General features: G+C 42.7%; 6 protein-coding genes across 18 annotated transcripts in view; all 6 read left to right on the top strand.

Annotated features, from left to right (window-relative positions):
- The window catches only part of Setdb2 (SET domain, bifurcated 2), a 38,872-nt gene extending 23,091 nt beyond the window's left edge, over positions 1-15,781 (top strand). For 2 of the 3 annotated variants that reach the window (NM_001320721.1, NM_001320720.1), the window contains 8 exons: positions 265-381; positions 1,922-2,091; positions 4,111-4,309; positions 4,979-5,078; positions 5,606-5,699; positions 8,272-8,612; positions 11,056-11,144; positions 15,374-15,781. In NM_001320721.1, coding sequence (NP_001307650.1) covers positions 265-381; positions 1,922-2,091; positions 4,111-4,309; positions 4,979-5,078; positions 5,606-5,699; positions 8,272-8,612; positions 11,056-11,144; positions 15,374-15,491 — 1,228 coding nt within the window. In that variant the 3' untranslated portion in view covers positions 15,492-15,781. The remainder of the gene's footprint in view (positions 1-264; positions 382-1,921; positions 2,092-4,110; positions 4,310-4,978; positions 5,079-5,605; positions 5,700-8,271; positions 8,613-11,055; positions 11,145-15,373) is intronic. The other variant, NR_135463.1, reaches the window with a different exon arrangement.
- Positions 1-36,957, top strand: part of Gm45935 (predicted gene, 45935) — a 60,048-nt gene extending 23,091 nt beyond the window's left edge. The window contains exons 7-24 of the mRNA NM_001320725.1: positions 265-381; positions 1,922-2,091; positions 4,111-4,309; positions 4,979-5,078; positions 5,606-5,699; positions 8,272-8,612; positions 11,056-11,144; positions 15,374-15,456; positions 24,639-24,760; positions 26,817-26,924; positions 28,391-28,521; positions 30,394-30,443; positions 31,442-31,509; positions 32,260-32,323; positions 32,875-33,006; positions 34,408-34,479; positions 36,306-36,472; positions 36,643-36,957. Of these exons, the coding sequence (NP_001307654.1) occupies positions 265-381; positions 1,922-2,091; positions 4,111-4,309; positions 4,979-5,078; positions 5,606-5,699; positions 8,272-8,612; positions 11,056-11,144; positions 15,374-15,456; positions 24,639-24,760; positions 26,817-26,924; positions 28,391-28,521; positions 30,394-30,443; positions 31,442-31,509; positions 32,260-32,323; positions 32,875-33,006; positions 34,408-34,479; positions 36,306-36,472; positions 36,643-36,645 (2,110 nt within the window). The 3' untranslated portion in view covers positions 36,646-36,957. The remainder of the gene's footprint in view (positions 1-264; positions 382-1,921; positions 2,092-4,110; positions 4,310-4,978; positions 5,079-5,605; positions 5,700-8,271; positions 8,613-11,055; positions 11,145-15,373; positions 15,457-24,638; positions 24,761-26,816; positions 26,925-28,390; positions 28,522-30,393; positions 30,444-31,441; positions 31,510-32,259; positions 32,324-32,874; positions 33,007-34,407; positions 34,480-36,305; positions 36,473-36,642) is intronic.
- Phf11c (PHD finger protein 11C) lies at positions 24,278-36,957 on the top strand. Its single transcript, NM_001164289.1, has 10 exons — positions 24,278-24,760; positions 26,817-26,924; positions 28,391-28,521; positions 30,394-30,443; positions 31,442-31,509; positions 32,260-32,323; positions 32,875-33,006; positions 34,408-34,479; positions 36,306-36,472; positions 36,643-36,957. The coding sequence occupies exons 1-10, from the start codon at positions 24,536-24,538 to the stop codon at positions 36,643-36,645; spliced, it is 1,020 nt and encodes a 339-aa protein (NP_001157761.1). The 5' UTR covers positions 24,278-24,535; the 3' UTR covers positions 36,646-36,957.
- A 15,342-nt stretch (positions 36,958-52,299) lies between these two features.
- Phf11d (PHD finger protein 11D) lies at positions 52,300-70,383 on the top strand. Its single transcript, NM_199015.4, has 11 exons — positions 52,300-52,423; positions 55,935-56,056; positions 58,207-58,314; positions 61,340-61,473; positions 62,601-62,650; positions 63,415-63,482; positions 64,409-64,472; positions 65,008-65,139; positions 66,572-66,643; positions 68,402-68,568; positions 68,739-70,383. The coding sequence occupies exons 1-11, from the start codon at positions 52,381-52,383 to the stop codon at positions 68,739-68,741; spliced, it is 963 nt and encodes a 320-aa protein (NP_950180.3). The 5' UTR covers positions 52,300-52,380; the 3' UTR covers positions 68,742-70,383.
- A 6,018-nt stretch (positions 70,384-76,401) lies between these two features.
- On the top strand, positions 76,402-96,826 carry Phf11b (PHD finger protein 11B). Of its 9 annotated transcripts, XM_030247781.1 has the most exons (10): positions 76,445-76,517; positions 77,206-77,350; positions 79,048-79,169; positions 86,493-86,600; positions 89,637-89,770; positions 91,731-91,780; positions 92,793-92,924; positions 94,551-94,622; positions 96,170-96,336; positions 96,507-96,826. In XM_030247781.1, exons 3-10 carry the CDS (start codon positions 79,071-79,073, stop codon positions 96,507-96,509), a joined length of 765 nt encoding a protein of 254 aa, XP_030103641.1. In that variant the 5' UTR covers positions 76,445-76,517; positions 77,206-77,350; positions 79,048-79,070; the 3' UTR covers positions 96,510-96,826. The 9 variants fall into 9 exon arrangements, with proteins under 9 accessions (XP_030103642.1, XP_006518990.1, XP_017171482.1 ...); XM_030247780.1 differs by having other exon boundaries at positions 76,442-76,517; positions 96,170-96,826; NM_001164327.1 differs by lacking the exon at positions 77,206-77,350 and having other exon boundaries at positions 76,460-76,517.
- A 23,399-nt stretch (positions 96,827-120,225) lies between these two features.
- Positions 120,226-140,877, top strand: Phf11a (PHD finger protein 11A). 3 transcript variants are annotated; one of them, NM_172603.3, is made up of 8 exons: positions 120,268-120,346; positions 122,849-122,970; positions 130,202-130,309; positions 133,343-133,476; positions 135,868-135,917; positions 136,951-137,082; positions 138,372-138,443; positions 140,221-140,877. In NM_172603.3, the coding sequence occupies exons 1-8, from the start codon at positions 120,304-120,306 to the stop codon at positions 140,439-140,441; spliced, it is 882 nt and encodes a 293-aa protein (NP_766191.1). In that variant the 5' UTR covers positions 120,268-120,303; the 3' UTR covers positions 140,442-140,877. The 3 variants fall into 3 exon arrangements, with proteins under 3 accessions (XP_017171459.1, NP_766191.1, XP_011243325.1); XM_011245023.3 differs by lacking the exon at positions 120,268-120,346 and adding an exon at positions 120,961-121,180; XM_017315970.2 differs by lacking the exon at positions 136,951-137,082 and having other exon boundaries at positions 120,226-120,346.
- Positions 140,878-143,228: the final 2,351 nt, after the last annotated feature.

Below are 143,228 nucleotides of genomic sequence, written 5' to 3'. Positions count from 1 at the left end.
TGAAAAGTTAAAAGCCCATGTAATTAAATATATGTTTCAAGGTCAGAGAGCTCAGTGTGGTTTATATCAGTTGTAATGAGCCTGTGGTTGGTGTGATTTCAGATAGGCCTACCTTGTTTAGAGAGGTTTCCATATAGTCCTTGAGCAAAACCTCTCTTATAAATAAAAGTCCACCATTTTTAATGTCATTTACAGTTTTACTGAGTCTCATAACTTGCTGATTTTTTTTTTCTCACTTCTCTATCCCCACTGCCTTTCTTTTAGAAAAAAATGTGCATGTCTTCAGTTGACAGCAAAGAATGCCAAGGCATGTCCCTTGTCATCGGATGGAGAATGTGCTGGATATAAATACAAAAGACTGCAGAGGCTCATACCTACTGGGTAAGGAACCTTAGATTTGTGGCGGGTTGTTTGTATCTACAAAGGACGTTATGTTTCTTAAATCATATGCCTGTGTGTGCACATGCTAAGCCAGGTGTCTTCCTCAGCCACTATCCACCTTGTTTGTTTTCTTCAGATAAAGTCTTTCACTGAGCCTGAGCTTCCCACTTTGGCTAGACTGTCTCTGCTGTCTGCCTGAGGCTAGAGCTACATGTGAGCTCCACCATGCTCAGCTTTTATATGAGCTCTAGGGATCCAAACTCAGGGCCTCCTGCTTGCATAACAAGCATTTTACCCACTGAACCAGTACCCTGCCCCAGAGAGGACTTGTTTTTATTATGGTCTACAGTCTTACAGGTTTCATTTATATTTGTTTCTAATACTGAAAATCTAAATTATTAAGAAATAATAACATGAACCCATTGTATATTAGGAATGGAAATGAGTGACCACGCACACATTGGAGTGTATTCACTCTGCTGCTTCAAGTCTGGCTCTTTAGGACATGAGTGACTCTGAGTAGCCATTTTTCCATTAAAACATGTCTGTAGCACGTAGGAGGCAGAGGCTAAATGAGTCGAAGACCAGCCTCAGCGACATGGGGAAGCTGTTTCAAAAATGAATGAAGGGGCTGAAGGCTAACTCAGTAGCAAAGAGCATGAGGACTTGAGTTCTAATCCCCAGAACCTATGTAAAAAGCTATGCATGCCTGTTAGCATAGTGCTATTAGAGTCTGGAGATATACGATCCCTGGGGCTTGCCTTTAGGCTCAGTGAAGGGATCCTTCTCAAGGGAATAAAGCAGAGACTAGTAGAACAGACAGACACCTGACCTTCTCTGGCATCTGTGCTTGTGTGTGTGTGTGTGTGTGTGTGTGTGTGTGTGTGTGTAACATATGCATGAGCATTATCCCACACACACACACACTAATATTAAAGATATATACTTATTAAAAGAAAAAGTGATTGAAAGAAGCTAACTTGACAGTTGATAATTTTAAGCTTGTTGACTAATACTAAGAAATAGCACCAGTAGAACTAGAATTAGAAGAATTTGACCCTAGACATGTCCTTTACACATTTTAAAAGCTAACATTTACTATGTACTGAGCACCAGGATCCATATCTTGTAGATATTGACAGTGGAGGTTAATGAACCAGCTCTGTGGGTTAGGCTCTGGTGTGTAAGCTGCTTGCTTGAGGTTGGGAAGGTGGCTCAGTACTTGCTGTTCTTCTAGAGGACTCAGGTCCAAACCCCAGCACCCACATGAGCATTCACACTCATTGTAGCTCTGGTCCCAGAGATTCAGTCCCCTCTTCTGGTTTCTGTGGATACCAGGCAAAACACTGACAGACAAAACATAAATAAAAATAAATTCCACCTTAAAAATAGAAACTGCAGCTAGTCAACCCAGGCAATCTAACCTTACACTACTTTCACACTTCCCTCAGTTTCGTTATTAGTTGAGTGAAGTAGCAATATATACTTCATTTTGCTTTTTTTAGACTAATTGATACCATCTTATGTGTATTATTGCTAGCATTTATGAATGCAACCTGCTCTGCAAGTGTAACAAACAGATGTGTCAAAACCGAGTTATCCAGCATGGTGTCCGGGTGAGGCTACAGGTGTTCAAAAGTGAGAAGAAGGGCTGGGGAGTACGCTGCCTGGATGACATTGACAAAGGGACATTTGTGTGCATTTATTCAGGTAAAGCAAAGATTTGATTTTTTAAAAATGTCTTGTAAGTAGTATATATATGAATATAAATTGTCCTAATCAGAGACATTGGCATCATTTAGCCAGGTGCAGAACAAGAAGATGTAGGGCAGCGGGGCTGGAGAGATGGCTCAGCAGTTAAGAGCACTGACTGCTCTTCTGAAGGTCCTGAGTTCAAATCCCAGCAACCACATGGTGGCTTACAACCATCCGTAATGACATCTGATGCCCTCTGGTGTGTCTAAAGACAGCTACAGTGTACTTACATAAAATAATAAATAAATCTAAAAAAAAAAAAAAAACATGTAGGGGCAGCACAAAAGGAGACAAGTGACTGGACCAAGGGTCCAGAAGGGGCTGAGATGCCATAAGGTACCAAGCGCTTCAGAAAGGAAAGGTTCTATTTCACCAGGGCTTCAGACTTAAACAAACGGCACATTGTCTCCACAGCTACAGATACTCTGGAGTAAGGGAAGAAAACTTCTAAATAAAAAAACCTAATGACAGTTGGGCTGAAGAGATGACTCAGCAGTTAAGAGTGCTGACTGCTTTTCCAAAGGTCTTGAGTTCAATTCCTAGCAACCACATGGTGGCTCACAACCATCTGTAATAGGATCTGATGCCCTCTTCTGGTGTGTCTGAAGACAGCTACAATGTACTCATATAAATAAAATAAATAAATCTTAAAAAGCAAACAAACAAAAAACCTAATGACCCACTTACTAAGGTAAAAGCAATCAAACAAAAACTCCTTACTATTCTGAGCTGACTAGAATGTCACAAGTTAGTACTGTAATGTTGATTCAGACAGTAACCTTAAACATCTCGCATAGTTTCAGGGGCTCCAGAAAAGCTGATCATGCTTGAATCTGTCACATACCACTCACATACACATATACTACCCAGCCTGCCTAGACAGTCTTCCTGTTTCTCAGACTAGCCCTTTAGTGAAGCTGCCTGCTCACTCACAGTGGTGTCCAGAGAGCACCATTGGCAGTCTAAGCAGAGCTAGCACAGGACTTGAGGCTGACCTAGAAAGATGAGTGGCAATAACTAGCCACCAATTCTAGCTTGATAAGTACAATTGACTCTTAAAAGAAGATGTGGGAGCGACAGCGACGCAAGATGGCAGCCACCACAGGCTAGGGAGTAAAAGTCCCTCGAAATTTTCGACTGTTGGAAGAGCTGGAAGAAGGACAGAGGGGAGTAGGCGACGGCACAGTGAGCTGGGGTCTGGAGGACGACGAGGACATGACACAAGGTGGACAGGCATGATAATTGGACCTCCACCAACAATCTATGAAAACTGAATATACAGCCTTAAGATAGAGTGTGGGCCTAAGTACCCAGAGGCACCTGGTCTGTAAGATTCGTAACAAGAGTCAATATGAGCGGCGTGAGCAGTTCGAATGGACTCAGGTTTCAGTGTTGCTCCTCAGACCCCCTGCAGGGACCGGGAGGAGCTCTGTGTCCCCATGTTTGCAGATCATCTGCAGATCCGTGGGCCTGGCCTCCTGGCTCACTGCCACACTCCCCACTCTGTTCAGGACCACTAAATGTTGAAATGTGGATGCATACTGAAATAAAGGCAATCTGTTGTGTTGCAAAAAAAAAAAAAGAAGATGTGACCGATTTTAATAGTAAACTGAATTTGAGCATAATAGTAAATCAAGGTCACATTTTAAATAGGTCATTTTTTAGAAGAGTTTAAAATTTTAAACTTAAAAAAACAAGTCTTGTCTTGAGTGCTTTTTTGATTTTACATTACTGTGGATCTTTGTAAAATACCAAAATGGACTGGTGCTTCTTTCATATAGCTCATATTTATTATGAACATAAGACGGCCGCCCATTTGTCTTCTTTTAGTATCTTGGAATGGTTTTCTTTGATGTATTCTAGAATTTTTAGGGTGGGTTCGTCTCTCTAGAAACAGGGCGCTCCTGGCCCAGAGAAGACAGATGCCTACTTGTTGGTAGCTTCCTGTTTTGAACACTATCTGTTTTATTTCAGGAAGGTTACTGCGCAGAGCCACTCCTGAGAAAACTAATATAGGTGAAAATGGAAGAGAGCAACAGCACATTGTGAAAAATTCATTTTCCAAAAAGAGGAAACTAGAAGTTGTGTGTTCAGATTGTGACGCACACTGTGACAGTCCTAAGGCTGAGGACTGCCCTCCCAAGCTTAGTGGTGATCTCAAAGAGCCCGCTGTGTGAGTAAAAACTCAGAATTGTGGGGTTGTCCCTCTGTGTCTTTCTCTCTTCCCACCACCCCTCCCCTAAACATCATCTTGCCCCACAATTTAAGTTTAACACTTGTAGAAATCCAGCATTCTTACCTTAATAACTAGCCAGCGCATTTCCTTCTGTACCTCATTTCTGAGTTCACTGTGGATAACTTTCATGCGATTCTTTATGAAGGCTATACTTTTAATTATCTGTATCACCATTCTATTTGAAGCCCTTTATTAGGGTCCCTTAATTGTTTAAAAACACATTTTAAAATTATATCTAATGATTATCTTTTTCTTCCTCCATTAAGTAGCATAGATATTATATAGATTCATTTCTTTAATATTTTAATTTTAAATTTATGTGCCTGTACCACTTGTGTGCCTGGTGACCTCAGGGGCCAGAAGTGGGTTTTGGATCCCCTGGAACTGGAGTTATAAATGATTATGAGCTGCCCTGTGGGTGCTGGGAATTAAACCATGTCTTCTGGAAGAGCAGCTAGTACTCTGAACTGCTGAGCCATTTCTCCAGTCCCTAGATTAATTTCTAACAATAATGGAAGTTTATGAAGTAATGATATTACCTATACTTAAGCTCTAATAAAATGAGCTTTTGGTGATATACAGAATAACTTTTCTTTTCCTTTTCAGGGAAATGAACCATAGAAATATTTCAAGAACTCAGCATCATTCAGTCATTAGAAGAACTAAATCCAAGACAACTGTTTTTCATTACAGTGAGAAAAACATGGTAAAAATCACAAAATGAGACTGAGCTCACTTGCAGTGTCAGCACCTGGTGGGGGAGGGGCAGTTCAGGAGCATCATGAGTTTGAAGTCAGCTTGGGGTACATAGCAAGACACTATCTTGAAAACCAAGAGAGATGCCTCTCCAGGGAAATCAACCATTGTCTTACCTTTCTAGCCTTTACTAAAATATTTATGCTACGTAATACTATGTAGGATCTATTTTGTTGTTTTGAACATACAGGCTATATGGAAAAGTCTGAGATATAAATTTATTATGTTTTTAGCCCAAATAATAGCTTGACAATTTTGTAGTTGTAGCTTACTAATGTGCCTAGGAATAGACAGTTTAGAATGGTTGCTGTGTTGGCCCCACTAATGCCAGGGCTCCTTATAATGCCAGCTTTGCAGCGTTTCAGATCTAACCAACCATATGTGACCTATAAAGAGTGATACTTGGTGAAGAGGCCCAGCTGCTAATCCTTTTTCCTGGCTTAGAAAGCACAGCTGCCTTTCTTATTTTCTTTGAAGGGATTTGTTTGCTCAGATTCTGCCGCCCCAGAAGATAAGAATGGATTTAAACCAGCTCAAGAACACGTGAACTCTGAAGCTAGGAGAGCTCACGGTAGGCTTCATTTCTTTATGTTTTCCTACCTCCCTGCCCTTTTGTTCCTTTATTTAAATCTACAGCTCCTTTCCATAGACTTCCTAACAAATTGATGGGTTTATCAAGTGGACATTGGTAAACTGTACTCTAAATCTGGCCTGCCAAATGTTAATTGTGATTGATGAAAGAATACTTTTTATGTTTTTAAATAGTTAAGAAAAAAATCAGACAGTGTATAATATTTCATGACACTTGAGAATTAGGTGAACTCAGGAGTGTCCATAAATAAGGTATTAGTGGACTATAAGCTGTAGACATTGATTTACAGGTTTCTATTTTCCCTCTACATCAGTGTAATTGAATACTCACAACAGAGACCATATAACTGCTAAATTTACAGGAGTTTGCAGACTTCTGGTCTGATTTCAGCAGTGACTACTGCATGGAAGAGGGGTTGAATGGATGGCTCTGACTGCATGGTCCACAGGCGGCGTCCATGGCTTTGGAAGTACTATCCCTAGCATCACATTTCAAATCTTCCTTTTATCCCAAGCATCACATTTCAAATCTTCCTTTTATCCCAAGCATCACATTTCAAATCTTCCTTTTGGACTCTTTAAAGAAACATCACTCTAGCAGTTCAGCCCACAGTGCTGTATAGGATGCTCAGTGTAATGCTAGCGAGGTATAAAATCTCCCTCCACAGAATATGTCTTTCAGAGTTTGGCAGACCTGGGTTTATGAACTTTTGTATTTCAGTGGATCTCTCAGTAGAGAGAGATGGGTGACAGATGTCCTTTCAGAGAACAGGCCAGCCACTGCAGCCTCTTCTCCCATTTCATATCTTTAATCTACAACGCAGACTCCCTAACTAGTGTTGAAGGATAGATTGGTGGAGGTATGGCTGCTCCTTGCTGGGACAGTTCTATTGAGAAAGAGCATTCTAATAATAGTTCTTTTACCCTTAATACACATAGCCATATGAGTATGCTTGCTTTGGCTCTTTCACTATTTGCATCATTTGCTAAGTATATGTAGCAGGCAGTCCAAATAACAACATCATATAACCAGAAAAGAGTATCAGAAATCTTTGACTGAAGTACAGATACTATAGGATCAGTGTCCGTATGATAATGATTAAGCCAGAAGCCTTTATTTTTAGGCTTTTATATTTAGAGATATAATTTCTTTCTAAAATATTTTTAACTAACAGTTCCATATATTTATTCGTATAGTGTGGCATTCAGTATACACTGTATAATGACCATTCACCTCTGGGATTTGTCATTTCTTCCCTATTGGCTATTTGGAAATATGCCATTAATTATTGCAACCACTGCTATCTTACTGTGCTGTCTGGGACATTAGAAGTTACACCTCCTATCCATCCAAATGTACCCATACACTTATGAACAACCTCATTTTGCTCCCTCTTCCTCATAGTATCCACTGTTCTGCTCCTAGCTTCTTTGACATTAATTTTTTTGGGTTTTTTTTTGTTTGTTTGTTTTTGTTTTGTTTTTCAATACAGGGTTTCTCTGTGTAGCCCTGGAACTCACTCTGTAGACCAGGCTGGCCTTGAACTCAGAAATCCACCTGCCTCTGCCTCCCGAGTGTCGGGATTAAAGGTTTGTGCCACCACCGCCCAGCTTGCTTCCCCCTCTTTAAAAAAAAAAAATGACCTGGTTATTTGAAGGAAAGAATGTTCACGTATATATGGCATGGCATGCTAAGGATGAGAGAACAGCTTTTGGGAATCTGTTCTTTCCTTCCACCATATGGGGTGCCAGGGATTGAACTCAGAACTTCAGGCTTGGCAGCAAGCACTTTTACCCATTGTATCGTATTGTCTGCCTGAGATCAACTTTTAACTGAAGTATAATTGGGGGTGAGGGGCACTGGATTATATTGCATAAGTGGGTTGTTGGTTTTTTTTTTTCTTTTAAGCACACGAATTTATTCTCTGATATTAATTCACACCTTGTATGTTTACAAACAGTTAATTCCATTATGGATGCAAAACTTGACTAAACAGCTCATCACCTTTATTGGTTTCTAAAAGTACAATTTTTGACTGGTCATTTAGTAAAGGCTGCAAACACTAATATGTACAAGCCCTTGGAAATGCAGTTGTTTTTGCTGGGGTTTAGGGAAAAAAATAACTCCTGACAGTTTTCTTAGGACTGTGACATGTTAAAGGCCTAGCCACTCTCTTTGTTACATATGTCTAGAATATACTTAAATGGAGATTCCAGAATTGATGAAAAGTAAGTCACTGTTTTTGGATTTGCTATTAAATACATTAATGAGAAAGCAACATATAGAGTGATTAAAAGAGGTGATATCACAGAAAGAAGACAGGCGTTCGAAGCTGGGCACATATGTGTGTGCAGCAGTTCTCTGTATGAGTCAGGTAAATCTAAGTCCTCCAGAATCAATGTTTTCATTTATACAATTCAAGTAATACTGCCTACCTTAACATTTGGTAAAGATTACTGCTAATTAAAGCAACTGTCATCTCACTTAATCTTAGCACTGTTACTTAGCCAATTATATGTCCTGACAATTCCTTCCTAACAATGTCTACTAGAGGACTTAAGTTCAAACCCAGCTGGAGATTCTGAAGACACACAGCTGACTGAATCAGACGTGATAGATATAACTGCAAGTAGAGAAGACTCTGCCCCAGCATACAGGTGTAAGCACGCAACCATAGTGGATCGTAAGGACACTAAACAGGTGCTTGAAGTCCCAGGAAAGAAGTCCCAAGAGGAAGAGCCTGCAGCCTCTCAAAGCCAGCAGGCCTTGTGTGATGAGGAGCTGCCAAGTGAGAGGACAAAGATTCCATCTGCTTCCCTGATGCAGCTCAGTAAGGAGAGTCTGTTTCTATTGGATGCTTCAAAAGAAGGAAATGTGGGCCGTTTCCTCAATGTGAGTATCAGGGTTGAGATTACTATTTTTAAGCACTCATTTCTTTAAAGTTTATCAGGACATGTGTGTTGTTTCCTGATGTTTAATTCCTGCTGCTAATATGGGAGTAACAATTTGGGTTTTTTTGAGGATCATACTAATTTAATATAAATTGTTTGGAAGTGCTTACCATATAGTAAACATTTGCATTAGAAAACTTAAGAAATGTTGGGCATGGTGACTCATGCCTGTAATGCCAGCACTTCTCAGGCTGAGGCAGGTGAGTTTTCTGAGTCTTAGACCAGCCTGGGCTACATTGTGAGACCCTGTCTTTAAAACACAAAACAAAACAAAACAAAACAAACCATTAAACCAAAGAATGTCAGTACATCAAGAAGTTTACAGGGCTGGTGGATGACTCAATAAAGTGTTTGCCAAGCTAACATGAGGACCTGAATCTGGATGCCCGCACCCACATTTAAAACGAGTGTGGCTGTATGCATGCCTATAACCCTAGAACTCTTATGAGTGGAGACAGAAGGCTGGTTAGGTCCAGTTTCAGCGAGAGATACTGTCTCAAGGGATGATGGTAAAACATGAGCTGTGTACCCAAGATTCTCCTCTGGCTTCCTCATGCACATACACAGACATGTGCGTACACACAATACCACACACAGTATGTCTTATACAGACACACATATGCACACACACTCACACCCCAGGCATCATGACACACATACTTGTAATCCTAGTGCTGGGGAAAGATAGGAAGATGCTGGGGCTTACTGGCTTGCCTAGCCAATCGTCAAGTCCAGGTTCAATGAGACCTTGTCTCAAAAAATAGGGTTCTAAAGTATGAAAAACTAAGGTGAAGAGCAATCTAGACATCTGTCTTGACATTTGACTTACTGTGGAAGTACATGTGTGCATAAAATACACACGGTTTCCAAACAACTGTATAAGTTGCAAAAAATTGAATAGGAAATAATCATCATGATGCTAAATGATGTCCATGTACGAGGATATTGTAGAGGTTTGGTGGCCCTGTGAGTCTTATGATGGTAATAAAGATCAGTATTTGAGAAAACAGTGGGCAGCTAAGAATACTGGAATGGAGGCATTGAGAGTACCATTATGTTATGAGCCTTGGAAAAAGGTTATGTGGCTGTCTTGAGAGAAATCAACTTCTTTTTTTTTTAAGATTTATTTATTTATTATATGTATTTATTTATTTATTTTACATTTTTGAGACAGTGTCTTTTCTGTGTAGCCCTGGCTGTCCTGGAACTTACTGCCCAGTTAAAGCCTTCTCTTGAAAAGTATTATGCTATCAATTTCCCTGACCCCATTTTATAGCTCTTGTTTATTCTTGCTCTTTTTTTTTTTCTTTTTCCTTCTTTCTTTCTTTCTTTCTTTCTTTTTTTTTTTTTTTTTTTTTAGCTTTGCAAATACATTTATGGTGTTGGTTCTCTTTTATATAGCTTATTCACTTTGAGTGCATGGTAGCGACCTACCTGCACATGTGTTTGGGAGCCTGGGGTCAATCATGGGCATTGTTGCTTTAGTGCTATCCCCTTTGGTTTTTTAAAACAAGGCGATCCATTGGCCTGTATTTCACTAATCAGTCTGGGCTGTCGGCCAGCAAGCCCCAAGGATCATCCTGCCTCTACTGCTCTGGTCCGCATATGAGCATGAGCCACCACACCTGGATGTTTCACAAGGGGTCTGGAGATGGAGCTCAGGGCTCCATGCTTGCATAACAAGTACTTTGTTGACTGAGCTTTCTCTTATATTTAAACTTACAATACTATCCTGAAGTTTATTCTGTATCAGTACACGGGAGTTCCTGGTCCTCTCCTATTTTATACTCATATATGTTGTATGTGGGGGAGGGGATACACACATGCATGTGTGGAAGCTAGGGAATAACTTGGAGATTTGGTTCTCCCCTTTTTGCCATGTAAGTTCCGACTCAGATTATCCAGCTGGTTGGTAAATGGCTTTCCCCACTGAGCCATCTCACTGGGCCTGATTCTTCTTGTTAGCATGTGTCTCCCTTTACGCTGCATAGAATTCCATTTTGTCATTTTTTAGCTAGTTCCCAATAGGCAGGTATTAAGTTTACTTCCAAATGTGTCCTGGTTAAAAAACAATATTTATCAACAATCTTACACATAAATATCTGCGCAGATGGTCCTATACACAACATTTTAAATATAGTGTTGATGAGTCAGGAGATAAATGTGTTCATAATAAATAGCAATCCCCATTTGGGAGTTCTATGTTGACATTCTGTCAGCATGTCTGAATGGCTATACTAAATTGGTTCTTGCTATTAACTACATGGCTAAGAACTGTGGGAGATTGCATATTACTTAAACTGAGAAGGACAAAATCAGTGAGATGTGTAAGAAACAAGGATGCTATGTCTAACCTCTGGTTTTTGTTTTGTTTTGTTTAACAGCATAGTTGCTGTCCAAATCTCTGGGTGCAGAATGTTTTTGTAGAAACACATGACAGGAATTTCCCATTGGTGGCCTTCTTCACCAACAGGTTTGTGATTTATTTTGCTTATACAATTTAATTCTGTAGCTGTAGCTTTTAAGATAGTAAATATGAAAAGATGCAACATAACCCCAAACATCTGGTATCATAAAATAGTCAGTTTACCTAAATTGTTAACTAGTCAGTAAAAATTTAAAGGGTTGGAATTAATACTTTTTTTTTAGATATTTTCTTCATTTACATTTCCATCCATTTGCCTAAGAATTTCATAAATTCATTGTTTTTAATTGCTGAGTAGTACTCCATTGTGTAAATGTACCACATTTTCTGTATTAATTCCTCTGTTGACGGACATCTGAGTTCTTCCCAGCTTCTGGCTATTATAAATGAGGCTGCTATGAACATAGTGGAGCATGTGTCCTTATTACAAGTTGGAACATCTTCTGGGTATATGCCCAGGAGAGGTATTGCGGGATCTTCCGGTAGTACTATGTCCAATTTTCTGAGGAACCGCCAGACTGATTTCCAGAGTTGTTGTACCAGCTTGCAATCCCACGAACAATGGAGGAGTGTTCTTCTTTCTCCACATCCTCACCAGCATCTGCTGTCACCTGAATTTTTTATCTTAGCCATTCTGACTGGTATGAGGTGGAATCTCAGGGTTGTTTTGATTTGCATTTCCCTGATGATTAAGGATGTTGAGCATTGTTTCAGGTGTTTCTCAGCCATCTCAGAATCCTCTGCATCTGAGATTTTCTCTTCTATCTCTTGTATTCTGTTGGTGATGCTCACATCTATGGCTCCTGATTTCTTTCCTAGGGTTTCTGTCTCCAGAGTTATCTCCCTTTGGGTTTTCTTTATTGGTTCTACTTCCATTTTTAGACCTTGAATAGTTTTGTTCAATTTCATCACCTGTTTGGTTGTGTTTTCCTGTAATTCTTTAAGGGATTTTTGTGTTTCTTCTTTAAGGACTTTTACCTGTTTAGCATTTTCCTGTAATTCTTTAGGGATTTTTGTTCTTCCTCTTTAAGGCCTTCTACCTGTTTAGCCGTGTTCTCTTGTATTTCTTTGAGTTATTAATGTCTTTCTTAAAATCCTCACCAGGCGGTGGTGACACATGCCTTTAATCCCAGCACTTGAGAGGCAGAGGCAGGCGGATTTCTGAGTTCGAGGCCAGCCTGGTCTACAGTGTGAGTTCCAGGACAGCCAGGGCTACACAGAGAAACCCTGTCTGGAAAACAAAACAAAACGAAACCAAAACCAACCAAACAAACAAAAAACAAAACAAAACAAAAAACCCTCTACCAGAATCATGAGATATGATTTTAAATCGGAATCTTTTCAGGGGTGTTGGGGTATCCAGGACTTGCTGTGGTGCTGGGTTCTGGTGATGCTGAGTGGTCTTGGTTTCTGTTAGTAAGATTGTTACGTTTGCCTTTCGCCATTTGGTAATCTCTGGCGTTAGCTGTTATAGTTCTCTCTGGTTGGAGCTTGTTCTTCCTGTGATTCTCTTAGCCTCTGTCAGCACTCCTGGGAGTCCAACTTTCTTCTGAGTCTCAGTGGTCAGAGCACTCTCTGCAGGCAAGTGCCCAGAGGTCTGGAGCTCAGCTCTGCCTCCTGGCTAAAGATGAAGGCCGGAGAAGGACCCTGTCCCAGAAGCTATATTGCTACTGCTGCCCACGTGCTCTCCTGTGAAGACTGGTCTCTTTGGGACCCAGGATACAAGATGGTTACAGAGTTAGTTTTTATTGTGCATACTCATGAACAATATAGCATACAATATGCGTAAAAATAACCTTTTGGGGGGTAGGGTATAGAGGACTTTCGGGATAGCATTTGAAATGTAAATGAAGAAAATATCTAATAAAAAATTGAAAAAAATAACCTTTTCCATATGTAGTCTTATAATTTGACTTCTAAATATAAACATTTAATTTTACACCAGTTAATTATATATGTTGTAGAAAGCAGAGAGAGTCATTTAGCTTTGTGGGTTTTTTGTGACAGGGTTTTGCTGTTTATTCTTTGTAGAGTTGATACTCAATACATAATCCAGAACGTTTTTTGTTGTTGTTGATTTGCTTTTTGTTAGTCTGTTTTCAAGACAGGGTTTCTTTGTAGACTTGCCCTTGAACCCAGATCCTCCGGTCTCTTCCTCCCAAGTGCTGGGATTAAAAGCATGGGCTACCACCACCAGGCTGGCCATGAACTTTTAGTCCTCCTCCCTTAACCTCCTGAATGCTGGGATTACTAGTGTGTACCACCAGGTGTGGCTAAGTGATTAGCTCTTTAACTTGCTTTTCTGTACCCTCCCAACCATCAGTCAAGTAATCCACTCTGTTTTCCCCCACATATTTCTCTCAGTTGCTTCTCAGTTGCTCTGTGGGTCCCTCTGCATAGACCCCTGTTACTTTTCTGATTATATAGTTTTTGTTTTGGTTTGGTTTTAATTTCGTTGTTGTTGTTTGTTTTTGAGATAGGATCTCACTTTGTAGCTCTGGCTGGCTTGCAACTCATAGAGATCAACCCACCTCTGCTTCCCAAGTGTTGGGCTTGAGCCACACCTAGACCTTTACTTTTATTTAGGATAATGTTTTTTATCTACTTCAGATTTACTCCCAGTCTCACATAAGGTTTTACTAATCTTTAGAATTATTTACAAGTATTAGTAAGTAAATATAAGAGAGTTACATTTATAAAGAAACACAGGTGTGGACATGTGTTGGACAGCACTGTTAAAAGTGAAGTAGCTGTAGGGTAGGGACATTAGAACACCCAACACACACAAAGCAGTGGCTTTGACCACCAGCACAGCCAGAAAGAGTGGACGAGTATTGCAAAGTTAAGGTGTAGTCAGTGCTTTGAGACAGCATGCCAGACATTGCTATGGAGATTATGCATTAAGACAAATGACAAGTGATTGACTTTGTTTTAGGACACTGGTCATCAAATACATATGGCAACTACACTTGAATTTCTAGGAAAGGGCAAGCACCAACTATTATGAAAGAGGTCGATGTTATGAGATCCTGTTCTGTCACATGATATTCATAGCCAGGTGGAAAGGTCTGAGGAAACCAGTGGAGCTGACCATGTACCTACACAGGGAACACGTCTTGGACAGCTAGGTGCCATGTCATTCAGGCCCACAGTGTTTTTACATACACCATGCTCATAGTTGCATCCATAGAAAGAAGGTAGACATATACCTCCGTTCAAATAGCACGTTTTATTTAGCAACTTACTGCAGGTTGCTCCTGGGTCTGAACAGAGTTGTCTCTTGACTTTCAAGTCTCTTAGAGATGGGATAACCAGCTCACAGCTCAACGCAACAATGAGTTGAAATTCAGAGAGGTGTTAGAAATGATCACAAGCAAAACCATACTGGATAAGAAGTGACCAATTTCTATGGTTCTTAAAAATGTGGGAGAAAAATACAAGAAGAAAAATATTAAGGAAAAAGATAGCAGATGGTTTTGATTCACAAAGTCATTGCTAAAACACCCAAAGGAAACCATTTATATCCTAAAGTAAAATAGCAATTGAAAAAGAAAGCTATCAGGGCTGGAGAGATGGCTCAGTGGTTAAGGGCACTGACCGCTCTTCCAAGGGTCCTGAGTTCAATTCCTAGCAACCACATGGTGGCTCACAACCATCTGTAATGGGATCTGATGCCCTCTTCTGGTGTGTCTGAAGACAGCTACAGTGTACTCACGTAAATAAAATAAATAAATCTGAAAAAGAAAAAAAACAAAAACAAAAACAAAAACCGGGCAGTGGTGGTACACGCCTTTATAAAGATCCCAGCACTTGGGAGGCAGAGGCAGGTGGATTTCTGAGTTTGAGGCCAGCCTGGTCTACAGAGTGAGTTTTAGGACAGCCAGGGCTACACAGAGAAACCCTGTCTCGAAAAACCAAGAAAAAAAGGAAAGAAAGAAAGAAAAAAAGAAAGCTGTCCCACAGAAGAAATTAGCTCATGCCCTGTATCTTCTTTAAAGTCAGAATTACCCCATTTGCTTGTGTGCCACAGTCTTGATGTTTGCAAAACTCCGTTCCACATGGATATTCCTTCTTACATAGGATTTTGGGAGACTTGAAATAAAAATCAAATGACTAACTTTTAATAAAGATTATTTTGAATGGTGGACAGTGTGGAGAGAAAATAGATTGACTTTAGGATGGCTGACTTTGTTAATATGAAAATTGTAATATTCAAGGTTAATTGTTGTGGAATAGTTTAGTATGATTTACGATTCTTTTTTGTTTCTACTCTGTAGGTATGTGAAAGCAAGGACAGAACTAACGTGGGATTATGGTTATGAAGCTGGGGCCACGCCTGCAAAGGAAATCCTCTGCCAATGTGGGTTTAATAAGTGTCGGAAAAAATTAATATAACTTTATATCTGATATCCATCCGTGAACTGAGCTGCTCAATGTATAACAATATCAGTTGTCAAAGAGATTATGGTTAATACTTCTGTTTCCTTTGTTCAGGGTATTGATGTTTTATGTCTAATTTTGTATCTTAGGTTAGAAGCAAAATAAGGGCACTCATCAAGTATCACAGTGTTATTACAGTTAATTAACTTTACATGAGTAGAATATAAATAATATATTTTATGTACATATCATTGTATAATTTGTAACTTTTGTATTTTATATATTAATATAAAATTATACTAGAATTTGTTTTTGTGATTATTATTTATAATTTATGCTCCAAAGGACCAACTTTTATATCTTTAACCTACAAACCTGATGTTAAATTCCTGACAATTCATTGACTATTGAGAACTATGAATGATGGGCTGGAGTCTAGACACTGTAGGAGTTGCTTTATACACAGTAATTGAAAGTAATCTTTATTGGGACGTAAACCCATGGCCTCCTTCGTGTAGGTACTCACCCTACCACAAAGCAACAGCTTCACCCTCCAGAGTAGTTCATTCATTACTTCATTGTCTCATTAGCCACCCCAGCAGGAGCCATTCTGAACACACTGTGAACAAGAAACTTTCCAGTTTCCCTGTAGTACCTGAGTACATGAGGAAGAGAGGGAGGCAGGAAAGGAGGAAGAGAGGGAGGGAGGAAGGAAGGAAGAAGAGAAAGGAAAGAAGGAAGAAAAGAGCAAGGAAGAAAGCTAATGTTTTGTACACAGAGGAGACCTAGGAGTAAAGGCAATCTTGAAGCTAGTCAGAATCGTCTCGTACAACCTGAAAGGCACTGCATTCAAAGCAGCCTCCACAGTTTGAGCTGCAGATAGGTATGGCAAGATACTCACAGTAGTGATGCGAGGACTCAGGGAAGTCACTAAAATGAAGCAAGGAGACTTGGCTGTTCGGGTAGACTGTTTTGTCTGAAAGGGGAAAGGCCGTTGTGAAGCAGCCTGTTTCTGGTGTCCTATCAAGGTCATCCTTGGAGCAAGCTCTCCAGAAATCCTGATCTGCACTACCTGTTGTCCATCCATGGCTAGCACTCTCCATTTTGTAGCCTACACTTCCCCTTTCCCTGGTTGTTGTTCTTGTTGTTGTTTGTTTGTTTGTTTGTTTTCCTCCACAGGTAGATGAAACAAGAACTTTGGAGACAAAAACTAAGAACTAAATGCTTTGAGACTATATGCTTGAAAATGCCTGTTTTCGACTTTATTGGTATTTGCTTCAGGATATTAATGTTTTTCTTTGGGTGTTTTGGCAATGGCTGTGAGTGAAAAAGCCATTTGGCAAGGTATGGACCTTGTTAGCACTCCTCATTTGTCTTAGCTTTGTCCTGCTGCTCGCGCAGTCTCTAGAAAGCATCTGTTTCTCCTCTTCTATTAGGCGCTTGGTGAGCTTTCAGTCTGAAATCTTTGTCTTTCAATGTAAGAAAATCTTCTTTAAACAGTTTAAGGGTTTCTCTTCTCTTTGGAATTATTTATCAAAATATTACAATTAAAAATGGCTTTCTGGTTTCTTAATGTAATATTTCTATTTTCTTAGAGAATTTCAAACAATGTATTTTGATCTTATTCTCCTTTATTCATGCACCATGTTCATGTTTCCTTTTTTCTTTTCTTTTTTTAATAACCCACCAACTCCTATTTAAGCTGCTTTTTTATTCCTGAATATGAGGGGACCAGGTGCCACACCCTTAAAGAAACTTTATTCTCCTTCCCACAAAAGTCAACTGTCAGTATCTCCTCTGGGTTGGGGCTCATGAGATCTACTTCCTATTGCTAGAAGGTTGACCAGTTTGATCTTTCTGGGCCACCACTGCTCATGACTATAGAGAAGCCATGATGTCCAGTAGACACTGCTTCAATTCAGACCTCCTGGATTCTAGCTGATGCCTTCTTATGTGACAATCCATGAGATAACTTTCTGATTTTCTTAAATTGTAACTTTCTGTGTTTTAGATTATAATAAAATTATATCACATTCCCCCTTTTCTCTCTATAATAACACCTCCCATGTATGGTCCTCGACTGAGAATATGTATATTCTATACATCCTGCTGAGTTTGTATAATGATACTTATATGTACAAATTTTCAAGGTTGCCATTTGTCTTAGTCAGGGTTTCAATTCCTGGACAAAACATCATGACCAAGAAGCAAGTTGGGGAGGAAATGGTTTATTTAGCTTACACTGCTGTTCATCACCAAAGGATGCAGGACTGGAACTCAAGCAGGTCAGGAAGCAGGAGCTGATGCAGAGGCCATGGAGGGATGTTCCTTACTGGCTGGCTTCCCCTAGCTTGCTCAGCCTGCTCTCTTATAGAACCCAAGACTACCAGCCCAGAGATGGTCCCACCCACAAGGGGCCTCTCCCCCTTGATCACTAATTGAGAAAATGCCCTACAGCTGGATCTCTTGTGGAGGCATTTTCCCCAACTGAAACTCCTTTCTTTGTGATAACTCCAGCCTGTGTCAAGTTGACACATAAAACCAACCAGTACACCATTGGATGACCAATTGATGTGTTCTTCCCTGGGAAAGGCTTATTTCTTCTGCTTTCAGCACTCCTTGGTTATCTGTAGTTCTTTGTGGAGGATTGAGGCCTTCTGGGCATTTCCCATCCCATGTTAGCATGTCCTTTGGTGTCCCTTGTTCAGCCTGTTAGTTTAGGCAGCCATGTTGGTGAGACTTCATGGCTGTAGCCTCTCTGTCAATTCCAGGAGACACAATCTCACAGCAGACTTCTCAGTAGTCTTTCGCTTCTTTTACAATGATCCTCAGGCATAGCAGTTGTGTTATATGATGCCTTAGTTGGGGCTGGGCTCTGGAACTGCATATTGATTGTGATTTGCTATAAGGATCTCCATCTGGTTTTGCAAAGAGAAGTTTCCTTGGTGAAGGGTGAGAGCTATCCTCATCTATAGGTCTAAGGACGCGTATTTACAATGTAGTTAGGGATCATGCTGGATTAGTACGGCGGCAGTTGTCAGTTCTCCATGATTCATGATTTCACTATCCCGGAGTAGTTGGCTAGGTTTCCAGGACCAGGCATAACGTCCTTGTTGAGCGGGCCTTGAAACCAATTAGAGAACTGTTACTCTGTGAATTAGACAAACACAGAAGTAACACTGAATTGTCAATAGTATATCCATGTTGCATTAAGGCAATAACTGAAAGCACTTCTCCAAGAGCAAGTCCAAATTTGGATTCTCTACTTTCACATCCCAAGTGTCTTCCATCTTCGGTCTGTGAATCTGCAGAATCTGCACCTGGCTTCATGAATTACATTGTAGTTTTCTGATATTTTTTTTTCTTTTAGTGTATATGGATGGGTATAGACATTGGATATTATACTTTATCAATCTCCATCTTGTCCCCTTGAGAAAGTCTGCAGTGAATCTGGCTTGTCATTTCCTCTAGATTGGATGGCCAGCAAGCCAAAGAGTGCCCCTGTCTCTGTGCCCTGAGTCCTGAGATTGCTGGTGAGCATCCCACCCCTGACTTCATGCAGTCCTGAGAGTGGTGAACTTTTATCCTGTGTCCTTTTACGGCTAGTGATCTGCCCACTGGTCCATCTCTCCAGCCCCTGCTGTTTGTTTGTAAGAGTAGTCTTTTCCTTGAGGATTCTTTTGTTTGTTTGTTTGAGACTGGCTGGCATCAGACTTAACAGAGACCGGCCTGATTCTGTCTCACGGGTTCTAGGGTTAAAGGTGTGTGCCACCATGCCCGGGGAGAATCCTTTAAAGAATTCTGTTTTGTTCTGTGGCCTTAATAGTTGTTTGTCTTTGAAGATACTCTTTATGGACCAAAGAGATGGCTCAGCAGGTAAAGACACATGCTGCCAAACACAACAGCCCGACTTCAGTTCCTAGGGCCCACATGATGGAAGAGAATTACTTTGACCTAAAGTGACTCTAACCATCATGTGTCTAAAATGCACACAAAATAACATGCAGTAAAAGCTTCATATACTACTTTAATGAGTATGTGTGTATACACACACACACATGCATTCATGGGATATTTCCCTTCAAGGCCTCTGTCCTCCCATGTGTCTGTTCCCCAACACTTGCCTGGTCTTTATCTTGGAAGTTAGAGACTTTCCTCAGAAGCACAGGCCTTGCTCTTCTATTCTTCCTGATAGTGTGTTCCTTCTCCAGGACCTACTCAAGGCCCTTGCCATCCTTTGCTAGGCCCTTTCATTTTGCCCAGGCTGTCCATGGTGCCCTGTTTAGTTAGCTTTCTTCTGCCAGGCACAGGCTGCCCTTTGCCCTCTTAGAGTGCCTTCCCTCTAGGCTATATCTTTGATTTCCCCCTAAAGAATGAACTATTAGAATTCTACTCCCTATATGTTAGTGCCTACATGAATATTTCTACTTGTCACTGGGACTGAAAGATCTACATTTCTGTGTGCTTTGTAGCCCACGGGTGCTAAATAAAAAGTCCTTACTGGCACCTGGGTCTAAGACCTATTAATTTTTTGTCCTTTAACGATACTCCCACATAGACCAAACAATGTGCTACAAGTTTCAGAAGAACAGACCGATTGTTCCTTAAGTTAAGCACAGGCACGGTTGGGGTGTCTGGTGTGGGTTTTCTCCAGCTGATTGATGGCTATTGTGGTTGTTGATGTCACACACCTGGGAATAGGACCCTTCTCCATATTTGCCTCCATCAGAGTGGCCTGTGTGGCATTTTCCTGACTGCTCGTTGTGGAGGAAGGCGCAGGCCTCTGTGTGCAGCAGCAGCATGGGGCAGGTGGTTGTGGACTGTACTGCACAGCAGGTCTAGAGAGCCAGGGAAACAGCCAGAAAGCCTCCCTGCTCCTGCTTTCTTCCTTGTTCTCTGGATGGTGACTGCACCCTGTTAGTCCTATAATCCATTTCCTCCCCTACATTATTTTAGGCCTGGGTTTTCAACACATCTGCAGAGGAGTCAGACTAGACCACTTTTTAGAGTTCAGAGTTTGAAATTGACAAAGAAACCACACCTATCTTGTACTTCCTCCCAGGATGCTTCTTGTTATCACCCCCCAGGTTTAGAGAAACGAAACTAGAAACTCCCCTATTGCAATTGTGAGGAGTGCAGGTGCCGAGTCATGACCCAAGAGACACCACTGTCCCCTGACCCAGTCCTCACTGGTGAGTACTAGGGTTTTGGTTTGCAGGAAGCTCACACCCCACTTCACCCTGGGGAGACTGCAGAGCACTGCTGAGGGCTGAGATGGGCTTACAGCATCTGAGAAAGCTGTAGGACTAGGGACCTCAGGAAGCTGAAACCTCTAGGTTGGCTGGTTCCATCCTCTTTGGTCTTCGCTTTACTGGGAGCTCTGCACTTTAAAGTGCAGAAATACTGAGGACATGCTGTTGTGAAGGAGGGTAGACTTTAGTGGGAATGTTGAAAACCTGGAAAAGAGGGCCCAGTCTTTGGGATAATTGAGGAATACTGAAGACCAGGTTGCAAGCAGCCATTAGTTTCCTAGAGGCCTGAGTTTAGGCTGATGTTTCAGGACTACCCATGGTGACAATCTCCTAAAGAAGATTTTCTGTTATCCCGAGGGCATGGTGATCCAGGTTTTTGTCACCTTTGTCGTTCACAGGTTTCTAGAATCATCCTAGAAAATCATGAACTCAAGATGCACAGGAAGTCCTCTCTGGGATAGGAAAGAAAAATAAAGCCCAGAGGACAGCAGGAAAGCTGGTGTTGATTAGCTGTAATACCTATAATTACCTGCCATCCCCTCTTGTCTCTCCAGTAGAAACCCGGCCCAAAGGTTAAAACAGGAAATACAGACACAATAGGAAGGCACTAATGCCAAACCTTTAAAGGCCTTTCAAGCAACAGGGATAGCAGTGATCACTGCTCAAGGGAAGTCACTATTTTCAGGCAAAGCATCCTTCCATCCCTGAAACAACCCAGGGATCCATTACTTCACCCACTTGGTAGAGATGTTTCAGCCAAATTTGCAATTGACTAGTGATTTTCTTCAGCCTATAGCCATCCTGCAACTAGTATATTCTTGAGGTTTATTTTGTGTATGATTATCTTGCCTGCATAAATGTTTGTATAACCCCCATGTACTTGATGATTTGGTGTTTAGAAGAAGAAGGCAAAGGATTCCTCCTGGACCTAGAGTTAGAAATATTTATACGTCACCATATAGGTACTGGGAACCAAGCTTGGGTCATCTGCAAGAGCAACAAGACATCATGTCTACAGGGCCATCATTCTAGTTCCTGGCATGTATGTATGTATGTATGCAGGCATGTATGTACAGATGTAGTGTGTGTGTGTCCAAAGTGTGCCGAGACCCTGGAGCTATAGTAACAAGAGTTTGTAAGCCATCCCATCGTGAGTATTAGGAACCAAACCTGAGTCCACGAGAGGAAGAGCAACTAATATGTCTCTCTAGCCCCATTCTGTTTTTTAAAGTCCAGAGTCAGCCATAGGGAGGAAAAGTGAAAAATGGTTTCAGGCAGAGAGGATGGCACAAATAACGGTACTAATGTCCAAAATAAACGGCAACCACTAGCAATCTGGTCAGCTAGTTCATTTAGCTGAACATATTCATATGAACATTTGGGGGCTGTAAAGTGAGGAGCTGAAGAGATAGGGCGCCATCCCACTTCCCAGGCGTTGTATTTGCAAACTCAGAGAGGGGTTGTCTCAAAAGAACTATGGTTGTTTTGTTTTAATTTAAAGTGGGCCTAAGATGGCTCAGCAGTTAAGAGCACCAGTTGCTCTAGTGGAGAATTCTGGTTGGCTTCCCAGGACCCACATAATGACTCACAACCACTTCCAAAAGATCCTATAGCTTATTCTGGTCTCCATAGGCACCAGGCACTTGTGAGGACACATACAATTTTTTGGGGTGGGGTGTGGTTTTTTTGTTGTTTTTTTTCCAGACAGGGTTTCTCTCTGTGTAGCCCTGGCTGTCTTGGAACTCACTTTGTAGACCAGGCTGGCCTCGAACTCAGAAATCTGCCTGCCTCTGTCTCCCGAGTGCTGGGATTAAAGGTGTGCAATTTTTTATTTTAATTATACTCACAATTTTTTAATATGTGAGTAAAATATTAATGGGAAGTCAGTGGAGCAAATTAAAAGCTACAGAACCAAAAATAACCATATCTAATCATTATAAAAATGAAGGATATAGCCATCTTCCATATTAATAAATTCCATATTAATATTATAAAAACAAGAGTAAACTGGTTTCTAAATATATCACTGTTACGTAAGAGTAGAAACTGTGAAGTGGTTTTAATATCACACAAAGCAGGTAGACTTAAAATATTTATTATATATGTATATGGTGTTTTTACATATATGGGGGGAGGTTACTGGTATATATGCAGAGGCCAGAGGAAGCTGCCAAGTGTACTCCTCTTACCAAACTTTGTTGCACTAACAAAGTGATAATTGTCTCACATGTGACAAGCTCTTACAAATTAATAAAAAACTAATAATTAATTCGATAGAAAAAATGGGGAAAGGCATTGCTGCTAGTAAAGAAAAACAATACAGTCTTCCAGTGAATTAGAAACATGCGGTATGACTCCCTTTTGCCTGTACTGTCTGTTCCTTGACTTGTTCATCTAACAATCTGTCCAATTGAGTCTATGAACATACATTTTTTATGTTTTTAAATCAAGCAGGTAAGAGGCTCTCTTGTTTTCTTTAAAGCTTCCTCACTATCTATGCCAATATAGTCTTTCTAATAATTGCTTTTATACATTCCTTAACCTTGGGATGTCGGTTGAAATTACATGAAGTTTAAAACTTCCTTGGGGGAAGTTGTGTAGAATTGCTATCATTATGTATCTAGCCTCTGGTCCAGACAGTGGGTACTCTACATCTATTGGGATCTTCACCTTACTCCGCCCTTGCTGACAGGCATTTATTTTGTGTTTCTCAAAAATTCCTTTGTTCTTTTCTCCATCTAGACTGGTATCCAGATTGTGCTAAACATGTGTGTGTGTGCGTGTGCATGTGTGTGTGTCCAACCACTGATTCATGGTAGACCTAATGGAGAACACACCATAAAGAAAAAGCAACACTCCTTACCCCACAAACCATCAACTGACAGATCTTCTAAGTTAGGGCTGGATGCTAGTGAGTGGTGCCCCCACCACCATGCCAGCTAGAATTTGAACTAGTTTAATCCTATGCAGGCCTTTTGTAGGCTTCTACAGCTGCTTTGAATTTATGGTCACAGCATTTTGATCATGTCTAGAGGACACTGTTTCTGCAGATCTTAGAATCTTCCCATCCCCTCTCTCGCAATGTTCCCTGAGGTGTGGTGATTGTCATTGTCTCATTTATGGCATTAGATTTCCACACTTATTCTCTGCCCTGTAACCAGGTGAGAACTTAATAACACCCTATTGCCAAAGACACCACATTGTTAGGCACAGTACAATGAGAAACTAAGCAATAACCAGGAGGGTCTTCCCTGTCGGCTAGCTCTCGTGGTACTGAAAGGAGCTGTGGAGCTTGCTGTAGAAGAAAAGTAATCCACAGGCTCACACAGCTGTGAACACTGAGCTACAAGGACAAGCAGCATGGCAAGATAAGTTCCTGGGCACAGAGTGACACCGTGTCATAGGGGTGACCAACTCATTTCTAATTGGAGTTAGGGCCAGCAGGAGGAAGTGCATGCCTCAAGCTGTAAATCTGACCAATACCCCATGGTAAGGAAGCTCATAGGCTCCAGAGGTGAACCTACTCCTGTCTGTGCTAAACAGACATGGAATCAACTTTTGCTCTCCAGTCCTGTCTCTGCCCGTAGATATGTGCAGCTCTCAGACATCATCAGAGAATTTCTAAATGTTTTATTCATTTCAGTAAGGCCTCTAGAATGTTTTCAGTGATGCCATAGCCCACCTTTGTGGGCTTGCTCTGTTTCTGTTGACAGCACTGGTCTAGAACCCTAATAAGAGGCTGTACTACATAAGAGATGCTATTTTTTTCCGCACTTAGATTGCTGATTTGTTATTATTGTAGGAGTTATGGCTCTATCACAAGAAGAGGGTCCTGCCAATTTCTTTAAGACTAGAGGAGCTACCAAGCACATAAAATATGTTTCTGTTTTAACCTGGTTGTTATTTATAGGTTTCTGTCAGCTTACAGAAAAGATGGAAAAAAGAACATGTGCCCTCTGCCCTGAAGGCCATGATTGGAGCGTGATATACTTTGTACCATCAGCTAATATAGCTGCTCATGAAAACTGTTTGGTAAGTTACTGGTGAATAACCTTAAAATTACTTGTGTAAGGCTAGAAAGATGGCTCAGTAGTTAAGAGCACTGGTTGTTCTTCCACAGGTTCCAGGTTCCATTCCCAGAACTTAGACTGTGGCTCACATCCACCCATAACCCCAGGCCCAGGGTATGTGATGCCTTCATCTGGCCTCTGAGGCTAGCCTAGGTCCTCTGGCTTGGCAGCAAGTGATTTTTCTTGACAAGCCACCTTACTGGCCCATCTTTCTCTATCAGCATTTTTCAGGAAGCAAATTTAATACCCATAAAATACAACATATTAATGCACTAAGGTTGCAGCTGGAACAGAATAGCAGAAACATAGAAAGGCCCTAACACCAAACCATGGGGGGGAAAGAGAGAGCTAAACCCAGAATTCCACATGCAAGTTTTAACATTTGCATTATGATTTCTAATTCTTATGCAATCCTTTGCCTGTTTAAGTATTATAATTTCCCCCATGTTTTTATGTTCTTTTTTTTTAAAGTTCATATGTAACATTAATCTTCAAATGAAAGCAGGTAGATTGTTTATATGACTCACAATAACTTCAGCTATCTGGACCTAGAGAGCTGGTAGCTCAGTTAGTAATGTGCCGAAGACATAGTGTCCATCAGTGTCCTGGCATCCATCCCCAGGACTCCTGCAATGAGCTGGACAAGACACTGTGTGCCTGTAATCCCATTAGAGGGAGGAACTTACAGGATTCTATAAGCTTGCAGGCCAGCCTGTTGAGCTGAATTTGTGAGATTTCCAGGTCCATAAAGTAAGGTAGAGAGGGGCTGGAGAGATGGCTCAGTGGTTACACCGCTCTGGCAGGTACATTTGACAGCACATAGGGGTTCATTCACAAGCGTTTGTACCTCCATTTCCTAGGATACAACACCTTCTTCTGACCTCTGCAGAACCCAGCCCACATGTGATACACAAACATACATGACAGCAAAAGAGTCATTGTTATAAAAAAAAATCTTAGAAAAGAAGGTAAAGAGCAGTGGAGAAAGACAGCCAAAGTATTCTGTCCTCTTCATGTACCCCAGCAGGTGCAAACACACACAGAGAACAAATAAATAAAATTACACAGATGCATAGAGCACACACAAACACACAAGCATGCTTATAAGACACACATATTTGATAAAATTGAAAACAAGATTGTAATTTGTGTGTGTGTGTGTGTGCGCGCACATGTATGACACTCTAGGGCTAGAGTTCACATGTGAGTTGGGTACTGGGAGCTGAATGTAGACTCTCTGGAGCACAGGAAGAGCAATGCACATGCTTAACCACAGAACCCTCTCTCCATCCTCTGAAATGCTGAAGAGGAAAGAGACTTGTGGCTGCTAAAACACACAAGGGAATTTAGAGCTAGCTGTGATCACCCATACCTGTAGTTCCATTGCTTAGAAGCTAAGGAAGTGTCCAAGGTCCAGGTAACATGGGCTGTATAGCTAGATCCTATCTATTAAAAAAAAAAGTCATAAAAGCCAGGTGTATTGGTGTATGGCTTTAGTCCCAGCACTCGGGGACAGAGACAGGGTTCTAGCCTACAGCTATGCTACAGTGAGACCCTATCTCAACAAGTCAAGAGTAGGTCTGCCATATGGTTGTGGAGGTAGGCACAGTCCTTGAAGTCTAAGAAGGAGACCTGGAAAGCCATCAGGAATGGCCTCTGTCCCTTGCTTTGGCTTCTCTGACTGCATGGCTTCAGCCATTGCCAGAGCCTGCTCTGCATTCCTAGGCAGAGAACAATGCTGCAGGAGCCACTGTCTGCCTGGGCCCAGAGTCAATAGAGATCAGTTACCCAGTACAACTGTGTCTGCAGACCGAGTTTCTCACAGGAGCCCAAGGTTCGTGTCTGTTCATCTCCTGCGCAGTGGCCAGTGCTCTGAGGCATTGTCCACTCTGCACTCCTCTGCAGCCCTTTTCGGAAGCATCTCTGACTTGTGTCGGTCAGGGCTACCTCACACTGACTCTGCGATTTTTTTTAGTTTTTGTTTTCTTTTGTTTTTGCTTTTGTTTTGCAACCTTCAGCTGTATTCATCAGGATTGGTGGAATGTGAGGCCCATAATCCATGTAAAATAGCTAGAAATGTTGATGTGAAATCAGTACTGGAAAGGATCTGGAGAGGAAGCACAATGGTAAGTTGACATGGCTTTTCTATTATAAATGATGAGTCGTGGGGTCTACATTCAAAGGATAGTGTGTTTGGAGTGGGTGGACAGATGGTTCTCAGTTAGGATTTCTTACTGCCCTTTCAGCACTGAAATAGCAATTCATAATTGCTTGAAACTCCAGCTGCAGGGCATCAGACACCCGTGCTGGCTTTCACAGACACATGCACTAACATGCTTGGTCTCTCAGACACACATAAACAGAAATAAAAATAAAAAACTGAGTCTTTCATCTCAAAATAGAGTCTATGGTGTAGCAGGGTTTGAGAAACATGTGGAGAGCTGGAAGGTGGACTGTGAGACGCTCCCTCAGCTGACGCTGTCTGCTTACAGCCAACTGTCGCACACATCAGCAGAGCAAGCTTGAGATGCTTCTGTCTGGGTGAAAACTCTCTGGTCAGACAGGGTGGACAAGTCCTTACTGTCATTCCAGCAGAGCAAACACCCATTTCCGCAGCTCAACAGCACCATCTAGGCTTTGCTTCTGCTCTCCTGCCTCAGAGCAGCTAGCTGGTCCTCCTGGTGCCTCAAAGCTGCAGGCCACAGTCAGAGCAAAAGGCTTTATCCTTCATCTGCAGTAAGATGCCTTCTGAATGCCAAGGGTGGCTGCATGTCTTTCTGCACCAGTTCTGGGTGGTTATCATTGTCAGCATCTGCCTTGGGGCTGAGGGCATAAGGGGACTCTGCAGGAAAGAAGAATGGGAAAGGCTGTCTCTCTGAGGTCCACTGGGTCTCTGGGCTTCTTTATAAAAGGCCATTTGCAGATTAGTAAACAGGTTGGCAAGTTTGAGTGTTTCATGGCTGACCACAAGCACAGTAAAGTGTTAATGACTGGAGCCACAAAATGCCTAAGCATCAGTATGTATGCCTTCATATAAAAACAGATAGGGAAATTAAATCAAGGGATCAAGAAAAACACTATGGTGTTAGTTGTGTCTTCAGTTTTTAGTTTCTATACACTGGAAACGGGTTTCATTCATTTCATATTATCCTCAGTAGCAACCCTGTAGAGCTGGTACCACTATCCCAGGGAGAAATGTCTAAGAGGAAGTCATAGAAAGTGCCAGCTGAGATGATAATCTTTAGTGTCACAGCAGGAGCTGCTCTGAACTGAGGTTCAAAGTCCCCCAAACCAACACCTTGCCTAGGGATAAAGAAGCCTGCTAGTTTCACTTTTAAGAAATCTCTCTGTTTTTCCATTTATGTGGACCATGATACAACTGTCTCTGCTGGACCTTTCATGGCTACTTATCTGCAGTTTTGCTGAAAGTTCCTCATGGGTTGCCAAGTCTAATTCCTATTTAGTGTGGGTATGTAGGCTGGGATATGCCAGAGATAGCCAGGACAAAAACACTGGCCTGCAACATTTAATGACATCCTTACATTTTAATAATGAAACAAGTATTTCCTCATTATGATCTATTCTTCTATAGATATGCTCGTTTTGTAATAATGAAGGAGCCATCGTAAGGTGTGGTGAAACATCTTGTGCCAAGAATTACCACTTATTCTGTGCCAAGGAGGACTACGCAGTTCTACAAGGTGGAGTTACAAGAACTTACAAGTAATCAAATAGCTTTCAAACTCCATGGTGGGGGGTGTGTGTGTAAGGAATGGCTAGCCTGTGACATACTTCTCAAGTTCAATTCATGCAAATGAGTTTCATGTGGGAACAGGGTTATGGGATACCAGCAGGAACTCAGCTTTACATTTCTGCACATGACAGGAAAAGAACTACTCAAGGGTTTGTTTGACTTTCTAAATCTTCTCTGTCCTCTCTTGTTCCTGGGAGAGCCTCATTCCTAATGACATCATTCATGTCCTACAAGAGACAGGAGCCAGTCCAGCTCTGTTCTTGTCTGCAACGGGAAGACACCCTCCTTCACTCACTCATCCACAGGTCATGGGTCTGTCCCCATACTATGTGGGAATGAGCTGTTGCCTTCAAGTGTTGGACCAGACGTGGAACTGAGGTTGTGGGAGCTGACAGATGGCAAGCACCTTTACCTACAGAGTCACCTCGCCAGCCCCCAGCTTGTCACTGTTTGTAAAAGTTCATTCAGTTTTGAACAGTGCTTTTTATATTTGAATTACTGAGAAACCTATAGAAGGACTTCACATTCATCATTTATGTTCACAAAGAACTCACTTTACTGACAGCCATTTTTACACACATGAACAAATGAAAGGGACTGAAGTTCCTGCTGGATATAGGTTTTATTTTTGAGACAGTATCTCACCAAGTAGACCAGGCTGGCCTTGAAATTACAGAGATAACTTAAAATTTTAAAAAGTGTAGTAACCACACTGTAAATACTTAACTCAATGTAAACAACAACAACAACAAAACAAAAACAACAACAACAAAAACCTTTTTAATTATATAATTGTTTCAGAAAGGAACAAGTGGGCTTCTCTGCAGTTTAAATTTTATTTTAAGCATTCAGGTGGATAGAGTAACTGAGACACTTCACAAGGTGCTGAGGGATACAAATATAATGAAGCTAACAATTTCTCACCAAGCTGGGGGTGGGACACAGGTGCACACTGGCTACTCTGAACACTGGCTCATGGGAGGGGCTGAAGTAGGAAGAGGCTTCACATTGACTTGAAAATTACTGACACTGGGCATGGGGAGGACACAGGAGAGAGAGTGTATCCTAATATTCTCTATACTTCCTTTTGCATTACAAAACCTCATAGGCAAGCATGGTAGTATAAGCCTAAAATCAATGTACAGAAGAAGTGAAAGTACAAACCCAAGTCCCTCTGGGAATGCAGTTGAGACTAAATGAAAGGTGGGCAGAAGTCCCAGGTCCAGAGGAGGTGACTGAGCTGGGTGCTGTTAGGAAGGGCACTGGAGTAACTGGAGGACCCTAGGTCTCATAAGAGCTAAGACAAAGGCAAGCCTGGGCAGAGAAGTCCCCTACAGCTCCTCACTCCTGTTCTCTAGCCTGCTATGCTGCCTTCTCTCTCTCTCTCTGAAGACACTCACCAAATCCAAGTGCTAGTGAAGGCCCACTCTGATCTGAAAAGTCACTCTCCACAGTGTTGCACGTGTGTCTGTGTGAACTGTGAAGATCCGCAAGATTGTGGGTGGTCAGAGTGAAGCTTCAAATCTTAGACCATAGTTTCTTAGATGCCCCTCATCACAGCCTAGGAACTAGGAGTGCTCAAAATAGTCACCCAGCATTCACACCTTCAGAGAGTGAAGTCCTCTTTCTACTGCTCAGAGGGCACAAAGACAATGGCCACCCTCACCCACACTGGATGTGGATTGACAATTTGACATGGATTGAACACATTTCTTTTAAAAAATGCATACTTCAGCCAGTGTAATTCCATCTAGCTCTAATGCCAGCTCGGGGGAGACAAAGGTTGGTGGATCTCTACAAATTAAAAGATTCAGTGATCCTTTGAAATTCTGTATTTTCAGATTATTTTGCCCAGAACATCCTCCACAACAAGAAGAGGCCACTGAAAGTGGTAAGTTTCTAAAATGAGTTTAAAGAAAGCTAATTCCTTAAGTAAAACCTGAGATAATCTAATTATTTCTTCTCAGTTGTAATTTTTAGGAAGCACTGAGCTATTTCTAGTCATTGTCATTATATTTCTAACTCATTGAAAACTACCCTTAAACTGATCCTTGCTATCACTGTATGTTGACAGGGAATGATGCCTGTGTTTGTGTGTGTGTGTGTGTGTGTGTGTGTGTGTGTGTGTGTGTGTGAGTGTGTGTGTATCGGTGTGTGTGTATCATAGAGTTAGTTCATGGAAGGCCTTAGGTACATAGCTAGACCCTGTATCAAAAGAGTACTGTTTCCCATGAAACTTCATTCCACTTCATACCTATACTGTTAAGTACAATTGTTATACGAAAAATCACTGGTCAAAGAATATTACTGATGAAACTCTGGATCAGCAAGCACTGGCTCCTTAACTTCTGAAAAGTCTCTCTAGATGAGGAAAAGAGGACTGGCCACATCCCTGCAAGTCTTCAAGGAAGACCATGTCAGCATGAAGGGGGGAACTTGTTATTTCTTCACCTTCCAACAATCACCAATGACCCATGTTGACTCTGCTGTTCAACAAACACCCTCCATTTCAATCGATCATAGGCTTATGTGCTTATGATTAAAATGAATTGTTAGTTTTACGTTGCAAATGCTTAGGTTCAAGTTTGCCAGACTTCTGATTTTGTAATAAGGATGGCCCATACTTTTTATTGTATGCAAACTTCAATGCATATATATGTGTGTGTGTATATACATACATGTAATATATATGCACATAATATATATGAGAGACAGGGTTTCTCTGTTTAGACCTGGCTATCCTGGAATTCACTCTGAAGATCAGGCTGGCCTTGAACTCAGAGTTCCACCTGGTTCTACCTACCTACCAAGGACTGGGATTAAAGATGTATACCATAACCACCTGGCAATGTTTTATATATTTCAACCTTTAAATGGTTTCTCTTTCAGCTGATGGCCCAAGCATGAAGAGGAAGAGAGGAAGAAAGAAACGCCTCTCATCAGGCCCTCCTGCACAGGTAACTTGACTTATAGGCCTAATTTCTTCTCATAATGCTCTTACTTAGAATTCTAAATGCCAAAGCCTCACGGTTTTCAATCATTGGAGGAGTTGGCATTTGCACACCATCCTTCATGCATGTTCTCTCCTCAGTGGAGCTGAAGCTAACTTAGCGTGGCATCGTGGGGAGAATCCTGCACTCAGGAAGTGCAGACCATCCTGACATGGCAGAAGAAGCATACTGAAGAGTATTAAGAGGCTAGAGGCTCATGGGATGATGTCATTCCCTCAGCTTCTGTCAATTATTCCTTGAACCATGCTAGTGAAAACACGTGTCCTTTCATGACACTTAGTCCTTCACAGGCTGAGAGTACGGACAAGCATTTGTTTATAACCAAGTGTTTCCCAGTGACCTGGTCCACACATAACCAAATTTCTGACTTAAAATCTTCTGAATTATTAGATACAAAATGTAAAAGAATTTGAAGGGATTTGAAACAGTTTTTTATATCAGTTTCTATACATTGATTAGTATCAGACAATAATCTCTCCCTCTTATTCAACAGATGTTTTTCATGCCACAAACAGCATGAAAATGCCATTTGGATCCAGGAGTTCATCAAAACCAAAATTAAAAAAAAATTGTCTTAATATGCCTTTTTTGGTTAGATTTGATTAACAGATTTGATTTTGTAGAAGAACATTTTAATTTCATGTGGTATTCCAGGCCAACATGAAAATTCAATATAATCTTGGTTTTCTCTTCCAGCCAAAAGTGGTGAAATTCATGAGATCCAAAAGACATGTGACAGGAGAGCCTCTCGGCCACAGAGGTTGGTCTCAGTGTTGACTGTGTGACAATGATGGATCAAAATACTTAGAGGAATCTTGACCCATATAACTTAAAGCTGGTGTCATGCTTTGATCTTTATTCTTCTGTGTATTTGGTATATAATAAGAACATAAATCTTTATTGTAAGTATGTACTGTATTAGAACCCATACCATATCATAGTTATTTGAGCTGGAGTGGACCATTTCTTCTCATTCTGAGATGACATGCTTAAAAGGCAGGTAGGTTTGCCTGAAGCTATAATTCACTGGTATGTTACCCTTCACTGTGACAGGTGGCAGTCTTTCATATGCCAAATCTGGGCCAAGTATGAGGAGATGTCATCTCCATCATATAAAGTAAATTTTACAAAACCACATCAGTTCATTTAATTACAAGCAGAGAAATGTTTTCAGTTTTGAACCATTTACTATTTGAGCTACAGAAAAAAAATGCGACAAGTATGCTCACCCATCAACTGGTAAAGTATAAAGTGACCACATGATGCAAATAGCTGTCCATTTCCTCCTAAAGATGCATTCTTTGTTCTTAGATGCAGCTGTCAAAGCTCCTTTTCTTAAGAAATGCAAGAAAGCAGGACTTCTTAATGTTTTACTTGAATACATACTAGAAAAAATGAATTCAATTTATGGAAGACTCCTGGATGAGACTGCCTCAGAGTCAGGTACTGAATGGGCATTCTAGAAAACACACCTCCCCATGTTTCCCCAGCCCTTCTGTAACCCATTCTTTAAGAACACACATCATATAGCCGGGTGTGGTGGCGCACGCCTTTAATCCCAGCACTCAGGAGGCAGAAGCAGGCGGATCTCTGAGTTCGAGGCCAGCCTAGTCTACAGAGTGAGTTCCAGGACAGTCAGGGCTATACAGAGAAACCCTGTGTCGAAAAACCGAAAAATCAAAAAAAAAAAAAAAAAAAAAGAAACTGAGTCAGAAACAGGAGTCTACTGGCTTCCTGGGTCCCTTTGTGTGTCAATGTGTTTGTGTGTGTGTGTGTAGGATATAGACATGGTAGTACAAGTGCCCCCTAAAAAACAAAACTATTTGATCCTGTTATAGGCAGTTGTAGGCCACCCAACATGGGTGCTGGGAACCAGCCCTTAGGCTATAATTTTGATGGGCCTCGAATTCTATTCCTTTTTAAGTCCAGGGTCTTAAAATTATTACAGAGGCTGGAGTGATACCTCAGTGATGAACACATATATTCTTGCAGAGGACCTGAGTGTGGTTCCCCATACCTGTGTATGGTAGCCCACAACGCCTGGGCCTGAAGCTCCTGGGCAATCTGACAGTCTTAAGGACTTTGAAGATACACACACACACACACACACACACACACACACACACACACACACACTTAAAAATAAGTCTTTTTTTAAAACATTACATTGTGCCCCTGCGCCTGCACACAGGTACAGGTCAGAGGATAAGAGAGAGGGGTGGGTTCTGCCTCCACCATGTGGGTTCTGGGGAGTGAACTTAAGTCATCAGATGGTAACAAGCAGCCCTCCTCACTGAGTAATCTTACCGAGCTATGGAGAAGTTGTTTAGATCAACTACTAGTGGAAGTTTCTTTCTGAATGGCTCCTAGGGCTTAAAAAGTCCACTTACAGTGTGCAAGTGTCTGGCTCCTGTGACCTCCTGTAACATACAGCATGAGCTACAAGCCTTATAATTCCTGGTTAGAGTGATCTGAGTGTTTCATACTGTAAGGGACAATGTAAAATATCGACTTTTAAGTGACTTTCTCTATGACAAACCAAGACATAAATTAGCAATATACATTTCCAAGAGCTTGTTACATAATTTTAATTACTAATTTTCTCAAGTCTAAGAACTCTCAAATATTTGGGTGCCTCCTAATCACCTGGGGCTCCCTGGAACACAGGGGTTCCCTCCTCAGAAGTCCTGGCTGCACAGACAGTGAGCTGATGCTTCTCCTGATCCCTGCTGGGCCTGCACTGAGCTGCCCTCCTCTGACCCTCTCTCTTCCTAGTGGGGTTATTTTCTCTCTCTCCCTGTGTGACTGTTCACAATAAAGTTAACACATTGCTTCTCTCTCTAGACTATGAAGGGATCGAGACCTTACTGTTTGGCTGTGGATTATTTAAAGACACACTAAGAAAATTCCAAGAAGGTAGGTGATTCATAAAATAAGGAACAGTGTGTTTTAGAAACATTTATCATTCAGATCAAAAATAACAGGTCACATAACAGTCAAATATTTCTAAAGAGAATTTTTGTCAAATGAAAAAGCCCATTACAGAAAAGCACAACACATGGAAAAGAAAAATATGGAAAAAGTAGTGTACATATATATAAATACAGACATAGTTTATATATGGATAGACAGACAGATAGACAGACAGGCAGACAGATTGTCCACACTATACAAAATGCAGTAATTTGTGAGTGGTTGGATCACAGTGCTGTGTTTTCCAGGTAGACATACAAATGCTTTTGTGTACAGTAAAACAGATTGACAAGACAGAAACAACCCAAGTTTTTGACTCTATAGACAGGCATAGGCTGGAGCCGAGTAGACTTCCTGCAGCTCCTCTACCCCCAGGTAGCAACATGGAGGCAACAGTGACCCACCCTGCAGGCTGACTCCCTCTTTCTTGAAGAGATGTCAAGTTCTTTTATTAAGGTTTATCTTTAAAGCTTATCTCTCGAAGCAGTGAGTACTATAATTCTAAAATTAATCAAGTAAAAAAAAAAAACCAGCAAAATGAAGAATGATCAAGAAAGATTTTTGGTGGTTTTGGTTTTCATGTTTTGCTATTTTATTTAAACGGTAGTAGGCAGGCAGGAATAGGGAGACCTAGTTTTCAAAAGCATGATGCATTTAGCTGTGTGCTGTGGTACACACCTATAATTCCCAGCAGTTGAAAGGGTGAGGCAGGAAGATTGGGAGCCAGTGAAACTTCGTCTGAAAACCTTAATAAGCCTGCATTTATTGTGGCCTCTTTTAGTACTAAACACGTCCATGTGCTGCACCTCTAGACATGGGTGAGGGAGATTCACACAGAATGGTATGAGCAGCTTCTCTCCCTTACTCATAACACACTGCTTCTACAGTGATCTTTTCTGCACATGTGCATGTCAGTAAAACTATATGGCAGCAGGTTTTCCCTAAAGCGCAGCCAGGTTGCCTGTGTCACCTCAATGTGCACAGCCTCTCTCACTTTGATTCTCTGTTACTTGTTCTCATTTGAACTATGCAGTACTCAGTTTTAGTTCCAGAGAAGTTACTTTAAAAATCACACGAGAATGTTTGTTAATAAGAATAGCTATTTAAAAAAAAAAAAACAGCCTTCAGAAAGATGTATTTCTGTAAAATTACATGTGTCACTCAGCATAAAAGTTATATGTCTGAGAAATGTCACACACCATATAATGTGGGGAACCTCAAGGCACTAATCAAGACTGCACGGGAACCACCTGGAAAGGCTAACTTCTGACATGGCACCGTTCTGGGCTAGCTGATTCAGCCGAGGGTTCCAAGCTATCTGTAGGTATGCAGTCATTCTGACAACTGAAAATCTAAAAATTCAGTTGTGAAGATTCTAAACCCAACGAAAATGACCATGGTTGGTTTCTATAGCAAACATTTTCTGTTCCTAAATCTGACTCAAACCTGAGAGGTACCCAATGTCCTTGGAGCCAGAGATGTGCCCATGAAAGAGTTGTTATTCATAGGCCAGCCACATGCTCTAGTCTCTGAATAAATGAATACACTCTAATCTTGTCCTACAGTGAAGGAGAACACATGATACATGCTGGTGTCCATATTGAGTCACGAAAGTCAGAAAGGATATGAAAGGAGCAGTTTCTGCTCAGACCACTCTGCCCTCTCATTTGAGGCCGTTATATAAGGAAAATACTTGAACTGATCCAGACTAGAGACAGAATCCTAATGAAATCCCTGCATACACTGAAGCCATTTTCTTTCTTTTAAAGTAATCAAGAGTAAAGCTTGTGAATGGGAAGAAAGGCAAAGGCTGATGAAGCAGCAGCTTGAGGCACTTGCAGACTTACAACAAAGCTTGTGCTCATTTCAAGAAAATGGGGACCTGGACTGCTCAAGTTCTACATCAGGATCCTTGCTACCTCCTGAGGACCACCAGGTCAGATGCCAGGAGTCTCCTGAAGTGCAAGCAGACTCAGGAGACAGACTGTGACAGATCCACAGTCCCCTCCAGCTCTGACCTGCTACTGCTCATCCATGCTCTATACCTGACTGGGTGTTTCTTGTCTCCTCTCTTCTCATCTCACTTGTCCTGCTTTCCCCTGACAGTAAAAGCTGTTCCTCAGGAAAACTGGATGGGGCCTCCATGTTCTCCAAGGATCGAGGAAGTCTTCCTGCCTACCCTGCCCACCCCAGTCAAGGGCAGCAACACCAGAGCTTTGCTCAGCCTTAAATGGAATCTTAGAGCTTTCTCTTGCTTCTGCTGCTCCTAAAAATGGTCTCATCATGGTCTCCTCTCAGTATTAATAACTCCATCAGCATAGAGCAGACTCAACCCTATGCATTGCTCCCTGTTACCCTGGGTTTCTGCTCACTACCACATTGACAATATTTAGCACACTTAATAAATGCTTGTCAAAACCACTGAAGAGTTCACAGTTTATTTAATACAGTCCCAGGCAGCCCTCAGCTGTAGCAAGACACAATGCACTCTTCAGTGTTTACTGATTTTGTGGGTCTTCATCAGACTCTTTTTAAAAGTGTCTTTTTGGCATCAGTCATTACAAGGGCATGCTTCATGTTCAAGACCAACTCCAGCTTTTGAATCTGGGCTCTTTGACTCGAGCACCATTAGGGGGAATAGGGGATGTGGAGCACTAAGACTTTCCCCACCTGACAGTGTGCATCAGATCTGTGTACCGACACTGCCCCTCACCCTTGACTCCTCTCACATCCACATTTCTCATTTCCTCCCATGATCCTCTGGGCCACAGTAATGCACCTGACAAAATGGGATTGAGCTATCTTGTTTGTAATGTGTGTTCACACACTTGTGAAGGAATCACTCCTGGTGCAATACTGTGGGTACCAAGGCCTGTCTAAGCCAATTCAGGAGGGATCAACTGGAATGACTGCCATGTGAGCACCTGTCAGAACCAGCTGGGACCCTTTTATGTTAGTGCTTCCTCTGCTGCTTTACATACAGCTGGAATCTGTTCATCTCAGTAGATTATAGGGCACCAAAAGCACCACGTTTGGTGTTCATAATGTAGATGTATACGGGGCAAATTGCTAAAAGAAACCTGCTGTGTTATTACTGAAAAATGAGCCAAATAATCATAGCCCTCAGTTTAATAGCAGAACCCAGACAGCTAAGATGTCTTTTACCAGTTGCTCTCTGACTTCCATAATGATGCCATGGTACATGCACCCCTCCATGTACAAAGTCCATGTTAAAGATGTTACATCCTCCAGTATATCATTGAGTGTAGCCCAATCTCTACATTCTCCCAAGAACCGGGATGTCTCAGAAGCATTGTGCTGCTACTTTTCATTTTTAAGTTCTCCCAACTCAAATACTTTTTCCATGTGCTGGACCAACAGTCCTCTTCTAACAGAAATGAGATCTTTTGGTTCCTGAGGTAGTTGAGAACTAGTTGTCTCATTCAGAGTGGTACCTTACTTTCATTCTAACATTGCTAGTTTTAAGATTGTGATACAACCCATGTAACAAAATTTAACATCTCAGCCCTTTTTTGTTTGTTCTTTCTCCATATCAACCCTTTTAAAAATATGTAGTTTAGTAGCATCAAATGTAGCCAAAATTATTCATCTTAAACCACTTCACCTCTCAAAACGGTAACTATATATTTGACATCTGTGTTCTCTTCCAGCTCCTGGCATCCACTCTCTTTCTCCCTCCAGGAACTGGACCACATCCTGTTTATCGTTTTGTGGCCGACCTATTGTTTCATTTAAATTCACAAATTAATCCTTGTTGTATCAAAATAGCAACTGCTTCCCTTTTTCAGGTTTCTTTCTTTCTTTCTTTCTTTCTTTCTTTCTTCCTTTCTTTCTTTGTTATTCTTTAATCTTTTCTTACAGTCAAGTCTTTATCCCTCTCTTAGTCTGCTCTCTGACTGTTCTCTTCCCATACCTCCTCCCCAGTCTCCAAGAGGATGTGACCACCCCACCTCTACTTCCACCCCACCAGACATCCACTTGGTCTCTCCAGGGTTAGGTGCTTCTTCCCTCTCTGAGGCCAGACCAGGCCATTCTCTACTGTATATGTGTTGGGGGCCTTATATCAGCTGGTGTATGCTGCCTGGTTGGTAGTTTAGTGTTTGAGATATCTTGGGGGTCCAGGTTAGTTGAGACTGCTGGTCTTACTTTGGGGTTGCCCTGCTCCTCACCTTTTTATAGCTTTTCTCTAATTCAACCACAGGGGTCAACAGCTTCTGTCCATTGATTGGGTGCAAATATCTGCATCTGACTTGTTCATCTACTTGTTGGGCCTCTCAGAGGGCAGCCATGCTAGGCTCCTGTCTGTAAACATACCATATCATCATTAATAGTGTCAGGCCTTGAAACCTCCCCTTGAGCTGGGTCCCAATTTGGGCCTGTCACAGGACCTCCTTTCCCTCAGGCTCTTCTCTTTTTTTTCTCCCATAGTACTATATTCTAAAGGGAAAAGCCAACCACAACTGTACAGGCCTGTCTTAAGAGATTGTTTATTATTATATCATTCAAGAAATTACATAAATGAATCCTAAATACTGAACTTTCAATCATTGGTCTAATAATTTCAAGTATACATTTTGGGATCTTTTAAGAAATGTAACTTCTCTGGCTTCCATTATTACAACAGAAGTAAACATTAATTCCAAGAATTGTTCTGTTTTTCTATGAGTAAAATCAAAATCAATTTCAGATATCTACTTTGTTTCCTCTTCTGAGAAAGACTCTCAGACTTTTTTTGATTCTTTGGATCTGTTTATTATTACATGTTTATCTTATGGCTAATGTGCATTTGACATTGAGTACACACTGTGCATGGCCTTTTGGGTTTGGGTTACCTCACTCAGCATAATATTTTCTAGTTCCATCCATTTGCCTGCAAAATTCATGATGTCCTTCTTTTTTAATGGCTGAGTAGTATTTCATTGTGTAAATAAACCAGATTTTCTTTAGCCATTTCTCAGTGGAGGGACATCAAAAGAAAAGGGGAAGGAGCATTAAAAATATTCACTTTGCCCAGAGGAGGCTCCACTCCCAGGTGCTCTAGCACACGCAGGATCTTAGGGTCAGCAGTGAGTAGAACACAACATCTATTCCAGCACCACCAGGAGTAACTCTGACCAGCAGGATCCAGGGACACAGGAACCTGGGCGCACCAATGGCTCAGGTTCCTTCTGGTTTGTGCCAGTCTACCTTGGGCATGAGCTCAGAGGTACCCAGTCCCACAGCCCCAAGAGGAGGCTCCACTCCCAGGCACTCTAGCATGACCAGGATCTTAGGATCCCAGGAGCTTGGCTACACCAGATCTCAGGGTCTCAGAGGAAGCTTGGCTCCCAGAAACTCTGACACACCCAGAATCTCAGGATCACAGGATCCCCCAGAATCTGAGGATCCCAGGATCACAGAATCACAGGATCACAGAGACAGCTAGACTCTGAGCAGTTCTGACTCAACCAGGATTACAGGAAGGACAGGCTCTAGTCAGATATAGCAAGGGCAGGAAGCACTAGAGATAATCAGATGGCAGGAGTCAAGCGTAAGAACAGAAGCAACAGAAACCAAGGTTACTTGGCATCATCAAAACCCAAGTCCTGGATACACCATCAAAACGGGGAAAAGCAATATTTGGATTTAGTCACTTCTCATGATGATGATGGAGGACTTTAAGAAGGATATAAATAACTCCCTTAAAAAAAAAAAAAAACAGGTGAACACAGGTAAAAAGGTAGAAGCCCTTAAAGAGGAAACACAAAAACCCCTTAAAGAATTACAGGAAAACACAATCAAACAGGCAAAGAAAATGAAAAAAAAAATCCAAGATCTAAAAATGAAAATAGAAACAATAAAGAAATCACAAAGGGAGACAACCTTGGAGTTAGAAAACCTAGGAAAGAGATCAGGAGTCTAGATGCAAGCATCACCAACAGAATATAAGAGACAGAAGAAAGAATCTCAGGTGCAGAAGATACCTTAGAAAACATTGACACAACAGACAGAGAAAATGAAAAATGCAAAAAGCTCCTAACCCAAAATATCCAGGAAGTCCAGGACACAATGAGAAGACCAAACCTAAGGATAATAGGTATAGAAGAGTGAAGATTCCCAACTTAAAGGACCAGCAAATATCTTCAACAAAATTATAGAAGAAAACTTCCCTAAAATAAAGAAAGAGAAGTCCATAAACATCCAAGAAACCCACAGAACTCCAAATAGACTGGACCAGAAAAGAAATTCCTCCCATCACATAATAATCAAAACACCAAATGCACTAGACAAAGAAAATTTTAAAAGCAGTCAGGTGAAAAGGTCAAGTAACATATGAAGGCAGACCTATCAGGATTACACCAGACTTCTCATCAGAGACTATGAAACCTGAAGATCTGGGCAGATGTCATACAGACCCTAAGAGAACATAAATGCCAGCCCAGACTACTATATCCAGCAAAACTCTCAATTACCATAGATGGAGAAACCAAGATATTCCATGACAAAATTGAATTTACACATTATCTTTCCACAAATCCAGCCTTACAAAGGACAATAAATGGAACCAACACAAGGAGGGAAACAAACTATACTGAAGAAAAAGGAAGAAAGTAATCTTTCAACAAATCCAAAAGAAGATAGGCACACAAATATAATGCCACCTCTAATAACAAAAATAACAGGGAGTAACAATCACTTTTCCTTAATATCTCTTAACATCAATGGACTCAATTCTCTGATTAAAAAAAAAAAAAGACATAGACTAACAGACTGGATATGTAAACAGGCCCCAGCATCTTGCTGCATAGAGGAAACGCACCTCTGTGACAAAGACAGACACTACCTCAGAGTGAAAGATTGGAATACAACTTTCCAAACAAATGGTCCCAAGAAACAAGCTGGAGTAGCCATTCTAATTTCAAATAAAATCGGCTTTCAACCAAAAGTTATCAAAAAGGATAAGGAAGGACACTTCATATTGGTCAAAGGAGAAATCTACAAATATGAACTATCAATTCTGAACATGTTTGCTCCAAATGCAAGGGCACTCACATTCAAAAAAGAAACTTTACTATAGCTCAAAGGATACATCACACCCCACACAATAATAGTGGGACACTTTAACACCCCACTCTCAGCAATGGACAAATCATGGAAACAGAAACTAAACAGAGACACAGTGAAACTAACAGAAGTTATGAACAAATGAATCTAACAGGTATTTATAGGACATTTCATCCTAAAGCAAAAGAATATACCTTCTCAGCACCTCATGGTACCTTCTGCAAAATTGACCATATAATTGTCCACAAAACAGGCCTCAACAGATACAGGAAGATTGAAATAATCCCATGCACCCTATCAGATCACAATAGACTAAGGCTGGTCTTAAATTAAAAAACAAACAAACAAACAAAAACAGAAAACAGACATGCACATGGAAATTGAACAACACTCTATTCAATGATAACTTGGTCAAGGAAGAAATAAAGAAATTAAAGACTTTTTAGAATTTAATGAAAATGAAGACACATCATACCAAAACTTATGGTACACAATGAAAGCAGTCCTAAGAGGAAAACTCATAGCTCTAAGTACCTCCAAGAAGAAACTGGAGAGAGCTTACTTACACTATCAGCTTGACAGCACACCTGAAAGCTCTAGAACAAAAAGAAGCAAAATCCCCCAAGAGGAGTAGAAGGCATGAAATAATCAAACTCAGGACTTAAATCAACCAAATAGAAACAAAAAGAACTATACAAAGAATGAACAAAACCAGGAGCTGGTTCGTTGAGAAAATCAACAAGAAAGATAAACCCTTAACCAGACTAACCAGAGGGCACAGAGAGTGTTTCAAAATTAATAAAATCAGAAATGAAAAGGGAAACATAACAATAGAAACCATGGAAATTAAAAAACTCATCAGATTCTACTACAAAAAAAAGTTTATGCTCAAGTAAATTGGAAAATGTGGATGAAATGGACAATTTTCTAGACACAAAGAAGGTGCCAAAGTTAAAACAGGATGAGATAAACCATCTAAACAGTCCCATAACCCCCAAAGAAATAGAAGCAGCCATTAACAGTCTCCCAACCAAAAAACTCCCAGGACCAGATGGGTTTAGTGGAGAATTCTATCAGACCTTTATCAGACCTAATACCAATAGTCTTCAAACTATTTCACAAAATAGAAACAGAAGGTACACTCCCCAACTCACTCTATGAAGCCACAATTATGCTTATTCCTAAACCACACAAAGAACAAATGAAGAAAGAGAACTTCAGACCAATCTCCCGTATGACCATTGATGCAAAAATACTCAATAAAATTCTTGCCAACTGAATCCAAGAGCACATCAAAATAATCATTTACCATAATCAAGTAGGCTTCATCCCAGGCATGCAGTTCAATATAAGAAAATCAATCAATGTAATCCACTATATAAACAAACTCAAGGAAAAAAACACATGATCATTTCATTATATGCTGAAAATGCATTTGACAAAATTCAGCATCCCATCATGCTAAAAGTCTTGGAAAGATCAGGAATTCACGGCCTGTACCTAATCATAGTAAAAGCAATATACAGCAAGCAAGTAGCCAGCATCAAACTGAATGGAGAGAAACTTGAAGCAATTCCACTAAAAGCAGAGACTAGACAAGGCTACCCACTCTCTCTCCCTATCTATTCAACATAGTACTTGAAGTTCTAGCTAGGGCAATTAGACAACAAAAGGATGTCAAAGGGATACAAATTGGAAAGGAATAAGTAAAAATATCACTATTTGCAGGTGATATGATTGTATACTTAAGAGACCCCAAAAATTCCACCAGAGAACTCCTAAAGCTGATAAACGACTTCAGCAAAGTGGCTGGATATAAAATTAACTCAAATCAGTGGCCTTCCTTTACTCAAAGGATAAAGAGGCTGAGAAAGAAATTAGGGAAATGACACCCTTCACAATAGCCACAAGTAATATTACATACCTTGGTGTGGCCCTAACCAAGCAAGTAAAAGATCTATATGACACAAATTTAAAGTCTCTGAAGAAAGAAATAGAAGATCTCAGAAGATGGAAAGATCTCCCATGCTTATGGATTGGCAGGATTAATATAGTAAAAATGATCATCTTGCTGAAAGCAATCTACAAATTCAATGCAATCCCCATCAAAATTCCAACTCAATTCTTCATCTAGTTAGAAAGAGGAATTTGCAAATTAATTTGGAATAACAAAAGACCCAGGATAGTGAAAACTATTCTCAAAAATAAAGAAAAATAAAGAAATAAATAAAAATAAAGAAACTTCTGGGGAATCACCATCCCTACCTCAAACTGTATTACAGAGCAATTGTGATGAAAACTGCATGGTACAGAGAAGGCAGGAAGATCAATAAATTGAAGACCCAGAAATGAACCCACACACCTATGGCCACTTGATCTTTGACAAAGGAGCTAAAACCATCCAGTGGGAAAAGATACAGCATTTTTAACGAATGGTGCTGGTTCAACTGGCAGTCAGCATGTAGAATAATGCAAATCGACCCATTTTTATCTCCTTGTACAAAGCTCAAGTCCAAGTGGGCCAAGAGCCTCCACATAAAACCAGAAACACTGAAACTTAAAGAAGAGAAAGTGGGGAAGAGCCTCGAACATATGGGCCCAGGGGGAAAATTCCTAAACAGAACACCAATGGCTTGTTCTGTAAGATCAAGAATAGACAAATGGGACTTCATAAAATTGCAAAGCTTCTGTAAGGCACAAGACACTGTCAATAAGATAAAAAGGCAACCAACAGATTAGGAAAAGATCTTTACCAATCCTACATCTGATAGAGGACTAATATCCAAAATATATACAAAGACCTCAAGAAGTTAGACTCCAGAGAGCCAAATAACACTATTAAAAAATGGAGAGGAGCCAGCCAGGAGCCGGCGAACAGACCGGATTGTGACATTACCGCTGTACACCTATGGCCCTCCCATGCCGGGTAGCCAATTGCAGCCCCTCCAGTATTGGCCCTTTTCTTCTGCTGATCTCTACAATTGGAAAACCAACCACCCCCCTTCTCAGAGGATCTCCAAAGCCTCACTGGGTTGGTGGAGTCCCTTATGTTCTCTCATTAGCCTACTTGGGCTGATTGTCAGCAGCTGCTGCAGACGCTCTTCACAACTGAGGAGCAAGAGAGGATTCTGTTAGAGGCTAGAAAAAATATCCCGGGAGCCAGGTGGCCTAGCAGCTACAAAATGAGATTGACATGGAATTCCCTTTAACTTGCCCTGGTTGGGACTACAACAAGGCTGAAGGTAGCGAGAACTTGAGAATCTATCATCAGGCTCTGGACTCTGAGGTGCCTCAAGACAGCCCACTAATTTGGCTAAGGTAAGAGAGGTAATACAGGGGCCGACTGAACCTCCCTCCGTGTTCTTTGAAAGGTTTATGGAAGCCTTCAGGCAGTTCACTCCCTTTGATCCTACCTCAGAAGCCCAGGAGGCCTCAGTGGTCCTGGCCTTTATTGGGCAGTCTACCCCATATCGGAAAGAAACTTCAGAGATTGGAAGGATTACAGGAGGCTGAGTTACATGATCTAGTAAAAGAGGCAGAGAAGGTGCATTCCAAGAGGGAGACAGAAGAAGAGAAGGAACAGAGGAAAGAGAAGGAGAGAGAGGAAAAACGTGATAGAAGGCAAGAAAGAAATTTGCCCAAAATCTTGGCCCCAGTGTTAGAAGGGAAGAGTGGCAGAGAGAGAGAGAGAGAGAGAGAGAGAGAGAGATTGATTGATTGATTTTAGGAGACCCAGGGCAGGCCCAAGTCAGTTAGGGAACCTGAGCAAGAAGATCCCACTTGACAAGGACCAGTGTGTATATTGTAAAGAGAAAGGACACTGGGCAAGGGACTGCTCTAAGAAGAAAAACAAAGGACCAAGGGTCCTAGCTTTAGGGGAGGACCAAGATTAAGGGAGCCAGGGCTCGGACCCCCTCCCTGAGCCCAAGGTAACTCTGAAAGTTGAGGGGCAACCAGTCGAGTTCCTGGTTGATACCAGAGCAGAACATTTCAGTACTGCTACAGCCATTAGGAAAATTAAAAGACAGGAGTTCACGTGGACACTCAAGCACCAAAAAGCGTTTGATAAGATTAAAAAGGCTTTACTGAGTGCCCCTGCTTTAGCCCTCCCATATGTGACTATGCCCTTCACCCTCTATGTGGATGAACGGTAGCTAAAGGTGTCCTGACTCAAGCACTGGGACCATGGAAGAGGCCCTGTTGCATACCTTTCAAAGAAACTTGATCCCTTGGCCAGTGGGTGGCCGGCATGCCTAAAGGCAATTGCGGCTATGGCCACGCTGGTCAAGGACGAGGACAAATTAACGTTGGGTCAGAGTGTAACCAGAATAGTCCCGCATGCACTGGAGAGCATCGTCCAGCAGCCCCCGGACCGGTGGATGACCAACGCCGGTATGACCCACTATCAAAGCCTGCTTCTCACAGGGAGGGTCACATTCGCTCCACCAGCCACCCTCAACCCTGCCACTCTTCTGCCTGAAGAAGCAGATGAACCAATGGTTCATGATTGTCATCAAATATTAGCTGAGGAGACTGGGGTCCGTAAGAATCTCACAGATATTCCGCTGACCGTAGAAGTACTGACCTGGTTCACTGATGGGAGCAGCTATGTGGTAGAAGGTAAGAGGATGGCTGGGGCGGCAGTAGTGGACGGGACCCACACAGTATGGGCCAGCAGTATGCTGGAAGGAACTTCAGCACAAAAGGCTGAGCTCGTGGCCCTCATGCAAGCCTGGCCGAAGGGAAGTCCATCAATATCTACACGGACAGCAGGTATGCTTTTGCGACTGCACGTGTGCATGGGGCTACCTATAAACAGAGGGGGCTGCTCACTTCAGCCGGAAAGGAAGTCAAAAACAAAAGCAATTCTAAGCTTGCTAGAAGCCTTACATCTGCTAAAAAGACTAGCCGTTGTACATTGCCTTGGACACCAGAAGACCAAAGATTTCATCTCAAAAGGAAAGCAGATGGCTGACCAGGTCGCCAAGCAGGCAGCCCAGAGTGTTAACCTTCTGCTTGTAGTTGAAAAGTCCAAAACCCCAGGACCCGGGCGGCAGAACACCCTGGAAGACTGGCAAGAGAGAAAGATAGACTGGTTCTCTAGGATCCCAGAGGGGACTTGCTATACCTCAGAAGGGAAGGAGATCCTACCCCACAAAGAAGGACTAGAATATACAGCCCCAATTCCAGCCTCCTAAGGAGCCCTAAATAACACAAATTCCAGACCCTGCTCCCTGCCAGAGAATAGGTAAAAGGTCACACACACTTCTTGCAGCTCCAGGGCCTGCTATCTGTGAATTCGTGATCCTGGCCTTGTAAGATAACACGAAATGAGTTGACTAGCCGCTTAGCTAGCTTCCGAAAACCGCTTGCACCATAGAAGGAACGATTACACACTGAAACTGCCGACCCCGCCCAGGAACCCGTGCAAATGTGGATCAACCAACCTATACAAAACTGATTGCTCCCACCCTCACCCCCCGGAGTGCGGGCTTGAAACTATGATTGGCCTAGAAACTATGGAGTGGTACAAATCGATTAGCCCGCACTGCGCGGGCTCTTGATGCTATGACATGATTGGTTTGCGAAGCGCGGGCATTGTTGTAACCGCACAAAAGCTGTCCCAATTCCGCACTCGTGGTTTGCAGTCCTCCACCCCTGCCGTGGTGTGTGACTAGGCTCCAGAGTGCCCTGGAACAAAAAGTCCTCTTGCGGTTTGCATCAAAGCCGTTTTTGTAAGTGATTTGGGGTGTCACCTCTCCTGAGTCAGAACGTGGGGGAGTCCTCACTTTAAGGGTCTTTCAGAAGCTTCAATTAAGTTTTGATGGATTTTGGCCTGGACTCCTCCCACCACCAAAAACTGAGCATTCTATGGAGTCCTGTAAGAAGGCTGGCTTTAACAATTACATCAAGTCAGAAAAGAGCAGCCATGTAGAATGTGTTTGTGAGTAACTTTAGGGAGAGGGGAGGGTAGTGTGCACGCTGGTCTCAAACACAACCTTAGTGAAGCACTGTTGTGGATTAGGGGCTGGGGGGGGTCGCGGGGGAAGTTGGGGCTCTAATTTCTGTAACCCTTTCCTTCCTGAAAAAAAGCTGCTTTATCATCACCTTTTCACAGGTATTTCTAGTTACTTCTCCATAGGTACCTAAATCTTTTATTTTTATCTCTTATTCTTTCTCCTTTATTGGGCCTCTGTGTAGCCATCAGAGGACAACTTGTAAGTCTGTTCTCTCCACCCTGTGGATTCTGAAGTTAAGTCATCAGAATTAGTGGTAAGAGTCTTTACCTGCTGAGCCATCTTTCCATCTTAAAAGCATCACAACAAACCTAAATATATCTTGACTGTCTAATTGGGTTTAAAGCATATTCAAGAGTTTTCCTTAAGAGCCCCCCCCCCCCCCCAGTGCTGATGCCCCCACAAGAGGTTGGTGACAGTGAGCAGCACTCAGGGAGCACGGGCCAGGGCCTGTCCTCCACAGGCAGTGTGGAAAGGCTTGTGGCCAAAGGCTCAGAGATATTTTACTGACTTTCTTAATCCAAGTTTAAAAAAAAAAATCCTCTCATCAAAATTTAAAAATCAAAAGCAACTAATCTTTCATCCTTTCTCAATGTTTAGCCAAGTGTAAAAAACTCACATGTAAAATATACTTATCTAGAAACAAGAGGTGTGGAAAACAGACTCACAAGAAGCAAATATCCTTCGTATATTCCTACAGAGTACTGTCTGTCGTGGCTCTTTACCTGCAGAATCATAGCACCCACAGTGTCCGGAAAGCACTCAAATCTTAGGAAATACATTGTGCTTAGTCTGTAAAATGATACTTAGATGTACAAGTTTTCCAGGTTGCTATTGGATGACCAACTGATGTGTTCTTCCGTGGGGAAGATTTATTTCTTCTGCTTTCACACTCCTTGGTTATCTGTAGTTCTTTGTGGAGGGCTGAGGCCATCTGGGCTTTTCCCTTCCCATGCTAGCATGTCCTTTGGTGTCCCTTGTTCAGCCTGTTTTTACGCAGCTATGTTGGTGAGACTTCATGGCTTCTTTGACAAATCCAAGAGACGGAATCTCAAAGCAGACTTCCTGTTCATCTGGCTCTTAACTGTCCTTCTGCCTCTTCCATCATGAATCTTACTCATAGGAGTTGTAATGTGTTGATGCGTTAGTTGGGCCTGGGCTCTGGAACTGTATTTTTATCAGTTGTGGTTTGCTATAAGGATCTCCATCTGCTTTTCCAAATGAAGTTTCCTTGAAGGGTGAGAGCTATACTCATCTATGGGTCTAAGGACACATATTTACAATGTAGTTAGGGATTATACTGGTTTAGTAAGGTGACAGTTGTTGGTTTTTCTCTAAGATCCATGACTTCACTAGTCCTGAATACTTGGCTAGGTTCCAGGCCCAAACATGATGTCCTTCTTGTTGACCAGGCTTTACTACCAATTAGAGATTTGTTGGTTACTGTGTGTATTAGACAAGCACATTAGGAAGTAACACTGAGTTGCCAATCATACATTGGTGTTGTACTAAGGCAACAAATGAATGCACTTCCCCTCAGAGTCTTTTACTAAAGGTGAGTCCAGATTCGAATTCTCTGCTCTAGCATTCCCTCCATCTTCCACCTTCCATCTGAATCTGTGCCCTGCCCCCAACAATTACACTGTATTTTTCTAGTCTGTCTTTTTTCTTTTAGTGTATGTGAATGAGTATGGATATTGGGTGGTATACTTTATCAATCTCCAACTTGTTCTGTTCAGAAAGTCTTTTCTGAACCTGGCTGGGCATTTCAACTACACTGGGTGGCCATCAAGCCTAGCAACTTTCCTGTCTGTTCTTTAAAGTCCTGAGACAACTGATGCACATCCCACCCTGATTCTAATGAAAGGAGAATTCAGGAATTGTGTCTATGTCTTAGTCAGGGTTTCTATTCCTGCACAAACATCATGACCAAGAAGCAAGTTGGGGAGGAAAGGGTTTATTCAGCTTATACTTCCATACTGCTGTTCATCACTAAAGGAAGTCAGGACTGGAACTCAAGCAGGTCAGGAAGCAGGAGCTGATGCAGAGGCCATAGAGGGATATCCTTTACTGACTTGCCTCCCCTGGCTTGCTCAGCCTGCTCTCTTATAAAACCAAGACTACCAGCCCAGAAATGGCACCACCCACAGGGGGACCTCCCCCTTGATCACTAATTGAGAAAATGCCTTACAGCTGGATCTCATGGAGGCATTTTCCCAACTGAAGCTCCTTTCTCTGTGATAACTCCAGCGTGTGTCAAGTTGACACAAAACTAGCCAGTACACTCTACTGTCGCTCTACCTACTGGCCCATCTCTCCAGCCCATGTTAATTTTCTTCCTAAGAGTTTCCTCTTCTTCTTTTAGGATTCTTTTGGATTTTTTTTTTTTTTTGAGACAGGGTCTCACTATATGGCTTATAGAGATTGGCCTGACTCTGCCCCAAAGTTACTTTGGTTACAGGAGATTCCTTTCAAGAATCCTGTTCTGTTCTGTGCTTTAATAGTACTTCATCTTTTAAGACATTAGGTATGGGCCAAAGAGATGACTCAGCCTGTAAAGGCACATACTTACTGTCAAGCATAACAGCCTGATCAGACCTTGGAACCCCCATGATAGAAGAGAATTACCTTAAGAGAATTACCTTAGCCTGAAGTGAGTCTAACTGCCCTATGTGTCATGGCACACATGTGCACACACTGAAATGCACACAAAGTAATGTGTAATAAAGTATAAAATGCCGTGCGTGATGGCGCATGCCTTTAATCCCAGCACTCGGGAGGCAGAGGTAGGCGGATTTGTGAGTTCGAGGCCAGCCTGGTCTACAAAGTGAGTTCCAGGACAGCCAGGGCTACACAGAGAAACCCTGTCTCGAAACCAAAAAAATAAAAAGAAAAGAAAGTATAAAATACTATTTCAATGACTATGTGTATACACATACACATGTGCATTCATGTGATACTTCCCTTCAAGGCCTCGGTTCTCTCACATGCCTGTTCCCCACCACACACACACTTGCCTGGTGTTTATCTTGGAAACTAGAGACTTTCCTCAAAAGCACAGGCCTTGCTTTTCTATTCTTCCTGATAGTGTGCGAAAGGCCTTCTCCAGGACCTACCCAAGGCCCTTGCCATCCTGTGCTAGGCCCTTTCATTTTGCCCAGGCTATCCATGGTGCCCTGTTTAGTTGCCTTTCTTCTGCCAGGCACAGGCTGCCCTTGGCCCTCTTAAGTGCTGCTACATCCACTCCAGTAGTGACCTGTCTGACAGGCTGAAAAGCCTGGGCGTGGTCCTGAGGTGAAAAGTTCACGGAAACTTAGTCTCCTGGAAATTTGGCATTCCCATAGCTAGAGTGCCCCAGATTTGTCCCTGCGATAATGTAGAGGGTCTTGCATGCTTTCTTACAGTATCTTACTGGATAAGAGTTAGAAATCTCAGGGCACACTATTCCCATATGCAGGAATTTACCATTATCTGGGAAGAAGGAAGATTGTGGTTTAAGGAGGAACAGGAGTTGATACTTAGAACTATAGATAGCTGAGTTACACCCATACACAGGAATTTACAATGGCCTAGGGGGAAATCGGACTAAACGTTGGACTAGATTAGGAACTATGGCAAGGGCCAGAAGCCCTCGCCCCTGACTTCTAGTATTAAGCTGACCTTAGGTGGGGCTGCTTTTGATCCCAGTCATTAACATAGAATTTTATCCCAGTTGGTTCCTGCCAGTACTTTGTAGGCATTCCTCTGTTTTGTGTAAAAGTCACTTATAAGACTGGTGCTCGCTTTGAGACAAAATACATTCAGATCCACACTCCCTTGTGTCCTGTCTGTCACCCCCTTCTCGCTGACTCCTTGATCACCTATAACCGGAACCTGAGTTTCACCCGTGGATCGAGGACCCAAATGAGGTTCGTCTGCAGCAGAGTGCCTTCCCTCTAGACTATATCTTTGATTTCCCCCGAAAGAATGAACTTTTTAGAATTCTATTCCCTATATGTTAGTGCCTACATGAATGTTTCCCTTTGTCACTGGGACTGAAAGATCTACATTTCTGTGTGCTTTGTAGCCCACGGGTGCTAAATAAAAAGTCCTTACTGGCACCTGGGTCTAAGACCTATTAATTTTTTGTCCTTTAACGATACTCCCACATAGACCAAACAATGTGCTACAAGTTTCAGAAGAACAGACCGATTGTTCCTTAAGTTAAGCACAGGCACGGTTGGGGTGTCTGGTGTGGGTTTTCTCCAGCTGATTGATGGCTATTGTGGTTGTTGATGTCACACACCTGGGAAGAGAACCCTTCTCCATATTTGCCTCCATCAGAGTGGCCTGTGTGGCATTTTCCTGACTGCTCGTTGTGGAGGAAGGCGCAGGCCTCTGTGTGCAGCAGCAGCATGGGGCAGGTGGTTGTGGACTGTACTGCACAGCAGGTCTAGAGAGCCAGGGAAATAGGCAGAAAGCCTCCCTGCTCCTGCTTTCTTCCTTGTTCTCTGGATGATGACTGCACCCTGTTAGTCCTATAATCCATTTCCTCCCCTAAGTTATTTTAGGCCCTGGTTTTCATCACATTGGCAGAGTAAACTTTTCAAATGACTATTCAGAGTTGAAAATCTGCCAGCATGCTACAACATGCACTTCCCGCCAATTAGGTCTTTGCTTTCACTATGCACATTTCGGGAAACGAAACTAGGAGCTAGAAGTAGAATCTGGAAACCAGAAACTAGAAACTCAGTCGTGCTTATAGGAGTACAGGCGCCCAGTCATGGCCCAAGAGACAGCACCACCGTGTGGCCCAGTCTCAAGGGGTGAGTACTAGAGTGATGGCCAGCAGGTACATGCCATACCCCACTCTCCCACCTCCAGGGAGACTGCAGGATGTTGCTGAGGGTGGAGCTGGGCTTACAGTATCTGGGAAAGCTGTAGGTACTGGGAGCCTCTGGAACATGAAATCTCTATGTCAGCCTGTTCCACCACGTTGGGTCTTCTCTCCAAAGTTCTAGAAGCTGTGCACTGTAAAGGGAACAGTCAAGACATGCTCGTGGGAAAGGAGGCGAGGCTTTACTGGGGGTGCTAGCAATCTGGAAAGGAAGTCTAGGTCTTTGTGGGCAAATGGAGAATACCGAGGACCAGTTTGGGGGTATGTGTTTCTTATAGCCATCAGTGTCTTAAGAGTTTGTGTTGTGCAGGCTGATATTTCAGGGCCACCCATGGTGACAATCTCCTTGAGATGTTTTTCTCTTATTATAAGAGCATGATGATCCAGTTTTTTGTCAGTTTTGTGGTCCACAAGGCGTCTGGAACCATCTTAGAAAACAATCAAGAATGGCCAGGAAGTTCTATCTGGGTAAAGAAACAGAAATAATGCACAGAGGACAGCAGGAATAACTTGAACGCTGGTGTTGTTGACAGGCTACTTCAGGCCTGCCCCAATCCTGTTTCTCCAGTAGAAACCCGGCCCAAAGGTTAAAGCAGGAAATACAGACACAATAGGAAGGCACTAATGCCAAACCTTTAAAGGCCTTTCAAGCAACAGGGATAGCAGTGATCACTGCTCAAGGGAAGTCACTATTTTCAGGCAAAGCTTTCATCCTTCCATCCCTGAAACAACCCAGGGATCCATTATCCTCCCCCACTTGGTAGAGATGTTTCAGCCTATAGCCATCCTGCAACTAGTATATTCTTGAGGTTTATTTTGTGTATGATTATCTTTTCTGCATAAATGTTTGTATACTCCTCATGTACTTGGTGATTTAGTGTTTAGAAGAAGAAGGCAAAGGATCGCTCCTGGACCTAGAGTTAGAAATTTTTATAGGTCACCAAGTAGGTGCTAGGGACTGAGCCTGGGTCCTCTGCAAGACAAATAAGAGCATTTGTCGACAGAGCTATTGCTCTATACCCTGGTGTGTGTGTGTGTGGAGGGTACATACACATACACACACACACACACACACACACACACACACACGCACACACACATTGAGATTAACCTTAAAACTTCCTTGGGGACAGTTGTGAAGAATTCCAACCTTTTTTTTTTCTATTAGATATTTTCTTTATTTGCATTTCAAATGTTATCCCCTTTCCTGGTTTCCCCCTCCAAAAGGCCCCTATCCCCTCCAAGTGCCCCCTGATCACCAAGCCACCCACTCCCACTTCCTGTTCCTGGCATTCCCCTATACTAGGGCATCAAGCCTTCACAGGACCAAGGGCCTCTCCTCCCACTGATGACTGACAAGGCTATCCTCTGCTATGTATGTGGCTGGAGCCACAGGTCCCTCCATATGTACTCTTTGGTTGGTGGTTTAGTCCCAGGGAGCTCTGGGGGTACTGGTTATTCATATTGTTGTTCCTCCTATGGGGATATAAACCCCTTCAGCTCCTTGGGTCCTTTCTCTAGTTCTTTTATTGGGTACCCTGTGCTAAGTCCAATCATGGCCTGAGAGCATCCACCTCTGTGTTTGTCAGGCAATGGCAGAGCCTCTCAGGAGACAACTATATCAGACTCCTGTCAGCATGTACTTGTTGGCATCCACAATAGTGTCTGGGTGTGGTGACTGTATATGGGATGGATCCCCAGGTAGGGCAGTCTCTGGATGGTCTTTCCTTCAGTCTCTGGATGGTCTTTCCTTCAGTTTCTGCTGTGGCACACTTTGTCTCTGTAACTCCTTCCATGGGTATTTTGTTCCTCCTTCTAAGAAGGATTGAAGTATCCACACTTTGGTCTTCCTTCTTGAGCTTCATGTGGTTCCATCTTTGTATATCTAGCATCCTGTACACACACAGGGTGTGAAGTGGGATCTTCCTCTTGCTCCTGCCTTGCTGATAGTCTTTACCTTGTGTTTCTCAACTATTCTTTTGCTCATTTCTCCATCTGGACTAGTTTTTTACCTCCAGATTGTGGTGAACATTGTGTGTGTGTGTCTGTGTGTGTGTCTGTGTGTGTCTCTGTGTTTGTGTATATTCAACCATGGAAGCACGTAGGCCTAAAAGGGGCCACATGCTACAGGAAAACCAACACACCCTCCCCTACAGTCCACAACTGACAGATCTCCTCATTAGGGCTAGATGCTAGTGAGTGCTGTGCCCACCACCCCAACCTCCACCATCATGCAAGTTAGAATTTTAATTGGTTTGGTCCTATGTAGGCCTTTTGCAGTCAACCTTAGCTTCAAACACAGCTGTGTTGAGTTTCTTTTTTCTTTCTTTCTTTTTTTTTTTTTTTTTTTTTTTTTTTTTTTTTTGGTTTTTCGAGACAGGGTTTCTCTATATAGCCCTGGCTGTCCTGGAACTCACTCTGTAGACCAGGCTGGCCTCGAACTCAGATATCCACCTGCCTCTGCCTCCCCAGTGCTGGGATTAAAGGTGTGCGCCACCAAGCCCAGCTTTATGTTGACTTTCTATAATCACAGTATTTCTATCATGTCTAGAGGACACTGTTTCTATGGATCTTAGCATCCTTTCATCCTGTCTTCCACCATGTTCCTTGAGCCTTGGGGGAAGCAGTGTGATTTTTTCATTATGTCATTCATGTCTCAACATTCCACAGATATCTATTCTCTGCACAATGACCAGTTGAGAGCCCAATCATAAGACCTGATTGCCAAAGACACCACATTGTTAAGCACAGTACAGTGAGAAACTAAGCAATAACCAGGAAGGTCTTCCCTGTTGGCTAGCTCTCGTGGTACTGAAAGGAGCCGTGGAGCTTGTGGGAGAAAAGTAATCCACAGGCTCACACAGCTGTGAACACTGAGCTACAAGGACAAGCAGCATGGCAAGATAAGTTCCTGGGCACAGAGTGACACCGTGTCATAGGGGTGACCAACTCATTTCTAATTGGAGTTAGGGCCAGCAGGAGGAAGTGCATGCCTCAAGCTGTAAATCTGACCAAGACCCCATGGTAAGGAAGCTCATAGGCTCCAGAGGTGCACCTATTCCTGTCTGTGCTAAACAGACATGGAATCAACCTTTGCTCTCCAGTCCTGTCTCTGCCCGTAGATATGTGCAGCTCTCAGACATCATCAGAGAATTTCTAAATGTTTTGTTCATTTCAGTAAGGCCTCTAGAAGCTTTTCAGTCACACCATAGCCAACCTTGTGGCTTGCTCTGTTTCTGTTTGTCTCACTGGTCCTCAGCACTGAGCAGAGGCCGAGCCACACAAGAGGTGCGGCTTTTCACTGGTGAGATTGTTGATTCGTGATTGGTCCAGGAGTTAAGACTCTGTCCTAAGAACAGGGCCTCCTCTGCTCCTTTAAGTTGGAGGAGCTAGCAAGGACACAAAATGCTTTTCTGTTTTAACCTGGATGTTATTTCTAGGTGACAGTCCAATCATAGAAAAGATGGAAAAAAGGACATGTGCCCTGTGCCCTGAAGGCCACGAGTGGAGTCAAATATACTTTTCACCATCAGGAAATATAGTTGCTCATGAAAACTGTTTGGTAAGTTACTGGTAAATAATTTTAAAACTACATGTGTGGGGCTGATGCGATGGCTCAGTGGTTAAGAGCACCAGATACTCTTCCAAAGGAACTGAGTTCTGTTCCCAGTACTCATACTGTGGCTCACAGCCCCCATGGAAGATCACTGGTAGAAGATTATCATCACATAAATCATGTCTCCATGCACAGAGGGCCTTTGAGTTGGGAATGCTCATTTAGGTTTATCTGCCCCAGTCTCCTGAGTGCTGAGACTCATGGTACATATGGCCACCTGGAGCTGTCAGCTCTGTGTTAATTTAGGTATCATCTGTCCTGTATGCTTGAGTGTGCAAGAACTTTCTCTCACATAAGTACAACTTAACAATCAAAATCAGACATTAGTATTGCCCAACTTTTTCTCTCAGCATCACGGTACAGTACAACCTATCCATGCACTAAGCTTGCAACTAGAGCAGAGCAGCAGAAACACAGAGAGATCTTAACTCCAAATCATGGCGGAAGAACAGAACCACTTCCCAGGGCCATTCTCTGACATCAACATGCAAGGATTAATGTTCACATCATGATTTATCATTTTTATAAAAAAATATTTGGCTCTGAAAGTGTCACAACTTTTTCTCATGTTTCTCATGCTCTTCGTTTTTTGAGTTTCCTGTGACATGAACAGGTAGATCGTTGAAGTTTATGTGACTCCAGAACTTTATCTGGAGCTAGAAAGCTGGTGGCTCATTTAGTGAAGTGCTGGGGACATGAGCATGAACCCAGGACACAGGTGAACTTATTGCCTGCAGTCCCATGCATCCAGTCCCTGGCTGGAGTGCAGCCAGGAGGATTCTAGAAGCCTGCTGGCCAACCAGGTGAGCTGAAATTGTGAGCTCTCCAAGTTAGGGAGCAACTCTCTCAAACTATAAAGTAGAGAGCGGCTGGAGAGATGGCTCTGTGGTAAACCTGCTGCTATAGAGAGACCCAGACTCAGTTCCCAGGAAACAGGGTTATTAGTTAACTCCACTTCCAGGAATCCAATACCTTCTTCTAACCTTTGCTGAAACCAGCACACAATTGATACACATACATATATGCAGACAAAACACTCATTTCCATAAAAAAATGTCTTAGAAAATAGTCAAAGAGCTGTAGAGAATGACGGCCAAATTAAACCTCTGTCTACTACATGCAGACACAGAACACACACATAGATACATACACTCATAAATACACCAGGATACACACACATCACAGAGGGTACACCCACAGGCACACACACAGGCACACACATGCATATTTAGTAAAATTTTAGAAAGATTTCAATGTGTGTGTACACGTGTGTGTAACCCTCTGGAGCTGGAGTTAAGACAGCTGTGAGCTGGTGGCCTAGAGCTAGGAGCAGAACGTAGATCCTGTAGGAAACTGGAGGGACAGTCCACATGCTGAACCACAGAGCTATCCCAATATCATCCAAAATGCTGAGGAGCAAAGAGATCTGTGGCTGCTAAAACATACAATGGAGTTCTGGGCTAGCTGTGGTCACTCATAACTGCAATTCCACTGCTTAGAAGCTAAGGAAGAAGCTAAGGTCCAGGTAACATGGGATGTATAGCTTGATTCTATCTATAAAAAAAATCATAAAGCCAGATGCATTAGTGTATGACTTTAGTCCTAGCACTCAGGGGCAGAGACAGGTGGACTCTGAGTTCTAGCCTACAGCTAGGCTACAGTGAGACCCTATCTCAACAAGTCAAGAGTGAAGGTCTGCCATATGGTTGTGGAGGTAGGCACAGTCCTTGAAGTCTAAGAAGGAGACCTGGAAAGCCATCAGGAATGGCCTCTGTCCCTTGCTTTGGCTTCTCTGACTGCATGGCTTCAGCCATTGCCAGAGCCTGCTCTGCATTCCTAGGCAGAGAACAATGCTGCAGGAGCCACTGTCTGCCTGGGTCCAGAGTCAATAGAGATCAGTTACCCAGTACAACTGTGTCTGCAGACCGAGTTTCTCACAGGAGCCCAAGGCTCGAGTCTGTTCATCTCCTGCGCAGTGGCCAGTGCTCTGAGCCATTGTCCACTCTGCACTCCTCTGCAGCCCTTTTCGGAAGCATCTCTGACTTGTGTCGGTCAGGGCTACTTCACACTGACTCTGCTATTTTTCCATCCTGCAGCTGTATTCATCAGGACTGGTGGAGTGTGAGACTCTTGATCTACGTAATACAATTAGAAACTTTGATGTCAAATCTGTAAAGAAAGAGATCTGGAGAGGAAGAAGATTGGTAAAGTGACATGTTTTATTACTCATATATTATGAGTCTTGGGGGCTACAGTCAAAGGATAGTCTATTGTGGGCCTGGAGAGAGGATTCAGCTAGCTGGTCTTCTTGGTGCCACAAAGATGCAGGCGGCAGTCAGAGCAAAAGGCTTGATCTTTGACAGGGAGTAAGATGCTTTCTGAATGCCAAGGGTGGCTGCATGTCTTTCTGCACCAGTTCTGGGTGGTTATCACTGTCAGCATCTGCCTTGGAACTGAGGGCATAAGGGGAGTCTGCAGGAAAGAAGGATGGGTAAGGCTGTATCTCTGAGGTTGACTGTGTCTCCTGGCTACATTTATAAAAGGCCATTTGCAGATGAGTAATGGGATGGCAAGTCTGAGTGTATCAGGTCTGAACAGAACCACAAAAGGTATCAATGACTGGTGACACTCTGCTATGTTAGGTTGCAAAGTATCAGTATGTGTTCCAGCAGGCTATGTCTTTCTAATTGGAAAGCAGCAGGTCATCAACTGAAACTTAATTTTTATTACTCTGTGCTAATTGGTTTTGAGGCAGTTCATGAACATAGTTAAGGAAAGCTACCCTTGGATTTTAAAGTGATGGTTGTCTCTCCACCTGTGGGACCTTTTCAACAGAAAATACATATTTCAAGTGGTCGTAGGAACCACCAACCATAAATTTATTATGTTTGGACCTTTATAACTGTAATTGAGACTCTGAGCTGATTCTCAGTTCCTATGCCCATCAGAAATACATATTCCTATGGTTGTAACCCACAAGTAGAGAACCACTGTTGTAGAGTTTGCCTACATGGAAACAGCCCTGTCCAGAATGAGGGCAGTTGATATATAGAATATTGAGAAAGCAGCTATTATCTTTAAGAGTTTCCATGCACTTTCCTATTGGGAAACTGAGATGCATTGCAAGTGCAGGGTAACGGAAAGGGATGCAAAAGGCACAAGAGGTTCAAGGTATTCACTCACTGACAAGTGTTTCTAGAACTTTGGTTTCTGCACAAATGCTGGGTGCCTACCTCATGGAGGAGAGAGGCCAGTGCCCACGCAGGAACAGAACAGCCACGGACATGCTTTGGGCCAGGGATCAGTATTATCCTCACACAAAGACTCTTCTTAAAGTAGGGCCTTTGAACCCTTTCAAGGTGTAGAAAAGAAAGGTAATGAATTCCCAAGGGAAGTGTTGGGTTGTCATTGCTGTGGTGAAGCACAAGGACCCAAGCTAGTTGGGGAGGTAAGGGTTTTTTAGCTTATATATCCAACTCATAGTCCTTCATGAATTAAGTCAAACAGGAACTCAAACAGTGCAGGAACCTGTAGGCAGGAGCTGAGACAGAGGCCATGGGTGGGTCCTGCATTTTTTTTTTTTTTTTTTGGTTTTTCGAGACTGTGTTTCTCTGTATAGCCTGGCTGTCCTGGAACTCACATTTTAGACCAGGCTGGCTTCGAACTCAGAAATCCGCCTGCCTCTGCCTCCTGAGTACTGGGATTAAAGGCGTGTGCCACCACGCCCGGCGATGGGTCCTGCTTAATGGCTTGCTCCACATCACTTGCTCAGTCTGATTTCTTATAGGATCCAGGGATGCCAGGCCAGATAGCTCCATCCACAGTATTCTGGACCAGTCCCTGTCCATCACTAATTAAGTAAATGCTCTACAGGCTCTCCTACAGTCCAGTCTTCTGTAGGCATTTTGTCAATTGACGTTCTGACCTCTCACAGGGCTTATCATCACTGCAGAACTGTCAGCAAGTGTGTTGTTAGATAGCAGTCTCTTGTGTCTCTCTGTTCATGCAACTCTGCTGTTCCTCCACAATTAAATAAGTGCTCTAAACTAAGAGCTTTGATTTAAAAGTCTACCCATATGTTAATCTCGTTATTCACCTACATTTGACCTTTCCATGTGTGTTTCCTTACATTTTATGATGGGATTCTTTCTTGGGATGCTACAACTACTGTATGTTGCTTTATAGAGTGGCCTCATTGGGCTTAGACATCCGCCAAAGTATGGAGCCAGTCATCCTTGCTCATGGCTGGCTTGCCTGTCATCACACAATAAGCCTGGAATGGAAGGCTGGCATACAGAGTTGTATCATGGTCTACACTGATGCAAAGTATGTAGATGGGTTTAAGAAACATTTTTAAACAAGAAAAAACCCCCACAAAAGCTTCCTGCAGCCACACAGTGCCTAAGCATCTCTATCCCCCATCTATGTAACAGCAGGCAGGGAAATAAAAACAGGGGTTCAAGAGAAATATTGTGTTGTTCAGCTGTGTGTTCAGTGCCACTCACTTTCTACACATTCACAACAGGAGCCCTTTATTTCATATTTCCTTCAATAGCAACCCTGTAGAGCAGGTACCACCATCCCAGGGAGAATTGTCTGTCTAAGAGGAAGTCATAGAAAGTACCAACCAGCTGAGTTCACAATGTTTGGTGGCACAATAGGAGCTGCTTGGACATCAGGCTCAAAGTCCCCCAACCAACTCTTTGCCCAGGGATAAAGAAAATGGCTAGCTTTGCTTTTTAAAAAATCTCTTCTAAAACTTATTTATTTATTCACTTTATAACCCAATATCAACCCTTCCTCTCCTCCCAGTGCCCCCTCATGAAAGCTCTCCCCACATTCCTCCTTCCTCTTCTCTTTAGAAAAAGGAAAGCACTCCCCACCCCCCTCTGCATGTCACCCTCCACTAACTCCTCCCAAGAAAACTTTCTAGAAAAAGAGTTTTTTCTTTTTCAAGAACGTTTCTTGTAACCATCTACATGCTTGGCATTTGTGTAGACCATGATACATCTGTCTATGCCAGTCTCCCATTCCAGTCGACTACAGTTTTGTGGACACTTCCTCATGGGCTGCCAAATCTAAGTGACCTTTGTGTGGGCATGAAGACTGGAATATGCCAGTGATGTCCGGGACAAAAACTCATGGCTGCTGGATTAAATAATATTTAATGACATCCTTACTTTTTAGCAAAGGAACATTACTAACCCATTATGATCTGTTCTTCTACAGAAATGCTCATTCTGTAACAAAGGAGGCGCCACCGTGGGGTGTGATTTATGGTTCTGTAAGAAGAGTTACCACTATGTCTGTGCCAAAAAGGACCAAGCAATTCTTCAAGTTGATGGAAACCATGGAACTTACAAGTAATCCAAAAGCTGTAAAACTCCATGGTGGAGGGGTGGGGGTGGTTAAGGAATGGCTAGCCTGTGACTTACTTCTCAAGTTCAGTTCATGCAAATGAGTTTCATGTGGGAACAGGGTTATGGGATACCAGTGAACTTCTCGGCTTCACGTTTCTGCACATGACAGGAAAAAGAAGCACTCAAGGGTTTGGTTGGAGTTTCAAAACCTTCCCTGTATGCTCTTCTTCCTGGGAGAGCCTCATTCGTAATGGAAGCTTGCATGGCCTGCACGAGACAGGAGCCAGTCCAGGTCTGTTCTCTGCAACGGGAAGACACCCTCCTTCACTCACTCATGCACAGGTCATGGGTCTGTCTCCATACCATGTGGGAATGAGCTGTTGGCTTCCAGTGTTGGACCAGACGTGGAACTGAGGTTGTGGGAGCTGACAGATGGCAAGCACCTTTACCTACAGAGTTGTCTCGCCAGCCCCCAGCTTGTCACTGTTTGTAAAAGTCCATTCAGTTTTGAACAGTGCTTTTTATATTTGAGTTACTGAGAAACCTATAGAAGGACTTCACATTCATCATTTATGTTCACAAAGAACTCACTTTACTCTGACAGTTGTTCATAAATACATAAAACTGACTGAACTCCAGCTGTAACTAGTGGTTTGTTGTTGTTGGTTTTTTTTGAGACAGTATCTCACCAAGCAGACCAGGCTGACATTGATATTACAGAGATAACTTTAAAAAAATGTTTATTAACTACTCTATTTCAAGAGTAGAATTCAATTGGCAGAATTGTGGGTGGTCAGATTGAAGCTTCAAATCTTAGTCCATAGTTCCTTAGATGACCCTCATCACAGCATAGGAACTAGGAGTGCTCAAAATTGTCACCCAGCATTCACACCTTCAGAGACTGAAGTCTTCTTTCTACTGCTCAGAGGGCACAGAGACAATGGCCACCCTCGCCCACACTGGTTGTGGGTTGACAATTTGTCATGGATTGAACACATTTCTTTTTAAATATGAATACTTCAGCCAGTGTCGTGGCATGCAGCTTGCTTCCCAGCACTGGGAATGCAGAGCAACAGTGGATCTCTACAAAGTAAAAGATTCAGTGCTTCTTTGAAATTCTGTATTTTCAGATTATTTTGCCCAGAACATTCTCCAGAACAAGAAGAGGCCACTGAAAGTGGTAAGTTTCTAAAATGAGTTTAAAGAAAGCTAATTCCTTAAGTAAAACCTGAGATAATCTAATTATTTCTTCTCAATTGTAATTTTTATGTGCACCTGTTTGTGTGGATGCCTTAGGTTACAGATGGTTGTGAGTAACCTGTGGGTGCTGGCAACAGAACCTGGTTCCTCTGGAAGAACAGCGAGTGCTTGTTCATAAGCACTGAGCCATTTGTAGTCATTGTCATTATGTTTCCTTCTTTCTGTTTTTTTAAAGATTTATTTATTTATTTTATGTATATGAGTACAATTATAGCTGTCTTCAGACAAACCTGAAGAGGGCATCAGATCCCATTACAGATGGTTGTGAGCCACCATGTGGTTGCTGGGAATTGAACTCAAAACCTCTAGAAGAGCAGTCACTGCTCTTTACCACTGAGCCATCTCTCCAGCCCCTGTCATTATGTTTCTAACTTATTGAAAAGTACCTTTAAAATGGTGCTGGCTATCACTGTATGTTGACAGGAAATGAGGATAACAGTGTGTGTGTGTGTCTGTATACATACATATGTATTCATACACACAAACACATACACACACACACACACACACACATTTGAGACAGCCTTTGCTGCCCTGGATCTTACTCTGTTGATCTGGCTAGCCTTCAGCTAGGAGGTCCACTGCCTCTGCCTCCTAAGTGCTGGGATTAAAGGTGTGCAGCACAACCACTCAGCAATCTTGCATTATATGCATATTCCAACCTTTAAATGGTATCTCTTTTAGCTGATGACCCAAGCATGAAGAAGAAGAGAGGAAAAAACAAACGCCTCTCATCAGGCCCTCCTGCACAGGTAACTTGACTTATAGACCTAATTTCTTCTCATAATGCCCTTACTTACAATTCTAAATGCCAAAGACTCACAGTTTTTAATCATTGGAGGATTTGGCATTTGCACACCATCCTTCATGCGTGTTCTCTCCTTAGTGGAGCTGAAGCTAACTTAGGGTGGCATCGTGGGGAGAATCCTGCACTCAGGAAGTGCAGACCATCCTGACATGGTAGAAGAAGTATACTGAAGAATATTAAGAGGCTAGAGGCTCATGGGATGATGTCATTCCATCAGCTTCTGTCAATCATTCCTTGAACCATGCTAGTGAAAACACGTGTCCTTTCATGACACTTAGTCCTTCACAGGCTGAGAGTACGGACAAGCATTTGTTTATAACCAAGTGTTTCCCAGTGACTTGGTCCACACATATCCAAATTTCTGACTTAAAAATCTTCTGAATTGCTGGGCGGTGGTGGCACACACATTTAATCCCAGCACTTGGGAGGCAGAGGCAGGCAAATTTCTGAGTTTGAGGCATGCCTGGTCTACAGAGTGAGTTCCAGGACAGCCAAGACTACACAGAGAAACCCTGTCTCAAAAAAAAAAAATCTTCTGAAGTATTAGATACAAAATGTAAAAGAATTTGGAGAGATTTGAAACAGTTTTTATATCAGTTTCTATACATTGATTAGTATCAGACAAAAAATTCTCCCTCTTATTCAACAGATGTCTTTCAAATCTTTCAGGCCACAAAAGCATACCCAACATGTCCTAACTTTTTTGAGAGTGCCATTTGGATCCAGCAGTTCATCAAGACCAAATTGAAAGAGAATGTTTGTCTAATACATTTTTTTTGTTAGACTTGATTATGTAGCTGAACATTTTTATTTTGTGTGGTATTCCAGGCCAATATGAAAAGTCAGTATAATCTTGGTTTTCTCTTCCAGCCAAAAACGATGAAATGTAGTAACGCCAAAAGACATATGACAGAAGAGCCTCATGGTCACACAGGTTTGTTCTCAGTGATGGTGGTACAAACATGGGGGCTTCCAAGTATTTACAGAAATGTTGTCATGCTTTGATCTTTATTCTAGTAGGCTCCTGATATGTACGTAATGAGGACATAAAATCCTTATTATAACTATGTAATCCATTACAACACTGCTGTATCAAAATTATTGGAGCTGGAATAACCTATGTCTTCTCAGTCTGAGAAGACACCCTAAAAAGACTGGGACGTTTGCCCGAGGCCATGGTTCTGTGCTCAGCTACCCCTCCCAGTGACAGGGGCATTGTCCTTACTATGCCAGATCTATGAGGAATATGAGGGGATGTCATCTCAAGCATTTCAAGTAAATTTTACAAAACCACATCACTTCATACAGTTATTATAAGCAGAGAAATGTTTTCATTTTTGAACCATTTACTATTTGAGCTACAGAAAAATGCAACAAGTATGCTCACCCATCAACTGGTAAAGTATAAAGTGACCACATGATGCAAATAGCTGTCCACTTCCTCCTAAAGATGCATTCTTTGTTCTTAGATGCAGCTGTCAAATCTCCTTTTCTTAAGAAATGCCAGGAAGCAGGACTTCTTACTGAACTATTTGAACACATACTAGAAAATATGGATTCAGTTCATGGAAGACTTGTGGATGAGACTGCCTCAGAGTCGGGTACTGAATGGGCATTCTAGAAAACACAGCTTCCTTCCCTTCTTCTTTACCCATTCTTTAAGAACACACATCATGGGCTGGGAAGATGGCTCAGTGGTTAAGAGCACTTGCTCCTCTGAGAGGACAAAGGCCGGTTCACAGCATCTACATGGGGTCTCACTCCATAACTCCAGTTTGAGGGGAACTCAACACCATCCTCTGTCCTGTCCAGTTACCAGGCATACACATGGTGCCTATATGTACATACAGGCAAAACACTCATACAGAAAATATAAAGTAATCGAGACAATTTAAGCTAATCAACAAAATATGAAAGATACAGATTCTCTAGTTAGAGGCAAAGATGCCCCGAGGCTAGGAGGTCTGTTTCCCAGAGGTGCACAGCTGGATGAAGACATCACTGAGGCTGGTGTGGTAGTTTGGCTGGTTTTGTTGTTGTGGATACAGCTGTTGTTTTCAGATAGACTTTTAAAAACTTATGTTTCATTTGTATGTGTGTGTGTGTTTACATGCACATGGGTGCTCAAGTACCCACAGAGAATAGAACTCTATGATGCTCTGGCACCAGAGTTATAGGCAGTTGTAAGTCACCAAACATGGGTGCTGGGAACCAGCCCCTAGGTCATAATTTTGATGTGCCTCAAATTCTATATCTTAATAAACCCAGGGGCTTAAGAAAATTATTCTAAGGTTGGTGAGATAGCCCAGTGTTTAAGAGCACATAAATCTTGAAGAGGACCTGAATTTGGTTCCCCACTCTCATGTATGTCAGCTCACAACTGCCTGGACCTGAAGCTCCTGGGGATCTGACACTCTTATGGACTCTAGGACACACACACACACACACACACACACACAAATAAACCTGTTTTGAAATATTATTCGTGCCCCTGCCTCAGCACACATATGTTTTTTTGGTTTGACAAAAGCAAAAAATTTATTAGCAGTAAACATTCAAGGAGACACTTGTTTCATAATCTTTTTTTAAAGATTTATTTATTTATTGTATGTAAGTACACTGTAGCTGTCTTCAGACACACAAGAAGAGGGCATCAGATCTCATTATGGATGGCTGTGAGCCACCATGTGGTTGCTGGGATTTGAACTCAGGACCTTCAGAAGAGCAATTGGCGCTCTTACCCACTGAGCCATCTCACCATGCCTGTTTCATAATCTTATTTACTAATTTTCTCAAGTCTAAGAACTGTAAAATATTTGGATGCCTCCTAACCACCTGGGGCTCCCTGGAACACAGGGGTTCCCTCCTCAGAAGTCCTGGCTGCACAGACAGTGAGCTGATGCTTCTCCTGATCCCTGCTGGGCCTGCACTGAGCTGCCCTCCTCTGATCCTCTCTCTTCCTAGTGGGGTTATTTTCTCTCTCTCCCTGTGTGACTGTTCACAATAAAGTTAACACATTGCTTCTCTCTCTAGACTATGAAGGGATCGAGACCTTACTGTTTGACTGTGGATTATTTAAAGACACACTAAGAAAATTCCAAGAAGGTAGGGGATTCATAAAACAAGGAACAGTGTGTTTTAGAGACATTTATCACTCAGATCAGAATGACAGGTGACAAACTAGTGAACATTCTTCTCAAAGACAGTTTTGTCAAATGAAAAAGGCCATTATAAAAGGAGCCTGACAGGGATAGGAAAAAAAACATGCAAAAACCCCCATAGTAGTATATATATATAGAAAGACATAGATAATAGAAAAATGGACAGATATATAGACAGTAAGACAGATTGAGAGACAGATAGACAGACAGACAGAGAAACAGACATATAGATAGATAGACCACTGTATAAGAACAGTAGTCATTTGCAGATGGTTGGAACACACTGTTTTCCAGGGAGACATAACAATATTTGTATACAGAAAAGGTGACTGACAAGGCAGAAACAAGCCAAGGGTTTGACTCTAATCTAGAGTACTTTGACCCTTGCATACACAGGCACAGGCTGGAGCTGGTTCTTTTCCTAAGGTTTGCCTTGAAAACTCATCTCCTGAAGCATTGAGTACTGTAATTCATAAATTAATCAGGAAAAAAAAAAAACCAAGACTATCCAAGACAGCTTTTTTTTTTTTTGGTTGTTTTTGTTTTTGCTTTTAAATTGTAGTATGCAGGCAGGAATAGGGAGACCTGGTCTTTCAAAAGAGTGATTCGTTTAGCTGAGATTTGTGGTGCACACCTGTAATCCCAGCAGCTGAAAGGGTGAGGCAGGAGAATTGCCATCCTAGGCTACACAGTGAGAAATTGTCAGAAACACCATAGGGAGTCTACATTTACCATGGTCTCTTTCAGTACTAAACACTTCCATGGGCTGCATGTCAGGATATGGGTGAGAGACAGACTGACACAGGATTGGTATGAGTAGCTTCTCCCTTGCATAACAAACTGCCCAACAGTGTTCTTTCCTAGTATGCTCCTTTCAGTAATTGTCAGGAAACAATTAGACAGTAGGTTTCCCCTGCCTAGATGTCAGCGTGTGTGACCTCAATGTGCACAGCCTCTCTCACTTTGATTCTCTGTTACTTGTTCTCATTTGAACTCTGCAATAATCAGTTGTATTCAGCAGAGAAGTTACTTTAAAAGTCACTTGAGAATGTCTGTGGATAAGACTAGCTTTCAAAAACCAGCCTTCAGAAAACTGTATTTCCTTTGGTACTTACATGTGACACTGGGCATGAAAGCTACATGTCTGGAAAATGTCACACTGCATATGAGAGGGGCACCTCAAGACACTAACTGACAAAGTGTCATTCTGTCCAGGATAATTCAGCTGACTATTTCAAGCAAACTGCAGGTATGCAGTCATTCTGACAACTAAGAAACTAAAGATTCAATCATGAGGATTCTAATCCCAACTGAAATCACGATGATAGGTTTCTACAGTCAACATTTTCTGTTCCTAAATCATACCAAAAGCTGAGATGTAACAATGTCCCTAGAACAAGAGATGTGCTCTTGAAAGACTTGTCACTGGGAGGCCTGCCTCATGCTCTAGTCCCAGAATGAATGACCACTGTGTAACCTTGTTCTACCATGAAGGTATCAAAGTCATGTGACACATGCTCGTCCCTCATGAGTGAGGATAGGCAGCAAGGATGTGGACAGACTGTCTCCTCAGTCCATGCTGTCTTCTCCTCTGAGGCTCGGTTGCCACAGAGTGGATATTTGAAGCGAATCAGACTAGAGACAGTACACTACTCCTGACGAAATCCCTGCATACACTGAAGCCATTTTCTTTCTTTTAAAGTAATCAAGAGTAAAGCTTGTGAATGGGAAGAAAGGCAAAGGCAGATGAAGCAGCAGCTTGAGGCACTTGCAGACTTACAACAAAGCTTGTGCTCATTTCAAGAAAATGGGGACCTGGACTGCTCAAGTTCTACATCAGGATCCTTGCTACCTCCTGAGGACCACCAGGTCAGATCCCAGGAGTCTCCTGAAGTGCAAGCAGGCTCAGGAGACAGCCTGTGACAGATCCACAGTCCCCTCCCGCTCTGACCTGCTACTGCTCATCCATGCTCCATACCTGGCTGGGTGTTTCTTGTCTCCTCTCTTCTCATCTCACTTGTCCTGCTTTCCCCTGACAGTAAAAGCTGTTCCTCAGGAAAACTGGATGGGGCCTCCATGTTCTCCAAGGATCGAGGAAGTCTTCCTGCCTACCCTGCCCACCCCAGTCAAGGGCAGCAACACCAGAGCTTTGCTCAGCCTTAAATGGAATCTTAGAGCTTTCTCTTGCTTCTGCTACTCCTACAGATGGCCTCATCATGGTCTCCACTCAGTATTAATAACTCCATCAGCATAGAGCAAACTCAACACTGTGCATTGCACACTGTTACCATGGGTTTATGCTCACTATCATATCACATTGCCAATATTTAGCACACTTAATAAATGCTTGTCAAAACCACTGAAGTGTGCACCGTTTATTTAATACAGTCCCAGGCAGCCCTCAGATGTAGCAAGACACAATGCACTCTTCTGTTTTTACCAATTTTGTGGGTCTTCATCAGACTCTTTTTAAAAAGTGTCTTTTTGGCATCAGTCATTACAAGGGCATGCTTCATGTTCAAGACCAACTCCAGCTTTTGAATCTGGGCTCTTTGACTCGAGCACCATTAGGGGGAATAGGGGATGTGGAGCACTAAGACTTTCCCCACCTGACAGTATGCATCAGATCTGTGTACCCACACTGCCCCTGACCCTTGACTCCTCTCACATCCACATTTCTCATTTCCTCCCATGATCCTCTGGGTCACAGTAATGCGCCTGACAGAATTGGATTGAGCTGTGTCCCAGCATGGTATCTAGTTTGTTATGTGTGCTCACACACTTGTGAAGGAATCACTCCTGGTGCAATACTGTGGGTACCAAGGCCTGTCTAAGCCACTTCAGGAGGGATCAACTGGAATGACTGCCATCTGAGCACCTGTCAGAACCAGCTGGGACCCTTTTATGTTAGTGCTTCCTCTGCTGCTTTACATACAGCTGGAATCTGTTCATCTCAGTAGATTATACGGCACAAAAAGCACCACGTTTGGTGTTCATAATGTAGATGTATATGGGGCAAATTGCTAAAAGAAACCTGCTGTGTTATTACTGAAAAATGAGCCAAATAATCATAGCCCTCAGTTTAATACCAGAACCCAGAGAGCTAAACTCTGGCCTTGTTGCCCTCTGGCCTCCGGAAGGATATCGTGGCCCATGCACACCTCTGGGTACAACGTTCATGTTAGAATCTTTAGGTATCCCTTTTTAGCCTCGGTTGTTATCCCCTTCTCACCTTCTCCTAAGAACTATTTTGACTTATGAGGATAGTGGCTTTTTACATAGGAAGTTCAACAGTCCTCTTCTATCAGAAATAAGATCTTTTGCTTCCTGAGGTAGTTGAGAACTAGTTGACACAGTATTGCTGTCTACAGTATTGCTGTAGACAAGCATCTACATAAGACTGTTCAATTGATTGTTGTTTTATATCAAACAACTTTTGTAATACTCATTTTTATTGTTACAGTATTTTATAAATTTTAAAGAATATGATAAAAAATGAAAGGTATTTCAGGTTTTAAAAGGGGTCTCCAGGAGGAGTTGGGGTATAAAAAAGAAAGGAGCATGTGATGTGAGTCTATTTACTCAAAATATGTTTTTAAATGTTAATAAATTCAGATAAAATGAAATTAGGTATCTTTTCTCATGATAATGAAATAAAACTTAAATAAAAAATTCACAACTTAATCCATGTTGCATCAAAATATCAACTGCCTCCCTTTTTCAGGGTACATAGTACTCTATTCTAAAGGGGAAAAGCAACCACAACTGTACATGCCTGCCCTAAGAGATTGTTTACTAATACTGTTCAAGAATTATATAAATGTGTCCTAAATACTGAACTATCAATCATTGGTCTAATAAATCCAAGGATACAGGCTTTGGACGTTCAAGAAATTTAACTTGTTGATTTTTGTTATTGCATGAGAAGAAAACATTAATTCTAATATAAGTTTTTAGTTTTCTATGCTTAAAAATAAGATCAACCTCCAGGATCTATTTTATGTCCTCTTCTGAGGAAGATTCAACCATCCTCCCCTGGGCCCCCATTGTTCCATGCCTTCTTTGAGTCTGTGGATAGGTATCTTGTTGTTAATGTCCACATATGAGTGAGCACATACCATGCATGTCCTTTTGTGTGTGGGTTACTTCACTCAGGATGATATTTTCAAGTTCCATCTATTTGTCTTCAAAATTCAAGGTGTCTTTGTTTATAATGGCTGAGTAATATTCTACAGTGTCAATGAACCAGAATTCTCTATCCATTCCTCAGCTGAGGGACATCAAAAGAGAAGGGGAGGATGAAATGGGGGGAGGAGTTGTGTGTGGGGGGTATTGGGAGCAGAGGAAGAGCTGATATTGGGTTGGAAAGTACATAAATGAATTAAAAAAACAAAATCAAGAAAAAATTTAATGAGAGTGAATTGAAATATACTCAAAGGTCTTTAAAAAGACACTTATTTCATGCCCACAAACACACACGCATACACTTGTACACAGAGTAGCTCCTCAGCAAGCTAAAACTGTCTTCAGCTGGATCAGGAACTCAGCACGTTTTTGTCAGGTGAACTGTCTATGGGTGTGGATTTGCAGGTGTAATTTGTGCTTTTTCGTGGGTAAGTTTTTCAAGTAAGACCACCAGTAAATGTTCTAAAGTTTCTGCTTTGAGGCTCTAAGTCTACAGGCCTGCGGTTCAACAGAAGGTCAATCCACTACAGCAGTTCAGATTAATGTCCACTCATCATCCTGGCCAGGAAAACTGCCACTGAGGAGGCAGTTGTCACTTACCCATGCACCAGGCAACAGCTGTGACATGATCAGGAAGAGGGGGTTTGAGCTCTAGTTCCTATTTATCTTGTTTGTCAACACACATGCCTGCCTGTCTTTGGTGCCTCAGTCACCATCCACTCTGGCCTAGTGTTTTACAAATGACATTTTCAGGAAAGGCATGACTAGGGAGCCCTAGCTGAACGTATGACAGATGTATTCCTAACACAATTATAGAAAGAAAAAAAAACTGGAGAGGTTAAGGTGAAGTTTCAATTAAGTTTTGATGGATTTTGGCCTGGACTCCTCCCACCACCGAAAACAGTGAGAGTTCTATGGAGTCCTGAAAGAAGGGTGGCTTTAACAATTACATCAAGTCAGAAAAGAGCAGCCATGTAGAATAGAATGTGTTTGTGAGTATTTATAGGGAGAGGGGGATGGTAATATGCACGCTGGTCTCAAACACAACCTTAGTGAAGCACTGTTGGGTAATGGGGGTGTGGGGAACCCTAATTTCTATAACACTCTTGCCTATAAGAAAAAAGCTCCTGTATAATTTGCTTTTCATAGGTATTTCTAGTTACTTCGGTATAAGAAGCTAAATCTTTTATTTCTTCTTTTTCTTCTTCTTCCTCCTCCTCCTCCTCTTTATTCCTCTCCTAGTGCTTCTCTTTCTCTTCCTCCTTCTCTTTCTTCTTCTGCTTCTTTTTCATTTTTCCTTCCTTCCTCCTCTTCCTCCTCCTCCTCTTCCTACTCCTTCTGCTGCTTCTTCTTTTCTCCTTCCTTCTTCTCCTTCTCTGCCTCCTCCTTTTCTTCTTATTCTTCTCCTTTAGTCTGTTCCTGTATGTAGTCATGGTACAAGAGTAGCAGTAAGAGGAGGACTTGCAAGTCTGCTCTCTCTCCACCATGTACATCCTGTCGATGCATGTGGATGGTTTAATGATAAAGGCCTATACCTGCTGAGCTGACATTCCAGCCCTAGGTGCCTGTCCCTTAAGAGCATCTCGGCAAACCTAAATATTTCTTGACTGTTTAAGTGGTCTATTAAGAATATTCCTTAAGAGACCCCCACAATGCTGATGCCCCCACAAGAGGTTGGTGACAGTGAGCAGCACTCAGGGAACACTGGGTAGGGCCTGTCCTCCACAGACCATGTGGAAAGCCTTGTGGCAAAAGGTCTAGGGATATTTTACTGGCTTTCTTTTGTTGTTGTTGTTATTTTTTGTTTGTATGGTTTTTTGTTTGTTTTTTAGACAGGATTTTTCTGTGTATCCCCGGCTTTCCTGGAACTCACTCTGTAGACCAGGCTGGCCTCGAACTCAGAAATTCGCCTGTCCCTACCTCCCAAGTGCTGGGATTAAAGGCATCCACCACCATTTCCGGCTTTACTGCCTTTCTTAATACTAGCTCACAACATCCTCTCATCAAAATTAAAAAGCAAAAGCTACAAACATGTCAAGCTTTCTCAATATTTATCTAAGCCAAGAAAATCATATGTAATACACACACACACACACACACACACACACATATACATAAACAAGAGGTTTGAAAAAGAGCTCACAAGAAGCAAATATCCTACATATATTCCTACTGTGCCTGATGTGGGACTTTACTTTAATGATAGCACCCACAGTGTCCCAAAGCACTCAAATCTTAGTAAATACATTGTGCTTAGTCTGTAAAATGATACTAATGTGTACAAATTTTCAAGGTTGCTATTAGATGATCAATTGATGTCTTCTTCCCTGGGGAAGATTTATTTCTTCTGCTTTCAGCACTCCTTGGTTATCTGTAGTTCTTTGTGGAGGGTTGAGGCCATCTGGGCATTTCCCATCCCATGTTAACATGTCCTTTGGTGTCCCTTGTTCAGCCTGTGTTCAGGCAGCCCTGTTGGTGAGACTTCATGACTGTAGCCTCTCTGTCAATTCCAGGAGACAATCCCACAGAAGACTTCTCAGTAGTCTTTCTGCTTCTTTTACAATGACCCTCAGGCATAGGAGTTGTAATGTGTTGATGCCTTAGTTGGTGTGGGCTCTGCAACTGTATTTTGATCAGTTATGGTTTGCTATAAGGATCTCCATCTGCCTTTGCAAACAGAAGTTTCCTTGATGAAGGGTGAGAGCTATAGTCATCTATGAGTCTAAGGACACATATTTACAATGTAGTTAGGGATCATGCTGGATTAGTGAGATGGTAGTTGGTCAGTTGTACTCCATGTTTCATGACTTCACTATCCCTGAGTAGTACATTGCTAGTTTTTCCAGGAGCAAGCATGATATCCTTATTCTTGAACCGGACTTGAGACCAATTAGAGATCTGTTGGTTTCTGTATTTGAGAGGGTGAGACAAAAACATAGGAGGTATGAATGAGTCATCAATAATATATCAGTGTTGCATTAAGGCACCAAATAAAAGCATTTTCCTTTGAAATGAGTTTACTAATAATGAGTCCAGACTCGATTTCTCTAATCTCATCCTCCCTGTGTCTATCATTTTGTCTGAATCACTTGCTGCCTATCTATTGCATTCTTTGGTGTATGTGAATCACTATGGGAATTGGGTGTTACACTTTATCAAGCTACATCTTGTCCTCTTGAGAGAGTCTGTCCTGAACCTGGCTTGTAATTTCATCTAGACTGGGTGGCTCAGCAGTCCTTTTGTCTGTCCTTAAAGTCCTGAGAGGAGTGAACATCCTACCTGTGACTTTATGCAGTGCTGAGGAGTGGATAACTCAGGTTCCTGTGCCTGTACAGCTAGGGCTCTACCCATTGGTCCATCTCTCCAGCCTCTGTGAATTTAGCATGCAAGAATATTTTTTTCTTCTTTGAGGATTCTTTTTTGTTTGCTTGTTTGGGACAGGGTCTCACTATGTAGCTGAAATGACTGTGTCATAGCAAACACATGCACACACTGAATTGAACAAAAATAACATGCACTAAAAGCTTAATATACTACTTCAACTACTATGTGTGTATATAAATACACACACTTGAATTCATGGCATATTACCCTTCAAGACCTCTGTCCTCCCATGTGTCTGTGCTCCCAACACTTGCCTGGTGTTTATTTTGGAAGTTAGAGACTTTCCTCAGAAGCACAGGCCTTTCTCTTCTATTCTTCTTGATAGTGTGTGAAAGGCCTTCTCCACGAGCTACCCAAGGCCCTTGCCATCCTTTGCTAGGCCCTTTCATTTTGCCCAGGCTGTCCATGGTGCCCTGTTTAGTTACCTTTCTTCTGCCAGGTATAGGGTGCCCTTTGCCTTCTTAGAGTGCCTTCCCTCTAGACTATATGTTTGATTTCCCCCTAAAAAAAAATTAACTTTTAAAATTCTACTTCCTGTATGTTAGTCCCTATATGGATATTTCCCTTTGTCACTGGGACTGAAAGATCTACATTTCTGTGGTGCTTTGAAGCCCACAGGTGCTAAATAAAAAGTCCTTACTAGCACCTGGGTCTAGGACCTATTAATGTTGTATCCTTAAAGCTACTTTCACAGGGGCCAAACAATGTGGTACAATATTCAGACATAGAGACCTTACAGTTCCTTAGTTAAGCACAGGCACTGTTGGGGTATCTGGTGTGGTTTTTCTCCAGCTGTTTGATGGTTATTGTGGTTGTGGACGTCACACAACTGGGAAGAGGACCCTTCTCCATATTTGCCTCCATCAGAGTGGCCTGTGTGGTATTTTCCTGACTGCTCATTGGTGGAGGAAGGCACAGTCCTTTATGTACAGCAGCAGCAGCATGGGGCAGGTGGTTGTGGACTGTACTGCACAGCAGGTCTAGAGAGCCAGGGAAACAGCCAGAAAGCCTCCCTGCTCCTGCTTTCTTCCTTGTTCTCTGGATGATGACTGCAACTTGTAGTCCTGTAGTGTTGTAGGTCCCATGTCCGACCTACCACAGGGCCAGACAGCAGCTTGGGGAGACAGAACTTGAGAAGTTTGATTGGGCTTGCCTCACGCAGTGGCCCTGCGGGTGTTGGGCCTTAGGGACATGACTCGGGGTGGGAAAAGGCAGTCTAAGGTAAGAGACAGCTGGAGCTGGTTCAGGAGTGCCCGGGCCTGGGAATTTGCTGGTGTGGTGGAGTTCCCAGGGTGTGGACACCCAGGCGCTGCTGGCAGTTCAAGGAGAGCTGAGAATGGAATCTGGGACCATGGGCTAGATCTAGCCTGGGACCTAGGGGAAAAATGTGGGGAGCTCCAGGTGGTCCCACAGGAAGAGTCCTTGGCTTGAAGGTGGTTGGCTTAGAGGAGGTTATGTCTGGGAGCAGAAGGAGACCTTCTATGAGAGATTAGAAAGTGGCTCTGTAGGCAAAGGAGTTCTCCATGACTCCCTAAGGCAGATCCCGATGAAAAGAGTCAGTCTATGGTTCTGAGTCATTTATTGCCATGGTGCAAACGGGGTGTGTAAAACCATACCCCACTTCTCAGGGTGGCCTGAGATGAAACATCTTTTGCAGGGAGGAATACCTGGGAAGGAAAGCTTATTGGCTATGTCCTCAAGGCCTCTAGGTACCTCATTAGCATGGAGATCTGTTGTACGCCTATATGACCACAGGTCACTGTTTTGTTTTTTGTTTTTTCTAAATTATAGGCGCTTGGTGTATTTCCCTATGTGACTGATGGCCATAAATGTATAGGGGGCTGTGGCTAGTGATAGGAGCCTGGTGCCCAGGAGCAGGTAAAGCTTCTATAGACCCTTCAGGGTCTCTAGGTCTTCTAGCCTTGGCTCAACCAAGGACCAGGCTACCTCTCATGGTCCACAGGCCCACATAGCTCAAATGGAGCCTTTCCTCCCCTGACTTATTTTGGACCTTGGGTTTCATTACATCACTTTTAGAGCACTTTCAAAATGACTTCTCAGAGTGGAAAATGTGCCAGCACACTGCCCTCAACTTGCACTTCCTCTCAGATTGCTGTTTGTAGTCTCCACCCACATTTAGAGAAAAAGAAACTAGAAACTAGAACCTTGCAGAGGCACTTCAAGGACTGCAAGACAACACCCAGCCATGGACCAAGAGAAGCCAGGGTGCTCTAACCCAGTTCCCAATGGTGAGTTCTAAGGTTCAGGGCGCCAGGAAGGTCCCACCATCACTTCTCCCCAGGGAGACTGCAGGACACTGCTGAGGGTGGGGTGGGGCTTACAGCATCTGGGAAATCTGTAGGCACTGGGGACCTCGGGAAGCTAAAAGCTATTCTGTCCTTGCTTCATAGGACTGGGGGCTCTACATTGTAAAATTAATACTCAAGACATGCTGTTGGGAAGGGAAGGTAGACTCTATTGTGGATGCTGGAAACCTGGAACGGATGCCCCAGTCTTTGAGGACAATTGGAGAATACAGAGAAACAGATTAGGGTTGTGTGTTGCGAGTAGCCTTCAGTATCTGAAACATTTGTGTTGTGCAGGCTGATGTTTTAGGGATCATCCCGTGGTGGCAATCTCCTTGAGATGTTTTTTTCCTATCATGAGAGAATCACAATCCAGGCTTTTGTCAGGTTTGTGGCCCAAGGGTTCCGGATCCATCTTAGAAAATGATGATCTCAAGAATGCAAAGGAAATCTTATTGGGGTAAAGAAGCAGAATCAATGCACGGAGGACAGCAGGGGTAACTTGAACACTGGTGTTGTCAGGCTAGTACAGCTCTGCCCCAATCCTTTCTCTCCAGGAGTAACCTGGCCCAAAATGTCAAAGCAGGAAATACAGACACAATAGGAAAGCACTAATGCTAAACCTTTTCAGACCTTTCAAGCAACAGGGATAGCAGTGATCACTGCTCAAGGGAAGCCACCATTTGCAACAAAAGCATCATCCTTCCATCCCTGAAACAACCCAAGGATCCATTATCCTCACCCACTTGGTAGAGATGTCTACAGCCAAATTTGGAGTTGAGTAGTGATTTATTTCAGCCTCTAACTATCCTGCAACTAGTATATTCTTGAGCTTTATTTTGTGTACGACTGTCTTGCCTACATAAATATCTGTATATCACATGTGTTCTTGATGCTGTGTTGTATGGAGAAGGCAGCATAGGATTCTCCCTGGATGGAGAATTAGACTTGGTTATATCTCACCATGTAGGTGGTAGGAACTGAGCCAGGGCCCTCTGCAAAATGCATAAGAGCTCCTGTTTACTGAACCGTTGTTCTATTTTCTCGTATGTATGTATATGTGTATGTATGTATGTATATACATATATATGTATGTATGTTTGTCCATTGAGATTACATTAAGCTTAAAACTTCCTCAGGGAAAGTTGTATAAAATTGACATCACTATATATCAATCCTCTGCTCTAGACTTCTGCTACATTTAATGTGATCTTCATCTTGCTCCTGCCTTGCTGACATTCTTTACCTTGTGTTTCTCAAAACTTCCTTTGGTCTTTTCTCCATCTGGACTCAATATAATCTCTAGATAATGCTGAACCTGTAGTGTGTGTGTGTGTGTTTGTGTGTGTGTGTGTGTGTTTGTGTGTGTGTGTGTGTGTGTGTGTGTGTGTGGCTAACCACTACGTCATTGTAAGGGGCCAGGTAATACCTAAAGGAAAACCTATTCCCTCCCCCACAAACCATCAACTGACAGATCTCCTCAGTTAGGTGTGGTTGCTAGTGAATGCTGTCCCCCTTTTATCTGGTTTGATCTGATGAGGGCCTTTTGCAGGCAGCCTCTGATCACAGCATTTCTGTCATGTCTAGAGGACATTGTTTCTATGGATCTTAGCATCCTTCCATCCTGTCTTCCACCATATTCCTTGAGCCTTGGGGGAAGCAGTGTGATTTTTCATTGTCTCATTCATGTCTCAACATTACAGAGACATCTATTCTCTGCACAATAACCAGTTGAGAACTGATCATAAGACCCGATTGCCAAAGACACAACATTGTTAGACACAGTACAGTGAGAAACTAAGCAATAACCAGGAGGGTCTTCCCTGTTGGCTAGCTCTCATGGTACTGAAAGGAGCCGTGGAGCTTGTTGGAGAAAAGTAATCCACAGGCTCACACAGCTGTGAACACTGAGCTACAAGGACAAGCAGCATGGCAAGATAAGTTCCTGGGCACTGAGTGACACCGTGTCATAGGGGTGACCAACTCATTTCTAATTGGAGTTAGGGCCAGCAGGAGGAAGTACATGCCTCAAGCTGTAAATCTCACCAAGACCCCATGATAAGGAAGCTCATAGGCTCCAGAGGTGAACCTACTCCTGTCTGTGCTAAACAGACATGGAATCAACTTTTGCTCTCCATTCCTGTCTCTGCCCGTAGATATGTGCATCTCTCAGACATCATCAGAGAATTTCTAAATGTTTTGTTCATTTCAGTAAGGCCTCTAGAAGCTTTTCAGTGGCACCATAGCCAACCTTGTGGCTTGCTCTGTTTCTGTTTCTCTCACTGGTCCTTAGCACTGAGCAGAGGCCAAGCCACACAAGAGGTGCGGCTTTTCACTGGTGAGATTGTTGATTCGTGATTGGTCCAAGAGTTAAGACTCTGTCCTAAGAACAGGGCCTCGTCTGCTCCTTTAAGTTGGAGGAGCTAACAGGCCACAAAATGCTTTTCTGTTTTAACCTGGATGTTATTTCTAGGTGACTGTCCAATCATAGAAAAGATGGAAAAAAGGACATGTGCCCTGTGCCCTGAAGGCCATGAGTGGAGTCAAATATACTTTTCACCATCAGGAAATATAGTTGCTCATGAAAACTGTTTGGTAAGTTACTGGTAAATAACTTTAAAACTATACGTTTAGGCCTGAAGAGATAGCTTGGTGTTTAAGCACCAGATAATCTTCCAGAGGAACTGAGTTCCATTCCCAGCACGCACACTGTGGTTCACAGCCCCCATGGAAGATCACTGGTAGAAGATTATCATCACATAAATCATGTGTCCATGCACAGAGGGCCTTTGAGTTGGGAATGCTCATTTAGGTTTATCTGCCCCAGTCTCCTGAGTGCTGAGACTCATGGTACATATGGCCACATCAAGCTGTCTGATCTGTGTTAAATTTGGTATCAACTTGTCCTGTATGCTTGAGTGTGTATTTCTACACAAAGTACCTTGTGTCACATAAGTTCAATTTACCCATCAAGGTCAGACATTAGCATTGCCTAATTAGCATTAGTATGCTAATTAGTATTAGGCATACACTTGAGTTCTCACCAGTTGTCCCAACAATAGGACAAAGGGAGGAAGCACATGGGCTGCAGAGAGCCTCCATCCCTTCATTCTTTCTCCTTTACCTCTTGTGTACTTTTTCCTTGTGTCAAGTCCTTTCAAATGGTCTGTTGACATGCCAGTATTTTTGGTCAATTTTCTTGGGGTACTTTTCATTAAGCAATGCAGTGACTGAAGTGTGCAGTTGAGTTTTGAGACATGCTTTCTCCAGGAGGTCACTGCCACTTTTCGGAGAGCTCCCAGGAGGGACTCCAGAGCATGCCCTCAAGCCTCTCTGCAGTCAGCTCCCACTTACTCCAACTGCCTCTAGATTGATCTTTTCTCACAGATCACAGGGCAGGAGTGCTACAGTATGGACCCTTTAGAGTAAGAACTCTTGGCTCATCAGTGCTCTGGAAAGTCTCCTAGGCCTTATGTGTGTTTGGCCCTAGTTGCGATCTACATCTCTGTACTCAGCCAAACTCTTCAGGATAAATATGCCTATAGTGGATGTACATGAACTTCTTCTTACTGTGTTCCATTAGCAATTATAGCAGACAACATTTCCATAGCATTTACCCTGTCTAATTCCAGAGAAGATTTAAGCATACAGAAAGGCATGCATAGGGTCTGTCTTAGGGCTTCTACTGTGGCAACAGAACACCATGACCCAAAAGCAAATTGGGAGGACACTGTTTATTTGGCTGCCTTTCCATAGAGCTGCTCATCAGAGAGGGAACTGAGGACATAAACTCAAACAGGGCTGAAACCTGGAGCAAGGAGCTTATATGCACATGCCAAGGAGGTCTGCAGCTTTTGGTTGGCTCTCATGGCTTGCTGTCTGCTTTTCTATAGAATCTACCACCAGCAGCCCTGGATGGCTACACCTAGTTTTTACTGCACCCTCCCCATTCGTCACTAACTAAGAAAATCCCCTACAGCCAGATCTCATGGAGGTGTTTTCTCCATTGTATTTCCCTCCTTTCAGATAACTCTAGATTGGGTCAAATTGACAGAAAATAGACAACAGGCTCCATGATTATGTGATACTGTTTTATATATGAGGGAGTTCACTGTGAGCATTTTTAATCGCCCCAAATTGGTCCTCTGAGAATACCAGGTAGATTATTAGTATTTGCTTCCCTGTTTTTATATTATCTTATTAGATAGAAATGTCACAGTCTATTCATCTGTATATCAACACATGCATTCTGTCCAATCTGAGGTGATAGCAAGTTTGTAAGGAATATCTGCATATGAGTCTTTGTTTCCTATATGCTTTTAATCCTTTTGGGAAAACATCTAAAAGAATTTCAAAGTTATAAAGTAAGTGTTCATTTTACATTAAAATATGTTACCATTTCAAAACCAGGCTATATCTTGCTTGCATCCTGGTATCTCATTACTCTTGGCTATCTTTTCCCATATGCTTATTTATCAGACTGAAGTATCCACTTGAATTTTAAGCCTTTCCTTTGTTTTCTGTTGCTTAGGTTCAAACCCAGAGCCTGAAAATCATAAGCAAATGCTTTGTATTTGATTCACATCCTGGAACCCATTCTATTAAAAAAAAATAACAGTTGTGTGTGTATGCGTTTCTGTGTATGTGTGTGTGTGTACTTCTGCGTGCACAGCATGTACAGGGAGGCCTCACGATCTGGTCATTTTCCTCCTATTTTTTAAAAGTATTTTTAGTGAGATTTTTTTAAATTACATTTCAAATATTATCCCCTTTCCTAGTTTCCCCTCCAAAAATCCCCTATCCTCTTCTCCCTCCCCCTGCTCCCCAACCCACCCACTTCTGCTTCTTGGCACTGTCATTCCCCTATACTGGGGCAGAGAACCTTCACAGGACCAAGGGCCTCTCCTCCCTTTGATGACTTACTAGGCCATCCTCTGCTACATATGCAACTAGAGCCACGAGTCCCGCCATGTGTTTTCTTCGATTGGTGGTTTAGTCCCAGGGGAGCTCTGGGGTTACTGGTTAGTTCATATTGTTGTTCCTCCTATGGGGCCACAAACCCCTTCAGCTCCTTGGGTACTTTCTCTAGCTCCTTCATTGGGGACCATGTGCTTTGTCCAGTGGATGACTATGAACATCCACTTCTGTATTTGTCAGGCACTGACAGAGCCTCTCAGGAGACAGGTATATCAGGCTCCTGTCAGCAAGCTCTTGTTGGCATCTGCAATAGTGCCTGAGATTGGTGGTTGTTTATGGGATAGATCCCCAAGTGGGACAGTCTCTGGATGGTCATTCCTTCAGTCTCTGCTCTGCACCTTTGTCTCTATAACTCCTTCCATGGGTATTTTGTCCCTCCTTCTAAGAAGGATTGAAGTATCCACACTTTGGTCTTCCTTCTTGAGTTTCATGTGTTTTGCAAATTGTATCTTGAGTATTCTGAGCTTCTGGGCTTATATCCACTTATCATTGAGTGCATATCATGTGTGTTCTTTTGTGATTGGGTTACTGCCACACCCACTCCAGTGGAGCCTGTGTGACCAGTCCAAAAGCTTGCCCACAGTCCTGAGGCACAGAGTTTTATGGAAACTGGGCTCCTGGAAATTTTCTGGTGTCCCATAAAGGGATATGGTCCAGATTTGTCCTTGCAATAGTTGGTGAAAGGTTCTGTGTGCTTTCCTTCAGTATTGTTTTATTATAGGTGCCCCACCTCAAGGAATGATTTGACAAATAGCTAGTTAGATTGACCATTGCTTCCTGGCCTTCACCAGTGTTCCAATATCCTAGGTAGTCGTTGAGCCAACCCTGGGCTTGGAATTTTGTAAGAATGTTACTTATTCAGACAAAATGCCTCCAATATTGAAAGAGGGATAGTGAAAGAAATCAGGCATCACAATTTACTAGATAGAGTTGAAAATTTAAGACAAGTTTAACAAAGTAAGTTTGGAATTCTTATTATAGTCATGTATGGCAGACTACATTACTTAATAAAAGAAATTTTGGTGGACTCCTCTAGTAAATGGAGGTCCCCAACAAATACTTAAAATAACAGCTAAGTCACTCCCATATGCAGGAATTTACAATTTTTCTAGGAAGAAGGAGGGTTGTGGTTTAAGAAGGAACTAGAGTACTGCATTATTCATGAGAAGGTTAGCAAGAGTGGGACCCCCCTAGTGGTGGGTTATACAAGTGACTAGAATTGTAACTAGGGTGTGAAATCCTCACCTGGCTCCTAGAATAGCTGACTTTAAATGGGACTGTTTTTTGTCTCAGTTGGAATGACTGCCTGGTTCCTGCTAGGCCTTTATGTATGTACTTCTCTGTTTTGTGTCATTATAGATTGTATAACCTCCATGTACCTTGGCTGATGTGTCACCTAACTTCCTTGTTTTCTTCTGTAACATAAGTCTGATGCTGGCTTTGAGAAATTACATTCAGATTCAATACTCCCTTGTGTTTGTGTCTGTTTGTCACTTGCTGATGCCTTGCCCACCTGAGTACCAGGACCCTGATTTCTCCCCTGGTTTGAGAGTCCAACTGAATCCAGCCCATAGCAGGTTGTGTCACTTAGGATATCCTCCAGATTCATCCATTTTTCTAAGAATTTCATGAATTCATTGTTTTTAATAGCTGAGTAGTATTCCATTGTGTAAATGCTCCACATTTTCTGTACCTATAAATCTGTTGAGGAACATCTGGCTTCCTTCCAGCTTCTGGCTGGAAATAAATAAGCTGCTATGAACATAGTGGCACATGTGTTCTTATGACATGTTCGAACATCTTCTGGGTATATGCCCTGGAGTGATATTGCTGGATCATCTGGTAGTCCTATGTTCAATTTTCTGAGGAACCACCAAAGTGATTTCCAGAGTGGTTGTACCTGCTTGCAATCCCACCAGCAATGGAGAAGTATTCCTCTTTCTCCACATACTCACCAGAATCTGCTGTCACCTGAGTTTTTGATCTTAGCCATTCTGACTGGTATGAGGTGGAATCTCAAGGTTGTTTTGATTTGAATTGCCCTGATGATTAAGGATGTTGAACATTTTCTTTTTTTTAGGTGCTTCTCAGCTATTTGGTATTCCTCAGTTGAGAATTCTTTGTGGATCAAGGAACTCCACATAAAACCAGAGATACTGAAAATTATAGAGGAGAAAGTGGGGGAAGAGCCTCAAAGATATGGGCTCAGGCTTGTGCTATAAGACCTAGAGTGGACAAACGGTCATCTCCCTCCTTGTTACTGGGTTGTTTAACTCTTGCTATTGACACAGTCTTCTGAATGATGGTCTCCTCTGCCTCTGTAGAACCCCTGGATTGCAGATGTGTGGTTTGAGCCATAGCCTCTGCCCTTTTATAGGGGTTCCTGGAACTGAACTCAGTTTGTCAGACTTGCTCAGCCAAGGCTTTTACTCAGTGAGAGTCTTCTTCCCCCCTCCCCCACTTGTCCATTTTAAACTGAATTGTCTTATTGAGTTGTAAGGATTTCCTGTATTCTACACACAAGCTTCTGATCCGATGTATATAGTATGGTTTTTCCTGTTCCCTGGCTGGCCTTTTAAAAATCGATATCTACTTTTTTCTTTCTGCATGTGCCACAGGATGCAGTTAGAGTTCAGAGGACACTTTGCAGGATTCACCTCTCTCCTCCATGACGTGAATGTCAGTTTGTCAGGTTTGGCAGCAAGTGATTTTTCTTGAGTGCCACCTTATTCACCCACATTTTTCTCTTAGCATCTTTCAGACAGCAAAATTTTCACAAAGTACAACATATCTATTTGCTAAGCTTGCAACTGAATAAGGCCAGCAGAAACACAGCGAGACCCTAACACCAAACCACGGGGAAAGATAGAACTATTTCACAGGGTCATTGTCTGACTTCCACATGCAAGGATTCACGTCTGCATTATGATTTCTAATTTTCTCTCTCTCTTTTTTTAAAGATTTATTAACTTTCTTAAAAATATTTTTTATTATTATGTATTTTCCTCAATTACATTTAGAATGCTATCCCAAAAGTCCCCATACCCTCACACCCCCCCACCCACTTATCTCTACCCACCCATTCCCATTTTGTGGCCCTGGCATTCCCCTGTACTGGGGCATATAAAGTTTGCGTGTCCATTGGGCCTCTCTTTCTAGTGATGATTTACTTTTAATTTACTTGAGTACACAGTTGCTGTCTTCAGACACACCAGAAGAGGGCATCAGATCTCATTATAGATGGTTGTGAGCCACCAAGTGGTTGCTGGGATTTGAACTCAGGACCTATGGAAGAGCAGTTAGTGCTCTTAACCTCTGAGCCATCTCTCTAGCCCCATGATTTCTAATTCTTATATAAAAAATCTTTGCCTGTGAAAGTGTCACAACTTTTTCTCATGTTCCTCATGCTCTTCGATTTTTGAGTTTCCTGTGACATGAACAGGTGGATCGGTGAGGATTAAGTGACTCCAGAAATTTATCTGGAGCTAGACAGCTGGTGGCTCATTTAGTGAAGTGCTGGGGACATGAGCTTGAAGTCCTGACTTCCATCCCCAGGACACAGGTGAACTTACTGCCTGCAGTCCCATGCATCCAGGCCCTGGCTGGAGTGCAGCCAGGAGGATTCTAGAAGCCTGCTGGCCAACTAGGTGAGCTGAAATTGTGAGCTCTCCAAGTTAGGGAGCAACTCTCTCAAAATGTAAAGTAGAGAGCAGCTGGAGAGATGGCTTTGTGGTGAGGCTGCTGCTGCAGAGAAGACCCAAACTCAGTTCCCAGGAAACAGGGTTCGTTCACCAGCATTTGTAACTCCACTTCCAGGAAATCAATACCTTCTTCTAACCTGTGCGGAAACCTACACACAATTGATACACATACATACATGCAGACAAAACACTCATTTCCATAAAAAAAGAAGTCTTAGAAAAAAGTCAAAGAGCTGTAGAAAATGACAGCCAAATTAAACCTCTGTCCACTACATGCAGACACAGAACACACACATAGATACATACACTCATGAATACACCAGGATACACACACATCACAGAGAGTACACACACAGGCACACACATGCATATTTAGTAAAATTTTAGAAAGATTTCAATGTGTGTGTACACATGTGTGTAACCCTCTGGAGCTGGAGTTAAGACAGCTGAGAGGTGGTAGCCTAGAGCTAGGAGCAGAACGTAGATCTTGTAGGAAACTGGAGGGACAGTCCACATGCTGAACCAAAGAGCTATCCCAATATCAACCAAAATGCTGAGGAGGAAAGAGATTTGTGGCTGCTAAAACATACAGTGGTGTTCTCGGCTAGCTTGGTCACTCATAACTGCAATTCCACTGCTTAGAAGCTAAGGAAGAAGCTAAGGACCAGGTAACATGGGATGTATAGCTTGATCCTATCTATAAAAAAAATCATAAAGCCAGATGCATTAGTGTATGACTTTAGTCCTAGCACTCAGGGGCAGAGACAGGTGGACTCTGTGAGTTCCAGCCCAGCTAGGCTACAGTGAGACCCTATCTCAACAAGTCAAGAGTGAAGGTCTGCCATATAGTTGTAGAGGTAGGCACAGTCCTTGAAGTCTAAGAAGGAGACCTGGAAAGCCATCAGGAATGGCCTCTGTCCCTTGCTTTGGCTTCTCTGACCTCATGGCTTCAGCCATTGCCAGAGCCTGCTCTGCATTCCTAGGCAGAGAACAATGCTGCACGAGCCACTGTCTGCCTGGGTCCAGAGTCAATAGAGATCAGTTACCCAGTACAACTGTGTCTGCAGACCGAGGTTTCTCACAGGAGCCCAAGACTCGTGTCTGTTCATCTCCTGCACAGTGGCCAGTGCTCTGAGCCATTGTCCACTCTGCACTCCTCTGCAGCCCTTTTCGGAAGCATCTCTGACTTGTGTCGGTCAGGGCTACTTCACACTGACTCTGCGATTTTTCCATCCTGCAGCTGTATTCATCAGGACTGGTGGAGAGTGAGGCTCCTGATCTACCTAATACAATTAGAAACTTTGATGTCAAATCTGTAAAGAAAGAGATCGGGAGAGGAAGAAGATTGGTAAGTTGACATGTTTTATTGCTCATATATTATGAGTCTTGGGGGCTACAGTCAAAGGATAGTCTCTCGTGGGCCTGGAGAGAGGATTCAGAAGTGAAGATTGCTCACTGTCCCTCTAGAAGACTTGAGTTTGGTCCCTAGTCACCAAATGGCAACTCACAACTCCCTGTTAACTTTAGCTCCAGGGCATCTGACACCCTGCTGGCTTTCACAGACACATGCACTAACATGCTTGGTCTGTCAGACACACATACACAGAAATAAAAATAAAAACCTGAATCTTTCATCTCAAAATAGAGTCTATGGTGTGGCAGGGTTTGAGAAACATGTGGAGAGCTGGAAGGTGGACTGTGAGACGCTCCCTCAGCTGACGCTGCCTGCTTACAGCCAATTGTCACACACAGCAGCAGAGCAAGCTTGAGATGCTTCTGTCTGGGTGAAAACTCTGGTCAGACAGGGTGGACAAGTCCTTACTGTCATTGCAGCAGAGCAAACACCCATTTCCGCAGCTCAACAGCACCATCTAGGCTTTGCTTCTGCTCTCCTGCCTCAGAGCAGCTAGCTGGTCCTCTTGGTGCCTCAAAGCTGCAGGCCACAGTCAGAGCAAAAGGCTTTATCCTTCATCTGCAGTAAGATGCCTTCTGAATGCCAAGGGTGGCTGCATGTCTTTCTGCACCAGTTCTGGGTGATTATCACTGTTAGCATCTGCCTTGGGGCTGAGGGCATAAGGGGACTCTGCAGGAAAGAAGGACGGGTAAGGCTGTATCTCTGAGGTTGACTGTGTCTCCTGGCTACATTTATAAACGGCCATTTGCAGATGAGTAATGGGATGGCAAGTCTGAGTGTATCAGGTCTGACCAGAACCACAAAAGGTATCAATGACTGGTGGCACTCTGCTATGTTAGGTTGCAAAATATCAGTATGTGTTCCAGCAGGCTTACGTCTTTCTAATTAGAAAGCAGCAGGTCATCAACTGAAACATAATTTTTATTACTCTGTGCTAATTGGTTTTAAGGCAGTTCAAGAACAGAGTTAAGGAAAGCTACCCTTGGATTTTAGAGTGGTGGTTCTCTCTCCACCTGTGGGAACTTTTCAACAGAAAATACATATTTCAAGTGGTCTTAGGAACCACCAACCATAAATTTCTTATCTTTGGACCTGTATAACTGTAATTGAGAATCTGAGCTGATTCCTAGTTCCTAAGCTGTACCTCTGAGGATGGCTGTGTCTCCTGGCTCCATTTATAAAAAGGCCATTTGCAGATGAGTAAACAGGATGACAAGTCTGAGGTCCCGTGACTGGCCACACTCACAGTAAGGTGTCAATCACTGGAGACACACTGGTATGTTCTTTTTTCAAAGTACTTGTACCAGCATGCTGCATGTAAATTCTCCTAATTAGAAAGTAGCTAGACAATGTCAACTCAAACCTTTCTATCGTTCTGTGACAATTTTATTTGAGGCTGTTCACAGATAGTTAAGGAAGGGCACCATTGGACTCTAGAATAGTGGTTCTCATAGTGTGGAGCATGATGAAAAGAAAACACACATTTCAGATTGTGTTAAGAACCACCATCCTTATATTTATTTTCTTTGGTCATTTATAACTGTAATTTTGCCCCTGAGCTGATCCTAAGCTTTTAAGTCCATCAGAAATACATATTCCAATGGTTGTGACCCACAACTGAAGAGACACTGTTACAGAGTTTGCCTATGTGGAAACAGCCTGGTCCAGAATGAGGACAGTTGAATACATAGAATATTGAGAAAGCAGCTATTATCCTTAAGAGTTTCCATAGACTTTCCTATTGGGAAACAGATGCATTGGAAGTGTGGGGTAACAGAAAGGGATGCAAAAGGCACATGAGGTGAGAGCTACTCACTCAGTTTTCTTATAGATCCCAGGGCCACCAGTCCAGGGATGGCTCCACTCTCAAGAGGCTGGGCCCTCCCATATTCTTAAGTAATTTTGTAAATGCCCAACAGGGATGTCTATAGCCTGATCTTCTAGCATAATTTTCTGCTTTGAAGATCTCTCCTCTTGGATGAGTAAACCTCATTGCAGAGCTGTCAGCAACTGTAGCATGAGGGTTCAGCCCATCGTTTTCACTGTTCATGCTGCTACATTGCTCTTCTACAATTAAATAACTGCTCATGTATGTGCTGTAGAACGCTATCTATATCTTAATCTTGGTTTTTAGCTCCTTTTGACTTTTCCTTATGTTTCCTTATGTATTATCATGGGATCCCAGGAGCGCTGTCTCTTGCTCTATAGAGTGGCCTCATTGTACTTGGACCTCATTTAGCCAAAGGATGGGGTCAATCAGACTTGGGCATGGCTGGTTTGCCCCTCATTATAGCAAAAGACTCTAGTACTTCTTGATGGGCTTCCTGTAGCCACACAATGCCTAACCAGCTCTGTACCACCTTCAGATAGAACTCGATAGAGACATAAAACCAAGGGAGTAAGAAAAATATTGTATTCAGTTATAGTTTTATTGTTTAGTGTCTACAAATCTGAAACTGGTGCACTTTATTGTACAGAATCCTCAACTGCTACGCTGTGGCACAAGCACCACCATTCAAGGGAGGAACGTATAGGAGGACGTCATAGCAAGTGCCAGCTGAGGTCACACACCCCTTAGTGGCACAAAAAGGAGCTGCTCTGGCCTGAGGTTCAAGGACCCCCAAATCCAGTGTGTGTCTAGTGATAAAGAAGCCTGACAGCTATGCTATTTAAAAACAAAAGTCTCTATTAAAAGGGGAAGACTAGTTTTTGAAATCCTCTAATGTTTTTGCATATATGTAGATCATAACACATATGTCTATGCCAGGCCTTTGATTCTAATTGTCATCAGTTTTGCTGAAACTTCCTCATGGGTTACCAAATCTAACGCTTATTTAGTGTGGGTATGGAGGATATGCCAGAGACAGCCAGGACAAAAACACATGGCTGCTGGCTTAAACCATATTTAATGGCATCCTTACTTTTCAGCAAAGAAACAGTACTAACTCACTGTGAACTATTCTTCTCTAGAAATGCTCATTTTGTAAAAACAAAGGAGCCACCATGGGATGTGATTTACAGTCCTGCACCAAGAATTACCACTTATCCTGTGCCATGGAAGACCACGCAATTCTACAAGTTGATGAAGATCATGGCACTTACAAGTAATCAAATAGCTTTAAAACTCCATGGTGGAGCGTTGGGGGTGCTTAGGGGGTGGCTAGCCTGTGACATACTTCTCAATTCATGCAAATGAGTTTCATGTGAGAAAGGGTTATGGGATACGAGCAGGAACTTCTCGGCTTCACACTTCTCCACATGACAGGAAAAGAACTACTCAAGGGTTTGACTTTCTAAATCTTCTCTGTCCTCTCTTGTTCCTGGGAGAGCCCCATTCCTAATGGAAGCTTGCATGTCCTACAAGAGACAGGGGCCAATCCAGTTCTGTTCTTGTCTGCATTGGGAAGACACCTTCCTTCAATCGCACATCCATAGGTCATTGTTCTGAGCTCTCTGCTTCCAGTTTTGGACCTCGACATCGAACTAAGGTTGTTGGTGTTGACAGCAAGCACCTCAACCTGCAGAGTCATCTTGCTGGCCCCCAGCTTGTCGCTGTTAGTAAAAATTCATTCAGTTTTGAACGGTGATTTTTATATTTGAATTAATGAAAAATCAACAGTGGCTTGTATTCTCAGAGTTTCACTTTTATTGTTTATGCTCACAAAGAGCTCAATTTATTATATCAGTCATTTTTAAACACATGAAATCTCTGCTGTAACAAGTTTTTATTCTTTGAGACAGTATCTCACCAAGTAAACCAGGCTGGCCTTGAAATTATAGAGATAGGTTTTAAGATTATGCTCATTAACCATAATGAAAATACTTAATCTATTTAAAAAAATTGTTTCAACAAGGAACAAGTAGGCTTCTCTGCTGGTACAAGTTTAATGTAAACACTGAGGTTCATAGAATAACTGAGATACATCACAAGGTGCTAAGGGATACTCAGAGAGAGTGAAGCCGACAAGGTAATCAGGTTGGGGGAAGGACGGGGGCAGAGAGGCCACAAGGAACACTGGCTCATGGGAGGGACTGAAGCAGGAAGGGTCTTCATCCTGATTTGATTTTCTTGTTTTGTTTTGTTTTTTTGAGACAGGGTTTTTCTGTATAGCACTGGCTGTCCTGGAACTCACTCTGTAGACCAGGCTGGCCTTGAACTCAGAAATCTGCCTGCCTTTGCCTCCCAAGTGCTGGGATTAAAGGCCTGTGCCACCACGCCCGGCTTCATCCTGATTTGAAAATTACTGACACTGGGCATGGGGAGGACACGGGTGAGGGAGTCTATCCTAATAGTCTCTCTACTTCTTTATGCATTACAAAAACTCATAGGCAAGCATGGTAGTATAAGTATAAAATCAATGTACAGGAGAGGTGAAGGCACAAATCCAAGTCCCTCTGGGAATGCAATTTGAGACTGAATGTAAGGTGGGCAGAGGTCCCAGGTCCAGAGGACATGACTGAGCTGGGTGCTGCTGGGAAGAGCGCTGGGTAACTGGAGGACCCTAGGTCTCATAAGAGCTAAGACAAAGGCAAGCCTGGGCAGAGAAGTCCCCTACAGCTCCTCACTCCTGTTCTCTAGCCTGCTATGCTGCCTACTCTCTCTTTCTCTCTCTGAAGACACTCTCCAAATCCAAGTGCTAGAGAAGGCCAGCTCTGATCTGAAAAGTCACTCTCCACAGTGCTGCACGTGTGTCTCTGTGAACTGTGAAGATCAGCAAGACTATGGGTGGTCATTGCAGCTTCAAATCTTAGACCATAGTTCCTTAGATGCCCCTCATCACAGCATAGGAACTAGGAGTGCTCAAAATAGTCACCCAGCATTCACACCTTCAGAGAGTGAAGTCCTCCTTCTACTGCTCAGAGGGCACAAAGACAACGGTCACCCTCATCCACACTGGTTGTGGTTTAATAATTTGACATTGACTTGAACACATTTCTTGTTAAAAATGAAAACTTTAGCCAGTGTAATTGCATGCAGCTCTAATGCAGGCACCGGGGAGACAAAGGTTGGTGGATCTCTACAATTAAAAGATTCAGTGATTCTTTGAACATCTGTATTTTCAGATTATTTTGTCAAAAACATGCTCCAGAGGCTCAAGAACCCACACAACGTGGTGAGTTTCCAAAGTGGGCTTAAAGAAAGTTAATTATGTAGGCAAAACATGAAGTAATCTAATTTCTTCTCATTTGTAAGTTCTTATGTGCACTTTTTTGTGTGGATACCTTAGGTTATAGATGTTGTGACCCACCTATGGATGCTTGGAACCAAACCTGGGTCCTCTGGAAGAGCAGCAACTGCTCTTAACCACTGAGCATTCTCTAGGTGTAGTCATTAACTGATTGGAAAGTACCACTAAAGGGTTTTTTCATTATTGTATGTTGACAGAAAATGATTATAATAATATGTACACAGACATTATAATAGACATGTATACATACACACACATATGTGTGTGTGTATGTATATATGTGTGTGTGCCAGCTGTATACACACACTCTCTCTCTCTCTCTCTCTCTCTCTCTCTCTCTCTTTCTCTCTCAATAGAGAGAGAGAAAGAGAGAGGGAGTTAGTTCTAGACTGGTCTGAACTACATACTTAGACCCTATATCGAAAGAAAAGTGTTCTCTGTAAAACTTTGGCACTTTTACTGTATTGTTCAGTTTAAATGCTATAAGAAAAAAAATCACTGGTCAAAGAGTATAAATGATAAAACTCTGATGAGGAAGCACTGGGTAATTATCTTTGAGAAGCACCCACTTGATGAGGATGATAGGAGTGCCCAACTCTTTGCCCATAGGGTTTTTGAAGCCAGAATATAGTGGTATGCCACCCCTCACAGGGACAGGTAACGTTTGTTCTATAAAGGGAATAAATATCCTTACAACACAAAATCTGTGACAAATATGAGTGGCTGTCATCTCAAGCATTTCAAGTAAATTTTACAAAACAAAATCACTTCATACAGTTATTATAAGCAGAGTAATATTTTCATTTTTGAACCATTTACTATTTGAGCTACAGAAAAATGAGACAGGTATGCTCACCTATCTACTGGTAAAGTATAAAGTGACCATTGATGCAAAGAGCTGTCCATTTCCTCCTAAAGATGCATTCTTTGTTCTTAGATGCAACTGTCAAAGCTCCTTTTCTTAAGAAATGCCAGGAAGCAGGACTTCTTAATGTTTTACTTGAATACATACTAGAAAAAATGGATTTGATTCATGGAAGACTCCTGGATGAGACTGCCTCAGAGTCAGGTACTGAATGGGTATTCTAGAAAACACACCTCCCCATGTTTCCCAGGCCTTCTGTAACCCATTCTTTAAGAACACACACCATGGGCTGGGAAGATGGCTCAGTGGTTAAGAGCACTTGCTCCTCTGAGAGGACAAAGGTCGGTTCACAGCATCTACATGGGGTCTCACTCCATAACTCCAGTTTGAGGGGAACTCAACACCATCCTCTGTCCTGTCCAGTTACCAGGCATACACACGGTGCCTATATGTACATACAGGCAAAACACTCATACAGAAAAAAGTAAATAATCGAGACAATTTAAGCTAATCAACAAAATATGAAAGATACAGATTCTCTAGTTAGAGGCAAAGATGCCCCGAGGCCAGGAGGTCTGTTTCCCAGAGGTGCAAAGCTGGATGGAGACATCACTGAGGCAGGTGTGCTAGTTTGGCTGGTTTTGTTGTTGTGGATACAGCTGTTGTTTTCAGATAGACTTTTAAAAACTTATGTTTCTTTTCTGTGTGTGTTTACTTGCACATGGGTGTTCAAGTACCCACAGAGAATAGAACTCTATGATGCTCTGGAACTAGAGTTATAGTTATATAAGTCATCAAACATGGATGCTGGGAACCAGCCACTAGGTCATAATTTTGATGTGCCTCAAATTCTATATCTTAATAATTCTAGGGGCTTGCAAAAATTATTACAAGGGTGGTGAGATAGCCCGGTGCTGATGAGCATATAAATCTTGAAGAGGACATGAATTTGGTTCCCCACTCTCATGTCTGTCAGCTCACAACTGCCTGGACCTGAAGCTCCTGGGGATCGCACACTCTTATGGATTTGGAGGATACCTAACCCATGTATACACACACACACACACACACACACACACACACACACACACACACACACACACAACACACACACACACACACACACACACACACACACAAATAAATCTTTTTAAAAGCATTACACATTGCATTGTGCCATGTCCCAGCACACAGATGCAGGACAGGAGTCGGTTCTTCTTCCACCATGTGTATTTAGGGAGTGAACTTTAGGTGTGAAGTCATCAGGTGGTAGCAAGCAGCCCTCCCTGCTGAGTCATCTTGCCAAATTATGGAGTAGTGGAAGATTCTTTCTGAATGGCTCCTGGGCATAAAAAGTCCACTTACACTGTGCAAGTATTTGGCTCCTGTGACCTCCTGTAGCCTACAATTAAATGAGCTACAAGCTTTATACTTCCTTGTTAGGGGAATCTGGGTATTTCACAGTGTAAGGGACCATGTAAAATGTGAACTTAAACTTGATTTTCTCTATTACAAAACCAAATGATAAATTACCAGTAAACACTTCGAGGTGCCCATTTGTTACATAATTTTATTTAGTAATTTTCTCAAGACTAAGAGTGCTCAAATTTGGGGGTGCATTCACCCACATCACCTGGGGCTCCCTGGAACACAGGGTTCCCTCCTCAGAAGTCCTGGCTGCACAGACAGTGAGCTGATGCTTCTCCTGATCCCTGCTGGGCCTGCACTGAGCTGCCCTCCTCTGATCCTCTCTCTTCCTAGTGGGGTTATTTTCTCTCTCTCCCTGTGTGACTGTTCACAATAAAGTTAACACATTGCTTCTCTCTCTAGACTATGAAGGGATCGAGACCTTACTGTTTGAGAGTGGGCTGTTTGAAGATACATTAATACAATTCCAAGAAGGTAGGTGATTCATAAAATAAGGAAAAGTGTGTTTTAGAAACGTTTATCATTCAGATCAGAATGACAGGTGACAAAACAGTGAACATTCTTCCCAAAGACAGCAAAGCACAATACAGATAGAAGAAAGACAGGCCAAAGAGTACTTATACACATACACACAGAGAGAGGATATACAGATCAATAGACAGACAGACAGACAGACAGACAGACAGACAGACAGGTCACTTTATGGAAAATGCAGTAAGTTGTAGGTGGTTTGATCAGAATGCTGTGTTTTCCAGGTAGATACACAAATACCTTTGTACACAGAAGAGATCCCTGAGAGGGAGAAAAACCCAAGATTTCCACTTAAATTATTTGATCCTTGCTCAGACAGGCCGAGGCTGGAGCTGAGCAGGCTTCCTGCAGCCTCACTGCTTTAAAACAGCAAGATGGAGGCAACTGTGACCCTTCTTATAGCCTGTCTGCCTCTCCCTTGAAGAGATGTCCAATTCTTTTCCTAGGCAGGCAGGAATAATTCAGTCTTTCAAAATGTGATGCATTTAGCTGGGTGCTGTGGTGCACACCTACAATCGCAGCAGTTGAAAGGTGAGGCTGGAAGATTGGGAGTACTAAATATGACCATGTGTTGGATGAGGGATTCACACAGAATGGTATGAGCAGCTTCTCTCCCTTACTCATAACACACTGCCCTACAGTGATCTTTTCTGCACATGTGCCTGTCAGTAAAACTATATGGCAGCAGGTTTTCCCTAAAGCGTAGCCAGGTTGCCTGTGTCACCTCAATGTGCACAGCCTCTCTCACGTTGATTCTCTGTTACTTGTTCTCATTTGAACTCTGCAATAATCAGTTGTAATCAGCAGAGAAGTTACTTTAAAAGTCACTTGAGAATGTCTGTGAATAAGACTAGCTTTCAAAAACCAGCCTTCAGAAAACTGTATTTCCTTTGGTACTTACATGTGACACTAGGTATGAAAGCTACGTGTCTGGAAAATGTCACACTGCATATGAGAGGGGCATCTCAAGACACTAACTGACAAAGTGTCATTCTGTCCTGGATAATTCAGCTGACTATTTCAAGCAAACTTCAGGTATGCAGTCATTGTGACAACTAAGAAACCAAAGATTCAATCATGAGGATTCTAATCCCACCTGAAATTACGATGATAGGTTTCTACAGTCAACATTTTCTGTTCCTAAATCATATCAAAAGCTGAGATGTAACAATGTCCCTAGAACAAGAGATGTGCTCTTGAAAGAGTTGTCACTGGGAGGCCTGCCTCATGCTCTAGTCCCTGAATGAATGACCACTGTGTAACCTTGTTCTACCATGAAGGTATCAAAGTCATGTGACACATGCTGGTGTCCCTCATGAGTGAGGATAGGCAGCAAGGATGTGGACAGACTTTCTCCTCAGACCATGCTGTCTTCTCATCTGAGGTTCGGTTGCTACAGAGTGGATATTTGAAGCGAATCAGACTAGAGACAGTACACTACTCCTGAGGAAATCCCTGCATACACTGAAGCCATTTTCTTTCTTTTAAAGTAATCAAGAGTAAAGCTTGTGAATGGGAAGAAAGGCAAAGGCTGATGAAGCAGCAGCTTGAGGCACTTGCAGACTTACAACAAAGCTTGTGCTCATATCAAGAAAATGGGGACCTGGACTGCTCAAGTTCTACATCAGGATCCTTGCTACCTCCTGAGGACCACCAGGTCAGATGCCAGGAGTCTCCTGAAGTGCAAGCAGGCTCCGGAGACAGCCTGTGACAGATCCACAGTCCCCTCCAGCTCTGACCTGCTACTGCTCATCCATGCTCCATACCTGGCTGGGTGTTTCTTGTCTCCTCTCTTCTCATCTCACTTGTCCTGCTTTCTTCTGACAGTAAAAGCTGTTCCTCAGGAAAACTGGATGGGGCCTCCATGTTCTCCAAGGATCGAGGAAGTCTTCCTGCCTACCCTGCCCACCCCAGTCAAGGACAGCAACACCAGAGCTTTGCTCAGCCTTAAATGGAATCTTAGAGCTTTCTCTTGCTTCTGCTGCTCCTGCAGATGGTCTCATCATGGTCTCCTTTCAGTATTAAAACTCCATCAGCATAGAGCAGAAGCTGTCCTGTGCATTGCTTGCTGTTACCCTGGAATTTCTGCTCACTACCATACCACATTGCCAATATTTAGCACACTTAATAAATGCTTGTCAAAAGGACTGAAGAGTCTACCGTTTATTTAATACAGTCCCAGGCAGCCCTCAGATGTAGTAAGACACAATGCACTCTTCTGTTTTTACCAATTTTTGGGGGCTTCATCACACTCTTTTTATTTTTTTTTTTATTCTTTTCTTTTTTTTTTTTCCTCTTAGTTTTTTGAGGCAGGGTTTCTCTGTGTAGCCCTGGCTGTCCTGGAACTCACTTTGTAGACCATGCTGGCCTTGAACTCAGAAATCCGCCTGCCTCTGCCTCCCAAGTGATGGGATTAAAGGCGTGCACCACCACTCCCAGCCCCAGACTCTTTTTAAAAGTGTCCTTTTGGCCACAGTCATTACAAGGGCATGCTTCATGTTCAAGACCAACTCCAGGTTTTGAATCTGGACTCTTTGACTTGAGCACCATTAGGGGGAATAGGGGATGTGGAGCACTAAGACTTTCCCCACCTGACAGTGTGCATCAGATCTGTGTACCCACACTGCCCCTGACCCTTGACTCCTCTCACATCCACATTTCTCATTTCCTCCCATGATCCTCTGGGCTACTGTAATGCACCTGACAGAAAGGGATTGAGCTGTGTCCCAGCATGGTATCTAGTTTGTAATGTGTGCTCACACACTTGTGAAGGAAGCACTCCTGGTGCAATACTGTGTGTACCAAGGCCTGTCTAAGCCACTTCAGGAGGGATCAACTGGATTGACTGCCATCTGAGCACCCGTCAGAACCAGCTGGGGCACTTTTATGTTAGTGCTTCCTCTGCTGCTTTACATACAGCTGGAATCTGTTCATCTCAGTAGATTATTCGGCACAAAAAGCACCACGTTTGGTGTTCATAATGTAGATGTATACGGGGCAAATTGCTAAAAGAAACCTGCTGTGTTATTACTGAAAAGTGAGCCAAATAATCATAGCCCTCAGTTTAATACCAGAACCCAGACAGCTAAACTCTGACCCTGTTGCCCTCTGACCTCCGGAAGGATATCGTGGCCCATGCACACCTCAGGGTACAACATTCATGTTATTATCTTTAAGTATCCCTTTTTAGCCTCGGTTGTTATCCCCTTCTCACCTTCTCCTAAGAACTATTATGACTCATGAGGATAGTGGCTTTTTACATAGGAAGTTCAACAGTCCTCTTCTATCAGAAATAAGATCTTTTGGTTCCTGAGGTAGTTGAGAACTAGTTGACACATTCAGAGAGGTACCTTACTTTCATTCTAACATTGATCATGTTTAAATTTGTGATAACAAAATTTCACATCTCAACCCTTTTTTGTTTGTTCTTTCTCAATATCTACCGTTTTAAAAGTATATAGTTCAGTAGCATAAAATATAGCCAATATTATTATTCATCCCAAACCCTTCTCCTTGCAAAACAGAAACTACACATTTAACACGTGTGTCCTCTACCAGCACCTGGCATCCACTCTCTTTCTCACTCCAGGAACAGGACCACATCCTACTTGTCATTTTGTGGCTGACTTATTGTTTCACTTAAATTCACACCTTAGGGCACAGGTTCCTTCCAGTCTGTCTGGCCCAGGCCCTCAGTAGAAATTGGATGCAAACTCAGCAGTCAGCCCCACATCACCCTGAGATAGCTCCACTCCCAGGCACTCCAACATGCCCAGATCAGAGAATCAGAGGTGAGGAGGACACAACCTCTGTCCCAATACTGGGAGTAACTGGAACCAGTGGGACCCAGGCATGTAGGAACTCCGTCAAACCGGTGGCACCGTTTCCTTCAAGTCTGGGCTGGTGCCCTGAGCAGACCTTGGGGCCAAACTTGGCAGCCAGCCCCACAACACCCAGAAGCAGCTCTTCTCCCAGGTGCTCTAACACACCCAGGATCCCAGGATCCCAGGAGCTTGGTCACACCAGGATCTCAGGATCCCAAAGGCAGCTTGACTCCCAGGAGCTCAGACACACCCAGGATCTCAGGATCACAGGATCCCAAAATCACAGGATCACAGAGACAGCTTGGCTTGGAGGAGTTCTGACACAACCAGGATCACAGGAAGGACAGGCTCCACTCAGACATAGTAGCACTAGAGATAACCAGATGGCAGGAGGCAAGCGTAAGAACATAAGCAACAGAAACCAAGGTTCCTTGGCACCATCAGAACAATTCTCCCACCATAGCAAGTCCTGAATACCCCAACACACCTGAAAAGCAAGATTCAGATCTAAAATCACTTCTCATGATGATGATAGAGGACATTAAGAAGGACATAACAAACTCCCTTAAAGAAATACAGGAGAAGCCGGGCATGCCTTTAATCCCAGCACTTGGGAGGCAGAGGCAGGTGGATTTCTGAGTTCGAGGCCAGCCTGGTCTACAAAGTGAGTTCCAGGACAGCCAGGGCTACAGAGAAACCCTGTCTCAGAAAACCAAAAAAAAAAAAAAAAAAAAAAGAAACAGTTGATGAATGACTTCATGGATAGATCATCTTAATACACAGACCATTTATTAAATGAATGTAAACTGTTACCTATGGGCTGAGAATGACAACCATCATGCAAGTGAAATAGGTTGAACATAGCAGGAAATCTGTATCCAAAAACTGTGCCTATAATTCATTCCTTGGTGCAGCAGAACTGGCAACTCTTAGCTTATCTACTATGGAGGTAAAATCCTTTGGTGATGTGAATGACATTGATGTACAGCCTTTTTACAGTGAACTCCAATGTCCAAAAATTGTTATTTTGTGTTTGTACCACAGTAAAAGCCAAGATTTTAAGCTCTACTAAAAACAAAACAAAACAAAACAAACAAACAGACTTTATGTTCATTAAAAATACTAAGAGTATAGCCCGGCATGGTGGTGCATGCCTTTAATCCCAGCACTTCGAAGGCAGAGGTAGGTGAATTTCTGAGTTCAAGGACAGCCTTGTCTATATAGAGACAGTGAGGTCCAGAACAGCCAGGGCTATACAGAGAAATCCTGTCTCGAAAAACTAAAAAAAAATAAACCAACAACTAATAGTGATAAATTATTTTAAAATATCATACAGTTAAAATATTTGGAGTTATTTAAAATTTATATTGAGAAAAACATTTATTTTCAGTATTGCTGTAGACAAGCATCTACATAAGACTGTTCAATTGATTGTTGTTTTATATCAAACAACTTTTGCAATACTCATTTTTATTGTTACAGTATTTTATAAATTTTAAAGAATATGGGGGCTGGCAAGTTGGCTCAGCGAGTAAGAGCACTGACTGCTCTCCTGAAGGTCCAAAGTTCAAATCCCAGCAACCACATAGTGGCTCACTACCATCTGTAATGAGTTCTGGTGCCCTCTTCTGGAGTGTCTTAAGACAGCTACAGTGTACTTACATATAATTGATAAATAAATCTTAAAAAAAAGAATATGATAAAAATGAAAGGTATTTCAGGTTTTAAAGGGGGTCTCCAGGAGGAGTTGGGGTACAAAAAAGAAAGGAGCATGTGATGTGAGTCTATTTACTCAAAATATATTTTTAAATGTTAATAAATTCAGATAAAATGAAATTAGGTATCTTTTCTCATCATAATGCAATAAAACTTAAATAAAAAATTCACAACTTAATCCATGTTGCATCAAAATATCAACTGCCTCCCTTTTTCAGGGTACATAGTACTCTATTCTAAAGGGGAAAAGCAACCACAACTGTACATGCCTGCCCTAAGAGATTGTTTACTAATACTGTTCAAGAATTATATAAATGTGTCCTAAATACTGAACTATCAATCATTGGTGTAATAAATCCAAGGATACAGGTTTTGGATGTTCAAGAAATTTAACTTGTTGATTTTTGTTATTGCATGAGAAGAAAACATTAATTCTAATATAAGTTTTTAGTTTTCTATGCTTAAAAACAAAATCAACCTCCAGGATCTATTTTATGTCCTCTTCTGAGGAAGATTCAACCATCCTCCCCGGGCCCCCATTGTTCCCATGTACACATGTGAACAGATTAGCTGCTCAGCAAGCTAAAAGTGTGTCTTCAGCTGGATCAGAAACTCAGCATGTTTTTGTCAGGTGAACGTCTATGGGTGTGGATTTGCAGGTGTAATTTGTGCTTTTTCCGTGGGTAAGTTTTTCAATTAAGACCACCAGTAAATGTTCTAAAGTGTCTGCTTTGAGGCCCTAAGTCTACAGGACTGCGGTTCTACAGAAGGTCCATTCATTACAGCAGTTCAGATTAATGTCCACTCATCATCTTGGCCAGGAAAACTGCCACCTAGGAGGCAGTTGTCACTTACCCATGCACCAGGCAACAGCTGTGACATGATCAGGAAGAGGGGCTTTGAGCTCTAGTTCCTATTTATCTTGTTTGTCAACACACATGCCTTCCTGTCTTTGGTGCCTCAGTCACCATCCACCCTGGCCTAGTGTTTTACAAATGACCTTTTCAGGAAAGGCATGACTAGGGAGCCCTAGCTGAACGTATGACAAATGTATTCCTAACACAATTATAGAAAGAAAAAAAACTGGAGAGGTGAAGGTGAAGCTTCAATTAAGTTTTGATGAATTTTGGCCTGGACTGCTCCCACCACCGAAAACAGTGAGCATTCTATGGAGTCCTGTAAGAAGGGTGGCTTTAACAATCACATCAAGTCAGAAAAGAGCAGCCATGTAGAATGTGTTTGTGAGTAATTATAGGGAGAGGGGGATGGTAATGTGTACACTGGTCTCAAACACAACCTTAGTGAAGCACTGTTGGGTAATGGGGGTGGGAGGAACCCTAATTTCTGTAACACTCTCATCTATAAGAAAAGCTCCTGTATCATTTGCTTTTCATAGGAATTTTTAGTTACTTCGGTATAAGAAGTTAAATCTTTTATTTCTTCTTTTTCTTCTTCTCACTCCTCCTCTTCTTCCTCCTCCTCCTCTCTCTCCCTCTTCTAGTGCTTCTCCTTCTCTTCCTTCTTCTTTTTCTTCTTCTTCTTCTTCTGCTTCTTTTTCATTTTTCCTTCCTTCCTCTTCTTCCTCCTCCTCTTCCTCCTCCTCCTCTTCCTACTCCTTCTGCTGCTTCTTCTTTTCTCCTTCCTTCTTCTCCTTCTCTGCCTCCTCCTTTTCTTCTTATTCTTCTCCTTTAGTCTGTGCCTGTATGTAGTCATGGTCAAGTGTAGCAGTAAGAGGAGGACTTGCAAGTCTGCTCTCTCTCCACCATGTAGATCCTGTCGATGTAAGTGGATGGCTTGATGATAAAGGTCTTTACCTGTTGATCCTACTTTCCTGCCCTAGGTGCCTGTCCCTTAGAGCATCTCGGCAAACCTAAATATTTCTTGACTGTTTAAGTGGTTTATTAAGAATATTCCTTAAGAGCCCCCCACAATGCTGATGCCCCCACAAGAGGTTGGTGACAGTGAGCAGCACTCAGGGAACACTGGGTAGGGCCTGTCCTCCACAAGCCATGTGGAAAGCCTTGTGGCAAAAGGTCTAGGGATATTTTACTGACTTTCATTTGTTGTTGTTTTTTGTTGGTTTGTTTGTTTTTTGTTTTTGAGACAGGGTTTTTCTGTGTAGCCCTGGCTGTCCTGGAACTCACTCTATAGACCAGGCTGGTCTCGAACTCAGAAATTCACCTGTCTCTGCCTTTCAAGTGCTGGGACTAAAGGCGTGTACCACCATGCCCGGCTCTACTGGCTTTCTTAATACTAGCTCAAACATCCTCTCATCAAAATTAAAAAGCAAAAGCTACAAACATGTCAAGCTTTCTCAATATTCATCTAAGCCAAGAAAATCATATGTAATACACACACACACACACACACACACACACACACACACACACAGAGACACAGACACACACACACACATATACATAAACAAGAGGTTTGAAAAAGAGCTCACAAGAAGCAAATATCCTACATATATTCCTACTGTGCCTGATGTGGGGCTTTACTTTAATGATAGCACCCACAGTGTCCCAAAGCACTCAAATCTTAGTGAATACATTGTGCTTAGTCTGTAAAATGATACTAATGTGTACAAATTTTCAAGGATGCTATTAGATGACCAATTGATGTGTTCTTCCCTGGTTAAGATTTATTTCTTCTGCTTTCAGCACTCCTTGGTTATCTGTAGTTCTTTGGGGAGGGTTGAGGCCTTCTGGGCATTTCCCATCCCATGTTAGCATGTCCTTTGGTGTCCCTTGTTCAGCCTGTGTTCAGGCAGCCCTGTTGGTGAGACTTCATGGCTGTAGCCTCTCTGTCAATTACAGGAGACAATCTCACAGAAGACTTCTCAGTAGTCTTTCTGCTTCTTTTACAATGATCCTCAGGCATAGGAGTTGTAATGTGTTGATGCCTTAGTTGGTGTGGGCTCTGCAACTGTATTTTGATCAGTTATGGTTTGCTATAAGGATCTCCATCTGCCTTTGCAAACAGAAGTTTCCTTGATGAAGGGTGAGAGCTATAGTCATCTATGAGTCTAAGGACACATATTTACAATGTAGTTAGGGATCATGCTGGATTAGTGAGATGGTAGTTTGTCAGTTGTACTCCATGATTCATGACTTCATTATCCCTGAGTAGTACATTGCTAGTTTTTCCAGGAGCAAGCATGATGCTGCAGACCCTCTGGGCCCCTTGTCTGCGTGAAAAGAGTCTGTGAAGCAGATGGACATAGAGTCGGATGGAGTGACAAACAGACATGCACACAAAAGAGAGGTGTTGGATCTGAATGTAATCTTCTGGTTGAGCATAAGACTATTATATTACAGCGAATTATCAGGAGCTACAAATCACAAGATACACTGAAATTCACCAGTTACAGCAGAAAGGAATTTGCAGGGACTAATTAAATGTTTACATTAGGGATAACAAGCCCTGCCTAGGATCAGCCTAGTGCCAGGCAAGAATTTCACACTTTAGTGTTAATAGCACCAGGGGGTTGTTAACTCTTGACAGGCATCAAGAGTAATATGTTATCACGGAGCTCCGGACCAGAGGACAGGTGTCTGCCTGGCTCAGAAGGCCTCAGCCTCAGGAACAGCGGGTACCACCTTGGTTCCGGGACTCCACCGAACTTAGGAATTTAGTCTGAAGAGGTGAGAGGGTGCACCACAGAACTGGACAGCTTCTGGGACAGGCAGAGGCACAGAGCCGCTGAGGCAGCACCCTTTGCGGGCTGCAGACAGCCGGCCACCGTCCGGACCAGAGGACAGGTGTCTGCCTGGTTCGGAAGGCCTCAGCCTCAGGAGCAGCGGGCGCCACCTTGGTTCTGGCACTTCACAGAACTTAGGAATTTAGTCTGCACAGGTGAGAGTCTGCACCACAGAAGCTGACAGCTTCTGGGACCTGCCAAAGCAACACAGCTTCTGAGAAAGGTCCTGTTTTGGGCCTTCTTCTTCGGCCAGGAGGAGGTCCAAACACAAGATATCTGCGCACCTTCCCTGTAAGAGAGCTTGCCAGCATAGAGTGCTCTGAGCACTGAAACTCAGAGGAGAGAATCTGTCTCCCAGGTCTGCTGATAGACAGTAACAGAATCACCAGAAGAACAATCTCTAAACAGAGTCAACTACAACAACTAACTCCAGATATTACCAGATGGCAAAAGGTAAACGTAGGAATCTTACTAACAGGAACCAAGACCACTCACCATCATCAGAACTCAGCACCCCCACTTTGCCCAGTCCAGGGCACCCCAACACACCCGAAAACCTAGACCCAGATTTAAAAGCATATCTCATAATGATGGTAGAGGACATCAAGAACGACTTTAATAACTCACTTAAAGAAATACAGGAGAACACTGCTAAAGAGTTACAAGTCCTTAAAGAAAAACAGGAAAACAGAATCAAACAGATAGAAGTCCTTACAGAAAAAGAGGAGAAAACATACAAACAGGTGATGGAAATGAACGAAACCATACTAGACCTAAAAAGGGAAGTAGACACAATAAAGAAAACTCAAAGTGAGGCAACACTGGAGATAGAAACCCTAGGAAAGAAATCTGGAACCATAGATTCGAGCATAAGCAACAGAATACAAGAGGTGGAAGAGAGAATCTCAGGTGCAGAAGATTCCATAGACAACGTCGGCACAACAACCAAAGAAAACGGAAAATGCAAAAAGATCCTAACTCAAAATATCCAGGAAATCCAGGACACAATGAGAAGAAGACCAAACCTACGGATAATAGGAGTGGATGAGAATGAAGATTTTCAACTCAAAGGACCAGCAAACATCTTCAACAAAATTATTGAAGAAAACTTCCCAAATCTAAAGAAAGAGATGCCCATGAACATACAAGAAGCCTACAGAACTCCAAATAGACTGGACCAGAAAAGATATTCCTTCCGACACATAATAATCAGAACAACAAATGCACTAAATAAAGATAGAATACTAAAAGCAGTAAGGGAAAAAGGTCAAGTAACATATAAAGGCAAGCCTATCAGAATTACACCAGATTTTTCACCAGAGACTATGAAAGCCAGAAGAGCCTGGACAGATGTTATACAGACACTAAGAGAACACAAATTCCAACCCAAGCTACTATACCCAGCCAAACTCTCAATTACCATAGATGGAGAAACCAAAGTATTCCACGACAAAACCAAATTCACACATTATCTCTCCACGAATCCAGCCCTTCAAAGGATAATAACAGAAAAAAACCAATACAAGAACGGGAACAACGCCCTAGAAAAAACAAGAAGGTAATCCCTCAACAAACCTAAAAGAAGACAGCCACAAGAACAGAATGCCAACTTCAACAACAAAAATAACAGGAAGCAACAATTACTTTTCCTTAATATCTCTTAATATCAATGGTCTCAACTCCTCAATAAAAAGACATAGACTAACAAACTGGCTACACAAACAAGACCCAACATTTTGCTGCTTACAGGAAACTCATCTCAGAGAAAAAGATAGACACTACCTCAGAATGAAAGGCTGGAAAACAATTTTCCAAGCAAATGGTATGAAGAAACAAGCTGGAGTAGCCATCCTAATATCTGATAAGATTGACTTTCAACCCAAAGTCATCAAAAAAGACAAGGAGTGGCACTTCATTCTCATCAAAGGTAAAATCCTCCAAGAGGAGCTATCAATTCTGCATATCTATGCTCCAAATACAAGGGCAGCCACATTCATTAAAGAAACTTTAGTAAATCTCAAAGCACACATTGCACCTCACACAATAATAGTGGGAGACTTCAACACACCACTTTCATCAATGGACAGATCATGGAAACAGAAACTAAACAGGGACACAGTGAAACTAACAGAAGTTATGAAACAAATGGATCTGACAGATATCTACAGAACATTTTATCCTAAAACTAAAGGATATACCTTCTTCTCAGCACCTCATGGTACCTTCTCCAAAATTAACCACATAATAGGTCACAAAACAGGCCTCAACTGATTTGAAAATATTGAAATTGTCCCATGCATCCTATCAGATCACCATGCACTAAGGCTGATCTTCAATAAAAAAAAATAAATAATAGAAAGCCAACATTCACGTGGAAACTGAACAACACTCTTCTCAGTGATACCTTGGTCAAGGAAGGAAGAAAGAAAGAAATTAAGGACTTCTTAGAGTTCAATGAAAATGAAGCCACTTCATATCCAAACTTATGGGACACAATGAAAGCATTTCTAAGAGGAAAACTCATAGCTCTGAGTGCCTCCAAAAAGAAACTAGAGAGAGCACACATTAGCAGCTTGACAACACACCTAAAAGCTCTAGAACAAAAGGAAGCAAATTCACCCAAGAGGAGTAGACGGCAGGAAATAATCAAACTCAGGGGCGAAATCAACCAAGTGGAAACATGGAGAACTATTCAGAGAATCAACCAATCGAGGAGCTGGTTCTTTGAGAAAATCAACAAGATAGACAAACCCTTAACCAGACTCACTAGAGGGCACTGGGAAAGCATTCTAATTAACAAAATCAGAAATGAAATGGGAGAGATAACAACAGATCCTGAAGAAATCCAAAACACCATCAGATCCTTCTACAAAAGGCTATACTCAACAAAACTGGAGAACCTGGATGAAATGGACAAGTTTCTAGACAGATACCAGGTACCAAAGTTGAATCAAGATCAGGTTAATGATCTAAACAGCCTGATATCCCCCAAAGAAATAGAACCAGTCGTTAATAGTCTCCCAACCAAAAAAAGCCCAGGACCAGATGGGTTTAGTGCAGAGTTCTATCAGACCTTCAAAGAAGATCTAATCCCAGTTCTTCACAAAGTATTCCACAAAATAGAAACAGAAGGTACTCTACCCAACTCATTCTATGAAGCCACAATTACTCTGATACCTAAACCACAAAAAGACCCCACAAAGATAGAGAACTTCAGACCAATATCCCTTATGAATATTGATGCAAAAATCCTCCATAAAGTTCTTGCTACCCGAATCCAAGAACACATCAAAACAATCTTCCATTCTGACCAAGTAGGTTTCATCCCAGGGATGCAGGGATGGTTCAATATACGGAAATCCATCAACGTAATCCAGTATATAAACAAACTCAAAGACAAAAACCACATGATCATCTCGTTAGATGCAGAAAAATCATTTGACAAAATCCAACACCCATTCATGATAAAAGTCTTGGAAAGATCAGGAATTCAAGGCCCATACCTAAACATGATAAAAGCAATCTACAGCAAACCAGTAGCCAGCATCAAAGTAAATGGTGAGAAGCTTGAAGCAATGCCACTAAAATCAGGGACTAGAAAAGGCTGTCCACTCTCTCCTACGTATTCAACATTGTACTTGAAGTCCTAGCCAGAGCAATTAGACAACAAAAGGAGATCAAGGGGATGCAAATTGGAAAGGAAGAAGTCAAATTATCACTTTTTGCAGATGATATGATAGAATATATGTGACCCTAAAAATTCCACCAGAGAACTCCTAAACCTGATAAACAGCTTCGGTGAGTAGCTGGATATAAAATTAACTCAAACAAGTCAATGGCCTTTCTCTACACAAAGGACAAACAGGCTGAGAAAGAAATTAGGGAAACAACACCCTTCTCAATAGCCACAAATAATATAAAAGACCTAGGCGTGACTCTAACTAAGGAAGTGAAAGATCTGTTTGACAAGAACTTCAAGTCTCTGAAGAAAGAAATTAAAGAAGATCTCAGAAGATGGAAAGATCTCCCATGCTCATGGATCAACAGGATCAATATAGTAAAAATGGCTATCTTGCCAAAAGCAATCTACAGATTCAATGCAATCCCCATCTAAATTCCAACTCAATTCTCAACGAATTAGAAAGGGCAATCGGCAGATTCATCTGGAATAACAAAAAACCTAGGATAGCAAAAACTCTTCTCAATGATAAAAGAACCTCTGGTGGAATCACCATGCCTTACCTAAAGATGTACTACAGAACAATTGTGATAAAAACTGCATGGTACTGGTATAGCGACAGACAAGTAGACCAATGGAACAGAATTGAAGACCCAGAGATGAACCCACACACCTATGGTCACTTGATTTTTGACAAGGGAGCTAAAACCATCCAGTGGAAAAAAGACAGCATTTTCAACAAATGGTGCTGGCACAACTGGCTGTTATCATGTAGAAGATTTGAATTGATCCAGTACTATCTCCTTGTACTAAGGTCAAATCTAAGTGGATTAAGGAACTCCACGTAAAACCATAGGCACTGAAACTTATAGAGGAGAAAGTAGGGAAAAGCCTCGAAGATATGGGTGCAGGGGACAAATTCCTGAATAGAACAGCAATGGCTTGTGCTGTAAGATTGAGAATTGATAAATGGGACCTCATAAAATTGCAAAGCTTCTGCAAGGCAAAAGACACTGTCAATAAGACAAAAAGACCACCAACAGATTGGGAAAGGATCTTTACCTATCCCAAATCGGACAGGGGACTAATATCCAATATATATAAAGAACCCAAGAAGGTAGACTCCATAAAATCAAATAACCCCATTAAAAATGAGGCTCAGAGCTGAACAAAGAATTCACACCTGAGGAATACTGAATGGCAGAGAAGAACCTGAAAAAATGTTCAACATCCTTAATCATCAGGGAAATGCAAATCAAAACAACCCTGAGATTCCACTTCACACCAGTCAGAATGGCTAAGATGAAAAATTCAGGTGACAGCAGATGCTGGCGAGGATGTGGAGAAAGAGGAACACTCCTCCATTGTTTGTGGGATTGCAAGCTTCTACAACCACTCTGGAAATCAGTCTGGCGGTTCCTCCGAAAATTGGACATAGTACTACTGGAAGATCCAGCAATACCTCTTCTGGGCATATATCCAGAAGATGCCCCAACTGGTAAGAAGGACACATGCTCCACTATGTTCATAGCAGCCTTATTTATAATAGCCAGAAGCTGGAAAGAACCCAGATGCCCCTCAACAGAGGAATGGATACAGAAAATGTGGTACATTTACACAATGGAGTACTAATCAGCTATTGAAAAGAATGAATTTATGAAATTCCTAGCCAAATGGATGGACCTGGAGGGCATCATCCTGAGTGAGTTAACCCAATCACAAAGGAACTCTCACAATATGTACTCACTGATAAGTGGATATTAGCCCAGAAACTTAGGATACCCAAGATATAAGATATAATTTGCTAAAAACATTAAACTCAAGAGAACTAAGACCAAAGTGTAGACACTTTGCCCCTTGTAGTGGCTATTCCTGGTTGTCAACTTGACAATATTTGGAATGAACTACAATCCGGAATTGGAAGGCTCACCAGTGACCCTTATCTGGAGGCTTGGAGATCCTTATCTGGATCTTGGTTTGAAGATCTTGAGCCATATTGGCTATGGATTCCAGAAGATTGAATCTCCGAGTTTAAGGAACACACCTTTAATCTGGGCTACGCCTTTCATCTGGGATTAAAGGTGTGGTGGAACACACCTTTAATCTGGGCTACACCTTCTGCTGGAGACAATATAAGGACATTGGAAGAAGGGAGTCGAGCTCTTGCTCCTGCTCCTTCGCCTGCTTGCTGCGTGAGACTGAGTAACTGCTAGATCCTTGGACTTCCATTCACAGCTGTGACTGAACGATTGTTGGGAATTGAGCTGCCGACTGTAAGTCATCAATAAATTCCTTTATTATCTAGAGACTATCCATAAGTTCTGTGACTCTAGAGAACCCTGACTAATACAGAAGTTGGTACCAGAAGTGGGGTGGTTCTAGAGTAACAGAAGTACAAGGATGAATCTTTTAAAATTCTGGAATTGGCTTGTTGATCCACCAGCACTTTCAACTATTGAAACCTCTCCAGATTCTCTCCCTCCTGGGAGCTCAGAGAATTTTGAAGACCCATGGTTGAAACTATATTCCGAACTTAAAGAAGCTAATGCCCTTGATTTTCTTAATGAATTAGGTGATTCAGTGCACAAAGCTTTCTACAAGATGGGGAAAAAATCGAAAAATGATTTTACTGGCTGGCTGCTCTTAGTATCTGTGGAAAAAATGATGAATGAAAGGAAGGAGTTGTGTGATAAAATCGAAAGGCTCCAGACACAAGTAAACGATCTAAAAGTTGCTAAGTGTGTCCTTGAGGAGAATCTTCTCTCTTGTAGCAATAGAGCTCAAGTTGCAGAAAATCAAACAGAAACTCTCATTGTAAGGTTGGCTGAACTACAGCGAAAATTCAAGTCTCAGCCTCAGAGTGTGTCGACAGTTAAAGTAAGGGCTCTAATTGGCAAAGAATGGGATCCTACAACATGGGATGGGGATGTGTGGGAAGACCATGTTGAAGCTGAGAATTTTGAATCCTCAGATTCTCAAGGGTTTGCCCCACCTGAGGAAGTAGTACCCTCAGCCCCACCTCTTGAAATAATGCCTTCCCCACATGAGGAAATTAATTTTGCAGAGTCTGCTCACGGCCCACCAATAGTTTCTTCTAGACCTGTAACCAGACTCAAAGCAAAACAGGCTCCTAGAGGGGAGGTAGAAAGTGTAGTCCATGAGGAAATTCGCTACACTACTAAGGAGCTTAATGAGTTTGCTAATTCATTCAAGCAGAAACCTGGTGAATATGTGTGGGAATGGATTTTAAGGGTGTGGGATAAGGGTGGAAGGAACATAAAACTAGAGCAGGCTGAGTTTATTGACATGGGTCCTCTGAGTAGAGATTCTAGGTTTAATTCAGAAGCTCGCATAGTTAAAAAAGGTGTCAAAAGTTTGTTTGAATGGTTGGCTGAGGTGTTTATCAAAAGATGGCCTACTGGAAATGACTTGGAGATGCCTGATATTCCGTGGCTTAGTGTTGATGAAGGGATTTTAAGACTTAGGGAAATTGCAATGCTAGAGTGGATATATTGTGTAAAGCATAATTGTCCACAATGGGAAGGTCCAGAAGATATGCCTTTCACCAGCTCTATAAGACGCAAATTGGTGAGAGGGGCACCAGCACATTTGAAGGGTTTTGTTCTTTCCCTTTTCCTTGTGCCAGATCTTAGCATTGGAGATGCTTCTGCTCAATTAGATGAATTAAATTCACTGGGTTTAGTTGGATTCCGAGGTAACAAGGGCCAGGTGGCAGCATTGAATCGCCGGAGACAAGGTGATTCTAGTTATTATAATGGACAGCGTAGACAAAAGAATGTTTATAATAACATACCCAGTAATGGTCAGCACAGGAGAGGTGAAATTTATAATGGCATGACTCGCTTGGACCTTTGGTACTGGCTAATCAATCATGGTGTTTCCAGGAATGAAATACATAGGAAGCCTACTGCATATTTGTTTGATCTGTATAAGCAGAAAAATTCTCAAACAAATGAAAGAAAGGCTACATTAGATCGTGGTAAACAGCAATCTCGGCCAGTGAATCAATTTCCAGACTTGAGACAGTTTGCAGATCCGGAACCCCTTGAATGAAGGGGTGGCCAGGTTCCTCTGAGGAAGGATCTTGATAAGACACTCAAAGGTTTTGCTGTTACCCTTTCTCCAGTTCTTCCCCAGAGGGACCTACGGCCTTTTACAAGGGTAACTGTACACTGGGGAAAAGGAAATAATCAGACTTTTCGGGGTCTGCTGGATACTGGTTCTGAGTTGACACTGATCCCAGGGGATCCCAAGAAACATTGTGGCCCTCCAGTTAAAGTAGGGGCTTATGGAGGGCAGGTGATTAATGGAGTTTTGACTGATGTCCGACTCACAGTAGGTCCAGTAGGTCCCCGGACACATCCTGTGGTGATTTCCCCAGTTCCAGAATGTATAATTGGGATAGATATACTCAGAAATTGGCAGAATTCTCATATTGGTTCCCTGAACTGTAGAGTGAGGGCTATTATGGTTGGAAAGGCCAAATGGAAGCCTTTAGAGTTGCCTTTGCCAAAGAAAATAGTGAATCAAAAACAGTATCGTATTCCTGGAGGCATTGCAGAAATTACTGCCACTATCAAGGACTTGAAAGACGCAGGGGTGGTGGTTCCCACCACATCTCCGTTTAACTCTCCTATCTGGCCAGTGCAGAAAACAGATGGATCATGGAGAATGACAGTTGATTATCGAAAACTAAATCAGGTAGTAACTCCAATTGCAGCTGCTGTACCAGATGTAGTTTCGTTACTTGAGCAAATTAACACATCTCCTGGCACCTGGTATGCGGCTATTGATCTGGCAAATGCCTTCTTCTCAGTACCTGTCCATAAGGACCACCAGAAGCAATTTGCTTTCAGTTGGCAAGGCCAACAGTATACCTTCACAGTTTTGCCTCAAGGATATATTAACTCTCCTGCCCTGTGTCATAATTTAGTTAGAAGGGATCTTGATCGTTTGGATCTTCCACAAAATATCACATTGGTGCACTATATTGATGACATTATGCTGATTGGACCAAGTGAGCAGGAAGTAGCAACCACTTTGGACTCATTGGTAACACATATGCGTATCAGAGGATGGGAAATAAATCCAACCAAAATTCAAGGACCATCTACCTCAGTGAAATTCTTAGGAGTCCAGTGGTGTGGGGCATGCAGAGATATTCCTTCTAAGGTGAAAGATAAGTTATTGCACCTGGCCCCTCCTACAACCAAGAAAGAAGCACAACGTTTAGTGGGCCTATTTGGATTCTGGAGACAACACATCCCTCACTTGGGTGTGTTACTTAGGCCTATTTACCAAGTGACTCGGAAAGCTGCTAGCTTTGTGTGGGGCCTGGAACAGGAGAAGGCCCTTCAACAGGTCCAGGCTGCTGTGCAGGCTGCTCTACCACTTGGACCATATGACCCAGCAGACCCGATGGTACTTGAGGTATCTGTGGCTGATAGAGATGCTGTTTGGAGCCTCTGGCAGGCCCCTGTAGGTGAATCACAGAAAAGACCTTTGGGATTTTGGAGCAAAGCTCTACCATCATCTGCAGACAACTATTCTCCCTTTGAAAAACAGCTCTTGGCCTGCTATTGGGCCTTAGTGGAAACTGAACGTTTGACAATAGGACACCAAGTTACTATGCGACCTGAACTACCCATCATGAGCTGGGTACTATCAGACCCTGCAAGTCATAAAGTGGGACGCGCACAGCAGCAGTCTATTATCAAATGGAAGTGGTATATACGTGATCGGGCCAGAGCAGGTCCTGAAGGCACAAGCAAGTTACATGAAGAAGTTGCTCAAATGCCTATGGTTTCTACTCCTGTTACAATGCCATCTGCTGCCAAGCATGCACCTATAGCCTCATGGGGTGTTCCCTATGATCAACTGACCGAAGAGGAGAAGACTAGAGCCTGGTTTACTGATGGCTCTGCACGTTATGCAGGTACCACCCAGAAGTGGACAGCTGCAGCATTACAACCCCTTTCTGGGACAACCTTGAAAGACACAGGTGAAGGGAAATCTTCACAGTGGGCAGAACTTCGGGCAGTACACATGGTATTACAGTTTGTTTGTAAGAAGAAGTGGCCAGATGTACGATTATTCACTGACTCATGGGCTGTAGCCAATGGATTGGCTGGATGGTCAGGGACTTGGAAAGATCACAATTGGAAAATTGATGAGAAAGACATCTGGGGAAGAAGTATGTGGATAGATCTCTCCAAATGGGCAAAGGATGTGAAGATATTTGTGTCCCATGTAAATGCTCACCAAAAGGTGACTTCAGCCGAGGAGGAGTTCAATAATCAAGTGGATAAGATGACCCGTTCTGTGGACAGTCAGCCTCTCTCCCCAGCCATCCCTGTCATTGCTCAATGGGCACATGAACAAAGTGGTCATGGTGGTCGAGATGGAGGTTATGCTTGGGCTCAGCAACACGGGCTTCCACTCACCAAAGCTGACCTGGCTACTGCTGCTGCTGATTGCCAGATCTGCCAACAGCAGAAACCAACACTGAGCCCCAGATATGGCACCATTCCTCGAGGTGACCAGCCAGCAACCTGGTGGCAGGTTGACTACATTGGACCACTTCCTTCGTGGAAAGGACAGCGTTTTGTTCTTACTGGAGTAGATACTTATTCTGGTTATGGATTTGCCTTTCCTGCACGTAATGCCTCTGCTAAAACCACCATTCACGGATTGACAGAATGCCTCATCTATCGTCATGGTATTCCACACAGTATTGCTTCTGACCAAGGAACTCATTTCACAGCCAGAGAAGTTCGACAGTGGGCCCACGATCATGGAATACACTGGTCTTACCACATTCCCCATCATCCTGAAGCAGCTGGGCTGATAGAAAGATGGAATGGCCTTTTGAAGACGCAGTTACAGCGCCAATTAGGTGGTAACAGCTTGGAAGGCTGGGGCAGAGTTCTTCAGAAGGCAGTATATGCTTTGAATCAGCGCTCGATATATGGTACAGTTTCACCCATAGCCAGGATTCATGGGTCCAGGAATCAAGGGGTGGAAAAAGGAATAGTTCCACTTACTATCACTCCTAGTGACCCTCTAGGAAAATTTTTGCTTCCTGTCCCCATAACTCTAGGTTCTGCTGGCCTAGAAGTTTTGGCTCCAGAGAGGGGAGTCCTCCTACCAGGAGCTACAACAAACATTCCATTGAACTGGAAGCTCAGACTTCCCCCTGGTCATTTTGGGCTTCTAATGCCCTTAAACCAACAGGCTAAAAAAGGAATAACAGTGTTAGGAGGGGTGATAGATCCAGATTACCATGGAGAAATTGGATTACCTCTTCACAATGGTGGTAAGCAAGATTATGTCTGGAGTGTAGGAGATCCCTTAGGGCGCCTCTTAGTACTACCATGTCCTGTGATTAAAGTCAATGGGAAACTACAACAGCCTAATCCAAGCAGGATGACAAAGAACGCAGATCCATCAGGAATGAAGGTATGGGTCAATCCTCCAGGAAAAGAGCCAAGACCTGCTGAGGTGCTGGCTGAAGGAGAAGGAAATACAGAATGGGTAGTAGAGGAAGGTAGTTATAAATACCAATTAAGGCCACGTAACCAGTTGCAGAAACGAGGATTATAAAGTAATATGAATGCCCATTGTAAATTTACTAATGCGTTTGCGATTGTACGAGGGATAGTTATATCATGTTAGGCGTATTTACAACCTTGTTATTGTTTCATGTGAACATGAGATATTATTTGTGTCAAGTTGACAAGGGGTGGATTGTAGTGGCTATTCCTGGTTGTCAACTTGACAATATTTGGAATGAACTACAATCCGGAATTGGAAGGCTCACCAGTGACCCTTATCTGGAGGCTTGGAGATCCTTATCTGGATCTTGGTTTGAAGATCTTGAGCCATATTGGCTATGGATTCCAGAAGATTGAATCTCCGAGTTTAAGGAACACACCTTTAATCTGGGCTACGCCTTTCATCTGGGATTAAAGGTGTGGTGGAACACACCTTTAATCTGGGCTACACCTTCTGCTGGAGACAATATAAGGACATTGGAAGAAGGGAGTCGAGCTCTTGCTCCTGCTCCTTCGCCTGCTTGCTGCGTGAGACTGAGTAACTGCTAGATCCTTGGACTTCCATTCACAGCTGTGACTGAACGATTGTTGGGAATTGAGCTGCCGACTGTAAGTCATCAATAAATTCCTTTATTATCTAGAGACTATCCATAAGTTCTGTGACTCTAGAGAACCCTGACTAATACACCCCTTCTTAGAATAGGAACCAAAACACCCATGGAAGGAGTTACAGAGACAAAATCTGGAAGTGTGACGAAAGGATGGACCATCTAGTGATTGCCATATCCAGAGATCCATCCCATGATCAGCTTTCAAACGCTGACACCATTGCATACACTAGCAAGATTTTGCTGAAAGGACCCAGATATAGCTGTCTCTTGTGAGACTATGCCGGGGCCTAGCAAACACAGAAGTGGATGCTCACAGTCAGCTATTGAATGGACCACAGGGCCCCCAATGGAGGAACTAGAGAAAGCACCCAAGGAACTAAAGGGAACTGCAACCCTATAGGTGGAACAACAATATGAACTAAGCAGTACCCCGGAGCTCTTGTCTCTAGCTGCATATGTATCAAAAGATGGCCTAGTCGGCCATCACTGCAAAGAGAGGCCCATTTGACTTGCAAACTTTATATGCCCCAGTACAAGGGAACGCCAGGGCCAAAAAGGGGGAGTGGGTGGGTAGGGGAGTGGGGGTGGGTGGGTATGGGGGACTTTTGGTATAGCATTGGAAATGTAAATGAGCTAAATACCTAATAAAAAATGGAAAAAAAATAGAGAGCACGTGGATCCATCCACTACTCTAACTTGGGAGTGGAAAATTGATTTTGTGATTAGTATAGATTTTGGAGAGAATGCCAGACCCCAGGAAGAGAGTTTCCTTGTAACTCTTTGCTTCATGAGAAAGTTTCCAGAATTTCATCTGTCAAGCTGACTCCACAAGAGCACGTGGCAATTCTCCCTTTTTATTTTTATTTTTCAGCCGAAGTTCCAGGATGTCCCGCTTCGTCGTAGCTAAAGTTCTCAGGAGCACTCTAAAGATGAGTGGAAACACAATAATTACTAATAAATCAGTGCCAAAAATTATCACAAGAAGGATTATATATTGAACCCAATATACATAGAGTATCCCAGAATATCCCAGAATATAACATAGAATATCCCAGAATATTGTAACTCTTTGCTTCATGAGAAAGTTTAGGGATAACAAGCCCTGCTTAGGATCAGCCTAGTGCCAGGCAAGAACTTCACACTTTAGTGTTAATAGCACCAGGGGGTTGTTAACTCTTGACAGGACTGAAGAGTAATGTGTTATCACGGAGCTCTAAATTCTTAGGTCCTGTAAAACTTTATCCTGTCTGGAGAGTTCCACCTTTATCAGGATAGTATATCAACTTGCTCTTGGCATGGAATGTAGCCTGTAGTAACTCTTTGCTCATGAGAAAATTCCAGACTTTCATCTGTCAAGCTGATTCCACAAGAGCACGTGGCACATGATATCCTTATTCTTGAACAGGACTTGAGACCAATTAGAGATCTGTTGGTTTCTGTATTTGAGAGGGTGAGACAAAAACATAGGAGGTATGAATGAGTCATCAATAATATATCAGTGTTGCATTAAGGCACCAAATAAAAGCATTTTCCTTTGAAAAGAGTTTACTAATAATGAGTCCAGACTTGATTTCTCTAATCTCATCCTCCCTGTGTCTTTCATTTTGTCTGAATCCCTTGCTGCCTATCTTTTTTTTTTTTTATATTTATTTTTTATTCGATATTTTCTTTTTTTTTTCCATTTTTTATTAGGTATTTAGCTCATTTACATTTCCAATGCTATACCAAAAGTCCCCCTTACCCACCCACCCCCACTCCCCTACCCACCCACTCCCCCCCTTTGGCCCTGGCGTTCCCCTGTACCGGGGCACACAAAGTCTGCGTGTCCAATGGGCCTCTCTTTCCAGTGATGGCCGACTAGGCCATCTTTTGATACATATGCAGCTAGAGTCAAGAGCTCAGGGGTACTGGTTAGTTCATAATGTTGTTCCACCTATAGGGTTGAAGATCCCTTTAGCTCCTTGGGTACTTTCTCTAGCTCCTCCATTGGGAGCCCTGTGATCCATCCCTTGCTGCCTATCTATTGCATTCTTTTGGTGTATGTGAATCAATATGGAAATTGTGTGTTACACTTTATCAAGCTACGTCTTGTCTTCTTGGGAGAGTCTGTCCTGAACCTGACTTGCAATTTCATCTAGATGGGTGGCCAGCAAGCTCAGCAGTCCTTTTGTCTATGTCCTTAAAGTCCTGAGAGGGGTACACATCCTACCTGTGACTTTATGCAGTGCTGAGGAGTGGATAACTCAGGTTCCTGTGCCTGTACAGCTAGGGCTCTACCCATTGGTCCATCTCTCCAGCCCTTGTGAATTTAGTGTGCAAGAACATTCTTTTCTTCTTTGAGGATTTTTTTTTGTTGTTTGCTTGTTTGGGACAGGGTCTCACTATGTAGCTGAAATGACTGTGTCATAGCAAACACATGCACACACTGAATTGAACAAAAATAACATGCACTAAAAGCTTAATATACTACTTCAACTACTATGTGTGTATATAAATACACGCACTTGAATTCATGGCATATTACCCTTCAAGACCTCTGTCCTCCCATGTGGCTGTACTCCCAACACTTGCCTGGTGTTTATCTTGGAAGTTAGAGACTTTCCTCAGAAGCACAGGCCTTGCTCTTCTATTCTTCCTGATAGTGTGTGAAAGGCCTTCTCCAGGACCTACCCAAGGCCCTTGCCATCCTTTGCTAGGCCCTTTCATTTTTCCCAGGCTTTCCATAGTGCCCTGTTTAGTTATCTTTCTTCTGCCAGGTACAGGGTGCCCTTTGCCTTCTTAGGGTGCCTTCCCTCTAGACTATATCTTTGATTTCCCCCTAAAAAATGAACTTTTAAAATTCTACTTCCTGTATGTTAGTGACTATATGGATATTTCCCTTTGTCACTAGGACTGAAAGTTCTACATTTCTGTGGTGCTTTGTAGCCCACAGGTGCTAAATAAAAAGTCCTTACCGGCACCTGGGTCTAGTACCTATTAATGTTGTATCCTTAAAGCTACTTTCACAGGGGCCAAACAATGTGGTACAATATTCAGACATAGAGACCTTACAGTTCCTTAGTTAAGCACAGGCACTGTTGGGGTATCTAGTGTGATTTTTCTCCAGCTGTTTGATGGCTATTGTGGTTGTGGACGTCACACAACTGGGAAGAGAACCCTTCTCCATATTTGCCTCCATCAGAGTGGCCTGTGTGGTATTTTCCTGACTGCTCGTTGTGGAGGAAGGCGCAGGCCTCTGTGTACAGCAGCAGCATGGGGCAGGTGGTTGTGGACTGTACTGCACAGCAGGTCTAGAGAGCCAGGGAAATAGGCAGAAAGCCTCCCTGCTCCTGCTTTCTTCCTTGTTCTCTGGATGATGACTGCAACTTGTAGTCCTGTAGTGTTGTAGGTCCCATGTCCGACCTACCACAGGGCCAGACAGCAGCTTGGGGAGACAGAACTTGAGAAGTTTGATTGGGCTTGCCTCACACAGTGGCCCTGCGGGTGTTGGGCCTTAGGGACATGACTCGGGGTGGGAAAAGGCAGTCTAAGGTAAGAGACAGCTGGAGCTGGTTCAGGAGTGCCCGGGCCTGGGAATTTGCTGGTGTGGTGGAGTTCCCAGGGTGTGGACACCCAGGCGCTGCTGGCAGTTCAAGGAGAGCTGAGAATGGAATCTGGGACCATGGGCTAGATCTAGCCTGGGACCTAGGGGAAAAATGTGGGGAGCTCCGGGTGGTCCCACAGGAAGAGTCCTTTGCTTGAAGGTGGTTGGCTTAGAGGAGGTTATGTCTGGGAGCAGAAGGAGACCTTCTATGAGAGATTAGACAGTGGCTCTGTAGGCAAAGGAGTTCTCCATGACTTCCTAAGGCAGATCCCGATGAAAAGAGTCAGTCTATGGTTCTGAGTCATTTATTGCCATGGTGCAAAGGGGGTGTGTAAAACCATACCCCACTTCTCAGCGTGGCCTGAGATAAAATATCTTTTGCAGGGAGGAATATCTGGGAAGGAAAGCTTATTGGCTATGTCCTCCAGGCCTCTAGGTACCTTATTAGCATGGAGATCTGTTGTAAGCCTATATGACCACAGGTCACTGTTTTGTTTTATGTTTTTTCTAAATGATGGGCGCTTGGTGTATTTCTCTTATGTGACTGATGGCCATAAATGTATAGGGGGCTGTGGCTAGTGATAGGAGCCTGGTGCCCAGGAGCAGGTAAAACTTCTATAGACCCTTCAGGGTCTCTAGGGCGTCTAGCCTTGGCTCAACCAAGGACCAGGCTACCTCTCATGGTCCACAGGCCCACATAGCTCAAATGGAGCCTTTCCTCCCCTGACTTATTTTGGACCTTGGGTTTCATTACATCACTTTTAGAGCACTTTCAAAATGACTTCTCAGAGTTGAAAATGTGCCAGCACACTGCCCTCAACTTGCACTTCCTCTCAGATTGCTGTTTGTAGTCTCCACCCACATTTAGAGAAAAAGAAACTAGAACCTAGAACCTTGCAGAGGCACTTCAAGGACTGCAAGACCACACCAAGCCATGGCCCAAGAGAAGCCAGGGTGCTCTAACCCAGTTCCCAATGGTGAGTTCTAAGGTTCAGGGCAGTAGGAAGGTCCCACACTCCACTTCTCCCCAGGGAGACTGCAGGACACTGCTGAGGGTGGGGAGGGGCTTACAGCATCTGGGAAATCTGTAGGCACTGGTGACCTCGGGAAGCTAAAAGCTATTCTGTCCTTGCTTCATAGGACTGGGGGCTCTACATTGTAAAATTAATACTCAAGACATGCTGTTGGGAAGGGAAAGTAGACTATTGTGGATGCTGGAAACCTGGAACGGATGCCCCAGTCTTTGAGGACAATTGGAGAGTACAGAGAAACAGATTAGGGTTGTGTGTTGCGAGTAGCCTTCAGTATCTGAAACATTTATGTTGTGTAGGTTGATGTTTTAGGGATCATCCCGTGGTGGCAATCTCCTTGAGATGTTTTTTTTTTCCTATCATGAGAGAATCACAATCCAGGCTTTTGTCAGGTTTGTGGCCCAAGGGTTCCGGATCCATTTAGAAAATGATGATCTCAAGAATGCAAAGGAAATCTTATTGGGGTAAAGAAGCAGAAACAATGCACGGAGGACAGCAGGGGTAACTTGAACACTGGTGTTGTCAGGCTAGTACAGCTCTGTCCCAATCCTTTCTCTTCAGGAGTAACCTGGCCCAAAATGTCAAAGCAGGAAATACAGACACAATAGGAAAGCACTAATGCTAAACCTTTTCAGACCTTTCAAGCAACAGGGATAGCAGTGATCACTGCTCAAGGGAAGCCACCATTTGCAACAAAAGCATCATCCTTCCATCCCTGAAACAACCCAAGGATCCATTATCCTCACCCACTTGGTAGAGATGTCTACAGCCAAATTTGGAGTTGAGTAGTGATTTATTTCAGCCTCTAACTATCCTGCAACTAGTATATACTTGAGGTTTATTTTGTGTATGACTGTCTTGCCTACATAAATATCTGTATATCACATGTGTTCTTGATGCTGTGTTGTATGGAGAAGGCAGCATAGGATTCTCCCTGGATGGAGAATTAGACTTGGTTATAGCTCACCATGTAGGTGGTAGGAACTCAGCCAGGGCCCTCTGCAAAAATGCATAAGAGCTCCTGTTTACTGAACCGTTGTTCTATTTTCTCGTATGCATGTATATGTGTATGTATGTATGTATATACATATATATGTACGTATGTTTGTACATTGAGATTACATTAAGCTTAAAACTTCCTCAGGGAAAGTTGTATAAAATTGACATCACTATATATCAAGCCTCTGCTCTAGACTTCTGCTACATTTAATGTAATCTTCAACTTGCTTCTGCCTTGCTGGCATTCTTTATCTTTTGTTTCTCAAAACTTCCTTTGGTCTTTTCTCCATCTGGACTCATTATAATCTCTAGATAATGCTGAACCTGTAGTGTGTGTGTGTGTGTGTGTGTGTGTGTGTGTGTGTGTGGCTAACCACTACATCATTGTAAGGGGCCAGGTAATACCTAAAGGAAAACCTACTCCCTCCCCCACAAACCATTAACTGAAAGATCTCCTCAGTTAGGTGTGGTTGCTAGTGAATGCTGTCGCCCTTTTATCTGGTTTGATCTGATGAGGGCCTTTTGCAGGCAACCTCTGATCACAGCATTTCTGTCATGTCTAGAGGACATTGTTTCTATGAATCTTAGCATCCTTCCATCCTGTCTTCCACCATGTTCCTTGAGCCTTGGGGGAAGCAGTGTGATTTTTCATTGTCTCATTCATGTCTCAACATTACAGAGACATCTATTCTCTGCACAATAACCAGTTGAGAACCCAATCATAAGACCTGATTGCCAAAGACACCACATTGTTAAGCACAGTACAGTGAGAAACTAAGGAATAACCAGGAAGGTCTTCCCTGTCGGCTAGCTCTCGTGGTACTGAAAGGAGCCGTGGAGCTTGTTGGAGAAAAGTAATCCACAGGCTCACACAGCTGTGAACACTGAGCTACAAGGACAAGCAGCATGGCAAGATAAGTTCCTGGGCACAGAGTGACACCGTGTCATAGGGGTGACAAAATCATTTCTAATTGGAGTTAGGGCCAGCAGGAGGAAGTGCATGCCTCGTGTTGTAAATCTCACCAAGACCCCATGGTAAGGAAGCTCATAGGCTCCAGAGGTGCACCTACTCCTGTCTGTGCTAAACAGACATGGAATCAACCTTTGCTCTCATTCCCTGTCTCTGCCCGTAGATATGTGCAGCTCTCAGACATCATCAGAGAATTTCTAAATGTTTTATTCATTTCAGTAAGGCCTCTAGAAGCTTTTCAGTGACACCATAGCCAACCTTGTGGCTTGCTCTGTTTCTGTTTCTCTCACTGGTCCTCAGCACGGAGCAGAGGCCGCGCCACACAAGAGGTGCGGCTTTTCACTGGTGAGATTGTTGATTCGTGATTGGTCCAGGAGTTAAGACTGTCCTAAGAACAGGGCCTCGTCTGCTCCTTTAAGTTGGAGGAACTAGCAAGGCCACAAAATGCTTTTCTGTTTTTACCTGGATGTTATTTCTAGGTGACTGTCCAATCATAGAGAAGATGGAAAAAAGGACATGTGCCCTGTGCCCTGAAGGCCATGAGTGGAGTCAAATATACTTTTCACCATCAGCGAATATAGTTGCTCATGAAAACTGTTTGGTAAGTTACTGGTAAATAATTTTAAAACTACATGTGTGGGGATGATGCGATGGCTCACTGGTTAAGAGCACCAGATACTCTTCCAAAGGAACTGAGTTCCATTCCCAGGACTCACACTGTGGTTCACAGCCCCCATGGAAGATCACTGGTAGAAGATTATCATCACATAAATCATGTCTCTATGCACAGAGGGCCTTTGAGTTGGGAATGTTCATTTAGGTTTATCTGCCCCAGTCTCCTGAGTGCTGAGACTCATGGTACATATGGCCACATCAAGCTGTCTGATCTGTGTTAAATTTGGTATCAACTTGTCCTGTATGCTTGAGTGTGTATTTCTACACAAAGTACCTTGTGTCACATAAGTTCAATTTACCCATCAAGGTCAGACATTAGCATTGCCTAATTAGCATTAGTATGCTAATTAGTATTAGGCATATACTTGAGTTCTCACCAGTTGTCCCAACAATAGGACAAAGGGAGGAAGCACATGGGCTGCAGATGGCCTCCATCCCTTAAACCTTTCCCCTTTACCTCTTGTATACTTTTTCCTGGTGTTAAGTCCTTTCAAATGGTCTGTTGACATGCCAGTATTTTTGGTCAATTTTCTTGGGCTACTTTTCATTAAGCAATGCAGTGACTGAAGTGTGCAGTTGAGTTTTGAGACATGCTTTCTCCAGGAGGTCACTGCCACTATTTGGAGAGCTCCCAGGAGAGACTCCAGAGCATGCCCTCAAGCCTCTCTGCAGTCAGCTCCCACTTACTCCAACTGCCTCTAGATTGATCTTTTCTCAGTGATCACAGGGCAGGAGTGCTACAGTATGGACCCTTTAGAGTAAGAACTCTTGGCTCATCAGTGCTCTGGAAAGTCTCCTAGGCCTTATGTGTGTTTGGCCCTAGTTGCGATCTACATCTCTGTACTCAGCCAAACTCTTCAGGATAAATATGCCTATAGTGGATGTACATGAACTTCTTCTTACTGTGTTCCATTAGCAATTATAGCAGACAACATTTCCATAGCATTTACCCTGTCTAATTCCAGAGAAGATTTAAGCATACAGAAAGGCATGCATAGGGTCTGTCTTAGGGCTTCTACTGTGGCAACAGAACACCATGACCCAAAAGCAAATTGGGAGGACACTGTTTATTTGGCTGCCTTTCCATAGAGCTGCTCATCAGAGAGGGAACTGAGGACATAAACTCAAACAGGGCTGAAACCTGGAGCAAGGAGCTAATATGCACATGCCAAGGAGGTCTGCAGCTACTGGTTGGCTCTCATGGCTTGCTGTCTGCTTTTCTATGGAATCTACCACCAGCAGCCTGGAAATGGCTATACCTAGTTTTTGCTGCACCCTCCCCATTCGTCACTAACTAAGAAAATCCCCTATGGCCAGATCTCATGGAGGCATTTTCTCCATTGTAGTTCCCTTCTTTCAGATAACTCTAGCTTGGGTCAAATTGACAGAAACTAGACAACAGGCTCCGTGCTTATGTGATACTGTTTTATATATGAGGGAGTTCACTGTGAGCATGTTTAATCACCCCAAATTGGTCCCCTGAGAATACCAGGTAGATGTATTAGTATTTGCTTCCCTGTTTTTATATTATCTTATTAGATAGAAATGTCATAGTCTATTCATCTATTTATCAACACATACATTCTGTCCAATCTGAGGTGATAGCAAATTTCTAAGGAACATCTGCATAAGAGTCTTTGTTTCCTATATGCTTTGAATCCTTTTGGGCAAACATCTAAAAGAATTTCAATGTTATAAAGTAAGTGTGCATTTTACATTTCAAACCAGGCTATTTCTTGCTTGCATCCTGGTATCTCATTACCTTATCTATCTTTTTCCATATGCTTATTTATCAGTCTGAAGTATCCACTTGAATTTTAAGCCTTTCCCTGTTTTCTGTTGCTGAGGTTCAAACCCAGAGCCTGGATAACAGTTGTGTGTGTATGTGTTTGTGTGTATGTGTGTGTGTGCATGCGTGTGCACAGCATGTACAGGAAGGCCTCAGGAGCTTGTCATTTTCCTCATATTTTTTAAAGTATTTTTTAAGTTAGATTTTTTAAATTTACATTTCAAATGTTATCCCCTTTCCTAGTTTCCCCTCCAAAAATCCCCTATCCTCTTCTCCTTCCCCCTGCTCCCCAACCCACCCACCTCTGCTTCCTGGCACTGGCATTCCCCTATACTGGGGCAGAGAACCTTCACAGGACCAAGGCCCTCTCCTCCCATTGATGACCTACTAGGCAATCCTCTGCTACATATGCAATTAGAGCCACGAGTCCCTCCATGTGTTTTCTTCGATTGGTGGTTTAGTCCCAGGGGAGCTCTGGGGTTACTGGTTAGTTCATATTGTTGTTCCTCCTATGGGTCCGCAATCCCCTTCAGCTCCTTGGGTACTTTCTCTAGCTCCTTCATTGGGGACCCTGTGCTCTGTCCAATGGATGACTATGAACATCCACTTCTGTATTTGTCAGGCACTGACAGAGCCTCTCAGGAGACAGGTATATCAGGCTTCTGTCAGCAAGCTCTTGTTGGCATCTGCAATAGTGTCTCAGTTTGGTGGTTGTTTATGGGATAGATCCCCAAGTGTGACAGTCTCTGGATGGTCATTCCTTCAGTCTCTGCTCTGCACCTTTGTCTCTATAACTCCTTCCATGGGTATTTTGTCCCTCCTTCTAAGAAGGATTGAAGTATCCACACTTTGGTCTTCCTTCTTGAGTTTCATGTGTTTTGCAAATTGTATCTTGAGTATTCTGACCTTCTGGGCTTATATCCACTTATCACTGAGTGCATATCATGTGTGTTCTTTTGTGATTGGGTTACTGCCACACCCACTCCAGTGGAGTCTGTGTGACAAGTCCAAAAGCTTGCCCACAGTCCTGAGGCACAGAGTTTCATGGAAACTGGTCTTCTGGAAATTTTCTGGTGTCTCATAAAGGGATATGGTCCAGATTTGTCTTTGCAATAGTTGGTGAAAGGTTCTGTGTGCTTTCCTTCAGTAATGTTTTATTATAGGCCCCCCCCCCAAGGAATCATTTGACAAATAGCTAGTTAGATTGACCATTGCTTCCTGGCCTTCACCAGTGTTCCAATGTCCTAGGTAGTCGTTGAGCCAACCCTGGGCTTGGAATTTTGTAAGAATGTTACTTATTCAGACAAAATGCCTCCAATATTGAAAGAGGGATAGTGAAAGAAATCAGGCATCACAATTTACTAGACAGAGTTGAAAATTTCAGGGCAAGTTTAACAAAGTAATTTTGGAATTCTTATTATAGTCATGTGTGGCAGACTATATTACTTAATAAAAGAAAGTTTGTTGGACTCCTCTGGTAAATGGAGGTCCACCACAAATACTTAAAATAACAGCTAAGTCACTCCCATATGCAGGAATTAACAATTGTCTAGGAAGAAGGAGGGTTGTGGTTTAAGGAGGAACTAGAGTATTGCATTATTCATGAGAAGGTTAGCAAGAGTGGGACCCCCTGGTGGTGGGTTATACAAGTGACTAGAATTGTAACTAGGGTGTGAAATCCTCACCTAGCTCCTAGAATAGCAGACTTCAAATGGGACTGGTTTTTGTCTCAGTTGGAACCACTGCCTGGTTCCTGCTAGTCCTTTATGTATGTACTTCTCTGTTTTGTGTCATTATAGATTGGATAACCTCCATGTACCTTGGCTGATGTGTCACCTAACTTCCTTGTTTTCTTCTGTAACATATGTCTGATGCTGGCTTTGAGAAATTCCACTCAGACTCAATACTCCCTTGTGTTTGTGTCTGTTTGTCACTTGCTCATGCCTTGCCCACCTGAGTTCCAGGACCCTGATTTCTCCCCTGGGTTGAGAGACCAACTGAATCCAGCCCATGGCAGGTTGTGTCACTTAGGATATCCTCCAGATTCATCCATTTTTCTAAGAGTTTCATGAATTCATTAATTTTAATAGCTGAGTAGTATTCCATTGTGTAAATGTACCACATTTTCTATATCTATAACTCTGTTGAGGAACATCTGGGTTTTTTCCAGCTTCTGGCTGGAAATAAATAAGCTGGTATGAACATAGTGGAGCACGTGTTCTTATTACATGTTCGAACATCTTCTGGGTATATGTCCAGGAGTGATATTGCTGGATCTTCTGGTAGTACTATGATCAATTTCCTGAGGAACCACCAAAGTGATTTCCAGAGTGGTTGTACCTGCTTGCAATCCCACCAGCAATGGAGTAGTATTCCTCTTTCTCCACATCCTCACCAGCATCTGCTGTCACCTGAGTTTTTGATCTTAGCCATTCCGACTGGTGTAAGTTGGAATATCAAGGTTGTTTTGATTTGAATTGCCCTGATGATTAAGGATGTTGAACATTTTCTTTTTTTTTAGGTGCTTCACAGCCATTTGGTATTCCTCAGTTGAGAATTCTTTGTGGATCAAGGAACTCCACATAAAACCAGAGACACTGAAACTTATAGAGGAGAAAGTGGGGGAAAAGCCTCAAAGATATGGGCTCAGGCTGGTGCTGTAAGACCTAGAGTGTACAAATGGTCATCTCCATCCTTGTTTCTGGGTTGTTTAACTCTTGCTATTGACACAGTCTTCTGGATGATGGTCTCCTCTGCCTCTGTAGAACCCCTGGATTGCAGATGTGTGGTTTGAGCCATGGCCTCTGCCCTTTTATAGGAGTTCCTGGAACTGAGCTCAGCTTGTCAGGCTTGCTCAGCCAAGGCTTTTATTCACTGAGAGTTTTCTGCCCGCCCCCTTGTCCATTTTTAACTGAATTGTCTTACTGAGTTGTAAGGATTTCCTGTATTCTACACATAAGCTTCTGATCCGATGTATATAGTGTGGTTTTTCCTATTCCCTGGCTGGCCTTTTAAAAATCGATATCTACTTTTTTCTTTCTGCATGTGCCACAGGATGCAGTTAGAGTTCAGAGGACACCTTGCAGGATTCACCTTCTCCTCCATGATGTGAATGTCAGTTTGTCAGGTTTGGCAGCAAGTGATTTTTGTTGAGTGCCACCTTATTCACCCACATTTTTCTCTGAGCATCTTTCAGACAGCAAAATCCTGACAAAGGACAACATATCTATTTGCAAAACTTGCAACTGAATAAGGCCAGCAGAAACACAGCGAGACCCTAACAACAAACCACAGGGAAAGATATAACTATTTCACAGGGTCATTCTCTCACTTCCACATGCAAGGATTCATGTCTGCATTATGATTTCTAATTCTCTTTTTAAAAAAGATTTATTTATTTTTTTAAAAAATATTTTTATTATTATGTAAATTTTCCTCAATTACATTTAGAATTCTATTGCAAAAGTCCCCCATACCCTCCCCCCCCCCGACTTCCCTACCCACCCATTCCCATTTTTTGGCCCTGGCATTCCTCTGTACTGGGGCATATAAAGTTTGCGTGTCCAATGGGCCTCTCTTTCCAGTGATGATTTACTTTTAATTTACTTGAGGACACAGTTGCTGTCTTCAGACACACCAGAAGAGGGCATCAGATCTCATTATAGATGGTTGTGAGCCACCAAGTGGTTGCTGGGATATGAACTCAGGACCTATGGAAGAGCAATTAGTGCTCTTAACTTCTGAGCCATCTCTCTAGCCCCATGATTTCTAATTCTTATATAAAAAATCTTTGCCTGTGAAAGTGTCACAACTTTTTCTCATGTTTCTCATGCTCTTCGTTTTTTGAGTTTCCTGTGACATGAACAGGTGGATCGGTGAGGTTTATGTGACTCCAGAACTTTATCTGGAGCTAGACAGCTGGTGGCTCATTTAGTGAAGTGCTGGGGACATGAGCGTGAAGTCCTGACTCCCATCCCCAGGACACAGGTGGACTTACTGCCTGCAGTCCCATGCATCCAGGCCCTGGCAGCCAGGAGGATTCTAGAAGCATGCTGGCCAACCAGGTGAGCTGAAATTGTGAGCTCTCCAAGTTAGGGAGCAACTCTCTCAAAATGTAAAGTAGAGAGCAGCTGGAGAGATGGCTTTTTGGTAAAGCTGCTGCTGCAGAGAAGACCCAAACTCAGTTCCCAGGAAACAGGGTTCGTTCACCAGCATTTGTAACTCCACTTCCAGGAATCCAATAACTTCTTCTAACCTTTGCTGAAACCTGCACACAATTGATACACATACATACATGCAGACAAAACACTCATTTCCATAAAAAAAAGTCTTAGAAAAAAGTCAAAGAGCTGTAGAGAATGACAGCCAAATTAAACCTCTGTCCACTACATGCAGACACAGAACACACACATAGATACATACACTCATGAACACACCAGGATATACACACATCACAGAGTGTACACACACAGACACACAAACAGGCACACAAATGCATATTTAGTAAAATTTTAGAAAGATTTCAGTGTGTGTGTACACATGTGTGTAACCCTCTGGAGCTGGAGTTAAGACAGCTGTGAGCTGGTGGCCTAGAGCTAGGAGCAGAACGTAGATCCTGTAGGAAACTGGAAGGACAGTCCACATGCTGAACCACAGAGCTATCCCAATATCATCCAAAATGCTGAGGAGCAAAGAGATCTGTGGCTGCTAAAACATACAATGGAGTTCTGGGCTAGCTGTGGTCACTCATAACTGCAATTCTATTGTTTATAAGCTAAGGAAGAAGCCAAGGTCCAGGTAACATGGGATGTATAGCTTGATCCTATCTAAAAAAAAATCATAAAGCTAGATGCATTAGTGTATGGCTTTAGTCCTAGCACTCAGGGGCAGAGACAGGTGGACTCTGTGAGTTCTAGCCCAGCTAGGCTACAGTGAGACCCTATCTCAACAAGTCAAGAGTGAAGGTCTGCCATATGGTTGTGGAGGTAGGCACAGTCCTTGAAGTCTAAGAAGGAGACCTGGAAAGCCATCAGGAATGGCCTCTGTCCCTTGCTTTGGCTTCTCTGACTGCATGGCTTCAGCCATTGCCAGAGCCTGCTCTGCATTCCTAGGCAGAGAACAATGCTGCACGAGCCACTGTCTGCCTGGGTCCAGAGTCAATAGAGATCAGTTACCCAGTACAACTGTGTCTGCAGACCGAGGTTTCTCACAGGAGCCCAAGGCTCGTGTCTCTTCATCTCCTGCGCAGTGGCCAGTGCTCTGAGCCATTGTCCACTCTGCACTCCTCTGCAGGCCTTTGCGGAAGCATCTCTGACTTGTGTCGGTCAGGGCTACCTCACACTGACTCTGCGATTTTTCCAACCTGCAGCTGTATTCATCAGGACTGGTGGAGTGTGAGGCTCCTGATCTACCTAATACAGTTAGAAACTTTGATGTCAAATCTGTAAAGAAAGAGATCGGGAGAGGAAGAAGATTGGTAAGTTGACATGTTTTATTACTCATATATTATGAGTCTTGGGGGCTACAGTCAAAGGATAGGCTCTCGTGGGCCTGGAGAGAGGATTCAGAAGTGAAGATTGCTCACTGTCCTTCTAGAAGACTTGAGCTTGGTCCCTTGTCACCAAATGGCAACTCACAACTCCCTGCTAACTCCAGCTCCAGGGCATCTGACACCCTCTGCTGGCTTTCACAGACAAATGCACTAACATACTTGGTCTCTCAGACATTCATACACAGAAATAAAAATAAAAAACTGAGTCTTTCATCTCAAAATAGAGTCTATGGTGTAGCAGGGTTTGAGAAACATGTGGAGAGCTGGAAGGTGGACTGTGAGACGCTCCCTCAGCTGACGCTGTCTGCTTATAGCCAACTGTCGCACACAGCAGCAGAGCAAGCTTGAGATGCTTCTGTCTGGGTAAAAACTCTGGTTAGACAGGCTGGAACAAGTCCTTACTGTCATTCCAGCAGAGCAAACACCCATTTCCGCAGCTCTCAGCACCATCTAGGCTTTGCTTCTGCTCTCCTGCCTCAGAGCAGCTAGCTGGTCCTCTCGGTGCCTCAAAGCTGCAGGCCGCAGTCAGAGCAAAAGGCTTTATCCTTCATCTGCAGTAAGATGCCTTCTGAATGCCAAGGGTGGCTGCATGTCTTTCTGCACCAGTTCTGGGTGGTTATCACTGTCAGCATCTGCCTTGGGGTTGAGGGCATAAGGGGAGTCTCCAGGAAAGAAGGACGGGAAAAGCTGTATCTCTGAGGTTGACTGTGTCTCCTGGCTACATTTATAAAAGGCCATTTGCAGATGAGTAATGGGATGGCAAGTCTGAGTGTATCATGTCTGACCAGAACCACAAAAGGTATCAATGACTGGTGGCACTCTGCCATGTTAGATCACAAAATATCAGTATGTGTTCCAGCAAGCTTATGTCTTTCTAATTAAAAAGCAGCAGGTCATCAGCTGAAACATAATTTTTATTACTCTATGCTAATTGGTTTTGAGGCAGGTCATGAGCAGAGTTAAGGAAAGCTACCCTTGGATTTTAGAGTGGTGGTTCTCTCTCCACTTGTGGGACCTTTTCAACAGAAAATACATATTTCAAGTGGTCTTAGGAACCACCAACCATAAATTTATTATCTCTGGACCTGTATAACTGTAATTGAGAATCTGAGCTGATTCCTAGTTCCTAAGCTGTACCTCTGATCATGACTGTGTCTCCTGGCTCCATTTATAAAAAGGCCATTTGCAGATGAGTACACAGGATGACAAGTCTGAGGTCCTATGGCTGGCCACACTCACAATAAGGTGTCAATCACTGGGGACACACTGGTAGGTTCTTTTTTCAAAGTACTTGTACCAGCATGCTGCATGTAAATTCTCCTAATTAGAAAGTAGCTAGACAATGTCAACTCAAACCTTTCTATCATTCTGTGACAATTGTATTTGAGGCTGTTCACAGATAGTTAAGGAAGGGCACCACTGGACTCTAGAACAGTGGTTTTCATAGTGTGGAGCATGATGAAAACACACATTTCAGATTGTCTTATGAACCACCATCCTTAAATTTATTTTCTTTGGTCTTTTATAACTGTAATTTTGCCACTGAGCTGATCCTGAACTCCTAAGTCCATCAGAAATACATATTCCAATGGTTGTGACCCACAACTGAAGAGACACTGTTACAGAGTTTGCCTATGTGGAAACAGCCAGGTCCAGAATGAGGACAGTTGTATACATAGAATATTGAGAAAGCAGCTATTATCCTTAAGAGTTTCCATAGACTTTCCTATTGGGAAACAGATGCATTGGAAGTGTGGGGTAACAGAAAGGGATGCAAAAGACACATGAGGTGAGAGCTACTCACTCACTGTTTTCTTATAGATCCCAGGGCCACCAGTCCAGGGATGGCTCCACTCTCAAGAGGCTGGGCCCTCCCATATTCTTAAGTAATTTTGTAAGTTCCTAACAGGGATGTCTACAGCCTGATCTTCTGGCATAATTTTCTCCTTTGAGGATCTTTCCTCTTGGATGAGTAAACCTCATTGCAGAGCTGTCAGCAACTGTAGAATGAGGGTGCATCCCATCGTTTTCACTGTTCATGCTGCTACATTGCTCTTCTACAATTGAATAACTGCTCATGTATGTGCTGTAGAACACTATCTATATCTCAATCTTGGTTTTTACCTACTTTTGACTTTTCCTTATGTTTCCTTATGTATTATCATGGGATCCCACGAGCGCTGTCTCTTGCTCTATAGAGTGGCCTCATTGTACTTGGACTTCATTTAGCCAAAGGATGGGGTCAATCAGACTTGGGCATGGCTGGTTTGCCCCTCATTATAGCATAAGACTATAGTACTTCTTGATGGGCTTCCTGTAGCCACACAATGCCTAACCAGCTCTGTACCACCTTCAGATAAAACGCGATAGAGACATAAAACCAAGGGAGTAAGAAAATATTGTATTCAGTTATAGTTTTATTGTTTAGTGTCTACAAATCTGAAACTGGTGCATTTATTGTACAGAATCCTCAACTGCTACGCTGTGGCACAAGCACCACCTTTCAAGGGAGGAACGTCTAGGAGGAAGTCATAGCAAGTGCCAGCTGAGGTCACACACCCCTTAGTGGCACAAAAAGGAGCTGCTTTGGCCTGAGGTTCAAGGACCCCAAATCCAGTGTGTGTCTAGTGATTAAAAAAAGCCTTACAGCTTTTCTATTTAAAAACAAAAGTCTCTATTAAAGGGGAAGAATATTTTTTGAAATCATCTAATGTTTTTGCATATATGTAGATCATAACACATTTGTCTATGCCAGGCCTTTGATTCCAATTGGCATCAGTTTTGCTGAAACTTCCTCGTGGGTTACCAAATCTAATGCTTATTTAGTGTGGTTATGGAGGATATGCCAGAGACAGCCAGAACAAAAACACATGGTTGCTGGCTTAAACAATATTTAATGGCATCCTTACTTTTCAGCAAAGAAACAGTACTAACTCACTGTGAACTATTCTTCTCTAGAAATGCTCATTTTGTAAAAACAAAGGAGCCACCATGGGATATGATTTACAGTCCTGCACCAAGAATTACCACTTATCCTGTGCCATGGAAGACCACGCAATTCTACAAGTTGATGAAGATCATGGCACTTACAAGTAATCAAATAGCTTTAAAACTCCATGGTGGAGCGTTGGGTGTGCTTAGGGGGTGGCTAGCCTGTGACACACTTCTCAATTCATGCAAATGAGTTTCATGTGAGAAAGGGTTATGGGATATGAGCAGGAACTTCTCAGCTTCACATTTCTCCACATGACAGGAAAAGAACTACTCAAGGGTTTGACTTTCTAAATCTTCTCTGTCCTCTCTTGTTCCTGGGAGAGCCTCATTCCTAATGGAAGCTTGCATGTCCTACAAGAGACAGGAGCCAATCCAGGTCTGTTCTTGCCTGCATTGGGAAGACACCTTCCTTCAATCGCACATCCATAGGTCATGGGTCTGAGCTCTCTGCTTCCAGTGTTCAACCTCGACATGGAATTGAGGTTGTTGGAGTTGACAGCAAGCACCTCTACCTGCAGAGTCATCTTGCCAGCCCCCAGCTTGTCACTGTTAGTAAAAATTCATTCAGTTTTGAACAGTGATTTTTATATTTGAATTACTGAAAAATCAACAGTGGCTTGTATTCTCAGGGTTTCACTTTTATTGTTTATACTCACAAAGAGCTCAATTTATTATATCAGTCATTTTTAAACTCATGAAATCTCTGCTGTAACAAGTTTTTATTCTTTGAGACAGTATCTCACTAAGTAAACCAGCTGGCCTTGAAATTACAGACATAAGTTTTTAAAATATGCTCATTAACCATAAGGAAAATACTTAATCTATTTAAAAAATGAATTGTTTCAACAAGGAACAAGTGGGCTTCTCTGCTGTTACAAGTTTAATGTAAACACTGAGGTTCATAGAATAACTGACATAATTCACAAGGTGCTAAGGGATACTCAGAGAGAATGAAGCTGACAAGGTAATCAGGTTGGAGGACGGACAGGGGCAGAGAGGCCACAATGAACACTGGCTCATGGGAGGGGCTGAAGCAGGAATGGGCTTCATCCTGATTTGTTTTGTTTTGTTTTGTTTTGTTTTGTTTTGTTTTGATTTGTTTTGTTTTCAAGACAGGGTTTCTCTTTATAGCCCTGGCTGTCCTGGAACTCACTCTGTAGACCAGGAAGGCCTTGAACTCAGAAATCTGCCTGCCTCTGCCTCCCAAGTGCTGGGATTAAAGGCGTGTGCCCGGCTTCATGCCCGGCTTCATCCTGATTTGAAAATTACTGACACTGGGCATGGGGAGGACAGGGGTGAGGGAGTCTATCCTAATAGTCTCTCTACTTCTTTATGCATTACAAAAACTCATAGGCAAGCATGGTAGTATAAGCCTAAAATCAAAGTACAGGAGAGGTGAAGGCACAAATCCAAGTCCCTCTGGGAATGCAATTTGAGACTGAATGTAAGGTGGGCAGAGGTCCCAGGTCCAGAGGAGGTGACTGAGCTGGGTGCTACTGGGAAGGCTGCATTGAGGGCACTGTTGTAACTGGAAGACCCTAGGTCTCATAAGAGCTAAGACAAAGGCAAGCCTGGGCAGAGAAGTCCCCTACAGTTCCTCACTCCTGTTCTCTAGCCTGCTATGCTGCCTACTCTCTCTCTTGCTCTTTCTGAAGACACTCTCCATATCCAAGTGCTAGAGAAGGCCAGCTCTGATCTCAAAAGTCACTCTCCACAGCGTTGCACGTGTGTCTATGTGACCTGTGAATTCCACAGTGCTACACGGGTGTCTGTGTGAACTGTGAAGTCCACAGCGCTGCAAGTGTGTCTGTGTGAACTGTGAAGTCCACAGCTCTGCACGTGTGTCTGTGTGAACTGTGAAGTCCACAGTGCTGCAAGTGTGTCTGTGTGAACCGTGAAGATCAGCAAGATTGTGAGTGGTCAGAGTGAAGCTTCAAATCTTAGACCATAATTTCTTTTTTTTTTTTAATTTTTTAAAAATATTTTTTATTATTACGTATTTTCCTCAATTACATTTAGAATGCTATCCCAAAAGTCCCCCAACCTCCCCCCCCCCCACTTTCCTACCCACCCATTCCCATTTTTTTGCCCTGGCATTCCCCTGTACTGGGGCATATAATGTTTGCGTGTCCAATGGGCTTCTCATTCCATTGATGGCCGAATAGGCCATCTTTTGATACATATGCAGCTGATGCCCCTCATCACAGCATAGGAACTAGGAATGCTCAAAATAGTCACCCAGCATTCACACCTTCAGAGAGTGAAGTCCTCTTTCTACTGCTCAGAGGGCACAAAGACAACGGCCACCCTCACCCACACTGGATGTTGGTTAATAATTTGACATTGACTTGAACACATTTCTTTTTAAAAATGAAAACTTCAGCCAGTGTAATTGCATGCAGCTCTAATGCAGGCACCGGGGAGACAAAGGTTGGTGGATCTCTACAAAGTAAAAGATTCAGTGATTCTTTGAACATCTGTATTTTCAGATTATTTTGTCAAAAACATGCTCCAGAGGGTCAAGAACCCACACAACGTGGTGAGTTTCCAAAGTGGGCTTAAAGAAAGTTAATTATGTAGGCAAAACATGAAATAATCTAATTTCTTCTCATTTGTAAGCTCTTATGTGCACTTTTTTGTGTGGATACCTTAGGTTACAGATGTTGTGACCCACCTATGGATGCTTGGAACCAAACCTGGGTCCTCTGGAAGAGCGGCAACTGCTCTTAACCACTGAGCATTCTCTAGGTGTAGTCATTAACTGATTGGAAAGTACCACTAAAGGGTTTTTTCATTATTGTGTGTTGACAGAAAATGATTATAATAATATGTACACAGACATTATAATATACATGTATACATACACACATATATGTGTGTGTATTTATATGTATATATGTGTGTGTGCCAGCTGTATATACACACACACACTCTCTCTCTTTCTCTCTCTCTTTTCTCTAAGAGAGAGAGAGACAGAGAGAGACAGAGAGAGACAGAGAGAGACAGAGAGTTAGTTCTAGGCCGGTTTGAACTACATACTTAGACCCTATATTGAAAGAAAAGTGTTCTCTGTAAAACTTTGGTACTTTTACTGTACTGTTCAGTACAAATGCTATAAGAAAAAAAAATCACTGGTAAAAGACTATAAATGATAAAACTCTGATGAGGAAGCACTGGGTAATTATCTCTGAGAAGCACCCACTTGATGAGGATGATAAGACTGCCCAACTCTCTGCCCATAGGATTTTTGAAGCCAGAATCTAGTGGTATGCCACCCCTCACAGGGACAGGTGACGTTTGTTCTATAAAGGGAATAAATATCCTTACAACACAAAATCTGTGACAAATATGAGTGGCTGTCATCTCAAGCATTTCAAGTAAATTTTACAAAACCACATCACTTCATACAGTTATTATAAGCAGAGAAATGTTTTCATTTTTTGAACCATTTACTATTTGAGCTACAGAAAAATGAGTCACGTAATCTCACCTATCAACTGGTAAAGTATAAAGTGACCATGTGATGCAAATAGCTTCCTATTTCCTCCTAAAGATGCATTCTTTGTTCTTAGATGCAGCTGTCAAAGCTCCTTTCCTTAAGAAATGCCAGGAAGCAGGACTTCTTAATGTTTTACTTGAATACATACTAGAAAAAATGGATTTGATTCATGGAAGACTCCTGAATGAGACTGCCTCAGAGTCAGGTATTGAATGGGCATTCTAGAAAACACACCTCCCCATGTTTCCTAGGCCTTCTGTAACCCATTCTTTAAGAACACACACCATGGGCTGGGAAGATGGCTCAGTGGTTAAGAGCACTTGCTCCTCTGAGAGGACAAAGGCCAGTTCCCAGCATCTACATGGGGTCTCACTCCATAACTCCAGTTTGAGGGGAACTCAACACCATCCTCTGTCCTGTCCAGTTACCAGGTATACACACGGTACCTATATGTACATACAGGCAAAACACTCATACAAAAAAAAATAAATAATCGAGACAATTTAAGCTAGTCAACAAAATATGAAAGATACAGATTCTCTAGTTAGAGGCAAAGATGCCCCAAGGCCAGGAGGTCTGTTTCCCAGAGGTGCACAGCTGGATGGAGACATCACTGAGGCTGGTGTGCTAGTTTGGCAGGTTTTGTTGTTGTGGATACAACTGTTGTTTTCAGATAGACTTTAAAAACTTATATTTCATTTGTATGTGTGTGTGTGTGTTTACATGCACATGGGTGTTCAAGTACCCACAGAGACTAGAACTCTATGATGCTCTGGAACCAGAGTTATAGGCAGTTGTAAGTCACCAAACATGGATGCTGGGAACCAGCCCCTAGGTCATAATTTTGATGTGCCTCAAATTCTATATCTTAATAAACCCAGGGGCTTACGAAAATTATTCTAAGGTTGGTGAGATAGCCCGGTGCTTAAGAGCACATAAATCTTGAAGAGGACCTGAATTTGGTTCCCCACTCTCATGTCTGTCAGCTCACAACTGCCTGGACCTGAAGCTCCTGGGGATCGAACACTCTTATGGACTTCAAGGATACCTAACCCATGTATGCACACACACACACACACACACACACACACACACACACACACACACACACACAAATCAACCTGTTTTGAAATATTATTTGTGCCCCTGCCACAGCACACACATGCTTTTTTGGTTTGACACAACCAAAAAAATTTAGTAGCAGTAAACATTCAAGGAGACACTTTGTTTCACAATCTTCTTTACTAATTTTCTTAAGACCAAGAATGCTCAAATATTTGTGTGCCTCCTAACCACCTGGGGCTCCCTGGAACACAGGGGTTCCCTCCTCAGAAGTCCTGGCTGCACAGACAGTGAGCTGATGCTTCTCCTGATCCCTGCTGGGCCTGCACTGAGCTGCCCTCCTCTGACCCTCTCTCTTCCTAGTGGGGTTATTTTCTCTCTCTCCCTGTGTGACTGTTCACAATAAAGTTAACACATTGCTTCTCTCTCTAGACTATGAAGGGATCGAGACCTTACTGTTTGGCTGTGGATTGTTTGGAGACACACTAAGAAAATTCCAAGAAGGTAGGTGATTCATGAAACAAGGAACAGTGTGTTTTAGAGACATTTATCACTCAGATCAGAATGACAGGTGACAAACTAGTGAACATTCTTCTCAAAGACAGTTTTGTCAAATGAAAAAGTCCATTATAAAAGGAGCCTGACAGGGATAGAAAAAAAAACGTGCAAAAAACCCCATAGTAATATATAATATATATATATAGACATAGATAATAGAAAAATGGACAGAAATATAGACAGTAAGACAGATTGAGAGACAGATAGACAGACAGACAGAGAAACAGACATATAGATAGATAGACCACTGTATAAGAACAGTAGTCATTTGCAGATGGTTGGAACACACTGTTTTCCAGGGAGACATAACAATATTTGTATACAGAAAAGGTGACTGACAAGGCAGAAACAAGCCAAGGGTTTGACTCTAATCTAGAGTACTTTGACCCTTGCATACACAGGCACAGGCTGGAGCTCAGGGGGCCTCCTGCAGCTTCTCTGCCCCAAGGCAGCAAGATGGAAGCATTAGTGGTCCATCCCACAGCCTGTGTCCCTCTCTCTTGAAGAGATGTCTGGTTCTTTTCCTAAGGTTTGCCTTCAAAGCTCATCTCCTGAAGCACTGAGTACTATAATTCAAAAATTAATCAGGAAAAGAAAAAAAGGCAAGACTATCCAAGACAGCTTTTTTTTTGTTTTTGTTTTTGTTTTTTTTTGGTTGTTTTTGTTTTTGCTTTTAAATTGTAGTATGCAGGCAGGAATAGGGAGACCTGGTCTTTCAAAAGAGTGATTAATGATTAGCTGCTTTTTGTGGTGCACACCTGTAATGCCTGCAGCTGAAAGGGTGAGGCTGGAGGGTTGCCACCCTAGGCTACACAGTGAGAAATTGTCAGAAACACCATAGGGAGTCTGCATTTACCATGGCCTCTTTACCATGGCCTCTTTCAGTACTAAACACTTCCATGCACTGTATGTCAGGATATGGGTGAGAGACAGACTGACACAGGATTGGTATGAGTAGCTTCTCCCTTGCATAACACACTGCCCAACAGTGTTCTTTCCTAGGATGCTCCTTTCAGTAATTGTCAGGAAACAATTAGACAGTAGGTTTCCCCTGCCTAGATGTCAGCTTGTGTCACCTCAATGTGCACAGTCTCCCTCACTTTGATTCTCTGTCACTTGTTCTCATTTGAACTCTGCAATAATCAGTTGTATTCAGCAGAGAAGTTACTTTAAAAGTCACTTGAGAATGTCTGTGGATAAGACTAGCTTTCAAAAACCAGCCTTCAGAAAACTGTATTTCCTTTGGTACTTACATGTGACACTAGGCATGAAAGTTACATGTCTGGAAAATGTCGCACTGCATATGAGAGGAGCACCTCAAGACACTAACTGATATAGTGTCATTCTGTCCTGGATAATTCAGCTGACTATTTCAAGCAATTGCAGGTATGCAGTCATTCTGACAACTAAGAAACTAAAGATTCAATCATGAGGATTCTAATCCCAACTGAAATTACGATGATAGGTTTCTACAGTCAATATTTTCTGTTCCTAAATCATACCAAAAGCTGAGATGTAACAATGTCCCTAGAACAAGAGATGTGCTCTTGAAAGAGTTGTCACTGGGAGGCCTGCCTCATGCTCTAGTCCCTGAATGAATGACCACTGTGTAACCTTGCTCGGTTGCTACAGAGTGGATCTTTGAAGCAAATCAGACTAGAGACAGTACACTACTCTTGACGAAATCCCTGTATACACTGAAGCCATTTTCTTTCTTTTAAAGTAATCAATAGTAAAGCTTGTGAATGGGAAGAAAGGCAAAGGCTGATGAAGCAGCAGCTTGAGGCACTTGCAGACTTACAACAAAACTTGTGCTCATTTCAAGAAAATGGGGACCTGGACTGCTCAAGTTCTACATCAGGATCCTTGCTACCTCCTGAGGACCACCAGGTCAGATGCCAGGAGTCTCCTGAAGTGCAAGCAGGCTCAGGAGATAGCCTGTGACAGATCCACAGTGTCCTCCAACTCTGACCTGCTACTGCTCATCCATGCTCCATACCTGACTGGGTGTTTCTTGTCTCCTCTCTTCTCATCTCACTTGTCCTGCTTTCCCCTGATAGTAAAAGCTGCTCCTCAGGAAAACTGGATGGGGCCTCCATGTTCTCCAAGGATCGAGGAAGTCTTCCTGCCTACCCTGCCCACCCCAGTCAAGGGCAGCAACACCAGAGCTTTGCTCAGCCTTAAATGGAATCTTAGAGCTTTCTCTTGCTTCTGCTGCTCCTACAGATGGCCTCATCATGGTCTCCACTCAGTATTAATAACTCCATCAGCATAGAGCAAACTCAACACTGTGCATTGCACACTGATACCCTGGGTTTATGCTCACTATCATACCAGATTGCCAATATTTAGCACACTTAATAAATGCTTGTCAAAACCACTGAAGAATGCACCGTTTATTTAATACAGTCCCAGGCAGCCCTCAGCTGTAGAAAGACACAATGCACTCTTGAGTGTTTACTGATTTTGTGGATCTTCATCAGACTCTTTTTATTTTTTATTTTATTTTATTTATTTATTTATTTTATTTTTATTTATTTATTTATTTATTTTTGGTTTTTTGAGGCAGGGTTTCTCTGTGTAGCCCTGGCTGTCCTGGAACTCACTTTGTAGACCATGCTGGCCTCGAACTCAGAAATCTGCCTGCCTCTGCCTCCCAAGTGCTGGGATTAAAGGCGTGCACCACCACGCCCAGCCCCAGACTCTTTTTAAAAGTGTCCTTTTGGCCACAGTCATTACAAGGGCATGCTTCATGTTCAAGACCAACTCCAGCTTTGGAATCTGGACTCTTTGACTCGAGCACCATTAGGGGGAATAGGGGATTTGGAGCGCTAAGACTTTCCCCACCTGACAGTATGCATCAGATCTGTGTACCCACACTGCCCCTGACCCTTGACTCCTCTCACATCCACATTTCTCATTTCCTCCCATGATCCTCTGGGCCACAGGAATGCACCTGACAGAATGGGATTGAGCTGTGTCCCAGCATGGTATCTTGTTTGTAATGTGTGCTCACACACTTGTGAAGGAATCACTCCTGGTGTAATACTGTGGGTACCAAGGCCTGCCTAAGCCACTTCAGGAGTGATCAACTGGAATGACTGCCATCTGAGCACCCGTCAGAACCAGCTGGGACCCTTTTATGTTAGTGCTTCCTCTGCTGCTTTACATACAGCTGGAATCTGTTCATCTCAGTAGATTATAAGGCACAAAAGCACCAGTTGTTTGATGTTTACAATGTAGGCATATATTGGGCAAACTGCTAAAAGAAACCTGCTGTGTTATTACTGAAAAATGAGCCAAATGTTCCTACCCCTCAATTTAATACCAGAACCCAGACAGCTAAACTCTGACCCTGTTGCCCTAGACCTCCGAAAGGATATCAAAGCACATGCACACCTGTGGGTACAACGTTCATGTTAGAATCTTTCCGTATCTCTTTTTAGCCTCGGTTGTTATCCCCTTCTCACCTTCTCCTAAGAACTATTATGACTCATGAGGATAGTGGCTTTTTACATAGGAAGTTCAACAGTCCTCTTCTATCAGAAATAAGATCTTTTGCTTCCTGAGGTAGTTGAGAACTAGTTGACACATTCAGAGTGGTACCTTACTTTTATTCTAACATTGATCATGTTTAAATTTGTGATAACAAAATTTCACATCTCAACCCTTTTTTGTTTGTTCTTTCTCAATATCAACCCTTTTAAAAGTATATAGTTCAGTAGCATAAATTATAGCCAATATTATTATTTATCCCAAAACCTTCTCCTTGCAAAACAGAAACTACACATTTAACATGTGTGTCCTCTACCAGCACCTGGCATCCACTCTCTTTCTCACTCCAGGAACAGGAGCACATCCTACTTGTCATTTTGTGGCTGACTTATTGTTTCACTTAAATTCACACCTTAGGGCATGGGTTCCTTCCAGTCTGTCTGGGCCAGGCCCTCAGTAGACATTGGATGCAAACTCAGCAGTCAGCCCCACATCACCCTGAGATAGCTCCACTCCCAGGCGCTCCAACATGCCCAGATCAGAGAATCAGAGGTGAGGAGGACACAACCTCTGTCCCAATACTGGGAGTAAATAGAAACAGTGGGACCCAGGCTTGTAGGAACTCCGTCAAACCGGTGGCACCGTTTCCTTCAAGTCTGGGCTGGTGCCCTGAACAGACCTTGGGGCCAAACTTGGCAGCCAGCCCCACAACACCCAGAAGCAGCTCTTCTCCCAGGTGCTCTAACACACCCAGGATCCCAGGATCCCAGGAGCTTGGTCACACCAGGATCTCAGGATCCCAAAGGCAGCTTGACTCCCAGGAGCTTAGACACACCCAGGATCACAGGATCCCAAAATCACAGGATCACAGAGACAGCTTGGCTTGGAGGAGTTCTGACACAACCAGGATCACAGGAAGGACAGGCTCCACTCAGACATAGTAGCACTAGAGATAACCAGATGGCAGGAGGCAAGCGTAAGAACATAAGCAACAGAAACCAAGGTTCCTTGGCACCATCAGAACAATTCTCCCACCATAGCAAGTCCTGAATACCCCAACACACCTGAAAAGCAAGATTCAGATCTAAAATCACTTCTCATGATGATGATAGAGGACATTAAGAAGGACATAACAAACTCCCTTAAAGAAATACAGGAGAAGCCGGGCATGCCTTTAATCCCAGCACTTGGGAGGCAGAGGCAGGTGGATTTCTGAGTTCGAGGCCAGCCTGGTCT

The sequence above is a fragment of the Mus musculus genome, chromosome 14, assembly GCF_000001635.26.
Source record: "Mus musculus strain C57BL/6J chromosome 14, GRCm38.p6 C57BL/6J".
Lineage (NCBI taxonomy): Eukaryota > Metazoa > Chordata > Mammalia > Rodentia > Muridae > Mus > Mus musculus.
Note: the sequence above shows the minus strand (reverse complement) of the source record. Positions and strands in the feature narration are given on the sequence as shown.

Bases quoted from the DNA above. Each gene is read 5' to 3' on its own strand.
- Phf11a (NM_172603.3), top strand. From the start codon at position 120,304: ATGGCCCAAGAGAAGCCAGGGTGCTCTAACCCAGTTCCCAATG. The intron at 122,971-130,201 runs GTAAGTTACTGG...TCCAACCTGCAG, and splicing joins TTGCTCATGAAAACTGTTTG to CTGTATTCATCAGGACTGGT. The intron at 138,444-140,220 runs GTAGGTGATTCA...TTTCTTTTAAAG, and splicing joins ACTAAGAAAATTCCAAGAAG to TAATCAATAGTAAAGCTTGT.
- Phf11c (NM_001164289.1), top strand. From the start codon at position 24,536: ATGGCTCTATCACAAGAAGAGGGTCCTGCCAATTTCTTTAAGACTAGA. The intron at 24,761-26,816 runs GTAAGTTACTGG...TGCAACCTTCAG, and splicing joins CTGCTCATGAAAACTGTTTG to CTGTATTCATCAGGATTGGT. The intron at 34,480-36,305 runs GTAGGTGATTCA...TTTCTTTTAAAG, and splicing joins ACTAAGAAAATTCCAAGAAG to TAATCAAGAGTAAAGCTTGT.
- Phf11b (XM_006518927.3), top strand. From the start codon at position 76,475: ATGGACCAAGAGAAGCCAGGGTGCTCTAACCCAGTTCCCAATG. The intron at 76,518-79,047 runs GTGAGTTCTAAG...TGTTATTTCTAG, and splicing joins CTCTAACCCAGTTCCCAATG to GTGACTGTCCAATCATAGAA. The intron at 91,781-92,792 runs GTGAGTTTCCAA...CTTTGTTCTTAG, and splicing joins TCAAGAACCCACACAACGTG to ATGCAACTGTCAAAGCTCCT.
- Phf11d (NM_199015.4), top strand. From the start codon at position 52,381: ATGGCCCAAGAGACAGCACCACCGTGTGGCCCAGTCTCAAGGG. The intron at 56,057-58,206 runs GTAAGTTACTGG...TCCATCCTGCAG, and splicing joins TTGCTCATGAAAACTGTTTG to CTGTATTCATCAGGACTGGT. The intron at 66,644-68,401 runs GTAGGGGATTCA...TTTCTTTTAAAG, and splicing joins ACTAAGAAAATTCCAAGAAG to TAATCAAGAGTAAAGCTTGT.